Source organism: Carettochelys insculpta, chromosome 5, assembly GCF_033958435.1.
Source record: "Carettochelys insculpta isolate YL-2023 chromosome 5, ASM3395843v1, whole genome shotgun sequence".
In the NCBI taxonomy this organism is placed as follows: domain Eukaryota; kingdom Metazoa; phylum Chordata; order Testudines; family Carettochelyidae; genus Carettochelys; species Carettochelys insculpta.
Genome location: NC_134141.1, coordinates 25,968,187 through 26,087,480, shown reverse-complemented (window position 1 = coordinate 26,087,480; position 119,294 = coordinate 25,968,187). Strand labels below are relative to the sequence as shown.

Here is a 119,294-nt window from a genome sequence, read left to right as displayed (position 1 = left end):
CTTCACTCTCCTGTTTGAGGTAGAAAACGTCACAGCAAACCAGTTATTTGCTGCCCTCTAGTGGTAGTATTAATTTGATGACCTGCTCAATGTGATAAGGTGCCACAAGACTTCTTGTTGCTCTCGAAGCTACAGACTGACACGGTTACCTCTCTGATATTTATAATTGTTATTAGTAATGCTGGGACACATCATAAGTCTCTCTTGTCCTGATCTAAGAAAGCATTTAAGCACATACTTTGATTTAATCTTCCCACTGACTTGGATGAGTTTTGGCTTTGCTGAACTGACATCTTTATGCAAAGGCCCCACATAAATCGGTGCGGAGCTTTACCTAATGGAACGGTGCAGTAAGCTGAGAGGGGTTTAATGGAAATGCATGCCCAGAGGAACCTTATGACTCATATCTCTTTGTATCTAAATCACTGCATAGTTTTTGTGTTAATTATAGTCACAACTTTCTGTGATATCTTAATATGTTATGACCATAAACTATGCAAAGTATGATCATTTTGAAGGGAGCGTTATTGTGATAATATTAATAATAATTATTGAGTCCATTGCTTGTTTTAGCGTTTTCTCATATTATTAGATGGCTCCTTCCCAGGCTTCAAAGATGAGCAATGAGGGGAAATTCCAGTCAGACCATTTACACATGTTGATATTTATCTGGTTGCATTTTAAATCAGACACAGGAGTATTCTGACAGCCATATTTTGGCTGAAGAATTTCAGTGTCTGGTTTTGGATGGCACCTGGGACAAGCAAGTGCAAATTACTCCCCCTACCGTTCTTTCATCATATTGCTGCCCCTGAAGTTTTGTGGCATGAGTGGCTGCCCTGCCTTGGTTACAGCCCTGAGCTTGTCAGCTGTTGGAGCCCCTTTTTAAGAGAGCATGCCAAGGTTTCCTGTATTGTAAATAACATCGCACCCATTTCCTTGTGTGAATGGCTTGTCAGTGTAAACTGATACAAACACATTGCAGAAATTAGAAAGGATGTGCAGCTCGGCTGCAGGCCTGGGCAGTAGGGGATGCAAAATTCCCAATTCTGCACTGAATGAACCCTTTGGAATACAGCTCACACTTGCTCTCAGGTGGCGCTGTGCCCAGTGGTGTGATGCTCCTGTACTGCAGTGCTCAGCAACCCTTATCACCTCATGGCACACTTCAGCACCTGTTATAATTTCATGGCACACCCAGTATATATAACCCAATACCCCGCTCCTCCACCAGAACCGGGCATCCCCAGCTCCTCACTCTAAACCCAATCCCTCCCCCACAGCCAGGCCCATCCCCCACATTCTAACACGATGCTGCCACCATGTGCTTCTCGCACCAAGCGGTGGGGAGCACATACAGAGTGGCGGATGGCACTCCCTGCATGTGCATCTGAGGTACACTAAGCGCCGCTTTCTGGCATGCCAGTGTGCCACAGCACCCTGGTTGCGGTGCACTGCTGTACTGAGAGTGGTTACATTGTGGAGCAGACAACATATTGTGCAGTTTGGTCCAGATGGTGAGGTCTGCTGTGCTTGTTAACAACTTTCAGTCTTTCAGAGTATGCCTGTTGCTGCTCCAAATGCAGCAGCTGCTGCAGCAAGGAAAGACCCTGCTTGGGCCTATGCAGTGCTGCTACAAGTGCTTGGGGACTGTCCCAGGCAGACTTCACAACACCTCCTTCTTCCAGCTGCTCTCACAGTGCACAAGGAGGAAGAGACAGATTGCAGCCAACAGGTGGGAAGCTGGTAGTCTTTGTTGAAACAAAAGCTGCTGTTTCCCTGAGTCACTTGATCTCCCTTCACATCAGTCTCATAGCTCATAGTTATTCCAGCCTTCCATGCCTGTCTGCTATGCAAGGTACATGTGGAGACTGACCTCTACCAACAACTTTTGTGGGATGCTCAAACAGTCCTGTGCAACTGCTCCATCTATGCCCCCTGCCCCTCCCCCATATGCAGCTCCTACAAGGGCCTTACACTAGTTCTATGCACCGGGGATAATGCACCAAACTACTGTCAAACGCACAAATACAAAAAATCGGAGCAATATAGCAATCTCTAGACCTTACTTTTAACTTAAAGGCCATCTGTAGGTAACAAAGTATAAATGGAGGAGGAAGGTAGCAAGGTGTTATGAATTAGTCTGTGGCTCTTTGCATGGAATGAATTTCTGCACTAAGAGTGGTAGCAGCCATCCAAAATTGGTCTCTGAAGAATCACAGCGCACTAAGGCTATGAGAGGCTATTCCTGGCACAACTGTTTTTTTGTTGGGGAAAAACTACGGAGTGTCTACACGCAAAATGTGCTTTGTCGACAGTGCGTTGACAAAACCCATCACATCTGCTGGCAGCATTATACCTTTCTCTGTTCAGGTGTCACACCTCTCTTGACAGTGTTCTGTCAACAGAACAGAGATGTAGCCGCTCCAGGGCCCTTTGTTGACAGAGAGGGCTTCTGCTTCACCGGGCAGCCTGGTCTGCAGAGCTTCCACTCAGCTGTTCGGTTGAGAGAGGGCCAGACAGTCTGGCTGATCTCTGTCAACAGAGTGGATTGCTTTTTCATCTGCTTGTCTGTCGACAGATTGTGTCTACACAGAAATTTTGCCAGGAAATCCCCTCCGACAGTGACTTCTGTCAACAGAGGCTTCTCTTGTAGACATGGCTTAAGAAAGATGTCTTACTGATCCCTACAGCTGGTGTACATTCATTTGTTTGAAAGTTTAACTTCCTAATGCACTAGTAGATATTGTCCTTATTTTACAGAGAGGGCACTACAGTCTGATTTTGGGTACACCTATATAAATACAGAATATGGAGTAATTCTGGATTTCCCTAGATACAGATCAGAAGCTGGCCCAGGAAACCAGATTTACAGGAAGTCTGAGGCTAACATTTTTGAATTTAAGTGCCTAAAATTGCACACCCAAATACAGGCACCTAATTAAGATGACATGGAAGAACTGATACCAGTTACTGAATTAGCATGAGCTGGTCTCATTGCTTTTCACCTCTGCACACCAGAGGGAGCAGGATAGTGAGGTGAAGACAAATTAAGCCTCTTCTTTTTTTTCCAAAGGAGAGAAGATCAGTGCAGACATTGACATGGCTGTGTTAAATATTCTTGCTCCAGGTGGTGCTGTTTGACTACTTTTTACATTGCTTTTAAAGCAAATGATTATTGTATTCTGTTAATCAAAATAAATGGTTTCAAATGGTGCCAGAAATGCAAAACAGACCAGATTAATTCTCTGAGTTCAATATTATCACTCTATACATTAATTTACTTCTCATTAATTTGATACTGTTTTTGTCACAGGCCTGAGGTTTATGCAACACAGTCTGTGTTATTGCAGCATTTAAATTCCTTCAGCTGTGTAATTTAAAATATTCAATAAGAATGCAGCAATAATCACCCTTTGGTCATATCTCTTTCTATTAATAGCCAAAGAAGAAATCAAAGGCATTTAAAAGAGCGAGACAACCGTTAGCAGATACAAGAGTTTATTTTGATGAATGGGTTTTATTGCCGTTAGGCACGAACTGTACTACACCCAGAAAATAAATGTGCTGGCTAAAGAAATAAGTTCTTATATAGTTGTTAGATAGATATTTTGATTAGCTGATGAACGGTTATTTCATCCTTTGAGTCAGAGAAATAGAGGGAAACACATTAAACAAGAAAAATCCTGAATATTTTGCCTGCCAAGATACCATAAACAAGTGCCATAATAAATTACCTTATTGTAGGTAAGTTACATGCTAGTATCACTTACATTTTCTCATCCTCTCTTTTTATGGACTCAGTTTGTAAATTCTACCCCAGCACGAATATAAGGCCCCTGAAGCAGCCACTGCTCCCCTAGAGGAAAGAATCAGGAGCTGCCCCATGTGCCGCCATGCCAGAGGAGAAGCAGAATGGAGACATGGCCCAATCACTAGTGGTCTGAAGAAGGAGAGGGGCAGAACCACTGGGAACATGGAACTGAGGAGAAGTGAAAAATAGACCAAACAAGGAGGAATTGGGGTAAGGAGAAAAAAGAAGTGTTGGAGAGGAGAACCACCAAGAACTAGATTGGAGTTAAGAGAGGTGCAGAGCCAAGAATAGGAAGTTGAGAGTAGTAAGAAGGGACATTGTGTGTGTGTCTGTGTGAACATATAAACATCTAGACTAGGGGTTCTCACACTTCACTGTATTACACCCCCTTCCAATAACAAAAAGTACTACACCACCCCAGGAGGGTGAGGGAAGTTTGAACCCGGCTGGCCCAGGTTGAGGGGAGGAGCAAAGTCAAACCCTGAACCTCACCAGCTTAGATTGTGAGAGGACCCCAGCCAAAGCCCAAGGGCTTCAGGCAGGGGACCTGCAGGCATAGGACCTGGAACCTGAGTCCTGCTGCTAGAGCTGAAACCCAGAGGTACTGGTTTTAGCCACATGTAGTGGGGCTCAGGCTTTAGCCACAGATCCCTGCAGGTCTAAGCCAGCCCTGACAGTCCCATTAAAAAAGAGTTGTGACCCACAATTTCAGAACCACTGATCTAGAAAAAAACAGCTTCACTTTAAAACAACTCCTGCCAGATACATCTGAGAGCAGCCTCTTCAGTTGGTATAACACAGGGGATACTGGGTTTTCACTTGGAGTCCCACCTCAATTTTATGCTCAGCATAGCTCTTGGATCACATTACTAAACCATAGATCTCAAATGTTTTGCCAAGCACAGCAAATACCATTGTCGCCATTTGTACAGGTGGGGAAAATGAGGCACTGTGACTTTGTTCAAAGACACACATCAGATGAGTTGTAGAGCTGGGACTAGAGCCTAGGCTTCCCGAGTCCCATTCTGCTGCCCTGCCCACTGTACAGTGTTGCTTCATGTTGTCTCTCTGGTTGGAAAAGCCTGGAGGCTGTTAATCCTAATGCAAGGAATAGAGGGTTACAAAGAGGTGTCTGTGACATGGCCCTTTCCATATGATTTAATGGGACTAGGGTTCTAGTATGGGAGAAGCTGAGAATCACTAGACAACTAAAAATGGATATCTGCCTGATTTGCTAATATGTATTAATGTCCCAAGGATGGTGTTGCCATTTGCACATTTTAAAACTTAATACAGGTTGAACCTCTGTAGTCCAGCATTCTCTTGTCTGGCGACATCCGTAATCCAGCATGACTTTAATTAGCTGGACAACCATTTACCATGGGTGTGGTCAAGCTTCCTGTGGTCCCTCAGTGTTCTGTGCTGTTTTTTTAGCTGTAATTTACCCCTAAATGTATTCTAAGAGCCCAGCACGCAGTGAAAGTGTTGGTACTGTTGCTAGACAATATTGACTTCCTGTGGTCAGGCAAATTCTCTCATTCAGCACCAGTCATGTCTCAAGGGTGCCACACTAGAGGGGTTCAGCATTTATTTCCTTTAATTTTCTCAAAAATACAAAGACTACTACTGGACATACTACAATCTCACCCTCTGCCTTATGCAGTCACCTGTTAGAATGTTGAGAAATATAGCACTCTTTGGTGGCCATAGTTAACGAGCTTCCCTGGAGTTGGCAGCTAAATGAAACAACTGGGGCATTTTTAAGGACCTCTGTTCCACTACTGTGTTACTATTGCACAGTTCTAAACATACAATTATCAGGCTACACCTGATGGCTTTTTCCAGTTTTATTTGATAGGGGATTACAAACAATTACAGTTTAAAAGGGTTAAGCTATGCAGTGAATTGTTAGTTTAATGCCAGCCTGAAGCAGTGAAATAAAGACCATGAAATAGTACATCAGTCAAGCTTCAGAAGCGTACCAGTAGGCGACCATTTGGACAAAGCTATTCAGTTAGCACCATTTGCAAGCCTTAGTTAGTTATGGTTCTAGAGCAGGATATCATCTGAGCGTAACAGCCTCAAGGATCTGATTCCCGCCCCCAAGAGGTGTTGAGAATCCACTGCTCCCTCCGACTTCAGGTGGAGCAGTGTTTTTTCTTGTGCCTCTCAAAATTATACCTTTAATTTGTGGCTACTTCCACAGAGCTTTTTGTTTTTTTGTTTTTGTTTTTGTTTTTGTTTTTTCCCAAAAAGACATTCTATCAGAATTTCAGTCAAATGAATCAAGCTTCCCAAAATTATTTTAGTTTATGAGACAGAGTAGCCATAACTGGAAGCATGTGACATGGGGAAGTCTCTTGTTAAATCACCATTTGGCAACGTTTCGATTCTTGGCAGTGTGAACAAGTTCTCACACAGAATGTGTCTCTGCTGCACAGCAGAGCGAGAGGGTGGAGAGTACACATGCAATTTCACATGACATTGTTCTACATTGGCTGTTAGAAACTGGGTGTAAACTGCTTGACTTCAGTGAGGGACATGGGTGTTCTACCTCCCTCAGGATCACGTCCTGTCACACAAGCAGAAAACACAAGCTCCAACATAAGTGCCTGCAAGAAGACATAGAGCACACTGTGATTATCTGTTATAGCTCACCACTTATAATGCTCCCTTTGTGCTGGTGAACATCTTGCTGAGACCCACTTTGGGCACCTTGTTTGTTTTTTAAACTTTATCTGCACCTTGTCCATTTAAGCTTTAATCACGATTCCATTCTAGCCCCTTTCCTACCCGTTGCACTGCATATAAATAATGGAGGGTCTATTCCTCGTCCTGTGGTTTCCAGAAGTGTTTGGAATAACTTCCATGCGCAGGAAAAATCTTGCATAGAGACGTAAATCCCAACCTGGACTCTTTGTTCTTGTGTAAATACTAAATACCCATGGAAGGAATTCTCATGGCAGGAGAGGGCCTGCTTCCCTGGCATGTGGTGCATTTTATAGCTCTGAGATTGCTAACTTGCCAATGTCTAAGACTTTATATACAGTTTATGGGTTACTTTAATGATTACTGGCCATCTTTATTCCTGACATCTAATTAAAAATATACCAAACAGCAGAAGGAAAACCTGTATCATATGGCATATCATATAAACAATAAAACCCAGGTAATATATGCTCCAGCTCTTATGCCCCAAGGCCAGTGTAGGCAGACTGACAAATCTGTAGCTGTAATATGCATGTGTGCATATCCATTCTATTATGTGATTTCAGATCTCCCTTAGAGGGCCTTTCCTTTCTCCTGTCTAAACAGCCATTTTGCAACTCCAGGGTGTGGAAAAAGTGAATTTAAGCCTTGACACATCTGTTCTCATTCCCAATGTACTTCCTTTTCCTGCTACCTAAACAGTGACAAATAGGTGAACCCAACCTAAGAAACCTTGGAACACATGCATTATCCGTGTGATAGATTGTTTGCACGCTCGTTTGAAACATTACAATAGTGACTGCTCCAAGGGAGAGACTCAAGGGAGTAGCCTTGTATAGCCCCAGGCAGTACTGCATAGACAGTTTGCTGTGGCCATAGGAGTTTTTATTCTGACTCCTCACCACTGTTGATCTTCATATGAGCAAATTCCAAGCTCCAGTTAAGAAGGCAGGAGAAATGGAAGGTGAGCTGCTGCTCCAACTGGTCACACTGCTTGGGAAAGCAGTTTTAGCCTGCACATGTATAGCTGAATTGCCCCAGGACTAGAGCCAGAGCTGGAGTAGATACTTGTGCCTATGCTCGATTCTGTTTGTTCTCCATACTGGCAGGAGATGCTTAATGATATTGCTCATGCAAAGCCCGAATTCTGGCACCTTTACTCAAGTTTGGTAGTCCCTTATTTCACGAGCATTCCTGCGCTGGGCTATGGAACAACCCAATGTATGTGAGTGGCAGAACTGGACCCTCAGTAAGTATACCCCAAAATAAAAAGTTGTAGGTAAAAATTTAGTTCTAAATTGCCCACAGTCTTAATTTACACCTCTTTGTTCTTAGGAGTTTGAGTTAGATGTTTATCCCAAAACTTTCCAAGTTTTACAGGAGACTGTGTGGTATAATCCTGTATATCTCTGAATATTTAGGGTTTTTTTCACGTGTTTCTCTGATTTGTCTAATACTCAGTGTAGTTTGTCTAATACTCTTTGTAGTTTATCATCCAGTGGCAGGCATCTGTATAATCTATCTATCTAGATAATATTAACAGTAGATGCAACTTTAATATATCTGTTGTCAATATGAAATTGAATTCTTAAGGAATTATTATTGTTCCAATCTGTAGCTGGGTTTTTACAAGCCAGTTTGAATTCAGGCCTGCGTGAACGTATTCTTCAATACATTAATGACTGTGTTTCCATGATTAGCAATCCAGAGCTGTAGTGAAAAATGACTCTTTTTTGGAGGTATAACTTTGAGAAGATAACTCCTTCAGGGTTATAATTCTCAGCAGATCATAAATACTTACTTTAGATAAGGTTTTGTTGGCAATGTTCTAAATTTTACTTGCAGACGAAATGATGTGTATCCTGCTTTTTCTAACCCATTAATAGAGCTGGAGGAAAATGGTTTTTCTGTTCCATGAGAATTTAAGATTTGAGCACATTTTACCATCCTGAACTGGAAGTTGAATCCTTGAACTTTTCACAAACTGAAAATCAGTGGGTGGGGGGAATCTGATCAGGTGAATCAAAATGTTTTGTTTCAATAATTTCAAAACATTTAATTTTGATTGGCCTTTTATGTTTTCAAACTTTAACAAATTTCAAAACAGAAGCAATTTTAACTTGTTTCAAAAATTGAAAAAGGCATGTTTCAGCTATTAAAAAAAAAACCCAGTAAATTCATTAATACCATCCCTTTCCTGCAACAGTTATGGTTTCAATTAATTGACACTTCATAATAAAAAGATTTTGTTAAATTCTTGGCTTGCTGTAGCCAATATCCCTTTTCTCTTGTTACTTTATTCCACCATTAAATGAAAAAGAAGAATGTATAATTGAAGTAACTGGAAAACCCAGTTCTGTCATGAAGTGAGACTGTGACCACAAAACCTGTCACACTAAGAATTTAGCTAGTTAGTGTTGTTCTAGGCTGCCCGTGTTTCCATTGCAAATGCTCTTTAAATAAAACAGTTGTAAACATATGCTCCAAAGTTTAAAATTCACATATCAACCCTGGAGTAATTTTATATGCTTTAAAAATGCAGTTAGTGAAGCCTCACTACTATGGCATTGGTGCAGTTCTGCTGCTAGGGACAGGGTCAATACATGTATCCAGCAGTGCCAGAGGGGTCCTCAGCACCCAGGAACAGTTGATTCCTGAGTAAATCAGTACTGAGTAAATCCCACTCATTCTGTACAGTCTCAGGCTACTGTGTGATGGTTATGGGTGGATTCTTTAGAGACTATTGACCACGTGCACACTGAAGTTTTTCAACAGCTTATAACTTGTCAAACTTTGATTACATTTTAATGGAAACATCAAAAGACACATCCCTGACACCAGCATGACAGTCCTACAAAATTTCAAGTTCCTGCTCCAAAGCATAGAGGGGTTACAGCTTCACAACCCAATGGTGTCAGAATGCTTTAATAAAGGGGAAACTCTGTTGCTTTGCCTATCACTTTCAGAAATGGTGGAATCATTTTATCTGAAACTTAAAAATAAGTAAATACATATTTTTTTTCCAAGCCAGGTGTCTGTCATGGAAAATTTTAGCCCAAATAGTTAAAGTTTGGCAAGGTCAAAAGAACTAAAAATGGGTCCCTTTGCCTTAACTTTTAGCTGTCTTGCTGTAGGCTACACTTCCTGCCTCGTCTGTAATTAATGTGAATAAAAACATGAGAGCTTTACTCTTCAGAGCTCTGTATACCTGTTAATTCACAAATGTTCACAACAGCTGTGTGAAATAAGTGAGAAAATGGTTTCAATTTTCTAACTATGTAACCTCAGGCAGGCGGCACACGTGCATTATCTCTCCCACAGAAGGCAAAGCTGGGATGGGAAACATGGAGGCTACTGGTCCTATGTTCAGAGCAGGAGGCATTCAGCTCCTGACCTGAAAAATAACAGCTAGAGCTAGTTCTTCCTTAAAGTACTCCTCAGCAATGGAATTATTAGAACTGAAATCCATTACACTGCCCGTGAGTTTGATATCACGGAGCATTAAGGAATATCAGTGCAGTAGCCCTCTGAAACGCTGCCCTTTGTGAAAGTCTGCATGCAAGGACCAAGTGGTGGCAAAGACAAAGGCAGCACTCTACTTAATCTGAGCCAGGGCATGTGGCTTCTTTAGGCTTGGCAATCCATAGCCCTGGCACCTCCGCTTGCTGCATCCAGAAGCTTCTGGGCTAGAAAAACACTTATTGAGTGCTTATTTCATCCCAAAGTAAGCAGGGGGCACTGCCTTTCATTTCCTGCCACTGGTTAGAGTCTTGAATCTCCAATTGAATGGCTTCCACCAGTGAAATAGGGAGAATGTTTCCAAATCTTCCACATCCTGTGGGCCGAGATCCTGGAGTTTCAGCTCTGCGCTTGGTACAGATTCTAGGGGTGTTCCTGGACCTTCCACCCCGGCTACAGGTTCTAGGAATCCTTTTGGCTCTTTGACATCTTCCATTTGCAAACAGGGTGAATGTGGGGCTGCCTCTTCCCCCTCTGCCGCAGGCGCAGGCTCTGCAGCGCTCTTCCCCTGCTCAGAGGGCTGAGGGGAGGTGCCCTCCACATGGAAAGCCCTACGCTATCCCTATTCCTTGGGCGGCGGGGGGACTTCTTGGTGGCTGAGTGCCTGGGCTGCAGACTACCCCCAGTGAGGCATGTGGCGCTGCCTGTGGTGCGCACCCCCACGGGCCTTGGCGCACACCACCAAGCTCCTTCCTCACGCTGGCGGGAAAAGAGCGGGCAGCAGCGCGCCAGGCCGGTGTCTGGCCCCAGGGCGGGCCGGCTCTGCTGACAGCCCTTGATCCCCTGGAACACATGCGCGACGCTCAGCCCCTCCCCGCCCCCAGTTCCAGCGCCGGCCGCCAGGACAATTCCAGGCGGCCTCGCCAGGGTTATTTCGGGCTGGGACTAGCGGAGCGCGGGGCGGCTCCGGGCTGCGAGCGAGCGAGCAAGGAGAGCGGCCGGCGCGGAGCCCGGGGCGGCCGGAGCGATGGAGGGCAGCCCCATCCCCGTGCTCACCGTGCAGACCGCCCCCTTCGCGGACCAGAAGCCGACGGGCGGCGGGGGGCTGCGGCGGCCCACGGGGCTCTTCGAGAGCCAGCGCCACTACCTGCCCAACTTCGTGCAGAGCCTGCTCTCCTCCATCGACCTGCGCGACCGCCAGGGCTGCACCATGGTGGTGGGCAGCGACGGGCGCTACTTCAGCCGCGCCGCCACCGACATCGTCGTGCAGATGGCCGCGGCCAACGGGGTGAGCCCGCGCTGCGCCCCGGTCCTCGGCACCCTCGCCCTCTGCGCCCCCTGCCTTGGTGCCCGCCCGCGCTCCTCCAGCCCTCTACCCCCCTCTGCGCCCTTCACCCCCACACCCCCGCTGTCCTGCATCCCACCGTCCTCTGTGTCCCAATCCTTTGCCCCGTTCTCTGCACCCCTCCACCCCCTGCCCTCTGCACCCCTCCGCCCTTATTCATTGTCCCCTGGCCCTCTGGGTCTCTCCCACCCTCTGTGCCCCAGTCCATTGCCCCCCTGCTCTCAGCTCCTCAGGGGCCTCTGCATCACCTTTTCTGAGCCCTCACCCATTGCCCCCACTCGTGGATCCTCTGGGGTCTCTGAGCCGCCTCCTGTGCGCCCCCACCCTCAGCTCCGATAGTGCTGCTGCACTCCCACCCTTGGCTGCCTGGGGCCTCCACACACCCCTCTCTGTGTCCACATCCTGAGCTCTTGGGGGGTCTCCTCACTCTACCCTCTGGGCCCTCTGCACACCTGACCCATTGCCCATGGGGGGCCTCAGAGCCTCATTGCCCCTTTACTCACTGCTGCCCTGGGCCCTCTGCATGCCCCACATACACCCACTGCTTCCCTGTGCCCACTGACCTCCTTACCTTATGCACCCCTCTACCCACCCTGTGCTTCCCAGCCGCCCACTGAATCCTTGGGCCTCCGCTTCCCACGAGGCTCTCACCCACTGCAGCCCTGGACCCTTTGCTCCCCACCATCCGCCGAGTGAGTCCTCATGCCCTCTGCCCTGATCCTGCCATTGCCGGTCCTTGCCTTCTGCTCCCCCCAGCTTCTGCACACTCTCCGGTCCTCGCCTGTGTCCCCTCCTGTGCTCCTACACCTACCACAAACCCATGTCCTTGCTTTTTCCCATCACCCCACTAACTCCATCCCCATGCCCCCCATTTTCCCTTGTCGCCTACACACTATACTGCCTCTTGTCCTCCACTTACTGCAGTCCCATGGGCTGTCCCCTGGTACTCTCTGCGCCTCCTTGCTCCCTGCTCCCTGCACCTTTTGCCTCCCCATGTCCTCTAATGTCCACCAGCTAGTCCCCACCATCCACAATCCCCTGCTGCCTGTTCCTTCCTCTGCTTCCCACCCCTGCAGCTCTAGACCTTCCACTCCCACCCTGCAGACCCTAATGCCCACAATTCACTGCACCCTTGTGACGTTTGCGGGGGCTGGAACAATTCACACAGTGGGGGTGCTGAGAGCCATTGACCCAAACTTTAAGCCCTGTGTGTGGTGGTCATCTCTTCAAGCCGGGGGTGCAGCAGCACCCCCAGCGGCCCTAGATCCAGTGTGTATGGTGGCAGCATGTTGGATCACACACATACTGCACCATCCTCTCTCATCCCTCCACTTACTGTACCCTATTTTTTCTATGCCCACCCACAACAGCATTCCCTACCTGGGAACTTTTCACTGGCCTCCATATGCCCATCCACAGAGTGCTTCTTCACACCTTACAACTCCTTCTTCCATCAGTCTATGGCAGTCTCACTTACCTTTTCCCCTCCCTGTCTGCACTCATCCATGATTTCCTCCTCTCACTTTCCATCCTTCCCTCCCTACTCCACCTCTCCACATGCTGCTTCTGCCCTGCCAACCTTTGCACATCCACATTCTCCCTTTTCTGTACTGCTTTTCCTTCATTATCACCCCCCACACTATTCCCATCTTCTCACTGCTGCACCCATTGCATCAACACTTGCGTTCCCCTACACCGCCCTTTGCCCATGTGTGGGAGAAGGGTGACCACAAATACTACACCCACATAGCCATCTTTGTCGTACATCCATGCCATATTTCTCACCCCTCTTCCTCTTAAACCCACCTTTCTGCGCATTTGCGCCTGGATTTTTGTCTCAAAATAGAGTGAGGTGGTGCTCTTTTGACATCAAGGAGTTGGTGTTAATTTTAATTATTTATTACTTCAGTAACAGAAGCAGAGGTGTACCCAGACACCCCCTTATCAAAGCTGGTAATTTCCTTTGGTTTATGATAGATGGTCTGATGAGCATGTATTGCTTCCTCTGTCTCCAAAAATGTTATGTTTAGTTTTGAGGTGGATTTTAATATTTTATGTGCCGATGATCAAACAGGTAACTCTTCAAATGGCGAGGAAATCATTTAAGTTGTATTTTCGTCACTTCAGATCCAGAAGTTTGGATTAATTATTTACTTGTACTGTAGTACCACTTGGTTGTCCCACTTTAGGCCTCATTGTTCAAGGTGCTGGAATATATATGATGGGGAAAAAAGCAGTCAGAATTAGCGACGTCATGTAAGAAGGAGAAATGCTTTAAGACATGAGTGGTACTGAATAAATACTGAAAATGTAAAGGAGTGTTGCTTTTAATCTGACCTTTTAATATGCATATCTAATGTGTGAGCTGTATGCCCAATGCCATCTGATCTACCCTTTAGGATTTGCCCTTCGACTTCAGATTTTCTGATGTATTGCCGGGGTGAGCCTGAAAAACCACAGAAGCAGCGTTGACTGCTCTGGGCATGCCATGCTCTTTGACTCCTTTTAGAATGAGGTAGGCAGGGAAGCTGAGAAATGCTTTTTCACTTGATATAAGAGCAAGGGACCTTGTGGAATTACTAACAGTTTAGGAGGTGTACGTCTGCAGATGGGTTATACTTGGGTGGGATGGGTATTTCTGAAGAATTCACAAGTAAAGTAAGTTATTTTTCACAAGTATCACAGGAGTAGCAATGTTAGTCTGTACTCGCGAAAACGACAAGAACAACATGCATCTGACGAAGCGGGCCTTGGCGCACGAAAGCTTATGCCCCAATAAATCTGTTAGTCTATGAGGTTCCATAGGATATCTCGTGGTTTATATTTTTCACAGTGAGAGCGCTTCTGTGTTTTGATGTTGTGCTGTCTGTACCTCACCATAAAGATAATTCCTTCTCTATTCGTTTTAGCCCTAAATATATGTGGAAAAGACAAGACAATTATATACAGTAATCCCTCAAAGCACGCAAGGGTTGCATTCCATGCAACCCTCCTGTACCTTGAATTTCACATAGGTCAGGGTGGGCTTGGGGGTTGGGTTAGGGCCCTGGGAGGGGGTAAGGGGTTGCCCGTGGCAGCTGCTTCCCTGGCACTCTGGGTGGGGAACTCCTGCAGCATCCATTTCCCCAAGATTCCGGGGCTGGGATTGCCCACGGCCACCGCTTCTCCAGGGCTGGGGGTGGCAGGCACCGGCTCCCTGGGGCTTGGTGCAGCTGGGAGGAGCTGCCCCTCCTACCATAACTCCCTGTCCCTTATTTGGGACAGGGAGATATGGTCACCCTACTGGAGCCCCACTTGCAGGGAGGTGGGGTGAACCGGGGCTACAGGGGGAGGGGTTGAGCCATGGGGGGGGCCTTAATGAGGGGGTGCACTGGGGTGGGGTGGTTGAGTAGGGGGGTTTGGAGCCCCACGCAGGGTCAGAGCCCCACGCGTGAGCTGAAGCAGGAGCGCTGTGCATGTGGGGATGAGCTGGGACCGTGGGTGTTGAGCCTGGTTGAAGGGGTTGGGGTTTGGGCCTGGGCGTGCGGGGGGTTGGGGCATGGGGGCTGGTGGGGAGCCCTCGTCATGTGGCTGAAACCCCCCACTCAGGGAGGTGAACCAGGGTGTGCAGGGAGGGGTGAACTGGGGTTGTGGGAGGGTTGAGCTGGCAGGGGGTTTAACGGGTGTATTGGTCTGTCAAGCAGCACCACTCTGGGAAGCAGGGGGAGGGGTCTTAGCCTGCCGGGTTGCCTGCAGCTAAGGGAAGCTAGGCAGGCTGACAGCCCAGCAGCTTCAGGTTGTGTGAAACTCATGTTATTGCATAAAACGAGGGTTTACTGTATATTATTTTTGCTGTATCTGTCTGGGAAATGTTCTACAATGTCTCTCCCCCTACACTGTGCCAGCTCCTCCCCCAGCTAGCGTGGGACCCGGCCCAGCCCCCCATAGAGCTCCCCCACCCCTACACAAGTGCAGGGCCTGGCCCATACATTTAGGATGTGTATTACGAGAAGCTTCTGTCTAGAACTTTCTTCCAGCCCAACTTCCACTTGCAGGCGGGGTTACAACAGGGCCTCTAGTTTATGTTGACTAGTGCTGTGGCTGTCTGCGGTACATTCTGATTTGCTGTTAAAACTCTCAGGGAAATATAAGATGATCAGTTCTTCTGATCACCTACAAATGAGTACATATATTTATTCTGCAGATATCGGTTATGTAGCCATAGTTAATGTTGCCTTGAAATTTCCACTTAAGGCAGGATTAAAATCCATCTTTTTGTATTTTAAAGCTTGAATTGACTCTCCAAATTCATCACAATAACTCTTGGAGTGTTTAATTTGCCATCATTTGTAATTATTTACTAATTTTTGCAGAGAGAACCCTTTTTGAATTTTTAAACCTGCTTTTTCAATTCTTTGGGTTCTTTTAACTTTGAAAGTAAATGTTGTGAACATTTCAACATACACCCAGTAACTCATCTGTACAATACCTCTGATGTGACATTAACATTTAAGTTATTTTGGTGAAAACATACTTGAGAAATGAGATTAGCAATCATGAGCTGGTAGACATGAAAGATTTTGAAGCAGACATGAATTATGCATAAAGAGCTTCCTGGAGGAGGGCACAGAGCTATTGGCAGCAATGGATTTTGTGTTTGGGTGTGGGGAGGGGCTGTTAGAAAGTGTAGGGTGTGAGCAGAACTCTGATGCATGCGTGTAGCTTATTGGAGCAGGTAGGGTGATGTAGGCAGGCTGAATGAAACTACGGGTAGAAAAAGGCAACAGGGCAGCCCTGTTAGGGGTTACCCAGCAAGAGAGTCCTGGTGTTCTGAGCCAGGAGCAGGATGCTTTAGCAGGAGTTCTCCTCATGTGTAACTTAGCTGGCTACTACTGCCCTGGTACTCAAAGATCACCTACTTTTGATTGAAATCAGTGGATATTAGGAGCCTAAACACCTTTGTGGATCTCAGTCTAGCTCTGCAAACACTAGTGCAGGCCAGGTAGCACCTTCCATTTGGAGAAACCAGGGAGTGCAGAGGAGGTGGTGGCCATATGGCCAAGGAACTAGGAATATGGGCACCAGGAAGTAGAGGAGCTGGAGGATCAGGGACTGATGAGCCAGTAGCACTCCCCATAACTAGCAGAGAATGGCCTCAGTCCATCATCCTCTGGGTTATGGTCCCAGCATGCTTCTACTGCGCCACTCTGCTCTGCCAGGTAGCACCAGCTGTAAGTGTTCCTGTTGATGCCAGCATTCCTGCCCTATTTCTTTCCCATCCCCTCAGTCTGTCTGTCACATCCCCCCATTCCACCCTCCCTTTCCCATTCCCCTTTGAGCTGACAGGAAAGGCCAGTGGAGACCCATGGTTTACTGGGCTCTTAGAAGACATGTAGAGATAAACTACAGCTACAATAACAGCACAGAACACTGAGAGCTAGGACTGGTGGCTGTAAACAAACTTTATGGGACCTTGGGAAACTTGGCCACACCCATAAGTGGTTGTCTGCCTAGCTAAAATGATACTGGATTATGAATGATGCTGGATGAGAGAGTGCCAGACTAGAGAGGTACAACCTGCAGTGTGTAGTGAGCTGACCTGAGAAGTATCAAAAGAAGCTCAGGAAGCTTGGATGAAACTGTCTTCGGAGCTCTTTACCTAGGCTCTGAAGACACCAGCAACCACCTGACTAGAGTTCCAAAAGGGTGGTGGCAAAATTGTACAATTAAACTCAGTTTGCCTCCTCCATGGTGGAGATACATAGCCAGTGCATTGGTAAATCATGCCTCTGGTATGTTTTTTTTTTAAAAAAGCTTTATTTTTATCAGCTTTTTGTCATTCAGTGGCCTTGTGTGCCCCCTTGTTCTTATTTTGAGAGTCATCCAGCATAATATCTGTAGGTCCCCACTATATGGCAGCCACTCTGGCCTGGCTCCCTCAGCATTGTCACCAAGACAGAATCCAAAATGATCCGAGGTATGCACCCCAGAGTTGAGATGGATTAGCCAGGTGTGGCTAGCTGCTGGTTGTGCTCCTGCACTGCATGGGGAAGGCTCATCTGGTACGAGATAATAATCAATATCACACTCTGCAAAGATAGCTGGCTGATGGGCTGGACTGGGGGAAAGAAGACTCAACAGAGCCAGGATGCTGGGATTCAGCTATGAAAGCAAGAGCAGATACAGAGAATCCTATCTGGCTGTCTGCACCTGCCTCCTGTGGAAGAAGCAGTCTTTGCAGTGCTTTGCAGTAGGGGAACCACCTCAGGCATGACCTTCCTTTCCTGCTTAGCCCTGCAATGATTTTGCACTGGTGTCCTAAGGAAGGAACCAGGGTGAAAGCTTCCTCCTATTTCTATTGTGTTGGGATGTGATGGTTCAGTTGGCTAGACTCTCGGAGCAGCTGATGTTTGGCTGATTCCTGCTGCAGAGTACAGTAACTCTTTCACATCCAGCATTCTATCATCCAGAACTCTCACTTACCCAGTATTTTAACCATGAGTAAACTTTAGTTACATTTTCCATAAGTACAGTATAGTGAAGGTAAATAGCAATAAATATAGCAAATACAGTATAAGTTGACAGTGTACAATGCTCCTGTTATTGGTGAATAAAGTATTTTGCATACATTTTTGTTTTTCTTAATATCTAATCTTATTTTTCTTCAGTGTTATGCATTGCTCAGTATACCTCTTTGTTATCCAGAATGTTTGAATATCTGGCAACCTCCCAGTCCTGGGGCTGCCAGATATGATCTAAAGAGTTTACAGTATAAGGTAAAGGTTAAGTTTACAAATGGAGATCCCTGGGTCTCAATGGGCAGATAAGAACCCTACAGTGGATTCATGAACCCCTCCTGCTATTGTACTGTATAGCAGTGTTCCACTTTGTAATCCTCAAGTTCAGCAGTTTAACTTGCCTGCCTGCTGCCTTGGATGTTTTCCAATTGTCTTCTTTAAATACAACATTATTTGTATTTTCTATTATAGTCCCTGTAAGCCTTGCACCCTGATGCTCCCGTATAGATAATAAATGCTGTCTTTGCCCCTCACTGGAGCATGCCGCTCAGCCATACAAATACAGGGGGGCCATAGTATAGGATATGAAAGCAGAGATCCATCCACACTGTTCAGGCAATAATCTACTTGCTGTGTGTGTTTTTAAGCTTAATTGACTGAAGCATGTGAGAGATTACTGGGAGAATAAAAAAAAACATTAAGTGACTCCATGTTAAGCTACTGTATTGTCTGAAAATGCACAGCTGCATGTGGCAGCCATGCTTAAAAGTAATCTGACAAAATATTTGTTAGGGTAGCCAACTCTTTTAGCCTTAACAGTTTGCTAGAAGTTTGGTCGTTTTCCTGCTGCAGATGCTAGTAAATAAAAAACAACAGAAACTAATATGGAATACAGTACAGAGTACAGTAGTATAAAGAACATTAAATGATTGTACCCTTGTAGCAGTTGAAATCTTTGAGTGCCTGAGGTACATTTTTCATGCCATAGCAGTATCAAGTGATGTGAGGGGTGTATTATCAGCGCTTTAATTAGAAATGGGTACATGGGCACCAGTTGACTTTCCCAACCCAGATTATTAAATGTCAGGTCAGTAAATCTGAGTCCATTATTCAAAGTGAACTAAATGTCAGTTTAATGTTTGCTTCTGACCCAAAACATGCAGAATCTGTGACATGTTAGGACGTGAGTGTGTGTGCCTGAAATAACTAGGTGAACAACTCCATCAGGATGACTAATATGTTGAGTTCTGTGTGGCCTCCAGGCCTTCACAAAGGGGTGCTTCAGAGCATCAAACAAAGATCAAAGAGATGAGTTCTTTGCAGTGGGGATCATTACTGATATAAAGCACACATATTTTAGTTATCAGAATTTATATAATGACACTCAACATGGTTGGTCTAAAAATGAGATCCCTGTATTCCAGGGTGCTGGAACAATTTATACAATGGGGATGCTAGAGCCATTGAATCAAATCGTAAATCCTGTGTATGACCGAACCCACTTCAAGCCAGGGGGTGAGGCACCCTTAATTCCAGCACCTACGCATCTATTACTTCTGGAGGGCAAAGAATTCACTCCAATTAATGTTAGTAACAGGAATTAAAGTATCCACTTCAATGGGGGGGAAAGAACCTGCGATGCCAATTGAACAGAAATGGTAAAGCAGTGAAAAGATCACCCTATATTGTGCATTCTGAATCATGCTGAATATGTTTCCTTTGTTTAATATTAAAGTAATATAGTATTTTACATACGCGTGTCAAAACACAAAACCTCTTTATGACAGAGAACTTGGATGTATGTGTTTCTGTAACGGGTCCTGATCTGCAGTAGATGTACACTCGTCCTTAAGCAGTGCCGTAGATTCAGCCTTTTTCTCTTGCATTTTGTGAAGTATAATTCCTGTCAACTCCCTTTGGCTTGTGTATCTGTGACCCTTTAAAAGCTGGCACGCATCTCTGACAGCTGTAGTTGGAAGATTGAGTCATTGCCATAGATGGCAGCCTTTACATGCTTCATTATTTTTAAAAAAGGAAGGGGGGGCCAAATGTAAAACATGCATTTTTAATATGGGTTTTCCACATGCCTCAGTGTTCCTTAAAGACATATTCAGGTATAAAGAGTTGGAGAGATGAGCAGAAAGTTTGTTGCAATCTGTCAAGCAATTCTGTGTGTTTCTCAAATCCCTCAGTGTTGTTTGGTAGTTGGGGTTAAGTGACAACACCAATATAAGGATCTTGAGGGAACTGGCATACTTTCGCAGAGCAGCCTCCTTGACAGAAAAGAAGCCATAAAAGGACAGCATCTAATTCAGAACAACTCAGAATATTTCTCTGTTTCTTGTTATAATGTGTGGCAGGGTACTGGAGAGGAATAAATTAATAGGTGATGTAGCAGTAAAAATGACGGCCTTTCCTCTCACTGTCGTGGGGGAAAAGTTGGTCTGAAAGGCTTATTTGGGATTCTGGTGGCTTCCAACTGTCTCATGGCAGATAAAGTTTTTTAACCCAGACCTTTCCCTGGGAAAAAATTGTCAAAAATCAGGCCACCATAAGTGCAAGCTATTTTCCAGGGCAATATGGCTTCCTTGTTTTGTCCTAGAAGAATTGTATTTCAGCAGTTATGCCTGTGGAAAGTGAAAAAAAAAAATTGGAAAGCAGTTTGAATTCCCCAACAGTTGAATGAAGGAAACATTAATATAGAATCTTTCATTTAAGGATGTCCAAGTGCCTTAAAATGTTTGAAAAGCACAATATGGTCATAAAGCAGCTTTTGTCAGTTAATGAAACATCCGTTTTGTTTCACATTCGGCAAACTAAAATGTGAACACTCGCATTCAGCGTAGAACAAATGCACTTTTAGTACTGCCCCCTATAGTTTGTTAATCAGCAATTAAATGCCAGCATTTCAAAGGTTGGCACATGGAAGAAGACTGCTTTATTCTGCCATCTGACAGAGGTTACAGTGGAATCCTGCAGAGATTCAGAGGCTGATAGTCTAGAATCCCACAAAAACAAATAGATTTGTGCTAGTCCCTCAATATGCACAAATGACACACACTGTAAGTTTTAGGAATGAATGAAAATGAGCTCTCCTGCTTTCTTGCTGATAGCACAAATGACTAGCTTTGTGCGTAGAGCTTGCACTAAGTACCTCAGTTGTGAAGGCTGATTTTCATTATTCAGCTTTAGGATCATGTATGGAAGGACTGATCTCATGAGGCTGACACAATGTTCAAGACATCTGTGAAGCAGATACAAAATTCAGTGTCAAATATTCATATTTAATGTATATGTATGTATCCAGTATGGCTGGTTTTCTGTGAAAAAACTGTTTTTCAGCAGAAGACTGGGATTTTAAATGAATGAACATCTTCACTGACAGTGTCTGCTTTCTATGGAAACTGTTGACTTTGCACAGGAAACAATGACACCTCCAAAACGTGTGGTTTTGCTTTGTTTTGTTTGCTTGGTGACAGAAGCTTTTGTTTGTTCTTCATCAGTATTTTCTGTGGGAATTTTGTCTCCAGCCAGTTCTAGTAGGGTATAATAAAATACTCCGTGAAGACTTTCTGTAATTAATAATTACAACTTTGAAATCTATTTTTCTTCCCCTGCTTCTCTCACCCAGAGAGAAAAGAAGCCATAAAAGGATAGACTCTAATTAAAAACAACTCTATTTCCTCATATAATTAGTTGCACAATACTGGGTAGAATAAAGCAGTAGGGTGCATGTTTGCCTTACCTCTTGCAATCCTGGGTGTAAAACTGGTCTGAAATGCTTATCATCAGCCCAAAATTGTGGAAGGGAATGCAAGTTTAATATCCAAATCAAATCTTAAGATAGAAGGATCACTTAATCTAATGATATGATCTGAACAGTTTAAAAGCACAAAGCTACGGTGTGTGATAAAGAAGTTTAGAACCATATATGTGCACTTGTAAGGATTGAACAAAAAGTATCTTGTGCTCAGTTTAGCTGTAAAACATTCCAATTTACATAATCTGTTTTTGCTAAAATAATCCATAGATGCACACACTAGGCAAGTGACTTTCTAACTAAGCCTTATCAAAGTACAGCTGCACAGATTTGTATAGAGTTAAAAGGTTCCAGTCTGTTGAACTGTTTCCAAATGAATGGAGAGTCAGGGTTTTTCCACCTTCTACAAATAACTGACCTAGCATTCAGTAGCAAAAGTTGAATTAGCATCCAATTATCTCTGTCACATTCCACAGAGAGTTCAAATACTCCGAGATACACAGTTCCAGAGTGCTTGGCATTGAAAATCTGGGGAGCTTTTTCCCACTCTGGTACATAACCAAGGAGCTCTGTTTGAAATAATTTCAGGCAGGACCAGAATACAGGAAGCTAGGTTCCCTGGGGAATGCAGTGTGTTTGACTTCTGTAAGAACTGATACCATGAATTAAAATTCCCTATTGCAGCTCTAACCATTTCTGTTGAAATAGAATGAAGAAGTGATGGTCCCACATCACTGATTCGAAAAGGTGTGACAGCTTAATTTCTCATAGAATCGGGAGCTTTCATTGAAGAGGCAAGATAGAGAAGTTGCTTTGTACCTTGCCTTCTAACCGTATGAGGCTCCTTACCTAAAATCAGGGCTTGTTCAGAAGGCAAAGCTTCATTAGTACTAGCAACCTTTATAGTGTTCTGGGCTAGTCTCTCAAATGTTCTATGGTGAAATTCCAGCTCCAGGATTTCAACCCTAGGCTTATGCCCATCCCTTCTGGCTACGTCTCTTTTCTTTGTTAAATTTCATTTCTCTGAGTAGATTTTCTACTGCTTTCTCCATTAGAACTTCCTGTGGAAGAGTAGACTTCCTTCTGGCTTGCCCCCTTGTGGCTGAGTTTGGTTTAGCAGCCTGTGCTTTCTAGTGCCCCACCAACCATCACTGCAGACCTGTGGCAGTCTCTCATCTTGGGACTTGGCCGTGTGGCCAGGTCACGGGTAAGTCTGCGTCATCCAGGGTAATGGAAAATTAAACAAACTAAAGTCCACAAATAATTCTTAGACTTTATCAGGTGACTCTGGAACCAGTTGTTACATCCTCTTCTCCAAGCTTAGAACTGTCTTTGTCCCCTTATGTTAGGTAGCTTCACACCACTTTGTCAGTGGCTGGAGACAGCCCAAGCCCAGGTGTTAGTCAAAGGAGTCTAGGACAAACAGCCAAGTCTGCTTTATCGAGCCTCTTGGAGTGGTTTCCCTGGACACCTTCCTGCCATTAACTCTTCTTTCGGCCTGTTCTTCAGCTCTTTCCTGGGCTCTTTGTAACAAGCCACCCTTCCCAGGACTTCTCCCCAGAGGTTCAGTCCCTACCCTTGCTTCAGGGTCACCCATAGGAGCTTGCTCCAAACCTGTATCTTTTCCCCCTCCTCTGCGGGCTTCCACCTCACCTACAGACCGCCCACAACTCTCTCCACTTTCTACTCCCTTGCTTCCCAGGTAGTTACTTCTGCAAATGCTTTTGTTTCTCAGTGCAGGCTCTCAAACTTCAATCCCAAATGCCCCTTATGTTTTACTGTCACTGGGCTTTGTTGCCTCTGATGAGGTTACTCATACTCATCATGGTCACTTGGGCCCCCCAACCAAGTGCAAAAAGCCCTTTTGAGAACCCAGGAAGACACGTGGGCTGTCTCCTTTTGGGGTTGCCTCAAGCTCTTAACCTTCTTTCAGGAGAGAGCTTGAAAACAAACTGCAATTCCTTAATACCTGATCTTTCAGTCACAGGCATGTGCACACAGAACATCCTGCCTTCCAGGACACAGGAGTCAGATCATAGTCTTAGCAAAGTGATATTATTAACAAAACAAAGAAGACATATGTGGTAAGTACACTTCATTGCTAGGTGCTACAAAACAACTGAAAAGGGTAGATTAAAGCATAGAGAATTTTCCCTGCAATTCAGTTTAAAAATTATACTGTACCAGTGGAGGGTACATAAATCAGCCTGAGAAGGTCCACAAAGCAAATCCAAAATGGAAAAAAAGAACCAAACAAATGTTGATCATGTCTGATTAAACATCCCCTTTCTGCTCACATCTGTTGTTCTAAGACTCCTCTCTAGGCATGGATGTGACTAAAATAATCCATACCTGGTTCCTGACTTAATCCATCTGTCCTGGTTTACCTTTGCTCACACAAAAGACTGCAGCAGGCAGTCACTGCTTCAATTCAAAGATCTGGCCATCAGAGTCTTTCAAGGCAGGGGGCTGGCAATATGGGCGTGGGTAGGAGTCCAGGCAGGACATTAGGGATAGGGGGGACAAGGCAGGAGGCTGAGAGCATGGGAGCATGAATGTTGGAGGGTGAGGAGGGACTCAGGGTGGGGTGGGGGCCTTATCAGGTAGGAACATTTCTCTCTCTCCACTTTCCTCCAGCCTGGGGAGAGAGGAAAGGGTTGGGGCAGGGAGGTTAGTTATCCAGTCTGGTGACAAGCAAGAGGGCAGAGCACTGGCTCTGCTGTCCGCTGTCTTGGTTGTGTGGCTTCCTCCAGTGGCCACTCTCAGTATCATGTCTCTCTTCTCACTCTGCCCCCTCCCTTTCCATATTATGGAAGATAGTCCCATTCCTGGCAGTTCCCATTTCCTGATGCAACCAAACCCTAACGTTGTGCTAAGTTAAGGTCAGAGGAAGCTGCATACCAAATTTGGCCGTTCTCGCTCTGACGGTTTAGGAGGAGTTCTTGAATAAACAGTCTCAGAGACAGATGGACTCACAGACAGACACATTGTAAAGTCTAAAACTGTAGTGTCTGTCTCAGGGAAGAAAATCAGGTTTTTGAAATTGTAACGTTGAGGGGGATTTGTACTTCATACTAACTGCCTTGAGTGTAGGTTTAATAACTGACCCCTGAAAAGTTTCTGTAATTTACTAATGAATAGGAACTTCCTGTGTTCAAATATACACTCATCCCTCATTAAAGGAGTACTTCATTTACGAGTACTCACTTAAACGAGGGACACATTTACCTACCTTAGTTCACTCTACGAGTGAACTCCCCCAGCTCATACGAGCCTTACCCTCCTCCCCACGGCTCCAACCCACTAGTCTGAGCCCCCCCGCAGCCCCAACCTGCTGCATCCTGACCCACTGCTGGTCCTGCAGCTTGACTCCCCACTGCTGCCTGCCCTCCCCGTGGCTCCGCAGCCCCAAACCACAGTAGCCTGATGCCCCTGCCGGCCCCGCAGCCAGACCCCGCTGCCGCCTGTAACCCCCATGGCCCCACAGCCAGATCCCCCCACTGCTTGTACCCCTGCAGCTGCCAGACCGCCCCCCCTTCAGGCAGACCCCCCTGCTGCCTGTAACCCCTGCGGCCAGACTCCCTGGTAGCCCCACAGCTTGCCACCCCTGCCACCTGTATCCCCTGTGGCCTGACCCCCACCCCCTCTGCCTGTAACCCCTCAGACCCACGACCAGACCTCCCCCTGCGCCTTTAACCCCCGTGGCCTGACCGCTGCCAGCCCTGTGGCCCCAAACTGTGGGAGCCAGACCCCCCTGGCCACCTGACCGTCGTAGCTTGACCCCCTCGCCGGCCCCAAACCACAGCAGCCTGAAGCCCCCCTCCAACCTGCCACCAGATTTTAACCCTTCTTCCATCACACAGCCCCAAACTACCCCCCCAGGCTTTAACCCACCCCAACCCAAGGTGCACTCACCTTTCAAAAGCAGCGCCACCTGCTGCCACTCCTTCCCCAAGTTGGGAGCCCTAGGAACTAATCAGAGACTTTTACGTGTAATTTAATAGGAATTTAGTGTCCTTCTTACGAGTTTCTGCCCACAAGCAGAAACTGTAGACTTTACAATTGTACTCGTAAAGCGAGGGATGAGTGTAGACTGGGGTTTTCACTCTTTTCAAGAAAGACTAGCTAAAGAGTGTCTCTGTAGGCTAAATGCAGGTCACCGTTATCTTAGATAGATAGATAGAGAGGTATGACTCACAGAGACAATGGGTCCTAGCGTGCAGTGATCTCTTTTACCCAGCTAAAAGACCACTCTATGAAAGGCAGTGACTTGGTGCAACTGGATCCACACAGTTGATGTTTGTGCTTGTGTGAAGCCCCATTGATTTTCTGTGGGGCTCGGTGTAGGTGCCTAGTTTTGCCTTTGTGGATCCAATAGCAGGACTGGGGCCTAAATATTCTTCTTCTTCTTGGCAAATGGCCTGTTTGATGCTCCAAAGTTTGGGTGCTTCTGCTGTACTGTCTATTTAAGACCATATCCTGCTCCTTGACTTCAGAGGAATTACGCCAGCTTCCCAGCTGTGTAACTGAAAGCAGAATTTGATTAACAGTTTCTAAAAAGCCTAATTGTGTATGTTTAATTGTCAGTATATTATCTAAATTTATGAAATGGCTGGTGTGAAAATGCTTTACAATTGTGTAAATTAATTAAACATTTCAGCAAACTGCACATTAAAGTTGATGAATTTTTACTGAGGATTACATTTGATTTTTTTATTTTTTAAGGTTAATGCCAAATTCAGTCATAGCAATTTGCCATATCTTTATAACAAATAGCTAGTTTAATCAGCTATGACTGCTTCACACTGTCATCAGCTAATAGATGAATTCCCAGGATTCTTAGTTATACAGTAGTTGTTCTAGATCTAGCTTAAATATTCACATTATAGGTCATGGAATTCCAGCCATGTTGGGAATTGAGGCAAGTTGGTATCCTTCAGCAATGAAATGCCAGCATCAGTCAAATATAATTAGCCTTCTTTTTCTGGTTCATTTAGATTGGAAGATTGGTTATTGGCCAGAATGGCATCTTATCCACACCTGCTGTTTCATGTATTATCCGAAAGATCAAAGCAGCTGGCGGAATTATTCTAACAGCTAGTCACAGTCCTGGAGGACCTGGGGGAGAATTTGGAGTCAAGTTTAATGTTTCCAATGGAGGTAGGTGTTTTTATAATGCATGACATCACTGTATCTCAGAAAAGTAGAAATAGGTTGATAAAGATAACTATTTGTTTTCCTGTTACATGGATGCTATATAGTTTTCAGTATTAAGAAAGCTTATGTTTATCTTCTAGTATGGAATAATCTAACATACCTGAACCTGCTTACTACTGAGGTCCATTCCCTCTGAAGTGAATAGCTCTTTTATGTAGAGAAAGGCTGAAGGATTTGTCATCCTGTGATTTAGACTGTATTTAGTCTGTCAGTGGATGTGAGATAAGGTGTACCAGGCCTACTATTCATCTTGCTGGTGGAACTGGCACCTTGGCGCTCCTGCTGCTCAGAAAACCCATTTAGTCTTGGCTACTAATAAGACTTGGTCCTAGAAGGGCTGGGAGGAGGACACAACGAATCAGAATCCCCCAGGTGAATTAAGGAGGCATTATTAAAGGGGAAGTTCTGGGGGAAGCTGGAGCAGGGGAGGAAAGTCTCAGTCCTAATCCAAAACCTCAGCTTTGGGCCTTGGCCAGGGACTAACCATCAGGCTGCACCTTCACTTAAATGGTGGAACAGACTTGTTGCTTTATTTGGCAATTTAAAGAGCCAGTGATCAATTCTTTGAGTTTAATTTCTTATTCCAAGACTAGTGAAAACTTGTAGCATGAGACACCTTGCTGCAGGCAATCTGTCACCCAATGTATGGAACATTGTGGAGTTCTGTTCTACTCCTATTTCCATCATACAGATTTTGGCATTTGCTATGTGTTAGGGAGTTTCAAAAACACTCAAGGGACTGTGCCCTGACCTTTCTATGTAGGAATAAATTATGTTAGTATAAGCACTTCTCAACCTGTATAACTTCACCCATGGAAGGGTGTTAAAATGTTTTAAATAAACTGGAACAGTTGAAGTACAATGTCTGTGTAGACAAGAGGTAAGACTTTAGCTACTACTGTCAGTATAGTTCCTTATTTTCTTAAGCATGAAAACTCATGTGTAATGATCATATTATTAGTTCGTTTTGTGCTTCCACAGTACATGATAATAATGATTAATAATACTTCATACTTCGTAGTGATTTCGCATCTGAAAATCACAGGTCCTTTGCAAAAAAGAAGGTCCTTATTAGAACTGGGCAACATTTTTGAACTGAAATTTGTTGCCAAAAAAAGCTGATTTGGTGGCACCAGACTGATTCATGAATTTCTGTTAAAAATAAAGAAAGAAATTCGGAAAAAGTCAAAATATTTAGTTTCAACATTTGCTGACATTAACATTTTGACTTCTCAATTTGAAACAACTTGTTTGTTTAGAAATGCCTTCCAGTTTTCTTATAATGCCCCCCCCACCAGAACTGTAAAAAGAACACTCAAGATCAAAATGAGATGTTTGTTTGGGTTTGAATAAAATGTTTAATTTGGCCCCACATTTATTTGTTTATTTTATCTGTTAGCAAAACAAAATATCAGCTCTGTTTGTTATCTTCTTGATGAAGGGGGGTGGGGTGGAATTTAAGGCTTGTCTATGCATAGCAGTTGCATCACTTGTATCACATGGAGGGTATGCTGCTGTACCAACACAACTGTGTATGTGTAACCCACACTTGAATCCCAGGGAGTTTAAGTGGCTTGCCCCAAACATCAAGTCAGTGGGACATAAATCTTCTTTCCCCTTCCCTGCATCTGCTGAAGTGGTGTTTTTTTTTTGTTTTTTTTTTATGCAGGCAGGGGAGGGCTACTTTGGCATTTAAAGCAAAGTCCATGCAACTTATTAAGCTTTGAAAATAAAACTCTCCTCAAGAACAGATGACAGACCAATTATTCTCATTAGTCAACAAGGCATAATAAATAAATAAAAGAAGGCTTAAACTGCAGCTGGGAAAATATAACTAAGCATTAAGAAAAACTTTCTAACTATGAGAACAGTTAGGCAGTAGAACAAGCTGCCCGGAGAGGCTGAGGGATCACTTCAGCTGGAAATATCATCACTAGACTGGACATCCATATCAATAGTGATTTAGGACTAATGAAATCTGTCCCGACACTTTGGAGGGGTTGGAATGAAATGAGCAGAGGTCTTTTCATTGCTAAATGATTGGTTTATAACAAGAAGTTAAGTCGGTACTACTGCCACGATCCCTTGCACAATATTGTGCATTACATTGCGCTTACGTGGCATGAAGAATACTCTAATTTATATGGAAAAGCTGCACTGAATTCCCAGTAATGTTATTTAATGGTGTGCAGGTAGAAGTGAAAAGTGTATGAAGATGCAGAAGCAATGTCTGGAAGGCCGTAAGTGACCACTGTAATACAGTTGGATCTCTCTGGTCTGCCACTCTCAGGTTCTGATCAAGGGAGATTACTGGAGCAGGGGAGGTCAATGACCCTCCTAGTCACTGGCCCCTGCTCCCAGCCTCCTTTCCTAGATGGGTCCAGGCACCGGGCTCTGCTCCCAGCCCCAGTTGGTGTCCCAGCCAGACACTGCTCCCAGCTGGCAAAGCAGAGATGTTGCTGGACCTGAGTGTCCTGGACCTGAGAATATTTAAGTGTATTTTAGTCTGACGTCTTCCATAAACAGGTGACAGAACCTCCCCTAGCAATTTCTGCATTCTGCCCACGACTTCCACTTGAGCTATAGCTAGAGCCTTACCAAATTCACGGTCCATTTTGGTCAATTTCACGGTCATAGGACTTCTAAAATACATTTCAAGATTTCAGCTATTTAAATCTGAAATTTCAGGGTGGTGTAATTGTATGGGATCCTGAGTCAAAAAGGAGTTGGAGGAAATGACATTATTTTATGGTGGGTGGTGGAAGTGGTGTTCTGGTACCGCTACTATTGCTAGTGTACTGTTGATGGTAGCAGCGTTGCCTTCAGAGCTAGGCAGCTGGAGAGCAGCGGCTGCTGGCTGGGGACCCAGCTCCAAAGGCAGAGCTGTCTCCAGTAGCAGTGCAGAAGTAAGGATGGAATGGTATGGTATTGCCACCCTTATTTCTGTGCTGCTGCCTGCAGAACTGGAACTACAGTCGGCAGCTGCCACTCTCCAGCCACCCAGCTCTGAAGGTAGCAGCACAGAAGTAAGCAGGGCATGCTATGGTACAGGCATCCTTATTTCTGTGCTGCTGGTGGGACATTGCCTAATGAGCTATGTGTTTGTCCAACAGCTGCTGCTGTCTGGTCTCCTAGCTCTGAAAGTAACTGAAATAACCTTTCAACTCCCTTGCAATTCCCTTTTGGTTCAAGACTCCCTATTTGGGGAACACTGGTGTGCCCTAAGAAATCTGTGTACCACAGGGTGGACATACACAGAAGTCCCACAATCTGTTTCATGGGGGAAGACTAGCTGTTAGGTGGAAGATGTGTTTTTCCTGGCTGGGAATTTGGGAGGACCCAAGCTATAGTATATTTGAAAATATATAAAGTTTTCAAAACTAGTAAATCAGTTCATATACAGTTTGAGATGTGAATTATATTTTTGACTGACATGTTTACTTCAGATCAAAACTGTATATTAACTAATCAAGGAATTTTGCACTGCTAACATGAATGTGTTTTGTTGAACACACAAGATGCTTTGCAGATAATTGGTTCTGTAAAACTGATAAGCCAAATGCATTTTTTTAAAATTCAGGTTAACTGGGAATAATATTATTTAAAACTCTCATATTTGAGATTTATATCTGTGTAAAAGTTGAGCTGGGTTGAATAAAAGAAGTATATTGTCCTCTGCTATTCTGAACCTAAATTTTACTTTTGACCTTTTGAATGCATCTGTGCAGCATTTTCAAAAACAGGAAAGCAGCTCACGAAATTCCAGTTTTATTTCAACATACACATTGAGATTTACCAAAAAGTATCTGTGAGTGGCAAATTTCTTTAGCAATACATCCAAATGTTAGTGGTTTTTCTCCATAGAAAATGATGTATTTGTATTATTTTGTGTTCATTTAAAAATAGAAAAATATATTCCAATTTCAGTGTTCTATTTCTTACAGAAATTCTGTATTTTGCTTTAAGCAGAAAAAAATCTATATTTTACTCAAGCCATTTTTTTTCTGTGCTTGTTCATTTTCAGCACACCAGAGCTGTTTTCAGTCAATTACAGCAGAGAACAGATTATTTTTGGAAAGTGAGCCATTGTCAGAAAAAAATTTCTTAATATTTGTCTTTTAGGACCTGCCCCAGATGCAGTTTCAGACAAAATCTATCAGATCAGCAAAACCCTTGAAGAATATGCCATTTGTCCTGATCTCAGAGTTGACTTATCTCGGCTGGGAAGACAAGAATTTGATCTGGAGAACAAATTCAAGCCTTTCCGAGGTACCAATATGTGGTTTTTATCTAAGCTATGTGCTGAATTTGTAGATTCTGTTTATAAAAATTTGCCACTGAATGACAAAAATGTAAGTATTTAAACAGTGCTTAGATTATGCTTCACAATTTCTAAAAAATCCTCAAAACATCCTGCAAAATAGATGAGTAAACCATATCTTGCTTAGATGGGGAAACTGAAGCAAGGGCTTGCATATTAGAGCCCCAGTCCAGCAAAAACTGAAGCATGTGTTTAATTTCAAGTGTGAGCATCAGTTCTGTTACTGTCAAACACATAGGCTATGTCTACACTTGCCCCCTTCTTTGAAGGAGGCATGGTAATCAGGCTGATGGGAGAGTACTAATGAAGTGCTGTGATGCATATGCAGCACTTCATTAGGCTAATTCTCCCCTGTGACAACTTAAAAGTGTCAGACTTCAAAGTGTCAGCATGCATGTAGCTGCGGGCACTTCGAATTGCCCATGCTTCTTCAAAGTGCTTTTGTACTCCCCTATGTTCACCTCTCTGTGGAAGTCCTTTTATCTTCCCCGTCCTAGAGCCCGCACCTTACCCCTCCCACCTGGCTTCAGGCCTCCCAGAGGGGAAGAAGTTTAGGGTTCTCCACTTTCTGCCCTACAGGCAGGCCTGCTGCCCTGTGACCTAGGTACCTCTTGGTGCTGAGAGAACAGTGGTGCATGAAGATTAAGGGATCCCCTGGGTCTGAATAGCTACTTACAAATTCACCATAGAGAGTTGGGAAGTCTCTGATCATCATAACCATTACAAAATTGGTATTCAGGGATAATATATAAAAAGTTCCCAATAGATACTGAAATTACATTTGGTGCTGATCACTAAAGATAATTAAACCACTTTTTTTTTTTAAGAAAAAAGAGGGAGAGATTTGTCTGTCTGGTATCTGTAAAAACACAAGCAGCCCTATAGCATTTGTTTTTAAAGTTACACATTAAATGACTGTCCCTCTGTGGCTGCATGTAAACTGAGTTTGAATGCCCCTTTGTAGTTTGAGCTAAACACTAAGAAGGGGATTGTGAAATCTTCCAGAAAGGGAGTTTATAGCAAGAAACATACTAGCAGCAGGGAGCCATAATGAAAACTATGGATTTTTGAACTATTGCCTTAGCTACCATGACCCCCTCTGCCTCCTTCATTAAGGGGACAGACAGGGCTTGCCTTATGAATGTGGGATTGTGCCTCATTTGGCTGTTTGATGTTGGGACAGAGGCTTTGAATGAGCGACCATTTATGAGATAGGGGAATGTCTTGTTAGTTAAGCTTAGCTCTATACAGCGTGCTATAATTTTATTTTTTAAGTAGCCATTTGTCTCCACTGATTCTACTTGCTTTGCCTTGAATCTCTGTCCTTTGGCAAATAAACTTCTTGTTTTTACTATAAATGTATATGAGTGCTATGTGATAAGCAGAGACATGATCTAAGGTGTAATTAGTAAGCCTGAGTGTATCGTTCCCTTGGGAGCTGCTCTGGGAGGCTCCGAGTGGGCCAGTGGATTGGAGTGGGCACTCCATGGGGATACTTTGAGAACACAGGATTTGGTGTGTGCCTGTTGCTGACCTGTACCGCAGTCAAGGCCTTGGAAGGCAGTGCTTGTGTTGCCAGAGGTGGTTACTGTTAGGCACAGACCCACAGCAGGCACAGATAAGGCCTCCTCACCTGAAGGGCAGATGCTGCGGAGGTGCCTCGCAACCTCACACACCCCTGCAACATCAGGGTGGCATACTTGGCAGGATCTACAACCTGTGTGCTGGTTAACTAAGGCTCATGCTCCAGACATTTTATATTCTAGACAACGCAGATACTGAGCGAGTCACTCGTGCAAAGGTTACAAACAAACAAAAACAAACAAAACAATTATGGTTTGTTCAAATTTGTGTGTTTTTGATCAAAGAAAACAGCACAAAAAGAGGATGACACCCCCCCACCTCCCTTCTATTGTAGTTTCCTCCTCCTCCGTCTCTGGAGGGGAGTTGTCATAGTAACATGCAGGACTGCCTGCACAGGGCACCTTTGCCCCAGAGATGCCAGCACAGGCTACCTCCTTCTTCTGCCTCCCATGCTGCAGCTCCCTGCCTTCCTTACCACTCTGTCACTTGCCACTGCTGGAGTGAATACAGGTCAGGCCTGATTTCAGTTGTGGCCCTCCTCTGCACTGGCTTAGGATTGGGTTTGTGTTGCTAGGGCAGAGGGTGCTGTCTTCAGGTGGTGCATGCTCCCTTGGCAGGAAGAGGTGCAGAGGAGAAAGTCTTGCATCCAATTCTATCATTTCTCCTTCCCCGCTCCAAATTTGGATCTTTGGAGTTCACATAAAAAGACAAATTGGAGCTGGTAGCCTCGTTTTTTGTTTGTCTAGGGGTTTTTCTTCTCTAGGAACCCATACCTTCAGAGCTTTCAAACCAGTCCTTTTTAGTTTGGTCCATTTTGATATGCTGATGCCAAATGTAAAAGTTGTTAAGATATTTGATTGTAATATTAAGTTTTTACTTTACTGAAATACAGTCACAGTAATACAAACCCTTAATGCATTCTTGTCCTGGAAAGCTTCTTTGATTTACACAGAACTTAAGGTGTGATCTGAAATTAGTGTGTGTCTTTTGACTGGCATAAGTGGAATTTGGATCAAGCTTTTGATTCCTAAGTGTTGCATGGTCTGATCTGGTTTAGTGTGTAAATGGAGTCCAGTGATCAGTTTGTTCATCTGTCTATTCAGTCAACTCTAGTTTTTCTTTTACTGTATTTTCCCAGTGGAAATAGTGGATTCAGTGGATATCTACCTCAATCTACTTCGAACTATCTTTGACTTTAACATGATCAGAAGCTTGCTGACTGGACCCAATCAGCTTAAGATAAGAATTGATGCCATGAATGGAGGTAATGCCATGAGTCTCTGTTGACAAAAAAGTTAAAATACAGAAAACTCTTTCATATCCAGCAGCCCCAGGACCAGGAGGTTGCCAGATAATCAAGTATTCTGAATAATAGAGAGGTATATCTAGCATGCATAATGCTAGAGAAAAACATGATTAGATATGAAGAAACAAAAAAAAATGCAGAGTACTTTATCAACAGCTGTAAACTTATATTGTATTTGCTGTATATGTGTATTTACTTTCACTGTACTGTACTTATGGAAAATGTAACTCAAATTTACTTATGGTTAAAATGCTGGTTATTTGAGAGTTCCAGATAATAGAATGCCAGATATGAAAGCGTTTACTGTACACCTAATGCTGTAATCTATTTCAAGTATTTTATTATGATGTAGTGCTCATATTCAGAAATATTTCAAATAGCAGAGAAAGCTTCAGAATTTCAAGTACGTGTGTGTGAGTGAGAGAGAACAAGTGAGTGAATTTTTCATCTCAACAGAGGCAGAAAAAGACTGAATATGGCAACTGAACAACCTTCTTCAGGACAAGGTTCAGGAAAGTTTGCACTGACATTCAGAGGATAAATAGATCCGAGGGGGATTCAGGGTCATTCCATTAATGAGCATTGTGCTTAAAAGGCTGTTTTATTTTTTAAGAAGAGAATTACGAAGTGAAGCAGTTTCACAAGTGACAATGCATCACAATTACAAGCTAATGAAAGCAGTTTGTATTTTTAGCATCTCCATTTTTATTTATTTTTTCTGGAGTTTCATAGTAGGGGATTTAGCATTAATATATAATAATACTTACGAGATTTTTTTTTTAAAGAAAAATTCCATGGCTGAAGAATGGAGGATTATATGACTCACTTATGACATATGTACAATTTTGTCTTTTGGTGTAGATGGTCAAATTGTACATAATAGAAGTTCATCCTCACCAAAGTATATCTTTTTATTAGCTTAGCTGGCATGTGGTACCAACATGAGGTAGAATAGTATAGGCAAGGCAACTGATGTTAGCAGGCCAAGGTAAACATTCCCTGTCTGTCTGTTCCCTTAATACTTACCTTTATTTGATGACATATTACAACTGTAACTGCATTGTCCCTGATTTTGCTTTGAGGTAGTTATTATGTATTAGCAGCACTGTTTTTCCCTACTGAAGACAAAGCCTATGTATGTATGACAACTGTATGTGGTTAACCTGCATAGGTGATAAGAGCCTGCTAGTGTTACCAGCTAACAGTTACTCTGTCAGCTCAAATGATAGACATCTGTGGTTTTGCTACTGAATTCCTGCTGATACCCTGGTGGGATAAGTGGGAGAAAGGGACGAAAGGGAATTACACAGTGTTCTATGAAATATTTTTTTGTTTTCCTTTCAGTGGGTATGACAGAGATGTGTGTGTGTAATGCAAATGCACTAGTTAAATCTTCGGCTAAGTTTTCATGCTATTGTGAATATCAGAATTTGAAGTGTGTGTGCTAAAATGAATGGCAAATTCCTTTTGCAGTTATGGGACCCTATGTAAGGAGAATCCTGTGTGATGAGTTAGGAGCTCCTGCAAATTCTGCAATAAACTGTGTTCCTCTGGAGGATTTTGGTGGGCAACTTCCCGACCCAAACTTAACATATGCAACTACCCTGCTGGAAGCTATGAAGGGAGGAGAATATGGATTTGGAGCTGCTTTTGATGCTGATGGAGTAAGTATTTGTGCCAATCTGGGTGTTGGGTCAAGGTTGTCATCTTTGCTGGTGCATCTGTTAGACTTTGAAGCAAACAAAGGCCCAATTTTTAATGTCCCCAGTTTTGCAGGAACAGACGATAGCAGCTTTACCCACAAAACAGATCCAAGTGATATCATTTCTACCCTCAGTTGATTGCCCCTGTGGATCTGGAGGCCTAGCTAAGGCCTCTCTAAATATTTGGCTTAATTTGTCACAGTGTTTGCGTACCTTCACAAACAAGGGAAGAAAATGTAGCATATGTAAATGAGTGAGACTGTCTCAGTAACCCAATTACATTAATTTTTGGTTGAAATTGTAAAAATCCTTTTGTGCTTCAGCTATGTGAATTTTCTGCACTTAAGACAGGGACTGAACCACAAGCTTAGCGTGTTTTTAAATGTTTGTATTCTTGCAACCACTAATATAAACAACAAGGTATTACAGCAGTAACTTGGTGTCTTCTCAAGGTATGTGGGTGTGTGTGTGTGGGCGGGAGAGAGAGCAAGAGACACATTTCATTAACATGTTAACTGTCAATCTGTGTCTAATACATATCATCAGCAAAACGATTATCTTACACAAGTAAGATAGTTCTGCAGTGATGAGTCCATCAAAATGCCATGTAAGAAGCTGGAACCAGAAAGCATCTTCGAATTTTCCTTCACTGTGCTGGAAGGAGACATGGTTTGATAGGGAGATGATGATAAGCTTGTAGAAGTCATGGAGATAAGTAACCCAGCCTGGTTTTCCTCTGACACTTCTTTCTCTTTTTTTTTCTTCAGGATCGCTATATGATCCTAGGCCAAAATGGTTTCTTTGTGAACCCTTCTGATTCACTGGCAATTATTGCTGCCAATCTTTCTTGCATTCCGTATTTCCGTCAGATGGGCGTTCGAGGGTTTGGTAGAAGTATGCCTACTAGCACTGCACTGGACAGGTAAGGGAGCAAGTTTTCTGTTTATCAAGGTGGTCTTGACATTAGCTGTGATATTTTTGCCATTTTTAAAGGAAAGCAACCAGTCAACTTTTGGAGCCCTGGGGATTTTCTAGTTGGAAGTAGAAATTGATGAAGTCTGGTTTGGTGGAGTTTGATGCCGTTGTATTTACAAGGAATGCAGAAAGTCCTGCTTCTCCGAACATGGGAGGAACTAATAACAAAAGGAGCAATATTTTAGCCCCCAGTCTCTTTAGCCAACAAGCCTTGGCCAGAAACACTCACTTTTGCCAGGCTCACTCTGTGCTCATGGGTTGCTGCCTGTCTTTCTTGTTTTTTTAGCTTCTATCTCTCTAACTGTTCTTGTTTGCTCTCATTTTTTGTGTGTTCTCTCCACCACCTACCCGAATACCAGCTCAAAATAGCAACTGGTGTCTCCCCATGGCCCCAAGGTGCTAGTTTCTGGGAAAACTCAATTAGAACTTGGTGTGTGTCTCCTTAACTGTCTCATATAACTACCTTAAATGAAGGCCATCAGTTTCACTGAGGACTGAACACAACCCCTAACAAATTTCACCAATACTAATATTCATAGGAGGATTATAGGGTAGCCTGCAAAATTGTGAAATCTTATGATCAGGGCTGCTAATTTCTGACAACTTTTGACTGAAGCTTTTAGGGAGAACTTAGAGGTAAATAGATGCTTAACAGGAGAAACTAATTCAGTGGCACCTTTATTTTGCATTATGTGTGTTCCCTATGGTCAGTGATGCCCAATTCATCCTTGCTTTTGGTCGTTATCAGCTAATTGAGCACCTTGTAAAAGTTTCAGTTTGAATAAACACTTAAAATCAGATTTGTTTCCCATAATTGAATTATACAATCTTTTGGCTCTGCAAGACTGGCTTGGGAGTTATCCAAGAACAGACTATCTTCAGATATCCCTGATTCCTCCTGCTTCTCGATGATCTGGAAGTATAGTAATAATGAGAAACTTTGTGGTGTTTTGGTGATCCCATTTCTAAAAAAACTAAAAAAATTAATAGTATGAAAAAATGAAACTTATATAAAGGTTTCTTAACTTTTAAAGTGCCTCAGATTTTTTACTTCAACTTTCAAGTAGTTTGGATAAAATAATAACCTAGTTTACCTGTTCTCCTTTGGGATGGAAACAACACTAAACCTGAAGCAAAACAGGCTGGCAGGAAACAGGAAATAACCATTTGACTTCTTTTGATATCAACAAGCAATTACTAGTAATTCTTGATCTTAATTACTTTAGTCCATTTTCTAATAAATATTGATTTAAGACTAAAGCTGACAGTCCTGCTTACAATACTTATAAAAGATAGAGAAAGACGAAGGCCAAATGTTGCACCAAGAGAACATTTTAAAAGATTATATATGAGTTGACATAGAGCATTTATTATTGCTACCAACTAAAATCTGAGCAGATGGTATCCAAACATATATTTTTCTAGGACTGGTGAAGAAATAAACTGTTATCTATACAAAATGGTGTTCAGTCAGGAAACAGTTGTTTTAATAATGAAATATTAATAGCTTGAAAAGATGCTATCCAAAAATCAAAGATGTTAATACTCATGGGATTTCTGAAACTGACAAGGGCTTTTGAAGTTGACAATTCACATGCCCTTGGTAGTTAATGGATTTTGCAGAGTTATTTTCCCCACTGTATATAAATGTTGAGGCTTTAAGGAACTTATGCAGTGTTTTCAAGTTATCCCCTCTCCAAAACACATACATGTAGGTCTCTGATAGTACCTGTTGCTAAAATGAAAACTATCTGAGATACTATGATACTTTCAGCGTAGGACATAGAGAAGAGTCATATTGGATGCACAGTTCAGGACATCTAGGACATTTTCAGCACATTTGTTTTTCCCCTTCCCTCCAGGAGTGGCTAAATGTATTAGTGCCTATGAATGTAATGAGCAGCATGTTCTACAGCTGACATACATTTTTGACCTTGTTTACTTGATCTCTTGATTTCCAGATAGTCTCAATCAAGTTACTGTTTAATTTGTTTCAACATTACCACTGTTATTTCTGTGCAGCTATCGGTTATTTATAAAATAAATCGCAGTAGCTGATAATGATGGAAGGTAGTTAAGGATGTACGTATTTTCCCAGCCATTCCTATAAATGTTTATTAACATTATGTCTAGTTACTGCATACATGGTGCATATGAGTTGTTTGTTTTTGTTTCTCTGTTTGTTGGCTTTTGCTTCAAGTTTGTTTTTGTGTTCCTTTGAAGATTAGAAGAACTACCAGTGCTAGAAGCTGGAGTCCTCTAGTTTTTTACTTTCTACTGTGACTTAAGACAGTTTTATTTGCTTGATTTTTCATGTGCGCTTGCTAGAGTTCTGATGAGATGCAGTGGTTCAATTTTTACTAAATATGTCTGATTTTTTTTAAAGTGCTACTTTAATGAATGCACATGACGAAACCCTTTTCTTTTAGGTCTCCAAGCTAGACTTCAGAAACACTCATTAGTTTGCTTGCTGCAAATCACTTTTTCCACATGCAAGCTAAAGTATATGCATTAGAACTGCAGGGTCCAATATGTTTTCTGTTCGCCACATACAATGAATTGGACATAGCGGTGTGGTGAAAGGCAGCTCCTGAGAGCCACACACGTGGAGTGCCTTCCATCTGTTCTACACAGGCACCCCACCACTTTCTGGGACAAATATATGACGGCACTGGTGGCAGCGGCTCCTCCTGCAGCCACAGTGGCTGCGGACCAGCACAGGTCCTGCCGCAGTGTGGCTCATGCGATGGCAGCTCCAGCCATGCAGCGGCTCCAGCGGTGGCGGCAGCTCTAGTGAGTTGCCGGCACTTTGCGGAAGGTGTGTGAGTGCCTGGCTCTTGGGGGTGAGCAAGGGGAGGGGGAGGGGGCGGAAGAGCTGCAGCGAGCCTTAAATTTCTGTTGGACATCACTGCATTAGAACACTACAAGCAATATCATAAATGCCTTTTACGAATATGTGTTCCCTGGATAAATGGCTAAGCCATCACTGACACCAAGTTTTAAAGATAAACTTGCCTTAATGACCACCCAGGTTACAACAGAACTTGGTTGTGCAGAAGAGGCAATCTTTACAGTGTTTCAAAAACTGCTGTGTGAAATCCTTTTGTGAAGTCTGAAGTGATTTTTACGAATGGAGTTGGTGAACAAAGTGGTTTTAAATGTAGATTTCACCCTAGGCAGGATTCTGGTTTCATTTACAACCATATAAGTTAGTGACAGTTCTTTTTTAAGTCAGTGGAATTATACCGATGTAAAAAGGGCGGAAGAAAGTAGAGAATCGGGCCCTGTATGTTTTCAGCACTTGTACTTCCATTGTCTTGGATTAAATGACCAATTTGAAAGAAAAGCTATAGAAAATCACCTATTGCATAGGCTATGCAGGATCATGATACTGGGAAGTCTGTTGCAGTTTTGAAGACAAGGTATATTTCCTGTACAGTCACAAGACCAAACATAAACAATTAGGCTGTGTCTACACGGGCACAAATCTTCAAAATAGCCATGCTAATGGCCATTTCAAAGATTACTAATGAGGCACTGAATTGAATATTCACCACCTTGTTAGCATTAGGACGCTTCTGGCCGTGGCACTTCAAAAGCGCCGCTTTCGAAAGCGCGCGGCTACACGAGGGTCCTTTTCGAAAGGACCCCGTACCTTTCAAAATCTCCTTATCCTCATCACTGGTTAGAATAAGGGGATTTCAAAAGGGGTGAGGTCCTTTCAAAAAGGACCCCTGTGTAGCTGCGCTGAGCCACACGCTTTCGAAAGCGGCACTTTTGAAGCACCACAGCCAGAAGCATCCTAGTGCTAATGAAGCACTGAATATTCAATTCAGCGCCTCATTAGTAATCTTTGAAATATGGCTATTTCAAAGATTTGTGCCTGTGTAGACACAGCCTTAGTGTACAATTCTACATGGAAATAGCCAACAATATCATGTTTAATATTAATGTTTCATATCTTACTGTATGTTTATGCAAATAGAGAAGGAATTGCCTTTCTTACTGATGGATTAAAAGACATAAATTCTCTAAGGCTCTGTCCCCTGCATTTAAGCTGCTTGCTTAAATTTTGCAGTGGGATTCTATTTATTGCTTCTCAGCCTATTTATACACTATGCACAGTCTGTCATCTTTACTGGTCCTTCTTTGCCTATCTGAAGGGCTTGCTTGTGTACCATGCTTTGGGAACAATACTGGGAGAACCATGTTGCATAATCACTCATAAAATTGTTTGTGAGCTCATGCACTGGAAGGGAAACCTGGGGCGCTTAAAGTATGCCAGGAACATTAGAGCCGGCAGAAAGTGAGGAAGTGATCTCATGTTCGTCCTTATAAGATGACTCCTGTATCATCTGCAAGAAATATGAATTACAAAGCCTCAGGAGTAAAAGCTACAAGATGGCCCTGTAGGTTTTGGTTTTCAGTAGCTTCCACGTCTGCCCTGAGAGCGACCTCTCTCTTCCAGCAAGCGAGAACTCAGTGTCCACTGAATTTGAAATCAAAATTAACACACTTTTTTATCTGCACTTTTTAAAACCAGCAGTCCACCACCCTCTTCTAAAAATGTGATAAAAATCTGATATTCTTTCAGATATTTTAAAGTAATTGTGACGGAGCGTGATCACAGAAGACCGCATGGGGTGTTCCCCCTGTGTGCTGATCATGCCACTGAAACCCGCCTACTTGCTCTCTGGAGCTCCCCACCACTGTGTTCTGCTGGGCGAGATCTTCTGGTTTCCCTGCAGCTAAGCACAGAGTTGGGGTTACACCTCACAAAGCGATGCAGACACTGATTTACTTCTGCTCTGGGAGGACACAGTTCTAAGGCACAGTCCCCAGGAAACCAACCCCCGAAGGGATCAAAACCACAAATAAATCAGTCTCTGTGCAAAATATATGTACAGAGAGGGCTCATGAGGTAAGTCCCCTTTATCAATGAAAGGAAGATGTGCACATTGCTAGTCCTCCCTCCTTATACCAAGCTTGATTATAAACCAAAAGAGTTTTTTATTAAGCAAAACTAGTAGGATTTAAGTGGTTATAAGTAAAAACACACAGAACAATTTCCATATCTGAAGATGTGGGCCTGTCTAACAAAAGCTCATCACCTAAGAAATAATTTTGTTAGTCTTTAAAGTGCTACAGGACAGCTTTTTTTGTTTTACACAGAACAAAGTGAGTTACCAAATTAAAATAAAAGGATAATGCAGAGCTCATTCTGTTCCGTTAGAATCCAGTCACATGTGACTCCTTACCCTGAGCAGCTGTTTTTGTATCAGGTGAAAGCTTCAAGTCAGAAATTATCTTATTCTGATTTGGATCTCCAGTTCTCTGTAAAGTTCTTTTCCCCCTTATGGTGCATCTAGGTGGCTTCCAAAGCAAGCTGAGGACAAAGCCTGATAGCTTCCCACTGCTTAAACAGATTTTTTCCAGGATGGGAAACCTTTGTTTAGCATTTCCTCCCCTCATGGAAAAACAGTGGGTCAAAATGTCTTTCAGTGCCAGGTAATATGGTCAGATGTTTTTCGAGCACCAACCACCTTTTCGACTTACAGGACAAATAAGGCTGTTTAAAAGTCGTTAAGCTGATCACTCAGGTAGTAGAGTGGGGGCACCAATGATGGTCATCTTTAGCACATTTAAACTATAAACAGACATACACTCCGTATTTCTAACTTCACATACAAGAATGATAAATGCACCACATAGGATACAAGGATTGACAGGTTACAAGAGGTATTTTGTCCAAAACATCTCTGGATTACACATATTTATAAGCCAATTTTCATAAAGTATGGGGAATATCCATCACAATAATGTGGTTTTTGTGTTCTAGTTTTATTCACTCTTATATAATATAGAAAACAAACTTAGTATGACTATTCAAAGACAGCAAATTTTAAATGGGAATATCTGCAAACTAGTAGTATTTGCTGAAATAAATCATGAATAATTTTCAGATAGTAATTTTAACAGAAGAAATGCAAAATTTGTTATAGATTATTCACGCTTCTTTAACTGTGATCTAGACTTTAACTAAATTTCATACAGCTTTTAAAAGCTCTTACTCTTTCTGACATGCTTAATGTACATATTTATTTAAATGTTAAAGATTTTACAGAAGCTTTACCATGAAAAATGTGCTTGAAAAGTTGTGGAGTGCCCATAGTGAGATGCCATTCTGCCCTTTATGGAATTTTAATACACTGATTCTTGCAAAATTCCGCCCGCCACCCTCATCTTTGGATATATCATTGATGAAATCTTTAGGTTATAATAATGCTTAGCAGATGTGTTTCTGAGTAAACACTAAAAGGTAAATAAACGTAGAATTATAGAGCACTAGAACTGGAAGGGACTTCAAGAGGTCAAGTCCAGTTCCCTGCCTTCATGGCAGGGCCCAGCATTCCTGTTAGACATTTATCTAATCTGTTCTTAAATGTCTCCAATGATGGAGAATCTACAACCACATGAAGAAATTTATTCCAGTAATTAACCACTCTGAGGCTGGGTCTACACTACCTCTCTCCTTCGAAGGGAGGATGATAAGTAGGGTATTGGGAGTTTATTAATGAAGTGCTGCTGTGCATATGCAGCAATTCATTAAGCAGATTCCCCCCACTGGCAACTTGGAAGTGCCAGCTTGCGTCTAGGTGCGGCTCATCCACCGGTACTTTGAAGTGCCTGGGGTACTTCGAAGTCCCTTTACTCCTCAAATAAGGAGTTTATTATTTAACTCTTCGAAGTTGCCGCAGGGGGGAAATTTGCTTAATGAAGTGCTGCATAGGCACCGCAGCACTTCATTAATAAATTCCCAACACCCTACTTACCATGCTCCCTCTGAAGTAGGGAGCTACAGTAGACAAGCCCTGACAGCTGGAAAATTTTTCCTAATGTCCAACCTATACCTTCCTTGCTTCAATTTAAGCCCATTATTTCTTGTCCTATTATCAGAGGCTAAGCAGAAAAATTATTCGCCCTCCTCCTTATAACACCCTTTTAGGCACTAGAAAGCTGCTATCGTATCTCCTCTCAGCCTTCTCTTTTCCAAATTAAATAACCCAATTCTTTTAATCATTCTGGAAAATGATGGTAAATTCATGTGACTCTTTTGACATCTTTGGATTTATTCCAGATTTATGTTGGTGTTAAAAGAGTTTAGAATTGTATTATTTAATATTGTGTAATACATATTGGATTTGCAGTTTCAGTCATTAGTCTGACTGGGGACATAAAAGACATAATTGAGAGGAAAGGATTTTAAGACTAACTCAGAGCCATGTGCTTTTTGGAATCTGGAAAACTACTGATGCCTGAAAATGTCCTTAGGTTAACATGCTTGTTGTCAACAGGACAATTACAATAGGACATTATTAGCAACAGGGAAGAACATTTTTAAAAACAAGAAGCCAAGGACCTTCTACTCTCTTACATCTGGTATAGGAAACTCAGAAATAATTTTGAAATAAAGCATGCTGAGAAATGGGTAGGAAAATGAAGACGTGTAGCACACTAGTAGGTTGCTAATCTTCATTAGTTGCATACATTAAGACAGCAAAAACAGTGCTTTGGACTGAAGGAATTTTATAGGCTAGCAGAAATATCTACTTGTTCTTGAACAAGTTAGTAACATTAAGTGCAGACATATGCAGCTGAGATTTAATGATGAAGAGACTAATGATTCCACAATAAACAAAATTATGTGACAAAAATATTTTCACGCTAGAGTTACACTAGTTGGAAAACCCTAGCCTTTACTAAATGGTTTTGCTGTTTTTCAGGAGGGCCCTAATAACTTAAACCTTAGTTAAAATATAGTGTCTGGAATAAATTTCTTTACAGCCCCATTTGGCACTGCACTTGTCATTTCACTTAATTCTGAAGAGAAATTTGAAAAAAATCTTAACATGTAATTCAAAAGTCAACAAAAGGCATGTATTTCTGGTAGCATCCTTTTAATTGATGATTCTGCAGTAAATTCAAGGTTCCAGTCATGTTAAACATACCGCTTCATGGCAATGAAGAGCTAAAGTCAAGCCTGAAAATCTATATTAGATTTTAATTTTGATATTTTTTCCCTAATTCTCTCAGTAGTTGGAAGCATCATTGTGTGCTGGGAGAAGACAGGTAAGGTTTGTCAAAGTGCTGCCAGCCATACTGCTAACCATTCCATATTTAAATTAGCTTGCCCAATTAGTGCCATGTATTTCATTATTTTATTACAGCAGTGTTGGAAGGACGATGGTAGCTAAGTTTGCCTCGGTGTTTCCTACATTCAAGTACAGTAATCCCTAGAAATACACGATTTCAAGCTGCACTTGAGTTGCATTAACACGAGTTATGCACAGCTCAAAAATCCAGCTCCTCCCAACCCTGCTTAACACCCCCAGCCCTGAGTGGACTGGTTCAAACTCCCCACGGCCTGGCTCAATCCTTGTGTCAGTGCTCCAGCTCAACTCCCCTGTGGCATGGCTTTGGCTCAACTCCACCCCTGGCCCCCCCTGCAGCCCTAACCCACCCCAACCTTAACCCCCTGCCCCACCTCCCATGGTCCCAACCCACCGCCAGGCTTAACCCTCCCCAACTGCCCCCCGAACTCCAGGACTTGCATCCAAATGGAGGTCCAGGTGCTTCCCTGGCTGCAGAACATGTGTTTCACCGGGGACAAAGGCACCCCCTGACTTATGTGAAATTTGAGTTATGCGAGGTTATTTGGGAACGCAACCCTCGCATAACTCTAGGGACTACTGCATTTAGAAATGTTCTTAGAGAAGAATTATCTGGATTGAAACTTACTGAAATAGAGAAGAGGATGGAAACACACTTTTTAATATTTTTAAATAGTCTATTACATGAAAATGTTTTTGGTCTGATAACTCACAGTGCCATCTCTTATCCCTCTAATCAAAACAATAAATAAAACCAGAGCATAACAAATGTATTCCCTTATGTTCTGCACTGTGACTGTAATTATGAATTCATTTATTATCATAAACAAAAGACAGAACTGCAGTACGTCTGAAAAAGATAGTAACAGAAAGGTAACTGTGTTAATCTGTATCCTAACAAAACAAAAAAGCATGTAGCATTTTAAAGACTAACAAAATAATGTATTAGGTGATAAGCGTTTGTGGGACAGACTCACTTCTTCAGATCTGGAGATAGGGCTGTGTTGGAAATGGCATTTTGTTAGTGTTTAAAGTGCTACAGGACTGCTTTTTGTTTTCTTAAAAAGATAGTCTCTCTCCACTAGCATTTATGGGCTAGGAAGAGATAAAGGTCTGGATCCTGGAAATGTTATGTAGGAAAAGTTGCAAGGTTTGACCAGGGTCAAGAGAGAGCATGGAGTCAAAAAGATGCTCTCGAAGATTTGTATCTGTGTCTGATAGGAGCAACAAATGATGTAGTAGGAAGAGCGTCCAGATAAGAAAAAGCAACTGGGGCTAGGGTCTGATGCTATATCCGCTCAAGTTTTGTGGCAAAGCTTCTAGTGACTTCAGTGGAATCAGACCTTAAGAGAGGGACTTCCTGTTCCATTCTTCCAAAAAGAGTGTGGATTTGTTTGAAGGGAATGGAAGAAAATTTGGGCTAAATTTTTTTTTCCATCATAAGTGGTTTGCCTGTCCAGAGTAATAAGTGATATCTCCTCTTCCTGGTACCAGCTAGAATGATGATGTGTAAAATGCAGCTGAAGAATGAAGTACCAAAATGCTTTGCAACACTACCCCAGGAAAAGCACTGTGAGGCCTTGGAGAGCTGCCTAGTTGTACTGAGGATGTGTGGGGGAAGCATATGATTTCAGTAAGCCAACCACTTTTCACGTCCAGTTTATGGAAGGGTTGCAACTATGTCTGTTTTCTCAGGCAGGGAAAGGATGAACTTGGTAATATCCCAGCACGTCTAGAACGTGGAGACTGATTCTGGACGGCTCTCACAAAGTCTGTGCAAACGGAAGAGCGTTCAACGTCGAAGTAGGGACCGTGTAGTCGTTGCGCGTCCCGCAACGTCGAAATTGCCGGGTCCTCCATGGCGGCCATCAGCTGAGGGGTTGAGAGACACTCTCTCCAGCCCCTTAGCTCCATGGCGGCCGCATGGAACGGCCCCTTAAAGGTCCCCTCCCCCTCCCTTCCTGTGCAGGAAGCTGAGGGATCGTGCAGGCGGCAGCCTACACATGAGGCCAGCCTGCACCTCCCTCAGCCCCCCACCCAGCTGCGATGGCTGCCCGGCAACCCCCCCAGGGGACCCCCCCCCCAAGGGGAGCCAGGGCTCACAGCCCAGCCAGAAGGGCAGCCAGGCTGGGAAGCGGCAGCGGGGCCCCTCCTGGACGGAGGCGGAGCTGCGGGACCTGCTGGGGCTCTGGAGCGAGGAGGAGGTGCTCCAGGTAATGGGGAGCAAGAGGCGGAACGCGGATGCGTTCGCTCAGCTGGCCGACGGCCTGGCTGCCTGGGGTCACCCTGCCCGCACTCCTGACCACATCAGCAGTAAGATGAAGGAGCTGCGGCAGGGTTACTCCCGGGCCCGGGATGCGGCCAGCCTATCTGGGGCCGCCCCCGTCACTTGCCCCTTTTACAGGGAGCTCAGGGACATCCTGGGCCCCCGGCACACCTCCTCCCCTCCGGCCACCCTTGACACCTCGGCCGACGAGCCCCAGCAGGCCCTGCAGACAGAGTCTGCCCCGGAGGCAAGCCCCGCACCCCGGGGGTCCCCCCCGGAGGCCACCCCCGGGACATCGCGGCAGGAGGAGGAGGAGGGGGGCTCCTCCTCTGCAGAATCCGGGCTGCAGATCCTCCTCCTGACATCCCGGAGCAGCAGCAGGGCCTCCGCCCCCCGGGGATCTCCGGACCGTGGGAGCGGACCGACAGGTAGGTACCCCCCTCTGGTGTACATCCCTGGCCTTGAGGGGCGGGGGGTAATAGATATGTGTCCAGGGCCCCCCAAGGACAGCAGGGCCATGGCCCTCACAGCACTGCATCAGCCCCTGCCCCCCCCCACCATGCACGACAGTGCCATGCCCCATCCCCGGGGCAGGGGGGAGCGGAACCTAGAGGGGCCCCCGGGAGGAGGGGGTGGGACACCCCGCAGCAGCAGCATGTGATGGAGTTGGGGGAGTGCAAAAGGGAGACTCAGGCTACATATGGAGCAACAAGCGCCGAATAGCTCCCAGGGGCAAAGGAGGATCCTGGGGCTACAGCTGGCAGGTGACACCTCTGCCCTGAACAAAGAGGAGGGAGGAGCCGAGCTGGCTTGGAATCGGGGGGCGAGGGCGGGGGCCACAGGTAGAGGCTAGGGGAAGGGAGAGCTGGAAGGCAGCCAGCCTGAGGAGGGGGAAAGCTGCATCCCAGAGGGGCACCCCTTGGGGTCTTCTCCCTACGACGGGTTGGAAGGACTGTCTCTTCCGACAGCTGGTGCTGTCACTCCTGGGAGAAACTGGGCATCTGTGGCCTAAGAAAGCTCTCCTGCTGTCAGACCCTGCGGAGTGAAGTGAGAGTCGTTCCCACCAGGGGACGGGGTGCAGGGCAGGGGGACCCCTGAACCCCATCCATCACAGCAGCATCTCCCGGGGACGGGGATGGGGAACCTGTAGCACAGGGCTGGGGGGACAAAGGCCACGGCTTGGGGCCCATACTAACGCCTGTCTCCATTCTTCTTCCCCGCCTCCTCTCCTGTGTCCTGCACCTGCACCATCAGAAGGACCAGAAGAGAGCGCCGGCGAGGCCTCAGTGGTCCCGGAGAGCCCTCTGGGACCATCGCTCCAGGCCAGCCCCTCGGCCGAGGACCGACCAGCCCCACGGCGGGCTAGACGGCGGACCCCGCGCCACCACCAGCCGACGGCGATGGACCCCCAGTTGCTGGCCATCCACCGTCGGCAGCTGGAGGTCGCGGAGCAGCACCTGCAGCTGCAGGAGCGGGCGCTGGCCTGGCGCCAGGAGGCATGGGGGGCCTACATGGAGACTTTTAACCGCTTGGTGGACTACCTGGCCCCCCATGCCGTGCTGGCCGCTGCATCGCCCGCCCTGCCTGCTCCACCAGCCCCACCACCAGCTGCTCCGCCCGTCGCCGTCCCGTCCGCCGTCGCCCTGCTACCCACCGCCGAGGGCCGGAGCGCTGAGGGACCCCTGGAGCCACCTGAGACTCGCCGGCCATTGTACCTTCCGGTCCGGCCCGCCCCCACCCAGCCCCGGACAGGGCTGTGACCGCGGCGGGGCTCCCGGCCGCCAACGCCCAGTGCCGGGCTATAGGGGCGAGGGGCCCGGGACGTGGCCCCCGCCCTTGTACATAGTTTAAAGTTATTATTTGTTGCGCCCCGTTTGCCCCGTCCCCCCCATGTAAATAGTTCTCCCCTTTATCCTCCCTGGTTTTCTTTTTATTATTGAGGACAGTTGTTTCTTTGTATTGTTTTATTTTTGTAGATATTAGTTTTTTTCCACGTTTGTACATAGTTTGTTTTTGGTTCAAATATTTACAGTTACAAAAAAAGGGTTCTGAAACAAAAAGAAGTTTAAGTTCAACCACAAGTGCGTGCTGTCATTTGTCCAGGAAAAGTGGGAGGAGGGTGCGGTGGGGTGCTCCATGGTGTAGGCGTTGGGGCAGGAGTGTGGTGGAGGAAGGGGCGGGCAGTAGGGGGCCTGGGCAGAGTTCACCCCGCGGCCTCTTCATCAAAGTGGGCCCGCAGGGCCTCCCGGACCCGGGTCCCTTCGGGGTCCACCTGCCGACTGGGGGCAGCAGGTGGCTGGACGTCTGCCCTGCCGGCCTCCGCAGCCCAGCCCTGGAAAAAGGTGTCCCCCTTGCTCTCTACCAAATTGTGCAGGGCGCAGCAGGCACCCACAATTTGGGGGATGTTGTTGGGGCCGGCATCCAGGCGGGTCAGGAGACATCTCCAGCGTCCCTTCAGGCGGCCAAATGAGCGCTCCACCACCTGGCGCGCATGGTTCAGGCGCTCGTTGAAGCGCTCCTGGCTAGCGGAGAGATGGCCCGTGTAGGGGTGCATGAGCCACGGCCGGAGGGGGTACGCCGCATCTGCGATGACGCAGAAGGGCATGGTGGTGTCCCCCAGAGGGATCTCCCGCTGGGGGATGTAGGTCCCCGCCTCCAGCCGGCAGCACAGGCCCGAGTTCCGGAAAACCCGGGCGTCGTGGGTGCTGCCAGGCCAGCCCACATAAATGTCCTGGAAACGTCCCCGGCTGTCCACCAAGGCCTGGAGGACGACAGAATGGTAGCCCTTTCGATTCAGGTATCGTCCTCCACTGTGATGCGGGGTGCGGATGGGGATGTGAGTCCCATCCAGAGCCCCGAAGCAGTTGGGGAAGCCCAGGGTGGCAAAGGCCGCTATGGTGGCATGTGGGTCCCCCAGCCTCACGAGCCTGTGCAGGAGCATGGCATTGATGGCACGCACAACCTGCAGGGAAAGCACATGGGACAGCACCAATGAGGGGTGAGCAGGGTGTGCGTGGCCCTGCCCTGCCCTCCCCCGCCCTGGCCTCCCCTCCCCTCCTCCTCCCCTGCCCTGGCCTCCCCTCCCCTGCCCTGCCCTCCTCTGCCCTCCCCCGGCCTGGCCTCCCCTCCCCTCCTCCTCCCCTGCCCTGGCCTCCCCTCCCCTCCCCTGCCCTCCTGTGCCTGGGCCCCCCTCCCCTGCCCTGCCCTCCCCCCGTGGGTTCTCTTACCTCCATGAAGACAGCCCTGACGTTGGCCTTGCCGACACCAAACTGCTGCCCCACGGATCGGTAGCTGTCGGGAGTGGCCAGCTTCCAGACAGCGATGCCGACCCGTTTCTGCACTGTGAGGGCACGCCGCATGGCAGTGTCCTAGTGCCTGAGCGCGGGGGTGAGCCACTGGCACAGCTCCAGAAATGTCTGCTGGCTCATCCTGAAGTTCCTGAGCCAGCAGTCGTCGTCCCACTCCCCAAGTACCAGCTGCTCCCACCAGTCGGTGCTGGTGGGGTAGCTCCACAGCCGCCGGCGTGTGAGGCGGGGGCGGGGTGCTGCAGGGTTAGGGGTTGAGCCCTGCTGCCCTGGGGGCAGCTCCTCCTCTGTGGCAAGGAGGTGCTCAGCTGCCTCCCGCATGGCACGGAGCAGGGCAAGCCCTGCTCCTGCCGGGAGGGCTGGGTGGACCTCTGGCTGCTGCTGCTGCTGCTGCTGCTGCTGCTGCTGCTGCTGCTGCTGCTGCTGGGGGTCCATGACTGCGGTGCCCGGGGTCTGTGTGCCTATGGCTCCTCAGACCGTGTGCTGTGCAGGCTGAGTGTGTCTGGGAGGGGCCCTTTAAGGGAGCGGCTAGCTGTTGCCCCGGAAGCGCTAGTCCGCCCTGTGACCCTGTCTGCAGCTGTGCCTGGCATCCCTATTTCGATGTGTGCTACTTGGGCGTGTAGACGTTCCCTCGCTGCGCCTATTTCGATGCTGGGCTGCACAACGTCGAAGTTGAACATCGACGTTGCCAGCCCTGGAGGACGTGTAGACGCTATTCATCGAAATAGGCTATTTCGATGTCGCTACTTCGAAATTAGGTACTTCGATGTAGCATGCACGTGTAGACGTAGCCATAAAGACCAATATCAATTTGTCATAAGTAATTAGCCTTGACCTATTCCTTTGGTTTTATAAAGGCCCCTGCACGGTATGCAAAACATTCCAAAGGATTTGGAAAGTAAGAGGGAGATTTGTCAGTGTGTTCTCTTCTGTTTGTGGGGCTGCGTTGTTTAATATTTTTTCACTGTGAGCTATTAAACAGAAAGAGGCCATAATCCAGAGGACTTAATGTTGCTGAGGAATACGGTTCTAACAAATGGAACGCTGGATTACAAGAGAATTCAGTTAACATGTTTAAATAGAGGCCCTTGATGTGTTTGGTTAAGTGATTGTTTGAATATACTGATATGTGCTTTGGGGAAAATGTTGCTTTTGACAGGAAACATCTGCTTTTATGTGATCCAATATCAACAGGATTGTGGCGGTATGTACCTCCTAAGACTTCAGACATTGGGCTTCATTTCTCTGGCAACACTTGCCCTTAGGTTGGTTTTTGTGTACTCTCCCACTGGGTATATGCAAGCCCAAGGGTACCTGAGGTGTGTGGCAGACTGCTGCCTATGGGCTGCAGGAGCCTGCAAGAAGGCAGGTATTTCTGCTCCTATTGGGGTAATGCTTTCCGGTTCCCTGAGTAAACCCAATCAAGGCAGGCAGCAGGGAGCTTCGTTAGGAATCAGCCATAACTGAGGCTAATCAGCACTTGTGGTCAGCTGAAGCCCTGCATTCCCTATAAAAGGCTTCCCACCTGGTAGCAGGGGGAAGGTTTTGGAAGGTGCACCAGAGGAGAGGCAGAGCAGAGAAGGAGCAGAGCTAGACGGTACCACAGGGAAGCAGTGGATGAGTAGTCCAGGGTGAAGTTGCTACACTGGGGTGGGGGTGAAGGCCCTGCCAAGCTGCCTGTTGTCCTCTTAGGGACCCTGGGCTGGAGTCCAGGGTAGAGGGCAGGTCTGGACTCCCCCCACCCTTCCCTTACTCCACTGGAGCAGGCAGGGGGCCTGCAAGGGGACTGGCTTTATCCTCTCCATTCTGGACGTGCCTATGATGAGGATGGCTTGCTCAGCAGAGACACCTGCTTCTGGAAAGACGTGGGCAGTTAAGGAATCTCCATGGGTCTCTGAGGCACAAGAGAGTACTGCCAGGAAGTGCAGGGATCCACAAGGGCTGACAGAGGAAATTGTCACAGATGGTACTGGCTGTTTTTGACTGTGTCCATCATGCCATTGTCATGGTGGTGCATGTTTAAGATGCATGTGGTTCCCTCCCTTTCTTAAGAGGTTGATTTCCAGCCAGATATACAAATGACTATGCTCTTTCAGCTAAGAACACTTCTTAGGTTTCCGTTGCGTCTAATGGCCTGTCAAAACTGAAGAAACATATTCACAATGTGAGATTCTGTGTGGAAACAGGACTTCCCACCCTGCTTCAATTTGTTTGTAATGATGCTTTGAATTAGCATTCAAATCAACTGTAATAGGCCAAGAATCCCCTGGACAACTATTAACAGCTTCCTCGCATACTCACCCAAGCCTCCTAAAACTCAGAGCAGGTATAATTTGCCTGAGGTCTTTTGCATTTCATTACATTTTTAGAATCTGTCATCACCTATCGCACATTAAAAGAGAGCAAAATGGACTGACTTCAGTCTTTTTTTATGGTGAGCTTTGGGTTTAGTCATTTTCTGATAAATGAAGAGAAATAATTTGAGCCAACTCTTCAGAAGTGAATGGTAGAACAATTTAAGGAGAGATTCCTCCTTTTATATCAGTTGTTACCACCTAACCACTCACAATATCCTCATAGCACAGCTATCCCCAATGTTGCAAAGGAGCGAATGGGAGCTGTCATTGTGCCTGGGCGATTTAAGCTATGCTGGGGATGACACTTTATTCATAATATCCAGCACTGCTGTAGTAATGCTTGAGAATGAGTCTTTGAACATCCTGCATAGCCACACATCTTGGCAATGTCCACAAGGGCTGGATTGGGATCAGCTGTGCAGGTGGGGTTCTGCAGGGGATGCACTGTGCAGATGCAGCTCCTAGGAAGAAAGGGGCTGGATCAAAGAGATTGCATGTGTCACGAGGGCTCAGTTTTCATTTAATTGCTGAGCAGTAGAGTAAGACGTCCCTCTGCTCCCACCGACCTCCCTGCAGGAGTCTGAATTTGGTGAAAAGCGATGACCCCATCAAGCAAGAGAGTAGGAGATGGCAGAGACTTAGCTCTGCTCCATACTTACTGGTCAGACTAGTTGGCTGCATGCAAGGGAAAAGGAAACTGGGCCATGCAAGGGAAAAGGAAATTGGGCCTTTCCAGGAACTTCAGACCAGTGGGAAAGCAGAGGAGCAATTGCTACTGAGAAGCACAGTTTCTTCCTGAGCTCTCTCCAGTGGGGTGCAGCCATCCAGTGCCCCTTACTCAGAGCTGAGCCTCAATGCTCAGTGAATTCCATCACAAAGATGTACTATACATCAGCCCTGAATGCTGGGGGTGGCCTACGTGCAATATTTAATGTGCCAGTATTGAGAAACACTCCCCTTCAGTTTTCTCTCACACATTTTTCCTTGGCTGTATTGGACTGCACCTTGTATATATTAACTGGGGACATCAAGCTTTCACTGTGTATTCTGATGAGACTCTGCCTACGGCAGTGGACAAATAGGGAGTTAGTAAATATCTTCCCCATGCTGAACCTGTCTTATTACCTCTCAATGTAAGAATCTACTTCTGAAAAGGCCAGTATCCTTTAAATGTAAACAAAGGATAAATTAAGGAATAAAACAGAGAAGCAAATTGATATTCTAGCGCACCCTACCTTTGTGAATAAAATGGAAGTTAAAACAAAAGGCCCCTTTCCTTCAAAGGTTTATTCATTCTCACTAGGGATAGTTTGGTGTCAGAGGCACTAGGGTTTTCTCTAATGAACAGAACAGATGGCAGCCTAGAAAGTCTCCCACTGTAGATACACAATAACATTTGAGAATTGTCCTTAGGCCAAACCTTGTTTTACAGCAAGTTAGCCCTGAAGGAAGGATTGTCGCTGAAGGTTTGAGGTTCATTCCTTAGGAGCAAGAGGGTAGATTGCTGATTCTTTTATGGGCTAAATCTGAGGAGACCCAACAGCCACCCTGGTAGAGCTGGGGCTACAAAAAGAGTCTGGGGGTTCTAGCAGAAGCCTTGTACTTAGAAGTTGCTGGGGAGAGATCACGAGCAACGGGGAATGGGATTCTCCTTTATTTATGTGTGACATGAACTGCCCATTGCACCGATTTAATGAGAGCTTGAAAAAAGTTTAATTCATTGTATAGTTTTGATGTCTTCATTTTTAACAGTTTGCAGTTGGAGTCATCTCAAACTTTAATAAACTATGAATCCGTATTTCCTCATTTCCAGACAGGGAACCATGAACCCTCAAGGATTCTGTTTAATTTCCATAGAAACCTGTCTATCTCATCTGTCTAAAGTCCTCGGGGTGTTTTCCTAAGGGAATAAACTGGGACTAATTTGGTTTTAAAGGCCAATAGTGCAGGTGGAACATCAAATAGTACGGTATGGGCTTGCCGACACTGCTGATCCTGCCAGTGCTTTTGTAGTTACTGTGATTGATGACAGGCTAGTTTATACAAAAGCACAAAGTTGTCTGTTCAAATGGTGACCATATATTCTACCTTCTCCTTTCCTCTCTTCTTCCTCATTTGTTTGCTTCCAAGTCTGACAGACCTCCCAGGTTTGAGAAGCTGCAGTGCGTTCGCCTGTTTTTTATCCAAGCAGCCCTCGTTCTCTGAATCACAGAATGGGCAAACAAGGATTCCATATAATTTGAGAGGTAGTGGGGCAGAGATACCATGGAACTAACCTTTACATGTATTTCTAAGTCTAGATTTGTGGATTTTTTGGTAAAGCATTCTACCCTCAAATATATTTCCATCTACAGCACTTTTCCTACAGTGTTCTGGGCCACATGTCACAGATTTAGTGGTGGGCTCTTTGCAGTCTTATTGTGCATCTGTCTTAGGGCCACACTTGGCAATGTTCCTTTCTGAACCAGCTGACATCCTCATGGTACCTCTGTTTGAACTACTCGTTGTTGGTCATAACTTCATTCCCAGAGCAGGATCATTTTCTTCTGGTAGCTTCCTCTAGGTAAGACTTGCATGTTTCAAACAAAACATCATTGGCCTTGTCTGAAAAACAGATCTCCTGGCATTAAAAACAGAAGTTAATATAAAGGAAGGGGTCAGGGGAGGTAGAAAGAAGAGCTCATAATTCTCCCTCCTTTGCTAAAAGGAAAGGGAAACTCTGTCTTTTCTCCATGGTTTAGATAACCTTGTAGCTCCCATTTTCCTTTGCCAGAACAATGAGAGCTCCCCCTATCATCAGTCTACTTTAGCCAGTTAGGTAAGAGAATAAAGTGCTGTCAATATGATACAAAAGTACTTTGTGTTTATAGAGCACCTAATTTCTGAGTATTTGAGTGGTTTACAGTGAGTGTTTCTGGCACAGAATATAAAAAGATTTGCCTATCTGACTTTGAGATGTGGGAGGAATCTGCATGCACATACTGTTCCAAGCTCATGTTTTGTTTCCATACAGTACAAATGCCCAGGTGGCCTTTGAGACCTTTCAGGAAAGCCCTTGTATAGACAATAACAAACACTTGCCAAGTTCTCAGAAGAACGAACCCCTTCAGCTGAGTTTGTATAGTGTTATTAAATTTCTTCAAAGTATGGATGGCACTTGTGTGCTTTCAGGATATCTTGAAATAGAAACTAGACCCCTGCCAACTTGTCTTTAACAAAACCATTCTTCTTTGTTGTTCTCTACTTATGGGTTTTTAATCAACTGACTTACGTTGCACCTGGTATGAGAGTTGGTCATAAGAGAAAGGGGTCTGATAAGGATGCAAGATAGTAGTTCAGCAGTGTGCTATAGGTTAACAATGACAGGCATTGTCTAGGTGTGTGGGAAAGAGACTGTCTTTGGCCATAGAGTGGTGGCAGAATCATGAATTGTGCTTCTGGAAAGAGGGCAGTCATGAAATATCTCCTCTAGCTGGTCATAGCTGCTAAAATGAGGGGTCACTCTCTCTTACAGCAGGTCAGTTCTCTCTTAAAGTTGTGTTGCACGACTTAGGTGCCCTACAGGGGATGCAATGGGCCCAGAGTTTTGAAGGACTTAATGTTATCAAATGATAATGATGGGATTTATGAATCACAGCCATCACCTCTTCCTGTAATTCTTTCTCTCCCTGCCAGTAAGGGTTAAAAGACTCTGTAGCGGAGGGCAGAGATGTTAGTGAATGCTGTTGAAAAGTGATTCAAATGAATTGTCTGTGCATGGCATGGAATAATGTTAAGAGTTAGTGCTGAACAGCTATTGTACCCATTTGGATACCTGCCAAACTCTCAGGTTTTGCTTCACGTGTGCTATGAACTCTGTGCAGTCAGACATCCGAACCATCGTTGATCTACAGTGCATATGCATGCAATTTTGCATAATAGGAACAATGAGCTCTGAGCCAAGAGATTTTTTTTGTATGAAAGCCACAAATTTTGTTAGTGTTTCTGCCAAAACACATCTGTCTTGTGTATTCTTATCAACATTTGCATTTTCTATTGGTAAAACCCAAAGTTAACCTCTATCTTGTCTCCATCTGTGTCCTTGCTTTTGCAGCTGTTAGGTACCTGTTACCATACACGTCAGCAGCTGCTTATAGTGATTCTATAAGAGCTTTTGAGTATGGAATGATTAGGATTTCACAAGATAGAGGGAAGCGGGAACTCTGTCCTGAAGGAAATACTCCTTTGGGGAGTCGTGTCTAGAAACATTTGTGAAAGAAGCCACAAGGTCGGTCATACGTTTTGGAACTGAATCCTGAACTGATGGCTAGTGCAACATGAGAAGAGTACTTAGATGGCATGTCTCAATGAGTCCCACGTTAAGATCCTGCACAAATAACAAAACAAGCTTCAAATGAGAAAAAGCTAAATCCTGCACAAGGGGCACAAGAGAAGCTGATTAAACTGCTATTAGCTAATGGAATCATTTTTGTTCTGGGTTTTCCAAGTCAAATTGATGGGCCTGGTAATACAGTTTTATAGAGAGGACTTCTCTATGGTATTTTTTTTGTTTGCTGGCTGTGCTACAGGGAGGCTTAATTGCATGGGAGGGACAGACTCATTTAAGGTTTTAGGGTTCACACTCACTCACTTGGCCTGACCAGACAACAATATCTGTGGCTTTATCTACCCCTAACCCAATTGTTCCTCGGAAGGCAGCATCTGGCCTGCAATCCCTGTACTCCTCTGAATGTTGAAGGGCACAATTGTAACAACCCTGCCTTATCACACAGGTGTCTTACCCCTTCCTACTCCACTACACAACTGCATGAAGGCTGGTCACAGTCTAGCCTGCAGCATTTATGCATGGTGATGTTTGTGGAATTGGTCATGATGTCCCAACCTCTTGAAGTCTTCAAAATTTCCATTAACGTTTTGGAGACCTATGCATGGCCTCACTGGAGAGCACCAGGCTGTCTGTGCTTAGCTCTTGTAATATGACTGCAGTACACACACAGATGTAAGTGTCTCTCTATTCAAAACTGGAGAGTAACCAAAAGTTTGACTAGGAAAACGCCTTTCAGAAGCACCAGGCTAGACTGATTTAAGTCAAGGCTGGAGCGCGGGGCCTTGGCCAGAGCACACAGCAGTACTCCCAGGAGCGCAGGTCCTCTGTCAGACTTTAAAAAGCACCACCAGCGCTTGGACTGTACATATGGTTCAAAAGGTCAAATTTCATCACTCTGCCTCTGTCCTGATAGTTTAATCTTGATTTTAAGTCAGTTGACTAGGTAAACTGAGTTAGCTTCAGTAAGCTCATAGCATTAGCATCTTCACCTCCCACTTGAGAACTGAGAAACCTGGAGCTGAACAGTCATGGCATACCAGAGGCAAGGCTTCTCCTTCATCTTTTATCACCAGGTTATCAAGAACAGGTGTGAGTATATTCACCACCACTTATACAAATAATGCCATAAGTATCTTAGACTAATAATACTGTATTTGTAACCTTGATTTATTTTACTACTCGATGTGATGTAGTGGGGGATACATGTGTTTTTGTGTGTGGCTTCCAGAGGGTGTGGGGCTCCTGCTGAGGATAACCTAGGTGAGACCTCTGGACTGCAGACAAAGGAGGAGATGGAGCCTGAGAGGTTTGAATTAGAACTGGGAGTTGGAAAGTAGTTAGTCTGGGCTGGGAGAGAGAGAAAGACAAAAGAGGGGGCAAGATCCCACCTCCGGGGGCCCCTCGGGCCTCCTCTCCCCAACATGGATTGGACTGACTGTCCCTGCCTGCTGTACTGACTCTTCTGTAAGACGCTGTGTCCTTTCGGCTAATAAACCCGCTGTTCTCTTGCTGAGTGAGAGTCACCCCTGCCTGAGGATGGGATGTGGTGCTTGGGAACCCCTGAACCCTATTACACTCAAATGGCTATTTGACTTCTTTTCCATATATTTCAATAAAATTTTTAAGCTATTTTGTCTCAGTGAGAACATCCTGTCATATCCTCGAAGGTCCTCTGTATCTTCTGTGCAGCCTGATTCTAGGACAGGAACTTTATTGTCTAGCAGTTCAGTTGCTGAGGCAACAACCCAAAGTAGCCAAATCCAGGGGTTGGAATCTTTTGAGCTGCAGTATCTCCTGGGGCTGTTGCCTGTTCCCTGCATGCTGTTGTGCCTCTTCGCCAGAGATGCATGCTCTTTTATCAGATTAGTTTGTAAATATCTGTAATTACTACATTTAGTTTAGGAACCTTTTCTGCCCAGTTGGCCACCTCTTCTTCATTTCTCTTTTGTTAACATTTTTCTCTTTTTTTTTTCATTCTTCTAAATACTGCTGTGTGCTGAGGCACCTTCCTGCCTAATTGCTCAGCCTGAGTCCTCCAGCTTCAGACCACAAAAGACGTTTTCCTTAACTGATAGATGTAGTCAATGTCCTTTCTGTGTGGGTAAGAACCTTGTTCTTGACCGTAACGCCGTATGGTGGATCGTCTCGTAGAACTCACCTCTCCAGAGATGCAAAAGCTGTCAGTATAGGGTATTACTGCTTTTGGTCTACTTATAGCACCTCCAGATATAGTGGCAGGACCATCTGAGCTGGCAAGACATGTGTTTCAGTATTCCACCAATATAAGGATGATTGTTTTCCCAGAGGGAAATCCTCAGAGAAGGTTTCCAAGCTTCCTATGGCAGTCCTCTAACTGGCTCACTCTCTTGAACAGTTAGTGAATTGAACTCTTCCCTCTCTCCTATCCAGACCTAGAACTTATAGGAGGTTGTCTAGATTTCAAGTTGATAAGGAGATTGGAAACCAGGATCTGGCAGATCAACTCAGCAGATGGTACTCGGTCAGTCAGGGGAAGTTGCTGAAGAACTCTGTTTTCAAGCTGTGTTTCACAGATGGGGCTTCTGTTTGATAGACCCATTTGCCAAGAAGAGCAAAACACACTGTTTCTTCTGCTCCAGACTACCAGGCACCAGCCCAGGATACCAAGATGCTCTCGTCATGCAAGATTTTCTTTTCTCAATGTCCAAGAGCATAAGGAAGATCAGGCAGGAAGCAGCCAGTGCGGTACCTATAGTTCCTCATTAGATCATAATCCACTGAACCTATCCACGCAGTTGTCAATTGTTTTCTTCAAGCCGTTAGACTTACTCTGCCAAAAATTGGGGACACGTTGTCAACCCAGACTCCACATCTCTATACATGGCTGCTTGAAAGTTAGCTGGTCAAGCACAACAGTCGGTGCTTGTTCCACAGAAGTGAAATCCTGAGTCAAAGCTGGAGACCTTACACAAGATCAGTCTACAGGTGAGAGTGGAAGAGCATTTCCATCTGTGCTTCACAGCAAAGACCTATTAGAAACTTGTTTGCGACCAAGATTCGGAACTATATCTTGGGGTATGTGTATACTTACCACACGTTCAGCACACTGTGATTGGTCTTCCGGAGTTCGATTTTTTTGTTGCATGTGTGAAGATGCGGCAAAATTGATCTCTTTGAGCTCCGCCATCAACCCTGGTACTCGATGCTATCGTGTGGAATGAGGGATGTTCACACAAGCACAAAGAATCCCAATCTATACTAGGGAACAAAGTCGATTATAGTTACGCTAATGGCTTAGCTAAAATTGTGTATCTGAGATCTACTTTGTTCCCTAGTGTGGACCAGGCCTTCCAGATGAAACTCTGTCCTTGCTGTCCACTCCACCAGAGTCCTTTTAGCTACCATTTCAGCATGTCACCCTTGCATCCAAACATATACATTTTCTTTCACCCCCTATTTCCATAGCTCTCTAAAAGATCTGGTTCAGATTTATACCATGCATCTGGGAATCTGTGTCCTGGGGCCTTAGTATAATTCTTATGGAACCTCACTGATCCCTTAGTCGTAGATTCATAGAACAATAGAGCTGGAAGAGACCTAAGAAGCCCTCAAGTCTAGCCCCTGCCCAAGGCAGAACCAAACCCCATCAGATCAGCCCAGCCAGGGCTTTGTCAAGCCGAGACTTAAACACCTCCAGGGATGGAGACTCCACTGCTTCCCTGGGTAGACCATTCCAATGCTTCACCACCCTCCTAGTGAAAAAGTTTTCCCTAATATTCAACGTGGACCTTCCCAACCGCAACTTGAGACCATTGTTCCGTGTTCTGCCATCTGTGACCACTGTGAACAGCCTCTCTCCAGCCTCTTTGCAACCTCCCTTCAGTAAGTTGAAGGCTGTTATCAAATCCCCTCTGTCTTCTCTTCTGCAGACTAAACAGACCCAGTTCCCTCAACCTTTCTTCATAGGTCATATGCTCCAGCCCCCTAATTATTTTGGTCACTCTCTGCTGGACCCTCACCAGTGTGTCCACATCCTCCCTATGATTGGGGGCCCAGAACTGGACAAAGTACTCCAGATGCAGCCTCACCAAAGCCGAATAAAGAAGAATAATCACTTCTTTGGATCTACTGATGACACTCCTCTTGATGCAACCTAATATGCCATTCGACTTCTTGGCTACAATGGCATAGTGCTGACTCATGTCCAGCTTCTCGTCCACTACAACTCCCAGGTCCTTTTCTGCAGAACTACTACTGAGCCAGTCGGACCCCAGCCTGTAACAATGCTTGGGATTCTTCCGGCCCAAGTGCATGTTCTTTGTACTGTCACATTCTCAAAACTCACTTCCTAGTAGCCATCTCTTCAGCCAAGAGAGTTAAAAAGATTCAAGCCCTAATGGCAGATGCTATTATATTGTATTTCACAGGGATAAAGTGCTGAAACACCACCCTGTGTTCATCCCCACAGCAACGTCTGACACTTGCTTAGGCCACATTATCACCCTCGCAGTTTTCTTCCCCAGATGGTAATCAAATGTAGGAAAAACCAACCCGCATACTGCAGATGTTTTCAGAAACCTTTTTTAGTATTTAGACCATACAAAGACTTGGAGGAGAGAATAGCTGATAACCTTACAGCAACTGGCTCTCCAAGGTGCTTTGTGTGTTTGGATTCCCCACCTGCTGTTTACACCAATTCCTTCAGAGTCCTTATCTGCTCAGATCCTGCCTTATATCCCCTTAGCTACGAGAGAGGTCCAGGAACACTATTATTTTATACTAATGCTGTACTTCCAAGGAATTTGTCATCTGATCTGGCACCTTATTGATACAAATGCTATTGCTTATTGTGGGCAGAAAAGAATCCAACATTATTGGTAAAAAGATTCTGATTGGGATGCACACCAATAGTGGGATCCAAAAGAACGAGCATCCTGAACTGTTCTTTTCTAGAAGTGTTCCCAGCATTCTGTTGTTTGTATATAAACTTGTCTCGGGGGGTACCCATGTTAGTCTGTATCTGCAAAAACATCAAGGAGTCCTGTGGCACCTTATAGACTAAGAAGTTTATTTGGGCCTAAGCTTTCACGAGTGAACACCCACTTTGTCAAATGCATCTGATGAAGTGGCTTTTACATATGAAAGCTTATGCCCGAATAAATCTATTAGTCTGTAAGGTGCCACAGGACTCCTCATCACGTTTATATAAACATGATCATTGTTCAAGTTTTCCTTGTGTTCCTCAAATTCATTTCTATACGTCAAACATGTTTTCCCTTTCCTTAAAAAAAAAAAAAAAAAGGTCAAAGCTTGTCAGCTTATTATTTACACAGACTTGCCTGACTTGGCATTGGGTTTTTTCCCCTCCCTCAATAAGCAATGGTGTTTGTGTCTTTAAAATGTAGGATTGGGCAGTGAACTCATTGTAAGTACATTTTTAGCACAACATAATTTTTCTTGATTTTTTTTAAAAGTGTATTTATTTTGTGTGTTTAATCAAATACCTGATTTTTAGTCATTGTCGCCTCAGTTCAGCAAGGTACTAGAGTCTAGCCTAACTTCAGGCACATGAGAAATCCAGTGGATTTGAGCCTGCTTATGTCCTTTATTTAATTGGGCCCTGTCTGTTTCTTTTACCATTGGCCCTATTAGTATTTTCAGTTAGAAAATTGTAAGACAGGAAGAAATTAAGTTTTACACATGTGGTGGGTGCATTGCAATAGCTTTTCCTTCCCTCCTGCTCCTGTCCTATAAGGCATCCTCACCAATGTTCCCTCTCTTTTAATTTATGTGCAGAACAATTTTATATGCACAGAGGCATGTGTTAATGTGCACCACCAATGGAAACAGAAAACCTAGCTGTGGCCTACCTCTGCTAGTCACCTGGGCAACATTTGACTAATTCTTGGATGGCCACACAAGCACACAGTTTATGGGAAACACTGAGATTATACATACTCCAGTCCTTATGCCCTTCCTTAAAGGAGCTCTAGTGCTGGAAAGAAGTCTTAAAAATTTGATGTGGAGCCATGCCAGGATTCCCCTGGTATGGGCACTGCAGAAAACCAACTGTAAGGCTCCCTCAGGAAAACCTTTCTGTAAACCTCAGTTGAGGAAATTAGCTGGGATAACATAGAGGTGGGAGGATTATAGGGACAGAAATGCAGTGTGCAGCAGGCTGCAGCACTTCCAGGAGTGTCTGCACATATCTGGCAGCCCAGGGAAGTTGCCATAACTTAAAAGAGGCTCCTGCAGATGTCTTCATTTTATGCTGGGGCACCTTATCCCCCTCCCTGACCATAACTACATAGTCTGGAATGGGAGTTCTTTGTTTTGCCTCATAGAGGCACAATAGACTCTCACCACTGTGCTCTTATTCCTTGTTCTATCATGGCTGAGTTTCCCACCTGTCCTCGTATTGAATACTGCACATTTAGCAAATAATTCAGTTGAAATAGTTGGGGGTACCCCAGTACTCAAAGGTTACTCAGTGTGGCTAAGGGTGATAGAACCTGACCCTCCCCGGTTAATGCAGAATATTAGCATAAAGGGGCTGGCTGCCTGTAGTTTAAAATAATTCAATAGTAAAAATACAATGTTAAAATGAATTTAGTTGTTGATGAATGACAAATGTGTTTATTACTATGCTGGGGCAATTCAAATGCTACAGATAGTTTCCAAACCTTGTATATGAAGTAATTCTTAAATTCAAGTAAAACAACATTTCTAAATTGTATTTCTCTTAGTCTCCAAACCCCTAAACTCTGAAGTGTGTCCATTCCCAGCTCCGTCCTGAGCATTGCTCCAGGATAAAACTTATCAAAAGGTTTCAAGCGCTAAGATTTTTTTTACAAGCACAGCTGGGATTTTGTTTCCCTCGCCAGAATCTTGCACTTTGTACTGTGGACCATAACACTTCCAAGCTGATAGCATTTTCCATTCTGTGGGCCCTTTGTCAGTGCTGCACATTGTAACCTGCTAGGTCAATTTCCTGTTTTAGAGCAAAGTTTAAGAACACAGAGACACTGTTTTTCTAGTGGCATGTGTTTATTTACAAAGTGTACACTTGGACAGAGGTGGTCGTAAACTTCTTGGAGACAACTTCCTCTTCCAAAAACCTGAACTAAAACATCAGGAGGCCATGGAGGGTATGCCTATACTTCAGTTAAAAACCTGCAGCTGCCCGTGTCAACACTCTCTGGTGCAGGCTAAGAGGCTATTTAATTGCACTGTAGACATTCAGGCTTGGACAGCAGCAGATGTTAAAGTACCCTCCCATCACTGAGTCCTAGAGCCCAGTCTCCATCTGAGCCTGAACCTTTATACTACAGTTAAAAACCCCTTTAATGTGAGCTCAAGTCAGCTGGCATGGCCAGCTGTGGGTGTCTGGTTGCAATCTAGACATCCTTTTAGGCACTGAGGATGAGAGAGACACACACACAAAGGAATCAGTACTCAGATGCCCCCATCTCCTCCTTAGCCAGTCCCATGGGTGGGACTGCCAAGATACTGGTACTCAATACTGGCAAGAACCAGCATGACTCATAACACGTGCAACATTTTCACCTTTCCCTATTAACAGTGAGCTTTCTTCCGGAGCTGTGTGGTGTAATGTAGCAACTAAACCTTCTGCTGTGTCTGGGAAGGTGAATCCAAGGATGTCCATTCCATGCACTAGGCCTTTTCTTCACTGAGGCCTGGTTTACGCCTAAAACTAGGTTGACGTTGGACCATCACTCAGGGCTGTGAAAAATTTAATTCCCTGTGTGAAATAGATGGGTGACCTAATCCCCAACAGAGATGCAGCTTGATCAATGGAAGAATTCTACCATCAAAGTAGTACCACCTCCTACATGGACAGATATTTTACTGCAGCAATGGGAAGATATCCTTCAGCAATGGGGCAAGTGTTTACAGTACATTGTCGCTGTAGTGCTTCTAGTGTAGACATACCATTAAGTCCTATTTTGGAACTACTTACAGGAATGGAACTGGGATTTAGATCCCACACAAGATATCTCTGTACCTCCTGCTCACTGTGGAAAGGACCATTGTCCCAGCCCTGTGTAGAGGGTGGCAAAAAGTGGCAGGCTAAGGAAGGATACAAGGGGTCCACTTTTATGTGAGTCTGTTGCTCTAAGGATAGAAGGAAACTGACACAAAGGGGTTGCAACTGTGGCTCCAGCCTCACAAAGTGTAGTTGCACTTTGAGGCAAAGGTGTAAGTTCCAGTTTGAGGAGACAAGTCTCTACTTGCTCCTTGAGGAGGTTCCCTGTACTGTGCAACCCAAGAATGTGCTTTTCATCTTGGTTGGGATTGTATGCAGAATGGCTAGCCCCTCTCACACTTGCACCACAGTTGCTAGTGTTTTTAGTGGACTAGCTTGATCAGTGCTAATCTGAGTGTGTCTCCTCAACGCGTAGGCATAGCTGTAGGCAAGAGGCTAGTGTGTTTGTAGCCCAGGTCTTAGGTCGAGTGGAATCAGGTCCTTAGCTCTCTGACCATCTCTACCATCACGTGGTGTTAACTTAGTTACGCTTTATGCAGGTAAATTGATTTCCTCTGTGAAGTGGCAGGTCCTCAGGATCAGGATAGAAGCTGGTTTACCATCCCTTTTTAAAGTGTGTGTGGTACTGCTTTGGTAAAGCCTAGTACCAAAGCTTTGGATCAGTTTTACGTGTGCTGTCCTGGGAGATGTTTGTATCATTTGAATATGAGTGTATGGTATTTGTAAGAGGAAAAACTGGAGGTGGCTGGTGCTGGATACAGAACTGTGTATTCAAAAGTAAGCTGTGGACAGCAACAATGACTATTAGTAACTCCTGGAGCCACGCCTGTGTGTATTAATGAGAATGCATTCACCAAAGTTTATAAATGACTATTATGATGGTGGGAAGCTTTTTAAATCTGCCATTACAGAACACAAGAGAGATTCAATAGATTCAAAAGGCCTGAAGGGAGATGCATTATTTTATTGTCTAGAACTTAAGAGTTAAGGGCCAAAGTTTCATGCAAAAACTATTATTCTTGAAGTATACACAAACAACTGTTGCTTAGTGCTGATTCTATTTGGAATGACTATGCTCCTTGCCGTTCTAGTAAGTGTCTTGGGTATGTTGTTTCTGTGTAGTCAAAAGAAATACATCATTTGAAACAGATGGGTAATGCTCACATACTTTTGCTTTTCTCTTGGGGCTCATTTTTGGTTTATACTATTGAAAGCATTTATACACACTGAAAAAGCCCTGCTTGAAAGTGATAGGCAGGAGAAAATGTTCAAATGATTATCTGGCACAGCATTCATTTTCCATGACTTGAGTCCTCTAAAGGCAAATCAATGAAAAAAGTCCAAGAAATAATTTAACAACATGACATGATTTAAACCTTTTTTAATAGCGATAAAAGAAAATTCTAGAATCCTTTTAAGAAAAATAAACACCACAAAGCTAATAATTCTCAAGTCAGTGACAAATTCTAACTCTCTAACTTGTGTCTATATATTTGTGCTGCTCGGAGGAAATATTTTAGTATTGAAACTTTGAAGAAAAAAGTGCAGCCAAGGTGTGACAAAATGTTTCTAAACTCTTTGTAATAGACCAAAGGGTCTGCTGCCATATTTACTTAAAATACAGATTTTTATCATGTTTGCAATTGCCATATTTTTGTACGAAATAGAACATGGCCGAAAACAAAAGGGGAAGGGAACTCACTGTCTACCAAATATTTCATTCTGTCCAGTGCTCCTGGAAGTCCTCCTGCCAGTGATAGCAGTTTGCATCTTATCTCAGTGAAGTGTCCTGCTTATCTGTTCTTTGTGTTAGGACTCAGCATTCCATCACTTTTTGCTTAGTAAATTACAGGCAGCAGGCGTATGACTGTAAAACTTGACCATATACGGGGGGGATAGACTTTGTTTAGTTCTACTCCTTTCAGTATATACACTTGTGGCCTTTTAAGGGAACATACAGCGTGCAATGTGAGACTGTCCAGAAGTAGAACATCCATTTCACATGATTGCTCCTGCTGCTGCTGCTGCTGTTACTACTGCTGTGAATTTCTTATAGACCATTAGTGTTATGTAGTTAAATGAAGGTGAAGAAGAAGAAGAAATAAGACCAAAAAGAGAGAGAGAAAAATAGGTTGGCTGCCTAGTTCAGGGAATGTATGTTCCAGACTTGTAAAAGAGCTGAAAACAGTAGATCCTTCTGTATTTTTATACCCAGTACTGTACCTTTCATCATGGCACTCAATTTTGTAATCCTCATCCCATCCGCCAAGGGATTCTAAGGACTGTGAATGCTCATGAAATAGTGAGAGAGGGTTTGAATTAGCCATGTTGCCCGTATGCGCAGCAAACCTGTCAGGAAAAGTTAGCTTGGTTCTAACTAGACAGGGTCTCTGAGGGCTTGTCTGTACTTACTGTGAGGTGGTTGCATCAGTGATCAATCTTCCAGGATTTAATTTAGTGTATCTAGTAGGGCCATGCTAAATTGAATGTTTAGGCTGCCACCATCGATCCAGGTACTCCCCGTAGTTTCTCCCACCAACCTCCCACTGTGGGATGGCACAGCAGATTTGTGTATCTTACACTGATTTTGTTCTCTAGTGTAGACCTGGCCTGAGTTAGAATCCAGCCACTGCAGTTAGCTTCTTCAAATGCTAGGTGGAAATGAATTGCAGCTGTTTTGCTGTCCTGGGGTGAGCGTATGTGTGCGGAGTTTAGTGTTTCTATCTATATTTTAAATATTTATGCAAAGAGTTTTCATGGAACTGTGGCAAAATTCTGAGTCCAAGAGGTTTTTCTCTTCACACGTATTGTGTAGAGTTCTATAGCTTGACCACTAGGTATGCTTCAACCTGCCTCCATAGGAAGAACAGACACTAGTTGACCTCTTGAGCTTCTGTCTAACCCTACATTTCTGTGATTCTGTAATTGCACTGCAAATATAGTCATGGGCTACAGTTACACTAGCAAGTCTTGTCCACACACAAAATGCATTTTGTGGACAGTTTGTTGACAAAACTCAGCACTTTTGCTGGTAGTGTTCTGCCTCTAAGCCATGAGGCATAATGCAGCTGTTGACAGATTCTGTCGTTAAAAAAGCTGTGTGGATGCTCGGAGGGGGGCTTCTCTCGACAGACAGGGCACCCAGAACAATGGGCAGCCCTGTCTGCTCTTCTTCTGGGTACCTGTTTTATCGAGAGAGCAGCTGGGCAATCTGTTCACTCTGTTGACTGAGCAGAGCACTCTTGCATTAGGCTTTTGTGTGTGGCCACACTCTGTCAACAGAAGTTTTGTTAGGAGTCTCTTGAGCAGTCTCTTTTGTCGACAGATCGCTATAGAGTTACCTGAGCCACAGTATATTTGAATCTTTTCATTTTTTGTACTCACGGGCTATGTCTACACTAGCCAAAAACTTTGAAATGGCCATGCAAATGGCCATTTCGAAGTTTACTAATGACACACTGAAATACATATTCAGTGCCTCATTAGCATGCGGGCGGCCGTGGCGCTTCGAAATTGACGCGGCTCACCTCCATGCAGCTCGTCCCGACAGGGCTCCTTTTCGAAAGGACCCCACCTACTTCAAAGTCCCCTTATTCCTGTGAGCAGATGGGAATAAGGGGACTTCGAAGTAGCCGGGGTCCTTTTGAAAAGGAGCCCCGTCGGGACGAGTCGCGCGGTGGCAAGCCGCATCAATTTCGAAGCGTCGCGGCCACCCGCATGCTAATGAAGTGCCGAATATGTATTTCAGCGCTTCATTAATAAACTTCGAAATGGCCATTTGCGTGGCCATTTCGAAGTTTTTGGCTAGTGTAGACACGGTCATGGGAAATTAGTGAATACGTGAAATAGATGTAATTTTATTTGCTGTTGGGATGAAATAACTATACATTTAACTCTCTAGACTCAAGGAATTCTGAGCTGAAACTAACCTTTTTCTACGATATTATACTCTCTATAAGCAGGTGGAATTCCCACGCTGCTTTGAAGGGTTTGTGCATATGCACATGGATACACACATTGTGTAGGTTTCAAGCTTGCCTCTTTCCTGGAATATTGTTTTTATTGTTAATTTAAATAAGAACTAAATATCCCTCAGCCACATCTTTATCCTGAGCTTAGATGTTCCTTGGGCATTATTCTGCAGGGATCATCTGTCCCTGTCCTTCATTCTCTCCACATTAAAGAGAGATTTAAAACTTGTCTACAGGGAGACATTTTGGCAAAATTAATCCAAAATAACTAGAAATGTGACACAGTCAGATTAGTTAAGCCACATTAAACCTCTGTGTGGACATACTTATTCAGAATTGAAGTGCCCTTAATTTGAAGTACTTTTTCACTTCAGAAGTGAAGTAAGATAAACTTAGTTGAGTCCACTTTAATTCTGAATGAGAGTATCCACACAGGAGTTTAATAGAAATCTACTTCCTGTTTCCACTTTTAGTTAATTTGGATTTTTTTTCAGTTTTCCCATATAGACAAACCCTCTGAACTTTAATGTGGGGAGAACTTGTCTGTCCTGACCTGAAAGTGAGTTGACACTCAAGCTGGGTTTGATATTTTGGCAACACAGCAGGCTCACTCGATAAAGGAGCCTCTTCAACTTTATGCAGGGTCCTAGAAACTTCCGTTCTCATATAAGGCCACATGTTAACTCTTGAAAAATGCTATATGAATGGTGCATAGATTTTAACATTGGGGAGGACAGAAAACTAAGACATCTAAGTGCACTCCACCAAGTTACTCCTATTTTGGATTTCCATCCAAAAGTTATTTATTCCTTGTGAAACAAGTGACAATGTTTTGGCTTTGGGAATATTTTTGGACATGGGTGATGTGTGGAGGGAGCACATGGGGGGGCCCACGTACACCCCCATGTCTTCGCTGTACTCACCATGAGTTCTGTGCCGCTTCCGATGAGTATGGGGGCTGTCCTGCCCCTCCCCCACAGTGGCATGGCTCAAAAGAGCTACTTCTAGGGCGCATTGCTCCAGAGGAAGTGAGGGGGATTACACCCCACACCTGCTTGAAGCAGTGTGGTGCTTCAAGAGGTGGGGGCAGAGCAGGGGCAAGGAAGGGGTGGGGCATGATGGGAACAGTTGTGGGAGGGGTGGGGCACAGGTGGGGAAGGTGTATAGGAAGGGGGCAGAGAGGGGCAGGCTGGGGCACTTGGCTGGTGTCCTGCCCCCCGACCCCCAGAATTCCTGCACAAGTTGCCTCTGTTTTTGGGCACACTTTACAGTATATTGAAGGCTACAAATTTTAGGGTTTGTCTAGCAGAGGGAAGGGGGTAGGGTTTAACTCACACATATATAATATAGACCCTTTTTCTTAATGAAGTCATTTTCCTAATCTAGAAGTGTATTACGAACATCTTTAGTTAAGAGAAAAACTGAGGAAGTTAAAAAAAGGCTAATGCATTTGTATCAATCTTTAGTTTATAGTAGAGAAGGCATTTGTTCTTCAACCTATTTTACTAAATGAGGATTTTGTTAGTGAGAGATTAAATTAAAGTTAACACAGAGGCTGCTCTCTGAAATGCTAAGTACCTTCATCTACTGTTTTCACTGGGAGTTGAGAACACACAACAATACTTAGCCCAGAGCTGACCATTGACCAAGAATAGTAACAGAGAGGTAACCGTGTTAGTCTGTACTCCAACAAAACGAAGCAGCAGAAATGTAGCACTTTAAAGACTAACAAAATGTTTTATTTTGTGATGAGCTTTCGTGGGACAGACCCACTTCATCAAATCCAAATCAGTCATACTGTACACTCTACCCGATGGCTCCCTGGAGTGGGACAGCACTGAAAAATATGTTGAAGAGGTGCTTGTATATATTTGCCAGGAGTCTTTTCAGGCTTTCTCTCTCATGTGTCTGTCAGGATATTTTTAATGTGCGCTGACACCTGCAGGTTGAGAAAGTCAAGAGGGATAGAGACATTCAGTAAATACTTTTTAAATGATTTTTCATTAATTCTTCTGTCTGTCTGTCTTTCCCCAGGTTTAGTAACATCTGAATGGGATCAAAATTGAGTTTGTTGGAATCCATTCAGTAATTCACTGACGGTGGGGAAAAAATCCACCTTCTTATTTACCAGATTTAGAGAATTGTCAAGGAAAGGTCCTCCCCTCTTCATACTTTGACTTTAGAGTAAACCAAGACAGAGGCTTTGACAGGGATCCCAGCTGACTGATAAGAACTGACAGTGGTTTATTTTAGGAAGTTGTCAAATTTTAATGGAGCTTCAGGAGCACAGTGCCTGCCACGTGTAACGTGTGAGTTATGCATGGTCACTACATTTTTTTCTTTTTTTTTTTTAGGGCTGTACAAAGAGTACATTGGACCAGATTCTCCCCAAATGTTCACCTATAAATATCCAGAGCCTGAAGTTTGTGAAATTATGTCAGTACAGTCCCAATGTAAATGAGAGCCTGCTCTGGCCCAGTCTGTGCATAGGCCGTTTGTAGGTCTTTCCTTGAAATATGATCTGTTGTTGCCAGTGTGCGGCCAAGTGAGATTGTGTGTGTGTGTGTGAGAGAGAGAGAGAGATGTTAGTTTTCATTAAGCCTTGTAAACAAAATGAGAAATACGTTCAGTGAAAGTTGATCTGGTTTCTCTGTTTAAGCAGGACTGGGTTTATATTTCTTGCACCAGAGCAAAATAATGTTGAATGTGTTTCCCACCCCTGCACTTCTGTCCCCACCATATCACACGAGTTATATACCCTATGTATGGCTATATAACCGAAAAAATAAGACTATTTCGTGTAGCGGACAAGTAAATATAAATTTGTCTGCTGAAGGAAAAGCGAAGTTTCCATATCTTCCTTTTCTAGTAGTAATCACAATTTACCATTTAAAAATCGTCCTTCAGTATCAAGTTTTCCGGTCTAAACTGTGATCTCCGTTACACCTGAGTAACAACTTCTGTCTTGGTATTCAAATCTCCAAGGATGCCTTCTTCTAATGCAGAGGTGAGCAAACATTTTACGCCAGGCCCCACTTTTTGTCCCTGCCATTAACAGGGCATCCCAGCATGTCTAATGTAATCCAAACTGACAGAAACTTCACTTATGTTCATATAGGGGGGAAAAAAAAACTGTTGGCACATGTAAGAAAATAAGTCTGTAAAATGTAAAAACTCTATTAATTGGTATATAAATGTGAATACACATACATAAAATCAGTAACATATTTCAACGTCTTTAATGAGCTGGATGAACCTGAGACCCAACAGCTGATCAAGCTGTGCCCCCCGCTTATTAAATTTCATGCCACCCAAGGGGGCCCATCCCCCACTGTGTGCACCTCTGTTCTAAGGAATAAGTATATCTTGAGCCCTTTCTCCCATCTGCCTGGTTTTGTTTATATTTAATTTAATAAAATATTTGAAGACTCATCAAGCTAAGCGGAGACAATACTAGCCTTTCTGAGGCACAACTTTACAATAGGTTTTATTCATATTTCAACTAGCTTTTAGTATCTTCCCATTAAAAAGACGCTTCCTTAGATTTCATTTGTTGCAAAAATGGAGCTCTAAAGAATATGGGTGACAGTCAAATGTGAATCTCACTTTTGTTTTAGAACATCTTCCTTCTCTAATTAGTATTGTCACATACAGGGTGCAGAGTTAGGCTGATGTAGAATAGCCTTGATTCTTACATGTACACTCTAGTTAAGGTGATAGTCTTCATATAATTTTTAGATCTAGAATGTAAAGGGCCTCTTGTGCAGTTCAGCAAGAGATGATAAATACTTCATATGGCTGTCTAAGAAAGCTTTATAGTTTAGTCTTACCGATGTAGTGAACATTTAGGTAGAAACAGGACAAGTGAGAATGTCCACATGAAGCCTGTCCCATTAAGTGTCGGAGAGACGTTAAACAGAATACACCCAAGTTTGTTGTATTCCTTTTAAATTGTTCATGTTCACAGAGCATATACACAAAATAAATCTAGGGTTCTGCTAGTCATGAATAGTGTGGCTTCAGCTTGAAGCTAAGAAGGAAAATTCACCTTAGGAATTAAAATAAAATATTAAATACAACTGTGCTTGAACTTCCAAGTTTAGAGCTGACTTTTGGACCCGGAGGTTTGGAACAGGCTTATCTCTAACTATGGCCACTTCAGCAAAGTAGTGAAACATACTCCTAACTCTAAGCTTGTGAATAGTCCTAGGGACTCATCTGAGGCTAAAGAACTGTGCTGTACAGAGACCCATGAGAATGTTGCTTCTGATTATTCTTCAGAGTAATGTTTCATTTGCTACTTTTTGTTTGTGGGATATTTGGAGTTAGAGATGTTTTCCTCCTCCTCTGTCTGTCTCCCTTCTTCTGGGAGTTCTTTTTACCTCTCCCATGTTTGAAACTGAACTTTCCTCTTCTTCCACACTTTGTTCTATACCTTTCAGCTTCCTTCTTTTGCTGCCTGTTTCCCTCACTTTCTTCCTGTCTCACTGAATTCATTTTTCTTCCTGGGTCCATCCTTTGCTATGGAATCTGTCCCTGCTGGCAGGCTTTTCTGTATATCTGGCCATGCCCACCCTATCAGTGACTGATAGCTGTAGTTCTGTTTATGGACTTGCATGCAGGTTAATTAGTTAGCAGATGTAGATCCCTTGTAACTTGGGGGCGGGGGCACATTTTGGGCGTGTCAAAATAAATTTCTGCCCTGTAGCGGAAACAGCTTCAGTGCTTGTCTTGATAGACTCATCTAAATGATTAAGTTAGAGGAGTGAAAGCAGTGGAATTTTTTCCTCTCGTCATTATGTTTTCTGGCACTGGATGTTCAGTGTGTCTGTGTGTGTGTGCACGTACACAATTTTTTTATAGAAAATGTTTGTTTCCTTCCTCTCTAAATATTTTCCTGTTTTGCATTCCTGTTTGTTAAATCTGTTGAACATACAGTTCCCTCTTTGATGGGAATTTTGATGCTCTCTTTACTGCAGTTGAGAGACTTTTGTGAGGCTTCCCTAGGAATTTAACAAATGGGTTTTGGAGCAGTTATTTCCAGCGTCTGGCTATCTGTTGCATAAAGAGAGGTTTCTTATTTTATGGGCTCTCACGTCACTGCCCTTAAACTCTGTGAGGTGACAGCGGAGAAATGAGAGGCTGCTCAGATTTCATAGTTCTGAACTTTAGCCTGATGGCACAGAAAGGTGTGGAAAATGGGACCATTTTATGTTTGATTTGAAGCTATACAGCAACTCTGAAGATAGATATCGGATGTTAGAGATGCACTTGTGTTTCACAGGTGAAATCACAAAAGATAAGAGACAACATTGAAGCACTTTGTAGTTTTTTTCATCCATTATTAGCAGTATGCCATGCTCTTCGGAAGCAAAAGCTTAACACCAAAGATCATCCTTAAGTAGCTCTAAGAATAGGGGAGATTTGTTTTGAGTATTATTACTATTTGTAATAAGGTCACTCCTAGGTGCCTATTTGGAACTGAGGCTGTGCTGTACTAAGAAATAAAATGAGACAGGGTCATAAGAAGTGGAAGGGGAAAAAACAATAGAGGTGGGTGAAGTGATGTGTCAAAAGTCGCACAGAATGGTTCAGGACTGCTGGCTGTCAGGCTATTCCTTAGGCATTAGACCCTGTTGTTGCCTTTATCTAACATTGTCTGTCTTTATTCTTTAGTATAGTCAAATAGAAAAAAAACTATATGTTTGTTTATTTATAACTCTTTGTCATCTTTCAAGCTAGTCTAAACCAGAATGGGGAAAAAAACTTTAAGAAACAAATCTACCATTCTACACCATAAACTTATTTCTGTACTTAAAATTGTTTTTTGTTTGAGAGACTTGGTTTAAAACAAAAGTAATGCCAACAGAATCAGCATCTCTGTTGGCAGTGCTGGCCTGGTGAATGAAAGCCCCTGAACTAGCATAACAACCTCTGGAACCTTGTGGTTGTGGTTGAGGGGGTCCTGGGATGAAATGATCAAGTTAATCCTTTGAGAACAGTGTAAGTGAAAAAACTTCCTGTCCCCAAAACACTGTCAGCTGTGGGGACACAAGACTTCATTAGGGCTACTTCAAGAGATTATTCTGCTCTTAGCAAATGGCAAACATCTGCCCTTCCCACCCCATGGAATTGTCAGCGTAAACAGAGGATAAGTATTTTTCTTTTGCTGATCTTTTGCTGCCCCAAGTGACCATCTGTCCAGTTCTGTATGATATAATCTGCCTCAGATAATGATACAGTTTTGAGTCCATCAATGTGGGTAGTGCTGTACAAACCATGAAAGACATGGTTCTGCCCCAAGAAACTGTCTAAATCAGCAACAAAGGGTCCTGTGGCACCTTATAGACTAACAGAAAAGTTTTGAGCATGAGCTTTCTTGAGCACAGACTCACATCATCAGATGTCTAAATCAGTGGTTCCCAAACTTTGTGACGTGATGCCTCCCCCCATCTTGGTTTTCACTAAACCTTCATGCCCCCCATTTTTAACTGAAATAATTTTAACCTCTTACACTTATATTTATATTATTGTTTGTGACCAACTAACCTGTAATTATTTTGCCCATGTATCTGATGCAAATGGAGAAGATTGAAAAATATGCATAAAACATTAACTGTTATTTTAGTGAAAATTTCAAAATGAAAAAATTCAGCATATGTATTGTAATCAACCCTGATAATGTGATATATCACAAAAACACTTCAAATTCAAACCACTGCAAAACTAACTTGACTAAACTGCAATAAACTGAACAAGACAGCTGCATACTGCTATCAGAGAGGTAGCCATGCTAGTCTGTAGCTTCCAGAATAACAAGAAGTCTTGTGGCATGGGTCTTTGACCGTGGGTCTTTGCCCATGAAAGCTTATGCTCCAAAACATCTGTTAGTCTATAAGGTGCCACAAGACTTCTTGTTGTTCTCACAGCATACTGCTAGTTAACAGTTAATCGAATAACTTTTTTCCAGTCATTTACCTTTGAAGATAAAAGAGAAATTTGAAAACCAGAAATGTAAACAAACAAAAGCAGTTTAAATTGAACTAATCTATTAAGATGGATGATACTGTTTTCCCCTCAAAGCGCAAATATTCTAGGTTTGAAGGATGAAAGATCACAACACAAGTCACTTTTCATTTCCAGCCTATTGTGCTGTTTTTGTTTTTAATACAATGAGGATTGAAAACCCAGCTGTGCAAAGATATGTAGAAGAACGGAACAGTGGTGTTAATAGAAATATCTGTGAAACAAAGGCTGCCCCTTACTTCTTTTAAGGACACGCAGGGATCCTGCATGGTGCTCTTTATCTGACGATGAATAATGCTGACAAATGTTGAAATCTAACATCTCTCATTTTTTTAAATATTTGGAATGGAGTAAAAGTTCTGACAAGTGCTTATGGAAAAGATGATTAAATGCTGCTAAAATTTTTGAGTATTTGAGCTCAATTTGACATTAATTTTTTTTCCCTCATGGCTTCATGCCCCCTATGAACTCTCTCATGCCTCCCTCCCACCCCAGATGGGGACCCACTGGTGTAAATCCAAATACAAGGTAAGTCTTCTAGTATTTAATAATGAAGACTGTGTCCTGGAGAGCTGAGGAGAACTGGCAGGATAGGATAGCCTGAGAAAGTGAAAGACCTGCCAGATAGTTACCTTAGTTTGGGATGGGCTGGAGTTCTTCTTTTTTTCCCCCGGGCATCTGCAGGAAGCTGACTCTGTGATAGGAACTGGAGAGTAATTATTTGATAGCACAGATCTGGACTTTGATCAGAAAGACATGCCTTCTTGGTTCGTCTTTGGTGTTACCCCAACAAAGTGAGTTTATGCCTAATTTTTTTTTAATAAAAAAAATTGTTCTAAGTTTTTTTTTGTTTTTTTTTTTTGGTATCTGCACCTAAACTTGGTGAGGCAGGTCAAGACCTTTACACACATGCTTATCTTGACTGCCATGAGCAGTCCCACCGATTTTGTTACTCCTGATCATAAAGTTAAACAATATGTCAGTATTTGCTAGATCAAGTCTTCAGTGATCGTCACTGTCAAAGTGTGCCATGAAAATTTCCATCAATTTCCCCTCCTGCAGCTCTTTGCGGAGCCAAGGGAGCATGTGGGGGAAACTGATGACATTTCACAGCATGCTTGGATGACCCTGCGTCAGCTGAGGGCTTAAGCAGCAAGGCTGCCTGATTGGGGTTGGTCAGTTTCCCCTTGCGACACTTTGCAAAGGAGCTGTGGGAAGGAAATTGGCAGCCCAGCACCATCTGTGACTCTTGTCAGCCTTACTGCTTGAGCCCCCAGCTGGGTCAGGGTCACCAATTCTCCCTCCCCCAGTCTGTGGCTCTGGAGCTGGGGTAGCGGGGAGGGAAAATTTAGCAACCACAACTCAAAGGGGCTGGCAGGGAGGGGAACCTGCTCTTTGGAGCTGCCTCCTTCCTTGCAAGTAATCAAGTAACCGCTGAAGTTCTCAGCCTTTACTCTGATCACGGCAGGCTTTCACAAAAGGTGAAGAGTGCGTATGTCGTGGAATGCTTTGTCTCATTGAAGTGTTCCATGTGACTGAAAAGGCTGGGACCCACTGTGATAGTGCATAGAATAATTTGTGAAATTGTGCTTATTTAATAAAAATGAGCATTTAAAAGATGTGGGGTCTTGTAAAATTGAATATACAGTATAAGGCACCAATCCTAGAAACACTCAACTTTCACATCAGTTTACTGACATAAGTAGATATGCCTATGATTACGTATCTCAAAGACTGGCTCCTAACTTTATGGCTATGTCTACACGTGCAGCCAACATCGAAATAGTCTATTTCGATGAATAACGTCTACACGTCCTCCAGGGCCGGCAACGTCGATGTTCAACTTCGACGTTGCTCAGCCCAACATCGAAATAGGCGCAGCGAGGGAACGTCTACACGTCAAAGTAGCACACATCGAAATAGGGATGCCAGGCACAGCTGCAGACAGGGTCACAGGGCGGACTCAACAGCAAGCCGCTCCCTTAAAGGGCCCCTCCCAGACACAGTTGCACTAAACAACACAAGATCCACAGAGCTGACAACTGGTTGCAGACCCTGTGCCTGCAGCATAGATCCCCAGCTGCCGCAGAAGCAGCCAGAAGCCCTGGGCTAAGGGCTGCTGCCCACGGTGACCACAGAGCCCCGCAGGGGCTGGAGAGAGAGCATCTCTCAACCCCCCAGCTGATGGCCGCCATGGAGGACCCAGCAATTTCGATGTTGCGGGACGCGGATCGTCTACACGGTCCCTACTTAGACGTTGAACGTCGAAGTAGGGCGCTATTCCTATCTCCTCATGAGGTTAGCGACTTCGACATCTCGCCGCCTAACGTCGAAGTTGGTGCCGCTACTTCGAAGTAGCGTGCACGTGTAGACGCAGCTTATATGTTCTACAGCAATAATGCCATCTATCTGAGCAAGTCACGTTGCTTGACTATTTCTCAAACCATCTTCATTGTCTGTTGTCGTTGTCGTCGTCGTCGTCTTAAAAATAATACTTAGAAAATTCCAGACACCATTAACAATAAAAAAAGAAGCAATATCAAATTCTTGTAAGCCTTCAATTGGGTCCCAACAGAAGAATAAATGCTACATTTCATTTGAGAAAGCTAATAAAAGAATAGTTTTATTTGTTTAAAGTTTTTGGCTGCTTGCGCATTTATTTTTCGTTGTGAATTACAAAATAACAAGTGCCCATCCTGCGCGCCAGACATCTCTACAAAATATTCACATAAGATTGTACAGTAAAGTGCTCTGCCCCCTCAAGGGAGCTGACAGCCTTCATGGGCCCCTGGGCAAGGTGGGGGGACCGGCTCCATGACCACAGGGCCAGAGGCGGCCCACCTTCAAAGCCGCCCAGAGCATGCAGCATAGCAATTTGCTGGCAATTTAAATGGCCCGGAGCTTCAGTTACCATTGCTGCCACAGTAGTGGTAGCCAGGAGTCCCAGGCCCTTTTGAATCTCTGAACCCCAGGGTAACTGCACCCTTTGCCCTCCCCATCAGTGGGCCTGTGCCTGTTCCTATGGGTGAGATTAACCATTACTCCCAGGTACAAAAGAAACCACACCCACAAGCAACCGACAAACAAACAGGGACCAGCTGAACTTCTCTCATCCGGCACCCTGAGGACCTGACCTGTGTCAGAGGAGATAATTTGCTGTAGCATGGGTGGTCAGTGTTGTTGAGCTGCATTACCAACACTTCCACATTTTACTGAGCTCTTAGAAGACATTTAGGGGTAAATTAGAGAGAAATTAAAGCACAGAACACTGAGAGCCAGGACTGGTGGCTATGAGCAAACTTTATGGGACCACAGGAAGCTTGGCCACACCCATGATAAGTGGTTGTCCAGCTAACTAAAATTGTGCTGGATTACAGATGTTGCCGGATGAGAGAGTGTCAGGCTAGAGAAGTTCAAACTGTATTAACGAAGTTCCTCCAACTGAGAATCCCACAGATAAAGACAAATTTTCTGTTGTGTCCAGAGGGTTAATACAACTGAGCCCTGGGTGAAGTAAATTTCCCTCAAGGATTCCTTTCCACATGTTCCTGCATTCGTTTCCATTTGTTTATACCAGAGTCCATTGTGTTTGAAATATGATAAAGAAACAAAACCTCAGTCCCCTCGAGCAATTGTTGTGGAATCTTGCATCCACGTCTAAATAAATGCACCATCTTAAGTGTGGTATTTTATTTTGTCTTTTTTTTTTTCTTCAGGGTGGCAAAGTCACTTAAAGTCCCTGTGTATGAAACACCAACTGGCTGGAGGTTTTTCTCAAATCTGATGGATTCTGGACGATGCTCGCTTTGTGGAGAGGAAAGCTTTGGCACTGGTAAGGAATGCAGCGACAATGTTTTCCATAGAGCCTTTACTCTGCTTGTTCTCTTGTAGGATACCAGGCACCACTCTTCTCATTCTGTGCTAGGAAATCTCAGCAAATTTAATTGACTAACCATTGGATTCTCTAAAGTTCAAATTTGGATAGGTCGCCTTTAAGCTCTGGGTGCCACGTAAACTGTGTTTATGAAATATAAGCATTTCAACAGTAAAAACATCAAGCCAAACTCCTTCTGAGGGGATGGGTAGCAAGCTGCGTGCTGTTCCATCCTAGAACCACACAGGACCCGGAAAAATTTCTCCTGGTCCTACTACCAAAACAATTTTTTCTTCACTGGCTATGCCAACAATTTGATGGATTTTGTGCATGTATATATGGTCATTGTGAGGTCCTGTGTATTAATTATGAGGGCATGTGCATTAAGCTGCACCTGTTGTAGGTGTCTCTTTTTAGGATGGTGCCCAGTTTTCCAATAGTTCCAGTGACAGAAAGAACTCTGTTTTAAAGAAACATGGAGATATACGTATCTCCTAGAGCTGGAAGGGACCTCAAGAGGTCATCAAGTCCAGTCCCCTGCACTTACAGGAGGACCTATCACCATTCCTGACAGATTTTTTTTTTAATCTAGCCTGCCCCAGACCCTTGAAAGGCCCATTCAAGGAATGAACTCACAACTTTGGGTTTACAAGGCTATTTCTTTCCCCACCCACCCATAATAATAAAACTACTTTAATGTCATCCTATCCATAGCCACATTTGCCCAAAGAAATTGTCCCTCCCTTGCCTCATTAGTTAGTGAAGGCAGTCAGTGTCATACAGAATGCAAAGCAAGTATGACTAGCCTATCAGGATTGCTAGTCCACACATTCTGCAAACATGTGAAACATCTCTCTGTGCCATCTGTAAGTCTTCCTTTTAAAGGTATTGGAGGGAGGTGTTGTGAAAATAATGGAATACAGTACACTGTATATTTGTCTCCTTATTCCTAAATGTGTTGAGGAGTGCATCTCACTGCAGCGCTTAAAAAAAATCTTGATTCTGGGTTTTAGCATAGAACTATATCAGAATAGGTAGATTGTTAGTCTGTACGTTAATTGTGCTTTAGTAAGAATTCTAGGAAGTTCTTTGATGCTTGTAATGACTCCTCTGTATACATTTGTGCAGAAAAGCAAATACCAGGCATTTATGTAACTATTTTTCAAAGGGCGGTCTACATTGTCCTCAGGCCTTCAAGGACTCAGAAGAGCGGGGAATGTTTTAAAGGAGACTGGATAAGTTTATTTCAGAATATGATCTCATTTGTCTCTGCCCAGGTCCCCTGAAGGCTGAGGCTTTAGCTGAGTGGCCAGACGTGGGGATTTTGTAGGCAGATGACAAGTATCAGAGGGGTAGCTGTGTTAGTCTGTATCCACAAAAACAACAAGCAGTCCTGTGGCACCTTATAGACTAACATATTTACATGCATCTGACGAAGTCGGTCTTTGCTTGCAAGAGCTTATGCTCCAAAAATGTATTAGGCTACAAGGTGCCACAGGACTTCTTGTTGTTTAAACCAGATGGCTCTCTCATGTTATCCCATTCATCTAGTGCTCATCTCCCTAGTTCTAAATGTCAGTGGTTCTCTTTCGTCCAAGGTCAGTCAGTTATACTTCTGCAGCTTTTGCTGGCACTTCAGTGCTCACCCTGCTGCTCATCTCCCCTCCAGCAAGATAACTTCATTGGCAGCTGAACTGGTAGGACATCCCCATGCTCAGGTGGCAGAGGGTTGGCATGCTTTTGGAATTTTCAACAGTGTCTAAGATTTCAGCATCCAACCGCTATTGACTAACAATGTATTTGGGAGCCAGCGGCTTTAGACATCTTAGAAATTTGCAGCCTATGTGACCAATGGGTATAGAGTCTCTCTGCCAAACTCTAGTTGATCTGTGGAGTTAGCACAGCGGTGGTTCCACACTGCAGACAGGTCTGAGCCCCTACTGACTTTCAGTATCTTATATCTAGGTGCCTATGAAATTCAGGGTCCATTTTGGTCAATTTCATGTTTATAGGATTTTAAAAATCATAAATTTCATTATTTTAGCTATTTAAATCTGCTGTTTCAGAGTTGTGCTTGTAGGCGTCCAGACCCCAAAAAGGAGCTCTGCGTATGTGTCGGAAGGGGGTTTGACAAAGGTAATATGTGTGGAGAGTGTCAGACTGTCCTTATTGTTCTGCTGCTGCTGGCACGGGCTGGGATGGTATTCCCGTGCTTACGTCTATGCTGCTGGTGATGGGCAGCCCTCAGAGGAGAGTGCAACTGTTGGCCGGGAGCCCAGCCTTGAAGGCAGAGCTGCCTCCAGAAACAGTGTACAGCTAAGGATGACATTGTGTGATGTTACCACTCTTACTTCTGCACTGCTGCTGGCAGGGTGCTGCGTTCAGAGCTGGGTGACCAGGCCAACAGCCACTGTTCTCTGGCTGCCCTGCTCTGAAGGCAGTGCAAAAGTAAGGGTGACGTACACTACCCCCTCCCTGTCCCCATTATAACCTTGCAGCTCTCTTGCTTGCAACTCTCTTTTAGGTCAGGACCTCAGTTTGAGTTACATAGGTGTCCCCTCTGAAATCTGTGTGGTATAGGGTAAAAGCACATAAGCAACCAGATTTCATGGTGGAAGACCTGATTTCATGGCTTGTGGCACTTTCTTTGTGCCCTTGAATTTGGTAGAACCACACTTAAACCCTTGCTGACGTTGGAAGGTATTTGAACGATTCATAGGGGCAACCCACCCATTCAGCCCTCCCAGCCAACTCATGGCAGTGAACACCAGTGTGACTTCTGACTTCTTTACAAGCCAGCAGAACCTGCAACTGTGCCCCCTCACTATTGCTTTCTGTAGGGCACATGGAGAAGCAGTGGATTGTAGTCACTTTCCAGAAGCCTATCTGTAAGGGAGCTGCACCAGCAAAATTCCATGGCTGTTCAGTGAAAAATAAACCCCAGTACTTGCATATAACTTAAGCAGCACATTTGCATGATTCACTCTTGGAGACTGGGTTTTGCTGAGGAAAGTGCTGGCCAGTGAGTGTCCTGAGCACAGATGGTCTGTAACCCTGCAGGTCATTAGGAAGTTCTCAGGGACACAGAAGGAACATATGAGTAAATGTCCGCCCTTTCAAAGGACTCATTTGTATGGATCACAAGGCTGCGCTCACCCTGAGTGGGATAGAGAGGCATCATTTCTCCTCTCCAATTTCCGGTCTAGCCAGTCTCATGGGTGCTAGAGATGATCCTGTCCCAACCACTGTGTAATTGCCTCAGTGAGGGAAAAGAAGCACCTCTGATGGCCATACACCCAGGTTACATCTAGACTGCATTCTTCTTTCAAAAGAGGAATGCAAATGAGAGAAATTGCAAATGCAAATGAAGCACTGATTTACAAATCTCACACTTCATTTGTATAATCTCATCTGCTTGCTTTTTCAGAAGAGATTTTTTTTGGGGAAAAAAAAAAGCTGTGAAGATGGGGTTCTTTTAAAAAACAAACAAACAAAAAAAAAGCCCTGTTCTTGAAAGAACCCTTATTCCTGAAAAAAAAAAATAGGTTTACAGGATTCTTTTGAAAAAATGTTTTTGTTCTTTTGAAAGACCGCCCCACACACTTTTTTTTTTTAAATCTCTTCTGAAAAAGTGATCAAATAAGCTTATGCAAGTGAAGCATGAGATTTGTAAATCAGCCCTTCATTTGCATGTTCAATTTCCCTTCCTTTGCATTCCTCTTGTGAAAGTTGAGGTTGCCAACTGTTTTAAGAGTGCACGGAATGCATCAAGCCGCCTGGGGGTAGTGGCTACTTGAGTTCTATAACCTGTGGACCCTGTCTGGGGAGGCCCTGCAGCAGTCCTTGAGCGCGGCCAAAAGTGTGCACCAGTCCTGAGCCACCACTCAGAGAGCTTACACCGTGGGGTACTCAGGAAACATGGGTGTCATAAAACTCTAGCTTTGAAAGTCTCCAGAGAGTCCACTTTAACTGCTGGATTGCACCCAAATGGCTCTTTGCATCAACCACTGTTAGAGCTGCAGAGATTTGCCAGGTCTCTGGGCAAGGTGGGACGCGGACCCAGCTCTGTGTCCCCGAGCGGGGCAGGGCCTCAGGCAAGAGAGGCAGGGCTTGGGCTAGCCTCCCTCAGCCAGCCCTTCAGGAGTGCTGGCAGCAGTTTAAAGGTCCTGGGGTCTGACTGCTGCTGCAGTAGTAGGTGCATCCAGGAGCCCCAGGCCTCAGGGCACTTGCCTCCTTTACCCCTTCTTCCCTACTCCCTGTCGGCAGCCCCGACCACATTCTGAAGTGTTAGGTCTGCAGCTCTCAGCCTCAGTTTCTCCAGATGTCAGTTGATTTTAATAAGTCTTCCCTATCTGATCTGGCATGAAACTTGCTTGTAAAGCACTTCACATATTTAAAGCTCTGTTCATCTGAATATTTCAAAATATTTTTATTAATAAATAAATGTGTTATGACTGTGAGCTTTTCTTCTTTTATGTAGTGTTCTTGAGTACGTTACTCTTCACCAATTTCTGTTAGCACTGGACGTCTGAGTCTGGGTTAAGATTTTCTCCTTAATGATCTCACTGTAGAGATAGGAAACTTGGCAGTGCCTTCATTTTTGGAATTTTGTGTAAAAAGGGATCTACCATCCAAATGGCCAGCCCAGTGACCTTGCTACTCTGTAAAAGAGAGGTGGGCTTCACAAACCTGCATCTAAATTCATATTTATTGCGATACTAACCTGACATCACTTGAGTTTCCATGTCCAGGTAATACAACTCTGCTGTAGTTCCCAATTAATACATTCCCCTGGTGTTCTAACAAAAATGATTTTGCTGTGGCCAGTAAATAAAAGTAAATTTTCTGCTATAAAAGGACAAAAGATTTTGAAAACATCCCATAGGGCTGTGTTTCCCAGATTTGTTTTCTGGCAGCTAATCTTGGACTTGAACCAATGCATTATAACTTCTTCCCATTTTTGTAGTAGTGCAGGGAGTTTGTCAGATGAGGTTAATAATTTGCTGGTATTATAAATAATATTCAGGACACAGTTCAGAGCAAAGCAGCATCATCCTCAGGTTTTATTTAAGTTTCATCAACAAGCAATTAAGCAGAATTAGGAAATCTGTGTACTTGATTTATCTTATTTATATCCCCCTTCACAAATGCTGCATCTCTTTTCGTGTTTTCACACTCCAATTCTAAACTTGCATATGTCAGCAACATCAGAGGCTTCCTGCCATAAGCTTAATAGGAAGAAAAGCTAAGAGAGGTGGAGTAGATATTCTATTGCTATAAAAGTCTAAAGAGCTGTATACTATATTTAATATAATATACTGTACAGCTAATATACAATTAATACATCACTTACATTAGTGGAAAACCAGAGTAATTCCATTAGCTTAAAGTGTGTAATAGGGATAAGAATATTGCTTTTGTTTGGCTTGTCCTTGTCTTTTCCTCCATGAATGCAAATCAGTGCCATGCCATTCCATTCTGTTACAAGCACATTTTTTCTGTTTCTGGCCAAAGAGTTTTGTCATGACATTGTCCAGTGTATTTTCAGCCTAACCCATGGTCATTTGTAGTCTCTTGGGATCCAGTCACTAATACAGGCTGGTCTCCTATTATCTTGCCTGCAGACTATGTGATCTGCCTATCTGTGCTGTGCATCAGACATTGTCTGTGCTACACCAGTCACCTCTGTATGCCTTCTGACCTCATTCAGTATGTGATCACAGAGCGGTATGTTACACATTCATCTTTTCATTGCTCTGTGGGTGACAGCAAATTTTCCTTCCTTCATTGTCATCATTGACCAGCTTTCTGCTCTCTATTAGCATTGCTAGCAGAACAGTGGAGTTCAAAAGCCCTTTTCCTTTCTTCATGGGCAGCTCATACTCCATTAGAAACGTCTTTATTTTCTTTAAATTTGCCCACCTCATCTTTCTGCTCTTACTGTATTACCCCTCACATGAGTTGTCTCTGTCCAGCTGCTGGCACAGGTAAATATATTTGTCGACATTCTCAACTGCTTTCCTAGTTACAGAGATGATTCCTGCAGCCCAGTGCCTATTCAGCATCCACTTAGTCATCAATATTTTTACTTCTAACACAGTATACTCTGAAAGAGTCTTGCAAGTGCTGTAATTAGTTTTTCAGTTCTACTGTGTCCTTTCCAAATATTGTACAGTTGTCAATGAACAGAGGATGCATTGGTGAAATTGTGTCAACTTGTCTGACTCTTCTACGTACAACAGTAGCACACAGGACATTGAATAATGTCATCTCTATTGAACAATCGTGGTTAACTGCGGAATTGCTATGAATAGGTCAATTGAGGAATTGACAAGAAGGTCACTGTACCTTGGGTCAATTCCAATTGCACTGAGTATAGCAATAATCTCCACTGAGTTAAATGCTTTTTTGTAGTTGACAAATAGCAAGGCACAATGGTTCTTTGTATTCCTTACATGTTCTGATGAGCTGTTGAACTGAGTAGAAGTGGCCCATAGTTGAATATCCAGAGCCAAAACCAGTTGGTTCTCTACGTTCATGCATTTCAAAATCCTTCTTAAGCCAGTTGAGCATGACATGGGTGAAAACCTTATTCACTTGTGAGAGAAATGTGATTGGATAGGAGTTGCTCGGTCCTTATGGTCTGCCTTTCTTCATCAATAATTTTGTTTCCTCCCTGCCTTTGAAACACTCTTACAATTGATGTAGATAGTGAACCAATACATCAGCACTTTGAAGAGGGTATCTCCCCCTGCTTTGACATTTCCAGCCAAATATCATCCACTCTTGGGATCTTTGTTCTCTTTGTTTCTCTGCATATTTGATTTCTTCCCAAATAATGATAGGAACTTCTTCTGTAGCCTGCTGCTTTGATGGCATATGCTGGACAGTGGCATTTGAGGAATAGGAAAAAAATAAGAATGTATCTCTAAAAACCTTAATTTCCCTAAAACATTAGCAAGCTGTGAAAGAGAAAGAGGAAGAATTCGTAACAAATTTGCCAACAAAATAATTTCCTATTAAGGCTGAACATTTTTTCTGGTAGATTTTGATTTTTGACTGTTGCATTGGCGAAATAATGTCCCTGATAGAATTGACCGGCGTAACGTGGGAGAAAACAAGAAAATATTTTTAATGTACACTGTTGTTGTTTATTCATTCACTCATTCATTCCAATGGTGCTCTGAGCTCTTGTAGTAGGCAACGAACAAACATAGTAAGAGACAGTCTCTGCCCTAGACTGCTTATAATACCAAACCTGTTAGAACAGGGCAATTTTTGCAGCTGTCGATGCCCTTTGCAAGCTCATTCTCTACATGGGATTACACTTCAGTGTAAGACTGCAGGGTGTTTGGACTATTGAAACTGAGTAATTGGTTGGGAATGGAAACCTGGAATGATCATTTTACTTCAAGTACTTGTTTGAATTTTGCCATAGCAGTCTACTGCTTTGCTATTTTTATAGCAAGACTATATAACATGTTAACTTAATGAAAACCAAACAAACCTGTCTTCTACTTAAAAGTCCTGTCTAAGTAGTAGTTATTACTTCAGTTAAGCATGTCAAAGGGTTGGTAACTCTCAGAGGATAGACAAAACTATTATCTCTGCTGTTAAGCTCCCCTTCCTGCCTTCCCAACCAATCTTTTCACAGAAGCACAGGCTAGAATGCATTAGTGTTTCAGGGTGTTTCAGAGAAAGAATCGTGCAGAATTAAACCTAGGTTTTGTAGTACATTGAATTCAACAAGCTGGAACTTGAAATTTTCTTGCACGTGTTTTGGTGACTTGGAAGTTTCTCTCAGGCAAACTCTCTGAACAGCTGCCCTTATGGCTGTCTAATCAGGATAGGCAGGTAGACTATGCAGTGATTTCATAAAGAAGGCAGAGCATCACACGTGCTAGTGCCTTCTCTGAGCAAACCTAACCACTGTGCCGTTAACCATCTCGGTGCAGTGCCAGCGCAGGCAACAAATGGTGACGTTACAGTTGATATGCTGCAGTTAAGTCCTGGTGCCACCTTCCAACAACATTGCTTGCATTTGTTTTTTTGTTCGCGTCTCTGTAGGCTATTAGCATGAAGTCTCGTTTTCTATAAACTGAGCTACATGACTTTGAGACTTCATTGCTCATTCTCACCAGTAGCGATTCTCTCACCATTTGTGCATGCTTTGGGTACGCACTGCATCTCAGAAGAATCATGCTGCAGGTTGGCCTAAGGCTGACGTTTTTGTGCAGCTGTGGAGACAAGGCGATGCAGTTAACTCTAATTTGGAGTACTCTGCTTATTTACTGGAAGTTGGCATGTCTGATCTGGGCAGATCTTGGAAACAGTCCCAGTTATATAAGTCACCCTTCATATTGATGAGCAGGAATGACAAGGATTAAGAATGTAGTGACATTTGTGTTCTTTGTAGCCAAGTAAGTTCCCATATTTTGCAGTATTTTAGTAATGTGTTTGTGTGGGTGTCTCTCTCTCCTCCTTACTACCCTTTAAGCAACTATTTTTGGCTGTCAGTCTGGAAAATGTCTGTTTTTGTATTACTGTGTCTAAAAAAATCCCAAGCTGACACAAACTGTGCTTCTCACATGGAATTTTGTTTGCATCTTCACTGGTGTATGTGCTAATAAGGGTGCATTACTTATTTCTTTTTAGGGTCTGACCACATCCGAGAGAAGGATGGACTCTGGGCTGTGCTAGTCTGGCTTTCAATTATAGCAGCTCGAAAGCAGAGCGTGGAAGAGATTGTCAGAGACCACTGGGCAAAATTTGGCCGCCACTACTATTGCAGGTGCAGACCATGATTATGAAACGCAGTAAGCTAGCATGTCCTTGAGACAATTCTGGGGCAAGTTTGGCTTGATTAGTTTTGTTGCTGTTCATGGTGAAATGTGGTTTGGAGTAAATCAGGTGTGTGTACCGAATAAAAATCTGCTATATATTGAATGGTGTTCTGAGGGACTTCAGTGGTCTAAATCTCAGCCTTAACTTGAAGCAGAAGTTATAATCCCGACAAGATTTACTCAGCTCTTAATCTTCCATGGATGGAGTGCCAAACATGTTTTTTATGTTGGACCCCACCCAGCAATTAACAGCCCCATCTGCACAACCTGTCTTATGTAATTCAAACTAACAGAAATTTCAGTTATGTTAATATGAAAGAAACCTTTTCAGCACTTGTAAGGGTAGGTCTGCATAGCACAGTTATTTCAGAATAACAGTTATTTCGAAATAACTAACCTGGAGTCTACATGACACAACTGCTGTTTTTGAAATAACTCCATTATAGCAGGCATCTTATTTCAAAACTGGTAAATCTGATTTCGTGAGGAATAAATAGGTACTGCTAAGACAGGGAATAAGCCTATTTCAAAAAAAGCGACGGTGTGTCCAATGGCTCTATTTCATGTAGGCAATGAATTTTGAAATAGATAATTGTTGTTTTGAAATACATTTTGGCTATTTTTACACTGGCCTCTCACTTTCAAACAGGGCAAGCAAAAGGGGTGGATCGAAAATACAAATGAGTCACTAGTTTGCATATTCAGTGCCTCAATTGCATAATACTACCCACTCACCATTCTGGAAGGGCTGCTTTTGACATGTAAAACAGCCGCGTAGATGGGATTCCTTTGAAAGGAAGCCCTGCTTTCGAAAGCACCCTTGTTCCTAATTTTTTTCAGTGTGGACATAACCTTTGTGTGCAGCATTGTTATTTCAAAATAAGCTATTTTGGAATAGCTACTCCAGAGTAGCTTATTCAGATATGTGTGGACACAGCCAAAGAAAAGAAGTCTGTAGAATGTGAGAACTTTATGAATCGGTTTATCAATATGAATGTACATATATTAAAACAGTAACATATTTCACCATTTATAATGGGATGGATGAGCCTGAGACCGAGCACTCAATTGTGCTGTGCCCTCCCTTAGGAAATTTCATGGGCCCCCCCAGGGGGCCAACCCCCAACTTTGCTCACCCCTGCTCTGTTGTATGTGGGCCTTTTTGACAGGACCAATATCCTGCCCATTCTCTATAAGGGATGAAATCCTTGGTCCTACCCAAGGCCTATGCACTTCGAAACTCCTCCAAAAGCTCTCAAAATAGGGCCTACATGGGACTTAGGCAGTACATAGGCCTTGCACTGGTGCTTTATCCAGCGTGAATGTTACCCAGAAGAGATTAAAGAATCCATAAAATGTTTTCTCCCTTAGCAAAGTTCCTTTTCTTCTGCCCGTTGCCTATAGACAGTACACCATGCCAGTTAGTTGCTGCCCTGCCAGCCCAGAAATGACTATGTATCAGTGGAGGGGTATTTTTATGTCCTGTAACAAATCTCTTTGGCTGTGGCCACACTTGGCCAAAACTTTGAAATGGCCGTGCAAATGGCCATTTTGAAGATTACTAATGAGGCGCTGAATTGAATATTCAGCATCTCATTAGCATTAGGACGCTTCCGGCTGTGGCGCTTCGAAAGCTGCTTTCAAACACGCACGGCTACACGGGGATCCTTTTCGAAGAGACCCCACACATTTCAAAATCCCCTTATTCCCTGCAGCTGAGAGGAGTAAGGGGATTTTGAAATGTGCAGGATTCTTTTGAAAAGGACCCCAGTGTAGCCGTGCCGAGCCGCGCATGTTCAAAAGCAGCGCTTTCAAAGCACGGCAGCCGGAAGCGTCCTAATACTAATGAGGTGCGGAATATTCAGATGTCCATTTTGAAGGTTTGACCATGTGCGGCCACAGCCTATGTGTAAATGGCGCAGTCTGAAAGCAAGCTGGTGATGTTGGTAGTGTTGCAAATAGCATCTCCAAATGTGAAGGAATATTGTGTATTTTCTAAGTGGGTTCTGCTAACCGACCAAGGCAGATGGTTTGTTATTCCAATTGAAAGTCGTGGAGGAAGGAGTGGCTTTCTGAAGATAAAATATTCAGTGTGTATGCGTAACCCACATGCCTGGAGGTGGGTTTCACTGTCCCATGTAGTGGCACCTAGAACACTTACACAGAGAGAGAATGAGACTCCTGTACGCTTTGAGCTGGGAGCCAGCTGACTTTTAGTCCACTGTATTATCATCTGAGAATAGACAAAACAGAGTTTTCCACTTGTCTCCTGCTAGTGGATTGCAGCCTACCGACTTCTACTTGCAAGTGCTGTACCTGAACTTAGTCCCTCTCAGCATGGAGAACCCAGCCCACTTCTTTCCCACTGACTACTGTACTGAATGTGTGTTGGAGGGCTGGGATTGTCCAAAGCACTCAACATTGACTTAATGACTGGTAAAACTGTGACTTCAGAGAGAGTGGAGTTAGTCTGATGCTGAGTGTTTTGGACAATCCCATGCCACACCTGCATCACAAACCCAGAAATGATATGTTTGCAATCTGGGCTCAGTTAGTTCATTGTGCCCTAAATCGCTCAGTAGCTAGTGGGGAACAGGAGCAAAATCTGTCCTGGTCTCTTGGTTTTCCCTGTAATCGTAGCCTCAGGGACTGAATCATTCTCGGCACATCCTGTTTCCTTGTTCTGTTGTTTGAAAGTCAGAATCACGCAGCATGGGCTCATACAGGTGCTGAAGTCAATGAAGAGAGTCCCTCTGACTTTAATAGGCTTTCCAGGCAGACCTTAGAGAGCAAAGGGTGAAACTTATTTAGCCTTTGATACAAACTGGTCCACTGAACTGAATCCATTAACTGTAAGTCTGTATGGGTCCCTTGGGTGAAAGTACAGAGTTTTGACAGCAGACAAATTAAATAAGAATACTTATTTAATACTTATGAAAAAAACTGTGCGCTGTGACTTGGTTTAAGATAGGCCTGGACCTTTTGAGTACTAAGCTCCAGAGGTCCCAGGTTCAACTCTGCCTGTCGGAGGTTACATGTGATTTAAGTAATCTTGAAATAGAAACTCTGAGGGCAGCTGAGATTAGAGAGAGAGCCAGAGCTCTTATGATTAATTTCCTTGCTGCTAATGCCAGGGACCCAGCAGAAGATCATATTTGACTCTCCCCTGTGTGCAGTCTTTTTTTTTTTAGTGGCCCAACAGGAGAACACAGAAGAGTCAAGGGAGAGAGGGGTTGAGTGTAGACACATCTTAAGCATGAAAGTACATTAACCACCTCGGGCCCATAGTTTTCTTTTAAACTGAATTGACAGATTTACGCACTTCATGGAATGGAGGATTTAGGAGCACAAGCGTGTAAATAAATGGAAGAGATGTTTTCATTTGCACCAGGCACTTCAGTTGATTGCCTGGTTTGCTATGTCTTCAGTAAATTACTAATTGTGAGTATCTCATGCTCTGTGAAAACCAAACATTTCTGCTGGGTGGACTTACATATTTCTTCATGTTACTTTTTTTATGATTATTATTATTATTATTTCTACATCCAAGATTTGATTATGAAGCATTGGAACCCAGAACAGCATATTTCATAATGAGAGATCTGGAGGCTTTGATCATTGATAAATCATTCAGCAATCAGCAGTTTGCCGTTGGGAACAACGTCTACAGTGTGGAAAGAACAGACAGCTTTGAATATATGGATCCTGTAGATGGCACTGTGACCAAAAGACAGGTATGAAAGTAACAAAAATAATCCTTTCAAAGATAACGGGATAGATGTATGGGTGGAGAGGGGGACCCTTACTTTTTACAGAGATGCTCACTACTTTTATAACTTTTCTTTCCTGTCCTTGAGTTCATAATTTTATGTATAGCATCATGATTATCTTTGGTTAGTGTAACATGTTTGTTTGGTACAAAGCAGTACTTGCCACCATTTGAGAATGCTTGATAGTGAACAATTTTCTTACACTCAGTGCACACCATTGATATTAGTGTGGTCCACTTTGGGTGGCAAGGGAAAATTTTGCTGACACTGTGGAGCTCAGGTCATATGTTGCTTCAGAATAATAAGAACAAAGCATGGTGTTAAGAGGAAATGAAAAGCCTTTCTTTTTCTGATTTTACTCATTGCAGTTCAACCTGCAAATATCTGCTGCCTGAAACTACATTCTGGACTAAATCTTTTGTGCTACAAAACTCATGACATGGTCGTTACAAGAAATGTATTCCTTTTTCTGGGTGCAAATTTATTTAAAGAGACACTGAATACAATCTGTGATTCCTATTTAAATACACTCTTTTTTCATGGTTTTATCTTTTCTGAATTAAAATTAATCCACTTTGAGATTAATTATTCTGGGTTTTTCTCTTCCTTGTCATTTGCTCTTTGTTCTTCAAATGTTAAGCTTTCTTATACCTAAAAAGACTTTCTCTCTCTCCATATAGAAGTTTATGCTTATCTCTTCATTTGCTGCTAGATCTTTCAAAGATTTTTTTTCCCAAAGTGTTCAGCGTTGGCTTCATGGGTTTCAACAAATTGAGATGAAGGAACATCTTCAGCCAATCTTTTAAAAAGTACATTAACTTTTATGCAAGTCTTGTACTTTCAGTCTCTAGGTACAACATGTGAGGGGCTTTTATAGGGTATGATAAGACCCTGTAGACCCTCTGTGGAAATAATGGACCTCAAAGAACTTTACATTACAACTTATAGAAAATTTCCTGAAGGGAGGTATTGCAAATACAGTCCATCTACATGCTTAGCCAAAGTCCAGATTGCCCTGATTTTTGTGGTTCATGAATCATCTGGATTTGACTCTGTCCTTGCAAATCCTACTACAGTCTGTTGAAACCATTTTTATGGCGTTCCGGATAGGAGCTAAAGCACCTGCTATTGGCCCACTCTCCTTCTGTGTATTACTGGTGAAATATAATACATGCCTATTGTCATATTCAGGCCCACTGGAAAATCACAGCAATGATAAACTTGTCAACTATGCCATCGTAAAAAACTGACTTGTGATTTTCAGAGTCCTTTTTCTCCCTTACTTTTTGTCAAAAAGCTCGGACCTACAGTTAAAATAAGCATAAAATTGCTAACCAGTTTATTTTTAAAGGCCTTGCTGCAAAACAAGAAAAAATAGTAGAGTTCCAGTTTTCAGATGGTCTCTGAAAATGTATTCACGAAATTGGCAAGCACGTCTTTTCCACCAGCAAAACCATTTAGAACATGAGCTCTTCTGAGTATGTACCTAGCAGAGAGGAGCCCCAATCGCAGCCAAGTCCTTTGGGCACCTCTGAAATAAAAAGTAAATAATACTATGCTCCTATTTGCAGATGAAATAATTACATGTGTACCAGTCTGCACAGACAGGTTTGCTCTTCCTGGGTATATAAACACTTTGTTTTGGTCAATGTTAGTAAGTTTGCTTGCAAATTTTGCAGATCTCATTTTAGAGGTTTGTTCAATTTTATTCTACAGTTATAAAAGGAGATAAAAATCTTAAACTGTTGAACCTCACTAATTCACATGAACTATTAGCTAACTTTTTTACAAAACTCAAGTAAATGCTATTAAAACATGGATAATGCATCACACAATTTAGTTTCTTACTTTTGGGAATTGTATCTTATAATAATTCACTATAACGTACTGGTAAATTAACTGTACAAGTTGAACCTCTCTAGTCTGGCACAACATCATCTGTAGTCCAGCATCATTTTAGTTAGCCAAATGTTCACTTATAGGTTTGGTCAAGTTTTCCATAATCCCATAAAGTTTGTTTAGAGCCACCAGCCCTGGTTCTCAGTGTTTTGTGCTGTTATTTAGCTCTGTTTATCCCTAAATGTCTTCAAAGAACCCAGTAAGCAGTGGAAGCATTGGTAATGCTACTAGACAATGTTGACCTCCTGTGGTCCAGAAAATTCTCTGGTCTGGCATCCATCAGGTCCTGAGGTTGCCGTACTAGAGAGGTTCAACCTGTAGCATGTGTTGTAGAAATGCTTGGTAGCAGTAAACATTTATATTCTGATGGTGACTAATGGCCCCATCCTTACTGGGGACCCATTGTGCGGAATATCAGAGGGGTAGCCGTGTTAGTCTGGATCTGTAACAGCAACGAAGGGTCCTGTGGCACCTTATAGACTAACGGAAAAGTTTTGAGCATGAGCTTTCGTGAGCACAGACTGTTTCACAATCTGTTCCCAACAGTATAGGCTTGGAATAAGACCACATTGCTAATTGTTCTCTGGTATTAAATCTTTGCTGAGAAATAGAGGCACCATTTGACAAAATCAGATTATCCACATTAATGAGAGGGTCTAATGTACCATAGCCCATGAATGAAAACTCCTGATTCTACAAATGAGAAATCTGTAAACTGATTGAATGTTTTCCTACTCCTGTCTTTGTTTCAGAAACTGAAAAGATTATCCATGCAGTTTGGCACGGGGGAGGGTTGTCTTTGAGTTTATGCAGCAGTCAGGAAGCAGATGCTGGAAAAAGTTCTTTAATTCACATGCTCACAGATAAGGCCAAAATTCTTCTCTGCTCAGAATGATATTTTTCAGGGCTGCATCAGAGATCAGGCTTTTCCTTTCAAAGTATTCAGTGCTCTCTGCTGTGCATTTGGGACATTCAGGTATCAGTTGAGGAATAAATAATACCACATTAGTGCATGATATTTGGAAGTAAAACCACAGCCATTTTATATGGATCTGGCATATATGTGGCTATACTTGTATTTTATTGTTATTGGGTCATTTGCTTTGCTTACATACATACATACTATACCTCTAGTGCTATGTTAAATTGAAACATACCCGTAGCTTTGCATGCCTAAATCTTGCTTGTGTTATCCTTTAATTGCAATAATGGTAACAAATGCAGCAAATAGTTATCACATAGGTAGGAGTTTTAACCTTCAGTGTTTTACAAACACTAACTAATAAATAATTAAGTCAACAGGAATGTAATACAAGAATACTGATCTCTGTGAAGTCTCTTCTAATTCCATTTACACATGAATGCCTGCCTCTGTCACATCTGCTCCAAAACCAGTGGATCAAATTCTCTGCGGATGTATGCATTGCATTGGATGGGATAATGTCAAGGAACTCAGACGCACAGCAGAAAGTCATGTTGATTCACTCAGCGACCCTGTATGCTAGCAAACAGCTGGCTCCACTGGTTTTGGGAGTTGAGGTTGACAGAAGCAGGGTTGTTTTCTGGTTTTTCATTTATTTATTTATTTTAACCAGCTCTTTTAACACAATGTAGCCCAAAGCTGCCCTTATACCTCCATTACTTCTGTGAGCAATACAGGCATTTCCAGAAATTCAGTCCCAGTGCTTTTAAATATCTCCTTCCTTAGGAAAGATTCCCACCTGCTAGGTCACTGAAAACATGTTGTACTGCCTGTAAAGCTAATGTTATATGTATTTTATTAGCTTTTCAGCCATGAAATGTGGCCTTGTGGGAGATTCCATGCAGCTCATATACATTTAGTAATATATTTAGGATGCCTAAAATAAATATCCATCCATATTCAGTGTGAAAACTACATCCTGTCTTCTAGATGCTTCTTGCTGGAAGTTATCATCTCATCTTATTTCTCTATGGAAATGTTTTCATTCTGTCTTTTATTGGATCCGGGAAATAACATATAGTCAATAATAATAATAATAGCCAACTGGATTTACAAAATCAGCAAATTCACTCATGTTAGGTAGACTAATATGCCACACAGGACATACGTTGCCCATTACATATGTTTTATCGATTTACTTCCATCAGATTAGTATTTTTTCTTAAAGAAGGTTAAGATCTATCCAATAAATAAATAAATCCCTTCAGTCCCCTTCAGAGTTTTTGTCTTATGAGATAAGGGAAACTCCATGTTCGTTTTTACAGAAAGATGCACTACAGTCTTTAACATTTTCAGATTTGTGCTTTTTGTGTTTCACCTTGTTGTTAAATGTTTTCATCCATGGCCTGCCACGTGCAGTGAGGTGGGGAAGTTCTAGAAAACCCAGGGGCTATTTCAAAACTGAATGGCTCTCTCATTATTTTCTGTGAGCTTGCCAAGTGAGAGCCTTGTGATGGCTCTTTCGAGTCACACTGAACTGTCCAGGGACAGGACTGGGATCAAGATTTCACGATGAGACACCGTGTAATTACTGAAGCCGAAAGCTAGATCCAAACCACATACATTCAACAAAACACTTCAGAGCTTATTGGAATAATACATTTGGGAGGCATCTCTAGTTCAATGTTGCAATTCAGTATCGAAGGACTGTTGCTATCTTATTCAGTGATTTCTCCCTCGCACGTAACTCTGTTGTTTTCAGAAGTAAACCCTGGTGTTCTTTTGTAATACCCTCGTGTGGAGTATTCTCAGCTGCACTGCATAAAGTCTAGCCTTTTGGAGATGTGTCAGCTGTTCTTCCCCCCCTTGGCAGTGTCTGTGTGGTCAAGCATCTGTCACCAGGAGTTGTGAAATGTGGAAGAGCTGGAAAATAGCACAGTTAATAAATTCAGGGAGATGTGTGTCTGTGAGTAAGAGAAGATTCCAAGTTCCAGAAACTTCCAGTAGTATTACATTATCAGAAGGCTCTGCAGTTGGGCGACCAGTTTGTATCAGATTCTGGGAGAGTGTCATGGGAAGTATGTTTAAGTACTGTTTCTTCCAAAGACCATGATTTAATGAATGAATGAGTTTTCTGAGCCTCCTACCTCAAATGAGGCAGTAAGTCCTCCATGCTGTTACTGCCATACAAAGATACAGTGGCAGGAGAGTATTTGAGCAGTCTTTCTAAGTGTCATCTGGACAGTCTGTGGAGTTGGTTGAATACATCAAAATGATACTTGCAAATGTTCTTTGTAATTAACCCTATACATTACCTTGGCTGCCGTACATCATCCCTTTATTCACTTCCTGCAAATATTTGTGATGCTTTTGGGTTTTTCAAGCCTGGAAAGTTTAAATTACAATAATGTTACACACCTTGTTCTGTATCTGACATTTTTCCAAAACACAGGCCAAGGTCATGCAAGGTTCCCTTTAGTCTATCTTCCTTCTCCTGGTGTTAATAGAACTGAAGGCAATCGGCAGCCACCAAGAAACGTTCAATGGTTCTCATGAATGAGACTTAAATAATTATTTGGGACACCAGGGATGAAATCCTGGTCCAAAACTCCCGTTGATTTTACTGGGGTGATGAGGTTTTCATGCCAGAACTCTAAATTGTCCTAGCAAAGCAAATTCAGGAAAGAGAAGCCAAATGCCTAATATGCTTCTCCCTCCTCCACTTGCAAGAAGTTCCTATACTGTTGGAAATAGCCCATTTTAAATCTTTTTTCTAGTTGAACCTCTTCAGTCTGTTACCGTCTTGCCTGGCAACATCTATAATCCAGCATGATTTTAGTTAGTTAGATGACCACTTATCACGGGTGTGGCCATGTGTCCCAGGGTCCCATAAAGTTTGTTTATAGCCACCAGTCCTGGCTCTGTGTTCTGTACTGCTCTTCAGCTCTGATTTGCCCCTAAATGTCTAAAAGTCCAGTAAGCAGTGAAAGTGTTGGTAATGCTGCTTGACAATATTGGCTTCTCATGGGTTCGGCACCAGTCAGGTCCTGATGGTGCCAGACTATGGAGGTTCAACCTGTATTAGCTGTTTGTGTTCTTCTCCCACACAGGTTATACATATTGAGAATATAAGGTGAATAAACATTGTCCGGAAATTTGAAAAATTGGACGTGTTGATAGTAGTAGCTAAAATGATTATTAAATAGAACCACAAAAGTTAGATATGGAAAATATCTATTGGGTCATGTAATCCAACCCTTGACCAAACTGGGATTTTTTTCTATTACATATTTTCTAACATTAATGGCTGGTAACATCTAAACAGTTCTTTATATGATGCTAGAAGTGCTTCAGCATATACCTGAAAGCAACAAAAAAAAAAGTTCCATTCATCTTTTTGGTCGTTGGAGGAAGCTCGGCTTTATTAATATCTCTGGCTTCTCAAGCAAGCTTTGGTTGGTGGACATTAGTGAGAGAACCTGTGCCCTGAAGACAGTATGAAGGATGAGAGAAAGGCAGTCTTACCAACCACATTGTACAAATGGGCCGCTGAAGCTCAGACTGATTGAGCGAATTGCCTGAAATCACACAGAAGGAGGAGCCAAGATAATCCTCTTCTCTCTGCCTCTTGATTTTAGAGGATAGGATTATAATTCTGTAAAGTCATTGTTGCCACCTATTTATTCTTCTTTCTTTTTCGCAGGGACTGCGAATTATTTTTTCAGATGCTTCAAGGCTCATCTTCAGACTTAGTGCTTCTAGCAGCGTGCGGGCTACCCTCAGGATCTACGCAGAAAGCTACGAAAAGGATCCCAGCAAACATGACAAGGAACCACAGGTAAGTCAGAGTATCACTTGAAGTTTGGGCAAAACAACGAAGTTTCATTTCTCACTGTGGCAAGCCCTCTGTAACCGGCAGTGCTTGAATAAATAAAAGGCAGGGTACAAACAAACGAAGTGTATTGAATGTTGTGTCAGTGCAGATGCATAAGCTTGTTGTGGTTCCAGGGAGTGTCAGGGAGGTTGGGTTTGGATTTGGAAAGCTTGTTCTTAAATTTTAAGGCAACATCTACACAAGAAGCCGCCTCTGTCGACAGCAGTCACTGTCGGAAGGGGTTTCACGGCAAAACTTCTGTCAACAGATTGCGTCTACATAGAAAAGCAGATGGAGAGAGGAATCTGCTCTGTCAACAGAGAGCAGCCAGACTTCCCAGCCCTCTCTCAGCCTAACAGCTGACTGGAAGCTCTGCAAACAGGGATGCCCAGTGAACTGGAAGCCCTGTCTGTTGACAAAGGGGCCCCAAAGCAGCTACATGACTGTTTTGTCGAGAGGAAACCATTGAGAAAAGCATTATACGTGTAGAAGCTGTGTGATTTTTTTTCCTGACAAAAGCCCAGTTTTGCTGGGAAAAGCTTCTCATATAGACATAGCCTAAGAGCTTAGCTCCAGAGGCAACAACAGGAGTAGGAGAGTTACAATAGTGACAGTGCTACAAATGGATCATATAAGCTAAGAACTTTCAGCAACCTATTGCAGGCACATCAGTGCCGGCCAACCGAGTGGAAAGGGCAAAGGGGAAGGTAGTAATAGTGTGATTCTTCTGTGAATTATTAATTATTTAAATTAGTCAACTTACTGACAATTACACATCAAATTGTACATTAAGAAAACATTACGGTCACAGAGTCCAACACTGACGATTTAGGAAGTGCCAGAATTGAAGCTGGCATTTCACTGTGTGTATGCATTATGACACTGTCTTCAATCACCCTGGGACGAATCGCGCTCTCTCACACCCAAAAGCCTCATCCCAATCAAACCCTTCACCATCTTCCCCTCTCCCAGACTCCATCCTTCCCAGGCCACTCATCTCAGCTCCAATCTCCTTTTCCAGCCAGTCTAAGTCTCCCATCTCAGGCTCCTCATGTAAATTCCAGTCTCTCCCACCCCAGTTGCTATCCCATTCTTCCTCTCCCAAGATTTGTGTCCCAGTCCCCTGGCCCAGCCAGTCCCAATTTCCTCCACCCATTCCTAGTTGTGCCTTCTCCTGACTGTGCTCTCCACTTCCAGCTGCCATTGTGAGTCTTCTTATCTCAGGACTTGTGACCTGGTCTTTTGTCTCTGTCCTCCCTCTTCCCCCCTGTATTTGCATCTGGCTGTTTCCTCCTCCTGCATGTTATCTGGGCAGTAGGGACATTCAGAGCACAGGAGAGAGACCATTTCCCTGTTCTCAGTTTTAGTATCTGTCTCCAAGAAGCCTGTGGCTGCAAAGAGCAGCAGTTCCTCTCAAGCCCTTCAGCTGGGGACAGAGCATGCCTTGCATAGAAGACAACTTAGCAGACGAACTCTCTCACAAGGCTCTACTAATGTTTTCCAAGCTGTTGGAACTTCTCAGCACAGCAGTTGTGAGGTTTTTAACATGAGCAATACAATGTATCATCCCCTCATCTTGTTACCTCAAAAACGGGGGTTTCAGCTGAAATGTGGCCAAACCGTAAATCAAGCTGAGGCAGACACTCTGCAGAGAAAACATCGAAGTTTGGAAAAGTTACAAGCAACTGAAAACAGGGTCTTACTCTGGAAAGTGTCAGTCATCTTTAGCTGTAAATTGTGCTGCCAGCTCTAGCTATAATATCCAGAAGCAACTACAGGTTGTACCTCCCTGGTCTGGCACCCTGAGGATCTGAGTGGTCCCGAATGAGTGAATTTGCTATACCCCAGGTGGTCAAGCCTCTGGGCTTCAGTGGGGGCTGTGCTTCCAGGCTTCCACCCACTCCCTGTCCACAGGCTGTCTGGAGGCTCTGCAGGGCTGCTGTCCCTATTCTGACTCCTGCCCATGAGGCTGCCAACCCTCACCCCACTGCAAGGTCCCTGCCCTGGGGCTCCCTAGCTGGGCTGCCAGGCTCCCCAGCTCCTCACAGAGGGAATGCCAGTGGGGCTCCCTGGCCCCTGCCAGACTCCCCTCACCACAACCCCGGCTGGGCTCCCTGCAGTAAGGTTGAGAGGCTCCCTGATCCTAGCCTGGCTTCCCACTGCCCCAGGGCTTGCCAGCCAGTCTCCCCACAGTGGGGTGGGGCTCTCTGCCATGAGTGGGGGTCTGCTAGCCAGCCACACTGGCTCTGTGCAACTGCAGCTCTCTGGTGCAGGTGCTCTGTGGTCCAGCAACATCTGTGGATCACGGATGGTGCCAGACAAGAGAGTTTCAACCTGTGTTGTGATTTTATCTAAAATTCGTACTAGTTATTTTGTCCTTAATTGTCCCTCCAACCCTTTCCACAATCTAATGTGTAAGTTGAGAGTGTCCAAGACATATCTGTTCTCAGAGAGAGACAACAGCTTCTGTTCTTTTTCAATTTATCTAGTCTCTTAACCTCTTTTTTTTTTTTGGTTTAAATGAATGTAAAGCATATAAAAACAGTGATTGGCGGCCCTGGGGAACAAACTCCTGCTTATCCACAGAACAGAGACCTGGTTAGCAGCAGAGAGAGTTCTCCTACACCCATCACTGCCCAGCGTGTCTGGAGAGACCATCCCTGTTTACTGCAGGATGACTAAATCTTTGGCCTCTGTGCTGAGATGTGTAAGAAAAGTGATATCTGGTCACCACTTGCCTTGCTGAGTGCATTCAGGTTATAAAGGAGACTGTCTGTTGCACTACAAAATCAAGTTGTTGAACAGGAACGTTACTAGGACTTTATTCAAAGAGAGATCAGAAGCCTTGTCTGGAATGCACTCTGCCTGTTACTCTTGCAGTACAGAAAAAAGTACTGGCTTAGAGATCATTTAGACCAGAGCAGTGGAGGGTGCCCTTTAGTCAATAAACTGAAAACATTAGATAAACATACTTACCCCATGACAGCAACATATATATTTTACGCTAGTGGCTTCTGCCTTTTGTTCCCATTCTTTCCTAAATCGGGCACTAGATACTTCTTTTCCTCTGCTTACAAATAAGGCTACAGTTTAGTCATGGCTTTATTTAGTAAAAAGCATGGACAAGTCACGGGCAGTAAACACTACTTCAAGGCATGTAATCTATAGTCTATGAGTGAATGTTATCTGGGAGGTGGAGAGGAGGCTCTACGTGGTATGAAACTCAGTAGATGGCTGCTGGCTGGCTGTCTGGAGCAGGGGAACCTCCCCTCCTGCATGGGAGGGACAGTGGCATCAGCTCCTGGAGGCCACTGAACAGCACATGCTCCAGCTGCTCCCACTGCCCCAGAACCGCTGATTCAGCAGCACCAATGCAGCTGGCTGTGGTGCTGCCCAAGGGACTGGCTTTGAAACTGCCCTAGCAGCGGCTTGTGTGGCTGGCCCCAGGGTTGGGGCTGCCTGAGCAGCAAGCCCCCAAGGTCAGATGTTTGGGAGGTCATGGAGTCACCTAAACTGGCCACTGCAGAAGTCAGAGGTCTTGGAAGGTTGTGGAATCTGTGATTTCTGGGACCTCCATGACAGATATAGAAACCTATTTATAACTCATTTGAAACTTAAATTTACGTCATTATAAGCTCTTCGTGGTAGGGACTGTATTTTACTACATGTCTGTGTAATGTCTAACACAATGAGACACCAGCCCAGCTGAAGCTTCTAAGTGCTAATGCAATAGGAATACAGTGTTTTGTAATTACAGTACTTCTGGGAAAGGCGAGAGAGTCAGGAGTAAGCTTTTGTCTTTAAAGAAAACTCCAGATATCTTTGAAATTCTGCTGAGGTTTAGCTTGCACTTGGATTAGAGTTATAAAGCAACATGTAAAAAATAATTCTTCGTCAAGCAAATTGTCTGGGGATCTCTTTGCTAATGCTTCACAATGATTCCTCGCAAGTAAATTACAGTAGGGAAACAATGGATGCCAGAGACCAAGTAACTTTGGGATTCCTTATAAGGGAAAAATTTGTAGTGGGCTGCGAATCATCTTATAATTATAATCAAAAAAGTTTTCTAAAGGAGAACTCAAGTGCAAGTCTTCCATTGACGTCCAGCTGATATCACAAACCTCAATTATTATACTTTGTTTACACTTCTCTGATTTTTACCAAACTGTGCCAGAAAACTCTGCCTTAGGGTGAGGTGCAACATGTGAAGTTTTGAGATGCTCTTTCATTCTGTTGAATGAAAAGGGGTTGAAAACTGGACTTATAAGGAGGGAACAGCTTTAGTCTTCCCTATAGTATGTCCACTGTGCCTCCATAATCATTACAAGTAAAACAACACAAGTGCTGTATAATGCAACATATCACTAGAAAACTCTGATGGCAGTTTTAAGCTGTAAAGGTTTAATGTTTCCTGTTGAAACAATAAAATTAAAGCTTCTTTCAAGATGATTTTATTTCTGCAAAACATTGTTTTAAAATGCATAAATGGTTTTCTTTCTCCTCAGACCTTTTTGCACGTTTTATTTCTGCAAATACATCACTGTATGTTTGTATCTGTCTCTGGTTAGGACATGATCTAGCCAGCCAGTCCATATAGGTTAATAAATGTTTCAACTGAGGGAGAGATGTAGGGTCAAGCAACACTGTGATCCCTTCCATGCTGTGCAGCCAAACGTGGTTATAGAATAGATTGGTAATGATTTTAATTTAACTGTTTTTACACATGGGTGTTAAACATGGTTGGCAGAGCCTAAATCAAGTGAAAATACATCAGTGAAGGCAGTAGGACTAGATGTTGATTTCCACTCCAGGCACATCTGAGAGGATATTTAGTAACTTTGCAGTCTCTGAAACAAACACAAGTGTCTGACCGTACTTCCCGTCTAACACATCCTGACAAAAAGAATGACCCTCCCCATTCCCCCCCCCAACCAAAAAAAATGACTTATTCTTTAGTCCTTGGTAAAGGAAAACAATGCTTTGCCAGTTTTCAGTGCTGGATTAATTAAACTTTCTGAACCTCTTATTCACTCTATTTTTCCATCCCATGAGTGGAATACATTTTACTATACACACCAAGGCATGTAGATGTTTCCCAGCAATAGAAACACATGCTGTCTTCCGTGAATGGCTGTGGGCACTCTGCTAGTCAGATGGGCAGCAACTGAATCTCTTCTGGGCAGCCACACAAGTAAGTGTTCAGCTTACAGGGAACACTACTCTTAGTTACAAAAGTGCTTTTTATAATAGAGTCTCTTCAGTAGCAGTGAGTTGTTCAATATTAACTGTTTTAAGGCAAGTAAGAGGAAGGGAAAAGGAGACCCAGCTGGATTTAAATCTGTGTAATGTAAAAAATATTCTAAAGTGATAGTTTAGCACTTAGTGTTTGAAAATCAGTAGCATGTTGCAAAGTGAAGGTAAGAGTTTGTGTAAATACCACGTTGAAGCTGTGTCTACACGTGCACGCTACTTCGAAGTAGCGGCACTAACTTCGACGTTAGGCGGCGAGACGTCGAAGTCGCTAACCTCATGAGGGGATCGGAATAGCGCCCTACTTCGACGTTCAACGTCGAAGTAGGGACCGTGTAGACGATCCGCGTCCCGCAACGTCGAAATTGTGGGGTCCTCCATGGCGGCCATCAGCTGGGGGGTTGAGAGACGCTGTCTCTCCAGCCCCTGCAGGGCTCTGTGGTCACCGTGGGCAGCAGCCCTTAGCCCAGGGCTTCTGGCTGCTGCTGCTGCAGCGGGGGATTCATGCTGCATGCACAGGGTCTGCAACTCGTTGTCGGCTCTGTGTATCTTGTGGTGTTTAGTGCAACTGTGTCTGGGAGGGGCCCTTTAAGGGAGCGGCTGGCTGTTGAGTCCGCCCTGTGACCCTGTCTGCAGCTGTGCCTGGCACCCTTATTTCGATGTGTGCTACTGTGGCGTGTAGACGTTCCCTCGCAGCGCCTATTTCGATGTGGTGCTGCGCAACGTCGATGTTGAACATCGACGTTGCCGGCCCTGGCGGACGTGTAGATGTTATTCATCGAAATAGCCTATTTCAATGTCGCCACATTGAAATAGGCTACTTCGATGTAGGCTTCACGTGTAGACGTAGCCTGAGAGAATTGAAGATGAATATCATCCTGGCAATTCACTGGACATGGGCAAATAGGAGGATGGGCAGCACTGGTGTCTCTGGAAAGCCCATCCAATGTGTATCATTTCTGCTCTAAAAGTTAACACTGGAGATGAGAATAGATTCATTTCGATGCGTATCAGACCAATCTGGACACTAGCAATAATGGTGCCATAAAACCCTCTCCCCTAAACCTGAACTGAGACTACCAGCTGATTTTATACAGCCTGTTGACCTTGTCCAATTACAGCAACTTGGCTTCACTGTTGATCCAGCCCTGAAGGTGGAAGTACTAGTAGTCATTTGCCTGGTCTTTTAGTCCCTTCAATAATCATTGATAGTTTTAATGGGTGTTTTTTGATTCTGGGCAGAAAAATAAGAACCTTTTTGCTTTTGGAGGAGTGTCATGTCATTCTGCAACAGCTACAGCAAATGAACGGTTGTGTACACACACTTTGGTTTCATCTTCACATAGTTCCTGTCAATATAGGTTAGTATAGGTGAGTGAGAGTGCCATCTAATGGTAGATGGGTACATTTAATCTAGTGCTCGTTTTATTGAGTAGGTAATACATTTGCAGGGTATGTGGCTATCTGGGGAGAAAAAAAGCTTTGTAAATTTAGGACCAAATTATGGCCTTCCTCCTCTCTGGAGTAGCGCACATGGCTTTAGGCTATTGAATTAGAGGTGTTCTGAACCATTTGTGCACCCCACCCCCACCCCCAACCTGACATGTTTCCTTTAAGTCATAGAGCACTGCTGGTTAGACTAGAGTGCCTGAAGCCAGCACTCTAAAGAGCATTATTGGGACAGCTTCTGTGCAGATTCCTGAAGAATGGAAAGAGAATTGCTGTGTCATCTCTCCCAGCCACACGTGCAGGTGCAAACAGAATTTCCACCTCAGCGCTATAGATGAATATGCCCTCTTTCTCCTAACTCCTTGGTGGAATACAATTTCCAGTGCTGAGCTTTCCCCAAGCCAGAGGCATCACTGACAACAGGAAGGGTAGTATGGACTTGGAGGGTCACTGATCTTTACTTTCATCAGGGCAATGAATTCCATGTAAAGGGAGAATATCATTCTACTGTCAAGTAATAGCGATCTTAGCAAAGCTTCTTCTTGGTACTCTGTCATGTCCAGCGATGATGTCTTGAGGTTCCACAGGCTCGTCAGTTGTAGACTCACATGTGGCTGAGGAATCCAAGCCTCGAATGGCAATGGGTGCTCACAAGAGAGGCAAGGGAATTGTCCTGGCTCTGTCAGTGTGGCTGCTGCTGTTGCTTTCCTCCTCTCACAAGCATCTATTAGGAGTATGTGTTGCTGCTCTTCGAAGTTGTCATACACATGCTGTACGAGAGCACCCCAAGAAAATGCTCAACTTTAAAAAAAAAAAAAAATTGTTCATTGCCACATGCTTCTGCACGTACAAATTGCGGCTGAGATCAGAAAGAGAAGGTCCAAAACACTATGGCTACGTCTACACTGGAAGCATCTGTCTACAGAAGTTACTGTCAGGAAGGATGTTCATCAGAACTTCTGTCGACAGATCATATCTACAAATAAAAGTGAATTGATCTTTTGGCCTGCTCTGTTGACAAAAGCTCCACCCACTCCCCACCCCCTGGAGTGTCTACGCAGCTTTGTTGTCAACTGTTTCTGTTGACAAAATGCATTTTGTGTGTAGATGCTCTGCCCTTTTTGTAGACAAAACTCTCTAGCGTAGATGTAGCCTTTGAGATGATCTTGCAGTCTTGAGAGCAAGAGAGAGAGAGACTGTATTAAAAGATTTTTTTCATCTAAGTTTTACAGATCCATGATATTCAGCTAGTTTGAATAAGATTCATGGACTCATCCAAATTTCTGTTCCCATTCAAACTACACTCATCTTCCAAACTTTCTGAAGTTTCACCTTTTTTCCTTCTCTTCTCCTTTTTGCATTCTTATCCCAGGTAGTGCACTTTTCTTTTGCGAAGCAGCATTCAAACTGGGATAAAATGTTTTGTCAATCCCAGAATCCACTTACCATTCTTTATGACATACCACTGGATACATATTACATAAAGTCACCATGACTGCGTGAAGGGTTTCATTGCTATCCAAAGATCTTGCTCAGAATTCAAGGTATTCAGCTGTCCTTCTACAGGAAACAGTAATTCCTGAATCTGACTCAGGATGAAATGAACTCCAATGCAGGTGGCCAGCAGAACACCCTCTGCACCACTTAATCATCCCATTAGAACAGGACAGATACATGATAGTCACGATTTTCAAAAACAGAAACATAACTTTAGGCTCCTCTTTTCAACAGTGTTGGTCACCTATTATTAGCAAACATCTGACATAGACTAGCTTAAGTTGGCAGCTACAAATACCAAGTCTTGCTTTCCATTAGTAAAACACATTATCTAGGAAAAATAGCAGTTTTATACCCAGACTTCTGAGAAATTGCACTCCTGTGGTTAGGTCCATTGCGTCTCTGAATTTTAAGTTTTTGTCCATGTTTGGTTTTATTTCTTTGTTAATAGGTCATCCTGATTTTTTTTCCCCCTGAATCACGGATACTGTTGTCCTCAGTCAATAATTTCTCACTTCTAATGAAACCTTTTCAACTACAGGTGGAACCTCTCTAGTCTGCTACCCTTGGGATCTGACCGCTACCAAATCAGAAAATTTCCTGGAAGTCAGTATTGTCTAGCAGCATTGCTAACACTTCCACTGCTTACTGGGCTCTTAGGAGACATAGAGGGGTAAATTACAGCTAAATAACAGCACAGAGCACTGAGAGCCAGGACTGGTGGCTGGAAACAAACTTTATGAGACCATGAGATATTTGGCCACACCTAGAATAAGTTAAAATCAGACAGACTAAAATCATGCCGGACCATGGATGTTTCTGGAAAAGAGTGTGCCGGACAAGAGAGGTTCCACCTGTATTTTTAAAAATTGAGGGCTTCTTTATAGACACCCTTGTTATTTTTAATAGTTATGATTTGATCAAAAACCTCCCTGTGTTTAGTGCAAACTTCAGTATCTTTGCAGAGAGACCATCATCTGGAGATTTTTGCACCAGGTTATTGAGAACTGAACTGGTAAAATTTGTTTGAACTTTGAAATTTTACCATTTTTCCCCTAAGCGCTAGTTAGGATTCTTTTAAAATCCACCCACCAGGAGGCTGATATTTGAAAGAGGATTTCTTTAATTTCTACAGTGTGCTTTAGGGCCAGTAGGTGGTGCTGTTGCTTCCAAAAAGAACAGAGCAACTCTGTGAGAAATGTAGTTTGACTTTCCCTGACAACTCATATTTGTCATTTCATTGTTGTCATCTGAGCATATGACAAAAAACCATATGTAACTCTTGTATTTTTCCCTGCATTCTCACACAGCAAGTCAGCAACTTTGATACAATATGGTATTCTGCAGTTTTCTTTGCAGAGGTAGAACCAGTAGTAATAGGTAGAAGTGCTTTTACCCATTGCTGAGTCATTTTGAACATCTGCACAAACAGCTTGTGGTCTTCTGATTTTTTTTTAAGCTGCCCCTCCCACCATGTTTCTTCAGCTTATGTGTTTGTATCATCTAGTAGAAAATCTGTGAGTTTAAATCCACCTGGAATAGATCCATGGTGAAACGCTTCAATTGCTGCTTTATATGCCTGATTTTGTGCTGCGTTGAAGATGTTTTCAGTGTAAAGGAAAATTTGCAACGTTCATATCGGGTTGCTGTCTTTGCCTTTCAGATGCTTTTGTGACCTAATTACCATTTGATCTTTGCCATTTTTGGAGGGTTGATGACAAATAGGCACTGCTCCTGAATTAAGCTGATGTTAAAGTACTCCCTGAAGATTGAGACTCATGTTATCACCATAAATATGTTTGACTATGACAGTGACATCTGCAGTCTTTCACTTGCAAGCTCATTAAAAGTCGTCAGCGTTCTGGTCTTCCACTGTCAAAATTTAATGCTATAGAAATGGTATATTTGGAAGAAAATTCTTAGCTGTGCTCAGTATTATATGGGCAGGAGAGAACTATGAAGGAATTAGTAGCTCGCTGCTTTGACTTCATTTGACACAAGTCCTGGCATTATTTAAAGCAGTTGTGGGCTGTTTTAAATTATCCAAACTGGATATGGTCCCAAGGAGCCATTTCTTCAGCTCAGTCTAGCTAGAGGGCGCTGGCTAAGCCCATAAAATGCTAGCAGTTTGCCAGTCAGGGGGATCTGTTGCCTTTTCAGCCTCCTTAGCCTTTTGCATTTATAGCTTCCTTTTCAAAGGTTATAGCTTCAGTACACCCTTGTAGCTAGGCAAAAAACACCATTAAGTCTCTCTTGCTCCAGTTAATAAATAGGCCATAAAAATAGTGTGATTTGATAAACAGAACTATCAGCGAACATAAGGGTCATTAAAATGTTATTTTTAGTATGGTGTGCCCATTCAATCTGTTATACTTTTCACCAAGATTAAAGTTATCATAAACAAATGTTTGATAAACAGGAAAAATGAAAGATGCCAATGCACATAAAGTCCAAGGGATGAAACAGGAACAATGAAATGTGCCGATACCTAAAAGTCCAAGGTTCTAGATAAAAGTGAACAGGCAGTGCCTGTGAACAAAGTTGGCTGGAATCATTCTTGGCCTAAGGAGGGTATCGCATGCTCCACAACCTTTTCACTCTCTGATTAGCTAGCTCAAAGGTAACCTTTCCAATGGTACATAAGATGTAGAATAAGAGGCACTGATTAAAAATCATCAGTAAGTCACCAAAATAAATTGGAGAAAATTTACCAGCTGTTTAAGCCTTTTAATTCACAGCACTAGAAGGACCTGAAGAAGAGATCAAAAGCTTGTCCATCTCTCTCTCTGCAGCAGAAGTTAGTCCAGTAAAAGATACTACCTGTCCCACCTTCTCTCTCTGAGGCCACGTCTACACTAGACCTGAAAGTCGATCTTAGATACACAATTTCAGCTACAAGAATTGCATAGCTGGAATTGACATATCAGAGATTGATTTATCTGGCCATCCACACAGTGGGAGGTTGATGGGAGATACTCTCCCAGCAGTTCTCCCTTATTCCTCATGAGAATGAGGAGTACCAGGGCCAATTGCCGAGCACTAATGGTTTGGTTTAGCACATACACACTAGGCATGCTAAACCAAACCCTGAAAGATCAAGCCTGTACGAGTCAATCTTCCAGTAAGTGTAGACATACCTAAGGGTGCCTTCTGGCTAACTAATAGGAAGATGTTAACAACAAAGGGCCAGACCTTTGAGAGGTATATAGGGTCCTACCTTCTGTCAATGGGAGTTAAGCACTTAAATGCCTTTGAGGCTCTGGGCCCTGGAGACCAATTCTTTGGCGCTTGTTAACTAGTCAAGAAGGAGCCTCTGCCAAATTATTCCTTATCATTCAGTAGCCATAAGCAGAGTATGCTTGCTTTTATCTAGAACTTTGGACTTTTATTTATGGCACATTGTTCTTCTTGTGTTTACTAAGCAATTGATTATGCTAAATTTAGCCTAGGTGAAAAAGCTAACAGATCAGTTGAGTGGGTATGATATACTCAAAATAAGGTTTGGTGACCCTTATGTTCACAAGTCGCTTCAGTTTATGACTCACCCCTATTTATTGCCCATTCATAAATCTTTGCAGAAGGCTAATATTTACCAGTCCTTTGCCTAGCTACCTGTGTACAGTCATGGAAGTTGGATAAGGTTTTAAATCTAAAATGGAAGAAATTACAGTCCATCTGCAGAATCTCTTTGATCTGCTGTGACAGTTAATAAATAGTCTTTTAAACACCAGTGTTATGCTAGTATTGTACAGAGCATGCATAGAATACATCACCAAAAAGATTGGATTGCTTCAATTATCTGCTGGTTTTTATTCACAATACAGTGCTATTTATTATGTGTATTGAAGTTGTACGTATGAGCCATAGTTATGCACCTGTGTACATTGTGTCAGGCGCTGTACAAATATAGAACAACTTCGATCACACATATAAATGGATTTTCCAGGGACATACATGAATTAAGTGCATTACAAAAAAATCAGCAGCACCCAACCACAGAATCTGCGTGTGTTTGGTTTTTATTCTTGTGAAAGTGAATTCTTTTAAATACACGCTGCTGGGGAAGGTTCCACAGAATTTAAAAGGGATGAAGCAACAGGTTTCTATATACTTAGTAAGACAGAACAATAATTCTAAGAAATGGACATAATTCTCTATTTAATTCTTACTGGAGTTTTGAAGTAATCTGTAAGGTCATATAAAGAGAGACAGTTCAACATTAAAATGTATAGAGTGGTTAGAAAAGTCCATACAAATATCTTAACTTACTATTATGTCAAATATATTATTTGTGCAGTGTCTGTACCTCTGGCTGTCTGGGCAAGGTTCTACCATGGTCCCCCCACCCTTTACTGTATGGGCCCAGCCCAACCCCTCAACAAACCCACCCCACAACAGTGTGTCAGCTCCAGCCCCTCCCCAGCAAGCACGGGACCCGGCCCAGCCCATCCCCCAACAGAGCTCCTCCCTCGGCCAGCACAAGGCCTGGCCCAGCCCCCACAATGGAGTCTTCCCCCACACTGCGCCAGCCCCAGCCCTTCCCCCCAGCCAGTGTGGGTGCCTGGCCCAACCCCAAATGGACCTCCCCCAGCCAGCGCTTGGCCTGGCCCATGCATTTTGTATGTGTATTACAGCAAGTTTCTGTCTAGCACTTTCTTCCAGGTCAGCTTCTGCCTCTAGTAATATATAACTTTTCATAAGGGTAAGTGAGAGGTGGGGCATTGCAGCTATTGGCTCATGCTCTAAGAAAACTCAGCATTTTCCATGCCATTCAAATATTTCAGCGTCTGATGAAGCACTCTGTCACCCTGCGGTGTACCTCACTAAGGACAGTTTGAAACCTAAAAAATCATTTCCAAATTATTTCTTTTTCCACACACATTTAAAAAAAAACCCTCTTGTGACATTGATTACAGAAGAGCTCTTGAATCATAGATCTGAGTTCATTAATCCTACTCCTTGAGTCCTGGCTATTTGGAAGTATAAAAGAAATAATGTTTTATGAAGAAGGAGGGCATTGTGTTGAGCTCAGTTAACTTTCTAGCACTGCCCTTCCCTCTCTACATGAATATCTTCAGATTCCCAGCTAAGGGGAAGAACAGGTAGTCTTCTGACCTTTGAGATCCCCATTATTTTCACTGGCCTTGCATCAGCAGAGGGCGCATGCAGACAGTGCAGATGTCAGCTCCTTGTGCTCGGTCACTGAGTTCATCAGCTTGCTGAGGTCAGCTCAGTACCTTTACCAGCCTTGAGAAATCTGAGTTCTAGGTGAAGGCAGCCAAGTGCTTTGGAGTAACCAGGGTCCAAATGTTTAGGGCATCTAGTGCACTGTGAATTAAACTCCCAGACTACTGCTACTTCTCTGGCACGTGATCTGCAAGCTCACATAAGAATCTACTTGTATAAGTGTGATTGTGGAGCATCACGAGACAAACATTGTAGGAGACACTGGTATAGTACAAGGCAAGCTGCATAAAATAGTGTAATGTAATGTTAGTGTTAGGGTTATTTTGTAGGTGTTTTAGTCCATTCTTTAATTCTTCTGTCATTTGCGTAATACAGTAAACTTGAATCTGCTCTGCAGCCCCTTCTCCCTGCCTTCTCCCAGCTGCACGGCTGGTGGAAGGCAGGGCAAAGTAGCCAGGAAACTGACCAGCCCTGGTGAGTTGTTCAGTTTCCCAGGTCTGCAAGCAGAGGGAAGCTGGGAACCAAGTGGCAGCCTGGTTCCTGGCTGCCCTGCAGTGGCGGGAACCAGGGAACTGACCAGCCATGAGCCAATCAGTTTCCCGGGTCCCACAAGCAGCAAGGAGATGGGAACCAAGCTGCCCCCTGGTTTTCGCAGCTCCCCGCCACTCTGGGAGCCAGGAAACTGACCAGGTCTGGTATGTTTGTAATTTTCCCAGCTCCTGCAAGACCAGGGGAGCCGGGAACCAGGCTGCAGCCTAGTTTCCATCTCCCCCCTGACTTGTGCGAAAATTTCAGTTTTGTGGGCATTGCAGGAACACAACCCCCAAATAAACCCTCAAGTTACGGTACTTCATTTGTGTGTTGATCTGGCTTCGAGAGCACAGTGCATTACAAAGGGAACTTGCTCCTGTAGTAACACCATGCAGTTCTTAACAAACACAGGTGAGCTCAGCTAAGAATAGTTTTAAAGTACATGCTGCTCTGGGGCTGTGTCTTCTAGGCCAGTGGTAGTATAAGAAAAAACTTCTTGCAGTTCTGTACCTTTCCAAACGATAATGAATCCTCACAATAGTCGTATGCATTAGGGAAGCATTAGAGATGGGAAATCTGGAAGGGGAGCATATACGGGAGCAGAAAGTTCAGAGTAGGGAAGAGAGTTCTGGAGGACTTCTAGAGCTGGGGATGGGAAAAAGCACCTGTAGACTGACCATCTTCATGTATCTCCATATATCATACCTCAGTCATTCTATGATAGCTAGTCTCCTTGTACTTGAACCACTTGCCTCTCTCTCCTTAAAGAATCAGTAGCTGTTCCAGAAGAGTGTCCTTGTGTTATGTGAAGGAGTAAATAGCACTTTCTTGTTTGCTTTCTTGATGCCAGTCATGATTTATTTCCCCTCCCCTCCCCCCGTGCAACCAGCTGTCTCTTTTCCAAACTGAACAGTCCTGATTTTTTTCAAACTCGTCTCCTGTGGAACCTTTAATCAGGTTGGTTGGCCTTTTTACTGCCTCTTCCAAAACTCCAAAAGGACATAAAACCTGCTAAAACATCTCAAAAGAAGGATCATGCACACAAACTCAAACACCAATAAAAGCACAAGTAAAAAGGGTGGCTTTTATTTGCTTAGGGAATACCTTTTAAACCTCTGTAGTACAACTGCAGATGACATTACGTTAGTCATATAAATATTTTTATAACTCCTACTAAAATACCCGTCTCTGTACCTGGGTCATTGAGTTCCTCAAGTTAATAATGCAGTATGTGTGAAAATGCCATATGTTTATATTTCAACTCAGTTCCACAAATAATTCCAGGTTTGAGACTTCCATGTGGTTTTGTATATTTCACACAGTACTCTGCATCACTTTTGGTGAGCGGTGTGGTAATCATTATAACATCCAGGTTTTTCACCAAACTTAGCTATTTCACACCCAGTACAGGTTGAACCTCTCTCATCCAATATGTGTCAGACTGGACCAGTGCCAGATAAGAGAATTTGCTGGACCACAGCAGGTCAATATTATGTAGCATGTTACCAACACTTCACTGCTTCTGGAGCTCTTAGAAGACATTTAAGGGTAAATTAAAGCAAAATAACAACACAGAACACAGAGAGCTAGGACTAGGGGCTGTAAGCAAACTTTATGGAATCATGAGAAACTTGGACACACACTTGATAAGTGGATATCTGGCGAACTAAAATCATGCTGGACAAGAGATGTTGCCTGACAAGAGAGTGTTTGATCAGAGGGGTTCAACCTGTATAACATTTCATGTTGTTTTTGTCCAACCAGGGAAAAAAAATCAGTAATATGTTTTAAAATTAATACCTTCATTGACTTTTCTTCTTAATGCAGCTCACTGTGTTCTTTTTCTTCCAGGCTGTGTTGAGTCCTCTGATTGCCATTGCACTGAAAATATCTCAGATCCATGAGAGGACCGGGCGGAAGGGACCCACTGTCATCACTTGAATCTACAAAGGATCATTAACCCAGGGCCAAAAGAGAAAGGGCAAGGAGGAGAGATGCCCTTGCTGAAACTTACCAGCTGTTTGTGCCTTGTATGACTTTAAAAGCTTTTGGCGCGGTGGGGGTGGGAACTAAAAATTCAATATAACATTGATCATATTCAGTTGCCTTCATTGCCAGATACAGTAGTGTACAGACTATTATTGCGACTATCTTTTTGTCATAAGCAAACCCCAGTAAAGAAGCCCTCAGCCATTGAAGGTTACAAAATGCTAGTGTGACAGAAAGGGCCAACCTTTGTATTTTCTTTACCCTTTCAGTGTTATGACAAAGAAGGAAGAATTCTGAAGCTGGGAAGGATGGGGAAGTGGACTACAATACAACCTTGGATTTTGTTAAACACAGTTAGTGGTTCCTGTCAGTTTCTTGTTGGTTTAGAAAAAATCACCCATGTGTCTGGCTTACAGGAGTAATATATCAGTCTTTTTCAAGAGTGTATTTGCATATTCTATTTGTTCTTTTCACAGCTGCTGGGGTCGATCTTCCAGGTAATGAAGAAATACCTTTAGTCAGCTCACAGATCCACACTAGCAGTAGAGTTGTGCATACACTCACACACACAGCCAATGAAAGACGCCAGTACTTCCTCCATTTTTACTTTTAAAATGTAGCAGTGTGACTCACTTCTCTCTTTAGGTTTCTCTGAACTTGATACTTTTTTTTTTAAAGGAGAGTAATTATTTTTATTGAAGCCAAAACATAATTGTGTCATGGGGGCATCAGCTGCCTTTTATAATATCCCTTATGTTAAATAAACATGTCCTGCTGGTGCTCACTAGGCATGGAAGTTGGGGGATGACTGTTGCAGGTTCAGCATATCTTAGGTAAATTAATTATCTTGGAATGATTATAAAGATTTTTAAATGTCTCTTGGGGATACATGCCTGTCTTCCACTTGTTAAGAATGGGTGTAATATGGAAGAAGGGATGAATTAAATGAAGTATGTGGCTAATGCACTAAGTGGGCTCAGAGTCTATTAGAGTCTTTAGAGATCATGTAAAAGGCCAGAGTGTGAATCAGAAGAGTATATGTACACATGTGGGTTTTTTGCTTGTGAAATGCTGCTGCAGCTCTAGCTATGGTTCATTGCTTTGTACTGAACAAGAACACAAACACTTCGTGCATGTGACTTGTTTGAATGTTTTGCTTCCTTGGGAACAGAGTGGGCTCACTTGTCCATATCATTTGTCTAGCTGGCTTTGTGCAATTTGACACTTTTTCAGTATGTGTGATTCACATTGCAGCCCATCTAGATTTCAGTGCAGCTTAGATAATGGTGCAGCAAAGGAAATTGCTTTGGTTTCTTTTGATAGTTCTGTCAAAAATTGTTATGGCATTAAGTATCTAATAAAGTGGATTGCCATATTTCTGTCTTAATACCTAACTGTTGACACAGTGCTCGGCGCTTGCCTTTAATAGAATCACATTATCTATTTAGTTGATTCTAAATGAATAAGACACAGATATTTCCATGTAATATTTTACTACGGTGCTATTTAATGTTTGAAGAAGTAAAAAGAGATTCTCTGGCCTGAATTCATTTTATAAAGGATTGTGGAAAGCATCAGAATTTCCACTGCATCATTGTCACATCTTGGGTGTCCAAATTTAAATATACACTTCTTTAATGAGATTGTGTTTATCTAGGCCTTACCTACACTACTTTGTCTAGGGCAAACTCCTCCACTGTTGTTTTAGAGCATTCAGACTTGTGTATCTGCGCAGATTTGGCTACGACGGTGTGAGAAATTTAACTTCAAAATGCTGAACCACTCAGTTGATCAGATTTTGGCAAATCCTACTGGAAATGGGCCACCCAAGAATTTGAAAAGGTATTATTGACCTCATCATCTCATAGAGGTGAGTTTGAATACCTATTTAGATTTCCTATAGTCTCGGCCTCTAGATGGGATTGATGGTTGATAACGTATTGTACCCACCCTCTATGATAGAGTTTCCTAATTTTATTTGGCCATGGAACCCTTTTAAACTTGAAAGAATTTTGTGGAACCCCCATTCCAATGCTCTCCCCGCGTTGGCCCTCAAACTGACCCCACTTCCACTTCCCCGGGCTTAACCCCTCTCAGCTCCAAATCAGCCATCAGGACTTAACCCACCCATGGTACCAGCTGGGGAGCCTATGCTGGGCAGCTACATGTGCCCAGCAGAAGGAAGGCCAACGTGGAGATGTTCCACTGGTGGGAGTGGGTCCAGCCACACCCACTGGAGGGATATGGCTGCTCAGGTAACAGGGTCACTGAGGGGCTCTCTGCAGCTCCCTGCCCTGCTGTCGCTGAAATAATGGAGCTAAATTCAGTTGGTTTAACAGCTGGATCCCTCCTGCCTGCCAGCTATTAAACCAATTAAATTTAGTTTACTATTTCAGCAGTGGCAGGGCAGGGAGCGGCAGAGTCAGCTAATGTAATGGAATTTTCTTGCAGAACCCTTATTTTCACCTCATGGAACGCCAGGGTTCCATGGAACAACATTTGTGAAACACTGATCTATGAACAAGACAGAGGAAACCCTCATGCTAAACTGCCAGTGACCGTATCCTGAAAATAGTCCAGCCAGAATTCTCTCTTCTAGGAAAAGCACAACATTAGCCACAGTGAGTGGCAGGCAGGATTTAGGAAAAAATGAAGCAGAATTGGAAGGGTCTCAAATGGGAAATACTGGGCCCAATTTGTGCCCTCCTATTACACGAGTAATGGAGTAGCACTGATGTGAAACTGAGGTAAGACACTTAAGAACAGGATGATCTGTGTGTGATTTTGCAAAATATATGTAAAATTTTTACTATTCTCAACAAAAAAATGACTCAGTGTCCCTTTGTAAAACTGATAATGATAAAACTGATTATTAATACTGTTGATACTGTTCACTTAAACAATTACTTCTCATGTGCAAGATGGCGAGTGAGACTCTGTCAGGCTGACTCACAGTGTGTATATCTCTGTATCTGATTTGTTCAGGGAAGGACTGTGACTACAATCTTATTAGTTATGCATTTAATGTGCAGATACTTTTTACCTGAAAACATCTGAGAGCTGGTCAGGAGCTAATGCAAGGGCGGGCAAAATACGGCCTTCGGCCAGATCCAGCTTGCCCAACCTTTAAATCCAGCTTGCAGACAGCCTGTAGAAGGGGGGGAACTTCAGGTGCTGCCTGCCCCCAGCAAAATCTCTCTTTCAGCTCCTGTTGGCTGGGCAAAGCCATCCCCACCCCTCAGCACAGAGAGCCATATGGAACAGCCAGGGCACTGGGGCTTGTGGCAGGCAGGGAAGCCTGCCTAAGAGTGCTGCTGGCCCGGAGCTGCTTAAGTAAGTGCCTCCCAGCCAGAGACTGCCTCTATCACCACAAACCAACTCCCTCCTAGACCCTCCACCTGCTCCTACACCCCTCCCCCCAGTCATAATTCTTTCCTGTACTCATACCCCCTAAACCCTGCACTCCAATGTCCTTTCCCAGGTCACCACCCAAACCTGCTATACTCTCCTCCCTCCCCCCCCATGCCCCAGGTCACAACTCCTTCTCAGACCCTGCACCAGCTGCTACATCCCTTCCCCAGGTCAGAATCCTCTCCCGAGCCCATACCCTCTCCTGGACTCTGCACCCTAACATCCTCCCCAGGTCACAACCCCCTCCTACAACCAAACTCCCTTTCAGACTGCACACGCTCTCCTGTGTCCTGGAGCCCTACCTCAAGCTCCCTTCTGCACCCAACAACCACCCCAGACCCCATGTTCCCTCCATAAAAAAGCGAGGCCCCTGAACACTCACCAAAATCAGGGAGTTGCCCCCCATAAAAATTATTGCCTACCCCAAGCTAATGTCAGGAGAAATGTCAGTGTGGTCACCACCTCTGACAAAGATGGTGTTACTCTTTGCAGAGCTGCTCCAGGGAGGGGCTTTACCAGAACAAGAATGCATCACCCTCTCAGTGTCAGCTGTTGGGTTAAGAGATTGGACTGGCCCGTGCATTGTAGCCTTTACACTGTAATGCCAGTTTTAGCATTGATCCCACTAGTATCTACATGGACAATATTTGTTTCCTGACCGGCTGGGTTTGTCATACAAATAGCATGTAGTTTGAGTA

The 119,294-nt window shown here is 43.6% G+C and overlaps 1 protein-coding gene across 1 annotated transcript; it reads left to right on the top strand.

Moving 5' to 3' along the window:
- Window positions 1–10,802: 10,802 nt before the first annotated feature.
- Window positions 10,803–116,579, top strand: PGM5 (phosphoglucomutase 5). Its single transcript, XM_074994812.1, has 11 exons — window positions 10,803–11,270; window positions 26,582–26,744; window positions 30,924–31,070; window positions 33,845–33,970; window positions 35,486–35,676; window positions 36,483–36,637; window positions 79,817–79,932; window positions 88,630–88,765; window positions 92,368–92,551; window positions 99,112–99,246; window positions 115,048–116,579. The coding sequence occupies exons 1-11, from the start codon at window positions 11,010–11,012 to the stop codon at window positions 115,135–115,137; spliced, it is 1,704 nt and encodes a 567-aa protein (XP_074850913.1). The 5' UTR covers window positions 10,803–11,009; the 3' UTR covers window positions 115,138–116,579.
- Window positions 116,580–119,294: the final 2,715 nt, after the last annotated feature.

Excerpts from the sequence above, each read along its gene's own strand:
- PGM5 (XM_074994812.1), top strand. The coding sequence starts at position 11,010 with ATGGAGGGCAGCCCCATCCCCGTGCTCACCGTGCAGACCGCCCCCTTC. Across the intron at positions 26,745-30,923 it reads GTTTAATGTTTCCAATGGAG|GACCTGCCCCAGATGCAGTT; the intron begins GTAGGTGTTTTT and ends TTTGTCTTTTAG. Across the intron at positions 36,638-79,816 it reads ACTAGCACTGCACTGGACAG|GGTGGCAAAGTCACTTAAAG; the intron begins GTAAGGGAGCAA and ends TTTTTTCTTCAG.